This window comes from Streptopelia decaocto (genome assembly GCF_964273445.1).
Source record: "Streptopelia decaocto genome assembly, chromosome: 2".
Classification (NCBI taxonomy): Eukaryota; Metazoa; Chordata; class Aves; order Columbiformes; family Columbidae; genus Streptopelia; species Streptopelia decaocto.
The window spans coordinates 129,135,020-129,256,915 of record NC_138655.1 but is presented as its reverse complement, the minus strand read 5'-3'; the positions used below and the strand labels follow the sequence as shown (position 1 = coordinate 129,256,915).

The 121,896-nt window shown below is 39.7% G+C and overlaps 1 protein-coding gene across 7 annotated transcripts; it reads right to left on the bottom strand.

Moving 5' to 3' along the window:
• Positions 1-339: 339 nt before the first annotated feature.
• Positions 340-90,350, bottom strand: OSBPL3 (oxysterol binding protein like 3). Of its 7 annotated transcripts, XM_082047001.1 has the most exons (25): positions 90,121-90,350; positions 71,249-71,374; positions 60,552-60,639; positions 46,486-46,728; positions 36,868-36,987; positions 36,614-36,667; positions 36,292-36,405; positions 35,619-35,789; positions 31,740-31,866; positions 30,813-30,916; positions 30,572-30,664; positions 29,812-29,968; positions 27,218-27,348; positions 24,301-24,408; positions 21,322-21,456; positions 20,527-20,620; positions 17,312-17,562; positions 15,328-15,465; positions 11,395-11,458; positions 8,364-8,442; positions 6,106-6,250; positions 4,661-4,805; positions 3,657-3,783; positions 2,965-3,087; positions 340-1,453 (listed from the first exon to the last, which is right to left on the bottom strand). In XM_082047001.1, the coding sequence occupies exons 4-25, from the start codon at positions 46,576-46,578 to the stop codon at positions 1,357-1,359; spliced, it is 2,670 nt and encodes an 889-aa protein (XP_081903127.1). In that variant the 5' UTR covers positions 46,579-46,728; positions 60,552-60,639; positions 71,249-71,374; positions 90,121-90,350; the 3' UTR covers positions 340-1,356. The 7 variants fall into 7 exon arrangements, with proteins under 7 accessions (XP_081903127.1, XP_081903125.1, XP_081903129.1 ...); XM_082046999.1 differs by lacking the exon at positions 60,552-60,639; XM_082047003.1 differs by lacking the exon at positions 60,552-60,639 and having other exon boundaries at positions 36,868-36,984.
• Between the last annotated feature and the right edge of the window lie 31,546 nt (positions 90,351-121,896).

Here is a 121,896-nt window from a genome sequence, read left to right as displayed (position 1 = left end):
ATGGAACAGACTTGAAGAATCCTGGGTCAGGCTTGAGTTGCAGCTAGGTAAGAATGCAAATTATTCTGTTAATGATTATGACATTATGATTTGAAGGAAAAAAAAATACTGCACACATCTATAATCTTCATTCAAAAGTGCTACATTTGTTTTCTGCTAAATTTCTGACCTATGGTTTAGTAGTTTCACAAATCTAGACATATGTATAAAATTACAGGAAAGAGATGCAATTGATTTAGTGCAAGACATTTGAATATTTATCTGAACATAACAAACCAACAGAGGAAGATCAAAGACTCCATACATTTCTCCATAAGGCAGATGGTCATTTTTTAAATATAAGATCTTAAATATGCTGTTTATTTCTTAAGAGGTAGAAAATATCAAAATACTAAGAAAAAATTTCTAGCTTAAAACAATCAGTTTGCTTACTTTTTAAAAAGTCTTACTGTTGCAATTTTTAGGTTAATAAAGACAAATGAAGCTGTGGAAGCACAGGATTTCGTGCTCTGTATAGGTTTTACTTACTGGGAAAAGAGAGAATGTCTTCATCTAGTCAGTGCTCAAGCAGTATATACAAAGGATCTCCTCCCTCCTCTTGCCCTGTTGGGGGCTATAAATCTGAAGATTCCCAGCAGAAAATTTTGGCGATTCCTGAATTTCTAGCACTACATTTAACTGGGTACAATTTATGTATAAGGCAGTAGAACCACTGATGTGAGCTCAGAACTACCTCTTCCATAATGCTAAAAAGAAAGCTAACAGAAACAAAAGCTTATTTAAATCTTTTCTACAGGCAGCAAAAGATCATACTCAGATTCCAGCACCAGCGGATAAATCTGTTTTAGCAATTTATACCAGCCCAGAGTCAGCTGAACTACTCGTTGAACTGTGGAAGCCTACTTACAGTTTGAGTTACTAAGGCTTGCACTCTGATTTCTCAGCACAGCTTAGGAGATGCTGATGCTACTGTCTCCAATGCAATTCAGTAAGGCATATGTTAACTCAGAACTGACATTATTACACATTGGAAAAGTAGTGTAAAAGCTCCTCTTTTCCTTCTCGCTGATAACATTCAGTCCTATTTATTAAATATTTTATAAAAAGAAGTCAGCGTATTTATACATTCAAACAATCACGGCAATAGTCAGAATAAAGAAAAGAATTATCAGATTCTAAATTAAGCACAATTCTGGAGATATGCACACTTGCACACATACACACGCCCCACACATATATGCGTGTATATATATATATATATATATATAGGTTTATATATATAGATACATTTTACATATACTTCTTTTAAATCAGATCTGAGAATACAGCACAGAATATCTTCATGTAGTTCCTCTTTCACCAGAGGACAGGATTGTCCAGTTTGGAAAAACCAGGTTCTTTTCTAAGGTCCATGTAGGTTCCATTGCTCACCCAGGAGTCATCACTGGCTTTCCTATCAAAGATAAAACAAATGCCTTAAATGTAAAGCTTATAATCGCCGTACACGTGCTGTGTAATGCCATGTGGCGCTGCGCACAGGTACCCAATCCAGCCCATGAACCAGGTGCAGTGCAACTCAGTTCACCTTTCAAACAAAGAGACAGATCTTGGAGAGTGGAACTGATGTGTCTGCACTGGGCCTCAGAGACCCAGCTCTGTAGCCTCGGGTTCAGCTGAGATCAACACACTTATTCCACTGTCACATGCCAGGGCTTAGCACTTAAAACTACAGTCCAGGTTTATTTCACAGTCTCAAAGGCAGCTTTGAGTGGGAAGTGGAAACTTTTTACCCCTCCAAACATGGCTCACCACAGTTATTACAGAAAGAGAGCCTATAGCTCTCAGTCAAGAGGCAAGATTCATTGCACTTAGTACCGTACCCTGAAGGAATCAGTCTGCTTTTAATCTAGTGTGCAACATTTTTGGCACAACATCTAATTACTATTTTAAGTAAATCCAGGCCTGTGATTTGTTGAAGAGAGAAATCACTATTGAAAAGCCAAATGCATAATTCATATCTACTCTGACACTGTGTAACACTTTGCTACATAGTAATTGAATTCTTTATTCTGGTATTTAAATCTACAGCACAAATCTCAGTTTTCAAATCCTCACTGTGAGGACTCAAATTCTCATCCTTATTCAATATTCTCATTGTGAATCTGTAATTAAGAAGTGTTAGACTTTGCCTCTATCCTATTGGAAGCAACATTTGCTTCTCCGTAGTAGGTGTGATTGACATGTGATGAGTTAGCTCACCATCTCATTAAACATGTAGTGATCTGTGCCACTCCCTTTTTGCACCTATTTGCACTTATTTTGACTGTTTCTGTGTTCCTCAGAAGTACAGTACCTATCTATCCAGCAAAAAATTAGGATCCCAGATTTGTTAATTGTGATACATACAACATTCAACTGGGCTCCACCTCTTTCATTGCAGGAGAACAGAGAAGCTGGAGGGCAAAAGGCCAAGTCCTCACCAGCATTCAGTTTTGTTTTTCAATGGCTGAAGTCTCCTGTTAATTGATTTACAACAAGAAGAAATAAAGTGCCCTCTGAATGATAATTCTCTCTCCATTAAATAGGGGAAATGTTCAAAAACAGCCCTGAAAATGAAAGGCTCCAACTCTGCACACTTTAGCAATTAAGCTAAATCCAGCTACTTCACCTTGCTTGAAAGAATCAAAATGCTACATTCACTCAGGCAAATTCAAACATAGGATAAATACCAATCACCATCAAGGCAAGAAAAATCAGAAAGAAATTCAGGGATGCACTAATGAAAAAGCAATATATAATCCTGAGTTTTAACTAAGTCTGGAGTGTTCTACGTTGCCAAAGTACAAAAATCAAGAATATAGAAGAAATCTGGAAAAAAATGGAGCCCACTCTATGGCAGTTTAGAAGCAGATCTATAATAAGAATTTCAATAGAGGATAGCATATGCTAATTATTATATAGTACCTGAAAAATCTAGGCTGATGCTCCAGATTGTTTTCTTCCAGCACCTTCCGTCGTTCTCTCTGTAGCTGCTCGATTCTCTGCTTTTGCATTTCAGCTCCCTCAATATTCCCTTCTTCTAGAAACCTGTAGCACCAGCAGTAGTAAGAGACAAAATTGATCCTCCTGTCCCCCATCTTTCCCAGGTCCTCTAGAGCTCCAGAATTTAATCTTTACAGCAGGCAGTTCACAGTGTTTGAAAGGTAAACAGCTACATCTGTAGACAACTGCACTATCCAAAAGCACTTAAAGAAAAGTAACTGATAATAAGCTCAGAGTCATCGTTATATTATATTCTTTTAGTTGGAAGTTGGCAACAGTAGAAATTCCACTGCAGAAATAAATTTATAGTGTCTCAGTTTTTGGCTGTTCAAACACAGTACGCTCAACATCCAGTACCTGAAGTACTGAAGTTTTAACATCTTTGGAAAGGCAGTTCTAGAAGCATCCATAAGTCAATTTTAAGAAACACCGGTCCATTATGACGAGACCATCTCTTGATAAGTGATTGAAATGTCTGTTTCAGATGCACGTTAATGTAGAAATAGAAACATACTGCAGGTATCTACACAAAATAGCCTAAGCTTAGGGCAAAGTGACCATACAGAAGATTAAGAGCTATTTGAGGAAGACATTCAAGAGTTAATACTTCTTACCTCTGGTCTGGCCTAAAACGTGTATCAGTGGATGGGAGTAATGACCTAGTTTGCGGGTCCAGCTCATTTAACTCCAGTGCAAATTGTGTAAATCCGTACCACTGTTCATAACCTTTAGGCATTGGATCTACAGAAGAAAAGAGTACACTCAGAATTCCAATTAAATGTTCTTATCTTTAGAAGGAAAATTCCAAGCTCCCTACAGTCATTTGTTCGTATCTGAACCATGGTCTCAGTTCTGGGGGAATGAGAGGTTTTTAATAGTGTGACAAAAGAGAACATTCCCCTTGATAATTGCACTGCAGCAAAACAGATCTCTGTTCTCTCAGCTGGATCAGAGCACAACTGTGATGAAGGCCATGCTATTATCATAGTGCTTTTTCAAACTACAGTAGACTAGAACTCACAAGTTTGGGAGAAGTTGATATAGCTGTCATTACAGAACTGAGTTTTGTGGGCTGTTCTCCAATGTATAATACATAAAATACACCACACTTCTCCACACAAAAAGTGGGGGCTTTGGTTTGTTCTTCCTTTTAGAGTCCTCAATATCCACTTCATGCCCAAACTTGAAAATGAGGGAGAATGGAGAAAATGAAAGAAGCCATGAGATTAAGTTCTCCATAAGGTTCAGCTTGGATGTTAGGAAAAAGCCTTCATGGAAACGGTTGTCAGGCAGTGGAACAGGCTGCCCAGGGAAGTGGTTGAGTCACCATCCCTGGAGGTGTTTAAAAGGTGTTTAGATGAGGTTCTTAGGCACATGGTTTAGTGCTAGAGTTAGGTTATGGTTGCACTCAATATCTTGAGGGTCTCTTCCAACTGAAATGATTTGATGATATTATTTAAATTAAATAATGTATTCTTCTAGTCTAAATTGTAACAACAAGAATCTAGTATTTCACATAGAAGTAACAAGAAGTTGGGTCCTAATAAAGAGATGAAAATAATAAGCTTATTCTGAAACACATTATACGTTCTGCCCGTTAGCCATTCTGATCACTAACTTGCTCTCCATATGCAGTTTGAAGATGAAGTTGTCCCACAGTATAAGCTTTCATGCCACTTCCCAAAGAGTCGATGCACAACTTTCCCGGCTTTATCCATGACGCTGCCTTCAATCTCATGTGCATTTGGATTCCAATACTTTGCCTAGAATTAGAAGGAACAAGGGGAACAACGTGCATTAGAGATCAAGTGTGACTTTGCTGTGTCAGTAGCACCATGCTGTAGAGTGGTTTTCTGAAATGAAAGCCATTCATTTAGCTGCACATTACAATATCATATGCAAACAACTGGTGCCAGTACTGTTAATCAGCTTATTAAAACACTAATGTTAAGAATCATATTTCTTTTGTTTGCCTTTTTTAGGGGCAGTACTAGGTGAAGCACAGCTGACCTTGAATTTTGCTCAGTGACAGATTACACTGAGTCCTAAGTTATCTGCATCTTTCCCAAATTTGCAGAAAAGGAAGAAAAAGAACTGATACAGTAATCGCCAGTTCAGACAATTCACAATATCAAAAGTGTAAGATTTGCAGGCTCTTAGTCTTTAAAATTTGAACTCTAAACATCCACTGCAACTCTGTAAATACATTACTTTCAAATAAGTATTTGAATAAAAAAATATCATCCTAATTTTTCTTAGAAAGCACAAAGTATTCAGGAAAACAAATCAGAAAAGGAAACTGTCTTTCTGCTGCTGAGCATGCCATGCTGCATAAGTATGCTGAAGTACTTGGCTTGTATCTGTATAGTCTGTTTCTATGCAAAGCACAGCGTTTCTCCAGCAATCAGATGATACAGAAAATGCAGGAGAAGGCAAGTCTCCTAGCATGCTTTGCAAAACTATTTCTCAGGTTAGAAATTTTGGCATCATTTTAGGTTTTCATTGATTTTCCTTTTCCAGGAAGAAGTCAACTGTTGCCAAAACCTAATTTTAATTTCAGTCATAAGGGGATTTCCTGAGGAATTCATATCTTGATGCCTTGTACCAAAGGAAAAGCTATGAGTAACACCACAACCTCTCCCAGAAGCTCCTCCAAATACCTGCAAAGGGCTAGAACAGAGCGTTGGGTGAAGCACCCCACGTAAGCACTGGTTCTACAGTTGCAGAATGAAGGCATGTGGTAAACCACTGTTAGACACCTTGTGTGTACCTCTCATAAAACACAGAAGAGGTTTTTCATCATATTTCTTCCCTTCCTTTCCCCATGCTTGTCTGTGTCTCAAATGGAATCACCTGAGAAAGCTGTTGCTTCTGTTTGTTGTCTGGCTCTGCCTAGTGAGCAGCAGTTCCTTCAGAGTTAAGTTTCTCAAAAAGTCACAGGTAATTACAGAACTATAGGCAGACAAAGCTTGTCTTACTGAGCTTGTGCTGAGAGCATCCACCCGCTGCTGTGTCTGTTAGAGCAGGCACTGCCAGCGTTGCTGTGCTCGCTGCTGCAGTTACCTTTATGAAAGTCAGTTTGCAGTGGCAAGTGTCATCGTTAAGATTTTTGATGATGATCTCTCCATAGTGTTCAATCCATCTTTGCCCACTTAAGATGTTATGGATGCAAGATGTCACCTTGTTCCATGCAAAATGGTCTTTAAAACTGTAAGAAAAATACACACAGGGAAAATCTCATACAGTGTTCAAACAAACTCATAAATTTGTGGAAAAAAAAATGCAGAGAACTTGATTAGAAAAACCCAAAAAAACAATTTTTTTTCTGGAATGCCTCATCTTCATGTCCCACACCTTCTCAAAAACAAACCCTGTGACAACAATCCTGTCTCCGAGAAAATGCTTTTCACTTTCGCTATAAACTTTGCTCTTGAATTCAGTTTTCTCTCAATTTACTTGCCCCTCTTTACCAGTTTTAAGTTTCCAAAAGTAATAATTCTAATATCTTCTACAGGCTGGAATGCCTATTTCACAGCTTGTAGCACAGTGACAACTGAAAAACACAAGGACATCGGCCACTGGAGTCGTCAGAAGACTCTTTAGTGACTAGAATGAGCTTGGCTCAAGCCCTGAAGACTGAGCCTATGTGCATGCTTCAGGCAAGAGCGGAAGTTTTCACCAGGTAGTTCAAGACACAGTTGCACGCTGGAAGACAGCAGACAGGGAGAGATGAACAAATACCAATAGATAATACAACATTTTACCTTTTATTGAAAGAGTAGATGTTCTTATAAAACAGTTTTATAAATCCTCAAGAAAAGGAGAGTCTTGTGAAGACATCTATTCTTCAATTTGTTCTGGATATCAATAGCTACCGTGCTACTGAAAAGGTAAAGGGTAAGCTTACAAAGCACCAGTTTCCCCACAGCAACTGCCTCACACACAGGTCCTGTGAGAATATTAGAATCTTTCCTTACCTCTCCTTTACCACTTGCTTCCACTTGCTGCTTTGTAAGAGCATGCACAAGGACAGTTTTTACAGACTAGCAGATATGCAGCCAATTTACCCTGCAATAACTTGTTTTCTTGCCCCTACTTTCAGGTCACATGCTCTTTTATGCATGCTAAAAATACTGTATTTGCTCCAAGAATAACCTCAATACTAATGCTTCATTTTTGCCTATAGCCTCAGTACCTTTTTTGTACCCAATTCTTTATCAGATACACAGGGATACAAACCAGCATGTGGAGAACACATATGAATCAGATTATTTTCCAGGTCATCAGCCAACCAGGGGCCCTAATCCATTAGTTACCTTGTCTCTGAACCCTCACATCCTAAAGCCCTTTCACTCCACTGCTCAGGCCAGCTACTATGAACACAACATGTTTTATACCTTACCTTTTGGATACTATCTTTCTATATCACAATTTTACCCATGTAAGAAAAAAGCATGCTTAGTCTGACAAGTGTTAGGTTCTTGGGTCATTTTTCTTTTTTCAGATGGCAGAGTAATTAATTTTGTAGACTCTCTTTGGAAAACAGATTTAATTAGAACGCTGCTTAACCTTTAGACCTCTGGTTCTGCAAACATGATGGATACATGCCAAATTTTAAGAGATTTTAACTGCTGATCTATAATGGGCACTCTGACAAGCTAGCATAGGAACACTGCAGATTTTTATTTAAAAAAAAATATTAAACCTTAGTCAACACTGAACTACAATATCTGCTTACTTCCTTGGATAATAAACACCAGATATGCAACTGTTTTTTTTTTTATCACTTACCATAATTATTTATGCAGTGATGATGGTTATCAGCCTCACCTAAAGACCAGGACCCCATGGTGTTAAGGTCCATACAAATATAGGTACAGAAGACGAAAAGAACACCCCCTCCCCCAAGTCCATGTTTCAAACAAAAGAATTCATAGCTTCCTCTACCATGCAGTTTTTCCCTGTGAGTTTATAATGCATGAAGTTTGAAATTCAACTGAAGTTTGAAATTCAACTGAAGCATGAAAACACCAACTTTGCTTTTTTCAATATACACAGGAGTGACTTTTTTTTTTAATTTCATCTTTCATTTTTTATAACCTTTATAAGAGTTAGTGCTTCTGTTTTATGCTTCTGGTTTGGGTTTGGTGGGGTTTTTTCTCCCCCACCACCTTTTTTTTTTTTTAACTAAACCATAATCACCAATTTTTCCACAGGTTTAATACAGCACAGCTTGTTCTTATCCACATAAACGTGGCTCCTGTGTGTGAAGGCATGTCTGTGCCTGTGTGTGAACAGCAATGCACAACTGCAGCACTTACGCTGGAAGAGTTACATGTGTTGTACCAACTGGAACAATTTCCATGGACTTTCCCCAGAATTTGTTTTTCCATCTCACATCTGAAACAGGAAGAGGAAAAAAAAAAAACCAAAGAGAGACAGGTTTAGTCATAGGCATGGGTGAACCAATCTATTTTTGGGTTCTATTTTATTCTCAAGAAATGCAAAATAATGAATTGCAACACACTAAAAGTGTTCAAAGAATGCTGTGGACCTTCAAACATGGTTTTGTTCTTTTTTCCTTATTTTTCCCCCCATTACATTATTGATTATTTAAATAGCAAAGCAAAAGAGGTTTAAAAGTCCTCTCTCGAAACCTTTTCCAAAAGAGATGAATTTGAGTAAGCTATAGACAGTGTATATTTATCTGCAATGCAGTTGCTAGTGAATGAGAGCAGACATTTCCAAAAACAAAAGCAGAATTCCAAATAAAAAAAAAATAGCAAATAAGAGCATCCACAGTGCAGAAGCAAAAGAATGTTTCAAAAGGCACAAAACTGCAGAGGGAATTAGTCCATTTTTTTCTGTAAGTTTAACTGGCCCTTTAAAAAATCTTGTCTGAATCACAGAGAGACGTGTCCAAGCCTCACGTCAATTCTCCAAAAAAAGATTAGAAATCTCAGTGCAAGTTTAGACAAATTTATTGAGCAAAAACACCTGGAAGAGAAAGAAACAAGGACAGAAAAGCATGGCAGAAGGGGTATAGAGTTAAATTTGGTTAGATAATCAGGCAGTAGCTTTCATAGTATCTTCAGGGCTCAGAGGAATAGTTTCCCTGCTGTATTGGACACTAGGAACCCCCCATTCCCTGCACAACCTGAAAAAGAGGGAAAAATTGATCTCCAGTCTCACAAATATGCTAGTACTAACACAAGGAAAACCAAAACACTGTTCCTGATGCAGTTGTCTGGGGCAGCTGTTACGCTGGCTGTGAGGTGGATGCTTGAACTGTAATTAGGAGATTACATATCTCCTGAGTATATATGTGCAAGTGACAGGACTGAGTCACACCGAGCTGCCTACCATCACAGTGGCTGGAATGGGACATAGGGCAGAATTCCTCATGGACGAAGTAACCCTCTTCTTATCACCTGAGAAAAGGACTTAGAAAAATAAAATAAATCTGAAGCTAGATGCTGGGCCAGCCTCCTTAGTGGCAGCAATTCTGTTGTGATTCCTGTACTACACAGGTGTTGATGGTGTTGAGCCCAATTCTGTACTAGCTTCCTCTCTTCTGCAGGGGGATGGAAGAGAAAGGGCAAAGGCACAACCTGCTGAGTTTAACAGCTAAAATCTGTCATCAGACTCTGTTACATTCTCTGTTCTCATAAATGGCAAAGCTGTCCCATGGAAATCAGTACATGGTAAACATCTTGGGAAGCAATGTGTAACTTGATCATGCAAAAAATTTAGGACAGCTAAGAAAAGCGCACAGATGCTTTAATAGCTGGAACTGTCTTCTCTGAATTTCCATTGTTGATGTGTCCACACTCCTTTGCGAAAGCAGAGTCAGCTTCATAAGTCAGGGAAAATGATTTCCAAAAGAACTGTCCCTGTCAGAACCCAGCCTGCTGGCTCACTAGAGATGATCAAGAGATTTCTTGACGTTGAAACAGCTGAACTAAGGTCAGTGTCTGGTGGAATGACAGCACTACTCCGGCAATGCTGCTGAGGAGCTAATATGGTAAATGAAAAGAACTTTGCACACAGAAAAAACTTACCTCATTGACGAGCTGCCTTTATGATTAACTTGAAGTTAATCTTTCCACGTAAGTTAATACAGCCCCACAACAAGAGGCCATAGCATTTACAAACTGCCTTTGCATTGGAAAAGAATAAAAACAACACATTGTCTAGGTCTCCCATAAGCTCAGCTAGCAACAATTAAAAACAAAACAGCCCCAACAACACTGCAGTACCCTCACTCAGTCTGCTGTGCTCATCTAGACCAAATGTCATGCTCTTTCTCATTGATCAAATTCTCAGCTCTCATCTTTGCAGAAGAGCTTTGCTCTCTAAATGCAACTGTTAAAATATTTGATAACCATTGCCATGATCTGTTGAACAAATCAGTCTCACCCGTTTCTATTAAGAAAGGCTGCTCTCTAGTCTTATTTATAGTTTTCAGTGACTGAATAAATTTTCGGTCATCTCTGCTATTTGGCTGAGAACAAAAGAACTCTTGTCCCTGTATTTGTTTACAAAGCAAAGAATTATATTGAATAATGAAATCCAGACTAATGACAGAGTTCCATTTCTGTTCAGTATGGCTTAATCCCTAATAACTATAATTAAGTCAGCGGAGTCAATCCTAACAGAATTAAAGGTTATAATATGGCTACACTGTGAATTGACAAACCTCTGGGTGAAGGATTTTAACTGAGTTAAAAGACATAGTTATATCCTGTGTACACTCCAAAAATATCTAACCACACAAGTACCGTGACTGGCTGACATCTTCACCAGCATTACAGAGTGAACAAAGCTCCAACACACTTCTTTTGAAACACAATGTTAGTAGTCGAATAGCACAAAATCTTACATACTGTAGTAATGCCAGCAGAGAAAGGTAATTATATTTATCCTTGCCGTTATGCTCATTTTTGGAAATTATTTTCAGAACAGGTTTACAAGATTTGCCAAGGCTCAAGATTTAACTTGTAGTGTTTCAAGCTGCGTTCCAGCTTGTTTGTTTTATAAACAGCTTGAGGTACAACTCTTCTTTATTAAAGAACCCCACTCCAAACAAACCTGATTTTAAAGAAATGCAGATATTTTCACATGAAAAGAAAAATCAATTAATGTTATAAGAAAAAACTTCAACATTTTTATAATGGCAGAACATCTAAGTAAGAAGTGTGCAAGTAAGTATAGGCCAGCATCTCTAAAAGCCATTCTAGTACAATTTAAGCAGGGAATTTCAACTTTTCCCAATTTATGGATATTTCATGTTAGACATACATTGAAAATATTACGAACACTGTAAAAGAAAATGATAGACTGAAGAGTTACCTTGCCAAAAAGCAAAATTCACAGATTCAGCATGGCATGCAGAAATAGGTGGATGGTGACTGACCTAATAGCAAGACATGAAAGGGGAAAAAAAAAGAGATGGACATATTAACACTTGAACAAGCATTTTGATTTGGGTTCTTATTTTTTTCCCTTCATTTTTCATTCATATCTGGCATTTTCAATTCCATCTACTTTCCTTTTGCAGTTGTTTCCTGAAGAGGGAGCCAGTGAGATTAATAAGGTACAGAGACCTAAGAAGCCTTCAAAGAAATGGGAAGCACTTATTTTAAAAGGCCACTGAATTTGTTCCTTGAGTGAAAATCTAACTACATATGTTGTATATTGTCTCTAAGATGATAATTTCATTTACCTTCAGGACCCCTTCACAGAGTAACCGAAGCTGCACTTAGAGTACACACACAAAAATTTTTAAAAAACAAAACCAACCAAACAAAACCCCACAAAGGGCCAAATTCTTCTGTACAGAAAATACCAACAAAACCCTGACTGTGAGGAGGAGACAATGATCTCTGAGGGTTCCACGGGTGGCAAAAATCAAGCCATGAAATACCATCCAGCAACCCTTACTGCTGCAGTAGCGACACCCCCGGCGTTTCTAGTGCAAAACTCTAATCACACGCACTGTGTTTTATCAGCTTTGGGCAACAGCACATACATGAATTAGGGCAACCACCAAAACAGTGAAACAAGGACTGTGAGTAAATAAACAAATACACAATGCAGACTATTAAAAGGAAATAGTAAATAATATAGTAACTGCACAAAATGAAGCAGCCACTCCTCCTTCGCTGTAAAATCTCCCTTCTGGGTGAACACAACTAACAACTGACCAAGACCAACTCTTTGATGTGTAATGTCTGTTCTTTTGACAAAGACAACTTTATTTTCAAGTCAAATTACTATTTCCCACTATGAATCTAATTTCTTGACCACCTACACGTGGCTCATATGCAGTTTTAGGGTTTTTTTTGTCACTCATTTGGCAAATCTCTTATCAAGCATTTTCTGTGCAGGTATCCAGTTATTTACTGAACATCTTGGTGCAAAAAAAAAAAGAGAGAAAAAAAGTACTAATTACTCTCAGCTGTGCCCTAATCCACCAGGAGCAACACACTCTCTCTCACATACTGCACCCAGATTAACCCCAGATGTCACTATAATTCATGGGTTAAACATAGCTCTCACTTAAACTGTTATAATTCCAGCCTAAGGTCATGGTGCTAAGTGGAGTTATTCTAAACTCACTCCAGTAATAGAGCAGAATGTCTTATTTTATACATTTTGCCTATCTATGCCATGGATTGCATACTATCTGCACTAACAAGTTACCTAGAGTAAGCATCAAAATGCTTGCGCAAACAGGCAAGAAGCAACAGCTGCTGATGCAAAGAGAAATATTCAATGCTCGCAAGCTACATGAAATATCTTTCCTCCTATACTGCCCTCGCTTCCTAATATTCCTCCACCCCATACTATTACAGTAACTTTACCACTCTATAAACTCACATCGCTTACTGCACATATTAGAACAATAGCTGTTAACAGTCCAACCCCCCTGATGTATTAAAATTCTTTAGAAAAATTAGTCTTTGTACTGATTTATCCAATATTCACTTCCTTTAATTCAGTACCAACCTCTATTCACCGCTTTGTTACTCCAGCTTGATGTTACACTGGTAACTGCAGTGCTCTGTATACATCACCTTAGAACTGAAGTAACACAATGAAGAACCAGATATATTACTCCAACTTTAAATCTGATTCTTGCTTTGTGCCTTTTTTTTTCTCATTTTAACTCTTGCCTGTGACATTTCCTGAGACTAAGGGAAGATCATAGCACTTCTTTTTGTCAGTTCTAAAACATAATGTACAAAATGTTGTATCTTCAGAAGTGGTAAAAACACTTTTCCTAAAAGAAGCCTCTTACACTCTTGCCCACTGCACTTTTTGTAGGTTTGTTGGTTTTTTTTGTTATGTCTGGACAGAATGAGACAGCTTTCAATCATTCTTACTCTGCTAGGCACCAGATTATTTAAGTTTTATCTCTTTCTAACATATGTCTCAAGCTTGGCAATTTTGGTAACTTGACTGGTTTAAACTTAATAATTTTCACCCATACTTAAGTAATTATTCTCCTATTGGGGAATTATTTTCATAAACACTCAGACCTTGATGTGTTGTTGACATTCTTCACCTACTAAGCTGTGGTAGCAGATCTGAAAGGCTTAGCTCACAAAGTATTTGGACAGGAAGTAGAAATATTTATGGTGCCATGGAAAATACTAGTCATTGATTGACTCACATGGGGGATATATTTCTTTTAAAAAAAGACATTAAATGGCTGAAGATACGGTATTTTTAATCACAGTATCACAGTATGTTTGGGATTGGAAGGGATCTCAGAAGATCATCTAGTCCAATCCCTCCGCCGGAGCAGGAACACCTAGATGAGGTCACACAGGAACACGTCCAGGCAGGTTTTGAATGTCTCCAGGGAAGAAGACTCCACAGCCTCCCTGGGCAGCCTGTTCCAGTGCTCTGTCACCCTCACTGAGAAGAAGTTTCTTCTCAAATTTAAGTGGAGCCTCTTGTGTTCCAGCTTGATCCCATTACCCCTTGTCCTATCATTGTTTGCCACCGCGAAGAGCCTGGCTCCATCCTCATGGCACTCACCTTTTATATACTTATAGACATTAATAAGGTCCCCCCTCAGTCTCCTCTTCTCCAAACTAAGAGACCCAGCTCCCTCAGCCTTTCTTCATAAGGGAGATGCTCCACTCCCTTAATCATCTTTGTTGCCCTGCGCTGGACTCTCTCCACCAGTTCCCTGTCCTTCTTGAACTGAGGGGCCCAGAACTGGACACAATACTCCAGATGGGGTCTCACCAGGGCGGAGTAGAGGGGAAGGAGAACCTCTCTCGATCTACTGACCACTCCCTTTCTAATACACCCCATTGGCCTTCCTGGCCACAAGGGCACAGTGCTGGCTCATGGTCATCCTGTTGTCCACCAGGACCCCCAGGTCCCTTTCCCCTACACTGCTCTCTAATATGTAATTTCCCAACCTATACTGGAACCTGGGGTTGTTCCTACCCAGATGCAATACTCTACACTTTCCCTTGTTAAATTTTATCAGGTTATTCCCCGCCCAACTCTCCAGCCTGTCCAGGTCCCGCTGGATGGCAGCACAGCCTTGTGGCGTGTCAGCCACTCCTCCCAGCTTGGTGTCATCAGCAAACTTGTTGATAGTACACTCAATTCCCTCATCTAAATCGTTAATTAATATATTGCATAATATTGGCCCCAGTACTGACCCCTGAGGCACTCCACTAGATACTGGCCTCCAACTAGACTCCGCACCATTGACTACCACTCTCTGGCTTCTCTCCTTAAGCCAGTTTGCAACCCACCTCACTACTCTATTGTCCAGACCACACCTCCTCAACTTAGCAACCAGGATGCTGTGGGAGACTGTGTCAAACGCTTTGCTGAAGTCAAGGTAGGCCACATCCACCGCTCTGCCATCATCCATCCACCTTGTTACGTTAATGATCACACACAAAAGAAAGCGACAAGAATGTGAATGCTTGTTGCAGTCGTGGTCAGATTTCTGCATGGGGAATCGCACTCTGCTTAACCAGGTTATCTGGTTACTGGAGAAGGCAGCTTGCCAGCCTTGGCTTCTCGAGTGTCAGCTGTTCGTTGTCATGTTCCATCCCAGAGTTACTGGACTTCCCTCAAAAAACAATTTCCTTCATTTATAATTCTGCAACATCCCTTGAGTTGTGTTTGGCTCAGGCTATGTGAAGTAATTTTGTGTTTTGCTACTGATTCCAGAGGATCCCAGCCATACATTTAGAATTAAACAGTGTGCCAAGCAGCAAATCTAAGGGCTGCAGCATACAATACCTGTTCGGCAAAGAACTGGAAACCCTTATCTTCACGAATACATTCATAGGTTTCTCCAAGCACAGGATTAAATGGTTTACTTCCAGCTCGGTAGTAACTGGATGCATATGCAGAGACTGCAAATGCAGCTATATACACCTGGGAATAAAATATGTGGAATTCTGATTAATTAATTTACCATAGCTATGCACAATTTTTGCTATACATTCTGGTTTAATGGGGAAAAACAAACACACACCAAAAGCCCCCCAAAACCAAAAATACCACCACAACAAAATATGGTTTTTATCCTGACATCAAATTCTGCTATTTTTCCCATAATTTTCAGACTACAAACACGCATTTTTTCCTGCAACTTAAGCACTAGTTCACATATTAGAGAATTATTCAGTTTTCAGAGAGTCATTCCAGGATGGAGTTATTAGGGTCAAACACTGCAAATTTCATCAACTGAAAACAGCATTTCTGAAAAATGTTTGAAACAGCTTAGCATTCTGCAACACAGTTCAAAACAGTACCCTCAAAAATCACTATTAGATTTTGTATTATAACTGGCTTTTATAGTTGTGGTCTGTGATTCTAAGGATCTACCAACTATCCTTTTCCCAAATATGGCACAGGCAGCACTGGATGAGTTTTCACCAAGTTGCTATTATATTTCTAATGCAGTTTGAAATGAATTGCATTTTACCTGCTGTGTGCTATTACCTAATAATGAAACTGTTCCTGATTATGACTGAGACACGGGTAACCCTTCCAAATGTTTGTGGTCAACTCAAGCGTAATTCCTTCTAAACCTGAGGAATTAGAATTTGGGGTTGTCTGTTCAGGTCTCTTTTGTACGATTTTTCTCCCTTTCCTCATCTTGTGAAAAAGTAGATGCTAGCAAAAATTTTGCCTCAGGTTTTCTCAAAGAATACTCCATTTTGAGGTAATTTCCAGATGCCTAAGTGTGGGAAGGAGGGAAAAGGCTTATTTTCACTCCCATATGAACAACTGCTGCTCATTTCCTTTTCGTTTTAACGTATATTCTCAAGAATACAAAAAAAGCTCTGCACCAACCCCCCAGTTAATAGCCAGACCCTCTATCCTGAGAACTCACACTAAATTATCACCCTTGCAGAGTGTCAGAATGGAGCAGGAGGCTTTTCAAACAATGTCTATTACATGACTATTTACATCCATTAATAACCTCATTTTAATACAAGATACATTGAATTACAAAGGCTTGAGTTTAAGGGACAATCTATAGCTTCCATTTAAGAGAATTTAGAGAGTTTTTAATCCTTTATTTACAAGATTACATATTAAGTAGCTTTTGGGCACCTGGAAGCAGAAGAACTGAAATGCATTTTTCTCGTATTCTTTTGCCAAATGCTGAATTCAGGGTTCTGCACTGGCAGAAGATGACACCGTTATTGTACTAAACATACATTAATATGGCCTAGTTTTGAGGTCCTGAACATTCTGTATCAACCCCAAAACTTCACAAAACCAGTTAATAAAACAAATGGAGCTCTTTTAGTTAATATAAAGACATCATGGTAGTGTAGGGCTGGAAGATCCACCATCCTCTATGCACAAATGCATTACCAGATTAGACACCCTTAAAAAAAGACATACTGTAGCTTTCATACTCAAGAGGGAAGTACATCAATTCAACTCCCCTCCTTTTTTGCTGTAAAATGTTAATTTTACCGAGTAAGAGCTGCAAAACAGAACTAAACTACTTTGTTTAACCTTGCAGGACAGCGAGGCACTCGATGAGAGAGACTTGCTGATAAAGCAACACAAATTATGCAGAAGAGTCAAAAATAGTGGGTATGTAAGTATGTACAGACACAAATTCAGAGAGTCTGCCTCTCTCAGCTGGGTGAAAAAAATAACGGAACAGAACATCTTCACTCCTTTGGTAGACTGTTTTTACATTTACTCTATTCTAATCATGTTGAATGTTACTAGGTACTTGGAATAAAATATTTACCATCCGTTCAAATGGGTTAGGCGTATGCGCTGCTTTATCTAGTAGTTCACTGTACTCCAGCTCCTCGCAGAGACGCTGAAGGGTGTTAAGTGGCTCATTTAATTCAACAGGCATGGCCACTTTGGAGAGATCCTTTCCTATGTTGTTTCTCAGGATATTCCACAGGCTGATGTTGCTCGTATTAGGACATGGAGCTGGTAAACATGTTCTCCGTTTAGAATTGCATCCCATTCCACTTTCAGAAATACAGTCTGAAAAGGAAGTGGCAGAACAAATCAATTCACTGTTTACTTAGTTTCATCCCCTTTGCAAACATACACTAAAATGCAACCATCTTTTCTCTGGCAAAACTTCCTTCCTCACAATTCATGCAAGTATTTCACTTGTGATTGAAGATAGCCTGTTATAAAAATGATAAAATTAAGAACAAGATTTTCATTTCTGTATGTTAACCGAGGTAAATGCCAGATACAAAAGATGCATTAAAAATGACCTTCCTTCCCCTTAGAAGCTATAAGAAAGGCTCAGGCTTTCCATTGAGTTTGAAAGAGTAAATATTATATTTTATTTCTAACAGAGACAGATTCCTATCTGTTAAAGTGACATAAAACCTCCCTCCTTGACAGAGCTTCAATTAAGTTGACACTTCTCAGAAGACAAGGCGTAACTTAGAGATCCGAGCATAATAACAAACTCCTACCTATTTTTTCCGACTTTTTAGAATACTCCTACCAGGGAAATGTACTACACCATAGATTTACATGCAGGCTTTTCCACAGTGCTCCCTATAGTGCTTGGCATTTAAAAAAAATTGAGTGATGTTAGCTTTTAGAGACTGCCATACATTAGTGAAGAAATGGCCTGTTTTAAAGGTGGAAGAAATTAAGCAACTGTGGAGCTAATGGGTTTGCTGAAGATTATAATAAAGGACTCATGTGGAGAGTCCTTGACATGAATATCTGAGGTCTGTGTTGCTATGTCAAAGCAATTGGAACAGGATAAATAGTTCTAAGTGTGCCATGAAATGATTTGTGGCATGATTAAAATAGAGCTACAAGCTTCTGCAACAGGAACTAGTCTCAAGTGATTATGTTGGCTTATCTGTACATCAGTCTCACTTCAGAGAGGTATACAGTTGCTGCTACAAGAACATACTTTATCTTTAAATGTCCTTAGAAGCACCTAGGAAGCTCCTGCCCCAGAATCAGCTGCCATTCAGAGGCATTCATGTAGAGTGCCAGTCTGTCAACCCTTGTCCTCATCTGGCTTTCCTCACAGAGATTTGTCTTGGAAGAATTAAACCAGCACTGGGCAGCACCTCTTTCCTGTGAATCACTGCCCCTAAATGCAGGATTTCAAGCAGTATTTCCTCTGCTGTTCCACTGACATGAACATGATATCAGCAAAGCTTCCAACAGTGACAAAGTACAAATAACCACCAGGGCTAATTTCTCCATCACTGCCATGTATGTTAGCCTATGCCTCACATGGAGGTTTTCAAGTGTAATCAGCAGCCCCAGAGTTTTGAGGAAGAAGTTTCCATCTTCCCTGCTACTCACAAACTAGAAGTCCTAATATCTCACGTGACCGAGTTGCTGTTACTCTTCCTTTTTGCATAAAAATGGCATGGGCACTACAAATCAAAAAATCTACCTGAAAAAAATATACTGTTAAGAGGTTGGCTCCTATGCTTCCATCTTGGAATAGATTGTTGAAAATAAGAAGAGGCCAAAAACAAGGATGCTCCCTTAGATACCTCAGGAACGGGGAGATATCTGGAGAGGAAGAAGGTAAATGCTAAAAATTTATCCTTGCTCAAAAGAGCTCTCTGTAATGGGATTTGGTTACATCCCTTGACAGTTTCTGATTAAAAGTAGAATACTAATTGACTGAACTACATATTCTGGGCCAGACCATTAATTGGGGTAATCTGGTGACAAAACAGATATGAGAAACAACTAAGATATTCAGATACCAAATTTTCTATACAGCCAAGTTTTTCCATCTCTCCAAGAAAAGAGAAGCCCACGTAGATCTGGTTTGCAATGGCCAGCAACAATACTGAAAGAGATTTAGACATCTGACCTCCACCTAGACTCAATGACTTTCAAGGCCAGACTGGACCATTACCATCATCTGGTCTGACCTTTTACATTACAGTGGCCAGAGGATTTGATAGTAAACCCACAATTCATGGTTCAGCTAATACCCTGTAGGAAAAAGGCCTCCAGTTTGCTACTAGTGGGAATGGCAGGCTGACCGAAGCACACAGAGAGCAGGTACCAGAAGCACGTGGAGGTGATGCTAATATGGAAGAGCTTCAGTGATGGTCTTTGTTACGAGAATATGAACAGTCAAGTTAGTACAGTTTACTAAGGTCCAGATAACAGGTAAATCAATATGTATTCTTTCCTTTCTTTCAATAAAATCTTCATTTGTAAACAGTTAGAAAATACAACAGATCTCCAGGCATTTCAAACTACCCAAGTTCATAGGGATCCACTGGTCCCTGGAGATGACCAGGAAACAGCTGCTAGTAAGAAACCATAGTTCAGCCTTTTTGAAGTTAAAAATATATTGATAGAGGGGGAAGAACATCAGGATTACTGAAAGGAGTTGAAGCCAATTAGTTTGTTATGACAAATTCTTCTCCCTCTTTGTTTTTTTTTTTTTGTTCTGTTTCTAATTAGCAAGACAATTAAACAAGCATTTGTGCTAACAAGACTCTCATGATTAAAAAACGCAAGAAAAAATCCTTACAGTCATACATCAGGCCTCCCAGTGTTTTCCTTTAAACACTGAGTTCTGCTAAAAGCAACAGAATTCTTAATGTGGTTGTTAAATTGCAAACTGCAAAAAACAAGTGACAAATGGAAAATTACTTTTGGAAAAAAAAAGAAGAAAGCAGCTAGGCTTTGCTACTTTGAAAAATCGTGTGACCATGAAAAGAACTGAAAAGAAGTGGGAGCTGCACCAAAGCAGCCAAGAATGCAGGTTTCTCTGCTGATACAGAACCACCATCCTGCTGCATCAATGGTGCCTGGGCTCTGTTAATCAGATTAGCCAGAATGTGCTGTTCAAAACCAAACTGAGGCTGTAACAGAAAATAGCAGGCTGTTTACATCTCAAAACCTGTAATATCAAATTATTTCTAGTAAGAGAAGAAAAAAAAATCCCCAAAAAAAGAAACAAACACAAAACAACATTGAACTTACCTAAAGTTTGTCGTTCATTCTCTATGTCATTGCTTAGGTTATCTTCTGAGACATTATCACTGATATCACTTACGTATGAGTCATCATCTGATACCTGAGTGTGGGGCAGGGAAATAAGCAAGATACACCACTCGTTAAAATAACCCCATATGCACATGAAAATTGTTACTTTCCCCTGCAATTATTATTTGAATAGATTTGAACTGTTTAAGCTCTGTTTCGGTACTACAGGAAAGTACTAAGAAGTCCTAAGAAGAAACAATTGAGTTTGGGAGAGATCACCATCATTGAAAATTCGACTATTCTTTTAGCGGAGACATGCTTCATCTTCTTGGCCCCACAGCTAAGAAGTCTTTCCTTATATCAAAGCCAAGGTTTTTACGGAGTCCAAGAAGAGGTGGCAAAATGAGTTATTAAGTTTCAAGATGCATGACATCAGCCCCAAGGTACCTACAGATACCACAAGTATGAAGATATATTTCTATAGTACAATTTCTTAGAGCACCTGTGTAATGACTCAAGGCAGACAGTACAATATATGGAGTATCTGCATACTAGCTACCTAATTGCCATGTGCATTAATGTGCATATAAGTGTTCTTCATAATAATTGCCACATTTTACTGTGAAGAGACAATGACAACAAATAAATACATGCAGCATATTGACTTCTAAATGTTTTGAAAATATTCATTTTCTAGCAGCCATCTGATGCGCAGTTAGCACTCAGAAAAACTGCGTGTTAAGTGGCAAAGAAGAAACTACATCAGAATGATGTCAACCTTAATGCTCAGACCTCATTTTCTGAAGAACTAGCAGACAGCAGGACTTCCTGTGCATCAAAAAATTCTGTGAGAGAGTCAGCAAGAGACAGTCTGCTTTCATTGGAGACCTGGTGAACCAGACCTCTGCTTTCTTCTCTTGAATTTTCCTGTTTAAAAGAAATAACAAGTTTTGAGAGAAGTACCACAAACAGCATTCGTGCATGCAGTTCCACAGTCACATAACTTAAAGGGCTGCAAAACACTGGGAGAAGATTGCACATGCTCCCCCCTCCTATTTAGTAAAAGGTAGCATGTATTTCAAAGAGGGATTTAAAACCAGAGTAAAACAGACCAAAGAGAACAAAAAAGAAGGAAAAGAGTAATGCTTATTCAGTAAATCAGTTTTAAAAAAAAAAAAAAAAAAAAAGATGAAAAAATGCTTTGATATTTGAGGGATTCAGCCAGATATGCACAAATGTGTCATCAAAAAGCCCCCAAAAGGACAAAACTCCCATCTCTTTATATTACATCTTAGATTCACATTCCTTTCTGATCTTAGCAAATGAATTAGTCTTTTCCTCCCAAGCCTTGCTTAATGCAAAGCCTGTGATGCAGTGGCATAAAAAATTCAGAGGGGCAAAGTTGCTTCCTTTATAATAGCAATACTTTCCTAGCTTTCTGTCTTATCACTAGATAATTTTCTATGCTGTTCTTTGGGAGGTTTTCCTTCATATCCACGCCTGAGATAGCTCTGTGATAACCAAAACCAGCACATTATCAAAGCCATATAAGTGACATTGCTTTTGCTGCTGCAGGCACATTTGACTGCCATGGACATCTCAGTAACTCATCCCACAGAAGCTCTACAGACGTTTGGCGTAAGCAGAGTTCCAAAAGGTGGCCTACCAAAGATGGGGTGACCAGTGAGACTTGGTTCATTCTGTGAATGCAGTAAAAAAAACTGGAGAACACTGTGCACAATTGTTTTCCCTGATAACTCCACCAAGACTAAGGAAAAGGGCTGGCTGCCCCAAAGGAGTGTATTAGCTGCTCTCAAGCTTTTTTGCATGAGATGCTTTACTAACCTGTAACTGTGACTGCTCTATCATAATGTTGCTGGAATTGTAGTGTTTCACTTTGAAAACAACATAATGAACAATCTGACAAGTCTATAATCAAGCTGACAAATCTTTCAAAGCTTTTCTGCTGGTAGATTCTGTGATAGTTTGGAATGTTATTCAGTACGGGCTGATATTGGTGACACGGTAACAAACCAAACTGTTATCATACAAAAGACTTTTAAAAAAATACTTCTGATATAGCAGCAAGAAAAGAGGAAACTTCAACATTGTCTGTGTGTGGGAAGACAGCTACAGGAGCTTACAAGTTAAAAAAAAAATCTTAAACATGTGAGCATTGCTACTGGGATTCTTTCCAATACTGTTTTGAATCTGAGAAGGAAAGTGAGCAGGAAAGACTCATAAAAGAACAGCAGGTTTTTATATTTATCACACGAAAGTTTCAGGTTGTCTTCTTCCATGTTCCCACCCTGACATGCTAAACTACAAAATAAACTGCCCAATAGACAAACTAAGCTTTTACCTTACACAAAGGCTTGAGGTACTAGTTCATACTGTTTCAATTTTCACAGGTCTATCATAGTACCTGATGTATCATTTAGAGCAGCATTTTGTGCAGTGGCCCCGTCTTCCTCACAGCAGCACTACTCTGTCATAGTCCTCAGAAAAATCTAAAACTAAACTTCTGCAGTACAAGTGATTTCATCCTTAAGTTCCTTTCCAAACCACACCAGAAAGAATTTGTGAATGAAACCTCTAAAGGACGTTTTGGAAGCTATTTTTGTCTCATCTGTGTGTGTGTGTGTGTATATAAAGTGCATAGAACAAGTTTCAGAAATAATCCATTGTCATTGCAAGGACCTCCACTAAATAAGAAAATAAAGAACTCCTGAAATTAAAACCAATACATTAATGCTCGTCTGGATAGCAGTTTAAGTGCTGTTCAAATTCTCCTGGGATTAAAAGCAAAAGACATTAGAATTATTAAATACCTTAAAAAAATCCAAACAAACAAATAACAACAACAAAACCCACACCATATAATCTCAAACATATAAATAGGACCAAAGAACAGCTCTACTAAAACAGAACTAAACCAGAAGTGAATAGCCAGAACACTTAAACTGTCTTTAAAAGGAAATAAGAAGTTATATAAAACCCCCAGTATCAACATTCACTCAAGTTCTAATGAAAGATTTATCCTACAAGCACAGCAGGTTTCTATATGAGTTAACATTTAGGAAAACCCATCAGAAATAACCCAGTTCTTGCTTCCCTCACTAGCACCATTAACACCCAGATCCTATATAAATACACCAGACTCACATGCATTCTACAGCAAGCCAAAAAACTGTCTGAACATCAGCACGTCCCAAATGTCTAACTGGATATGTGGAAGACTGCTTTTCTTTGTGTGAAAACAGGGAAACAGCTGAAAGGGCTATTGTATGTCTTGCTTCTTTGATCCTTTCATGGAAATGTCTGGTAGTTGTTCTAAACCTTACAAGAGCCACAGCGGTAACCAGCACTCTGAGCTAACAATATTTAGACAGGCAACAGAAAAAACTGCAGAACTTGAAAGTTAACAAGGGAATAAGGGGGAAAGAAACAGCAGCGCAAGGGCATCAAGGTGGCAGGTCTGTTCATGCTGAATAGGAAGCAGATGGAAGGTGGGGGAGAACACTGGGAACCGGCAGCACAAAGCAATGAAAATGTGCTCAGGAAAACTGCTCACAAGGAAAGTCTTTCAAATCACATATTTCACAATGCATCATCAGAAACGACTCACGACCACGAAAGCGGACTCGTTTTACTAACACGACACACCATAGGGAGGACACGAAGAACAGGACAAGACGCAGCTAACGCAGCACTGTCTAGATATGGGGGCTTGAAGAACAGACACCACCGAAAGAGGAAATCCATACCCACCTTCACCAAATCTGGACTTGATTTTGCATTAGATGCTGAATCAAGGATCATAGACTCGGCATGTATTCTGCGTAACCGGTCTTTAAGATCTGTGTTTTGTGCTATTGCCTGGAATATTTAACAAAAATATTGGGGATATAAAGTTCTCTCAACTAACTTGAATGTGGCTTTATTGCGTAAAAAGGGGTGAAGAGTATTTAAAGTGCAGCATAAAACACCACCAGATGATTTTTTTACTGGCTCAGCAAATCATTTATTATAAATGCTTCAAACCTTGTTCCTTAGCTCTCAAAACTATTTTTGTTCGGTGTGAGAGAAAAGACACATAAATGGAGGAAAAAAGCCAAAGATGGCAGGGATATTTCAAGTTACCAGATTTTGCAAGCTGATTTAATAAGTCATAAATGAATTTTGTGCATCTTTTTTCTTTTCAAGCTTTCTTCCTTTACCCCCACCTTCAACCTAGCCTCTCTCAGCATTAATTCTTACTCTTGCCACATCCCAAACCATTTGATTTTGCCATTAGCCTCATTTACAGACAGTTCCTTTTTCCTTCCACTGGCAGAGAAACACAACTTAAATTCAGACAGGTAGAAGCACAATTTGTGTCCTATAAGCTTATAAGAGCAGTGATCAGAATAAAAAGCCTCTACTGCAAAGTCATGTTTGTTTCATGTTATTTTGTCCTGCTGGGTGCATCTGATGGACAGGTGTCAGATTAGATTTATAGGAAGAGAATGCAACCCTCTCTGCAATGAAAATATATCTGTAAAAAAAAGATGGAGTTACTAACTTTGGAACAATACTAAAGACTTACTGCCCATTTTAGCGACCTGAATCAATACCAGGATGTGGAGAACCCTGCTGTTCACACATTCACTTTGTCCCACAGATGCTTCTGATTTCAATAGTAATTTTTGTTGGAAATAGTCTGGAGGGCAGGAAAGACAATAAGCTCAAAGTGGTGATGGAAGGGAGAATATAATTTCTGGCTTTACATGAGTGTGGTCTGAATTCGCCATACAGGCAAAAACCACTGCTGTGTAAAGTATTCAAGTGGACAGCATTGCATTACACTCACAACAACAAATGAGTGCAAAAAAGAATTAACACAGCTTTCCTGTAATAGTATTCTCCAATTTTTATGTTTGCTACATAGTGTTTTCTTCTTCTATTGTCTTCTTCCCCCCCCAGAAATAAAAATATTGTACTTTTTCTCATTCTGTCTTTGCTTTGCTTAGACCGTGTATAGGTCAAGGATCCTGTCTTAATGAAGGAGAAGCAGAGGCAGGGATGCCACGTTTGTGGTGTTTTATCCACTTTAAATCTGTTCACTTTTCTCCCCCTGCCAGGCTAACGAAAGCAAAACAGAGTTATGTTTGATTTTTTTGTTCTTCATGTACAGAAAACAAAGTGAAATGAACAACAACAAACACTAAGTCAAAGTCATCAACACAGGACTCTTGCAAGGAAGTCCTAGAAATATGTCAAGTTTATCAGATCTGTGCTTCCATACATCTTCAGAGAAGCTTATTCCTTTCTCCTTCAGGATGCTTTGCTGTACAAGGTGAGAAACTTTCTGTTGGCATTATGGCTTTACAGATCTATAGGCTACAAAGAGCTTTCACAGGTGTTAACCTCTGCTGAAACTGCCAGGGTTCACAGATGACTTCTGGATTGGCTACAAAAGGCTTATTAAGTATCAGATAAGACCTAAAAGCAGGACTTTCAAAACAACATTTAGAGGTTGAAGATGGTCAACAGAATTTCATTGCTCAGGAAAAAAAAAAAATCATGCTGAGTGTTCGTGGAGTTCAGAAATCTTAAACCAGAATTTTGCATATAAAATGGTAGACAAATAAGACTGGAAAAACAAAAGTCACCTATTCAACTATCATGAGTAGAACATCTGAAAGCCAAAAACAAAGAAGTGCAAGTGAGTGAGTATCATTGCCATGCAACAGGTTTCAGCTTTCTCTAAATACTCTGTAGACATCATGGCCTCTAAGGGTTTAGGCAAAGAGGCATAGTGTGTGCCTAAAAAGCTATAACCATATATAGCTTTTTTAAAGCAAAAGGAAGTTTGCATACTGAAATGATTCTAAGATGACCTATATCACATTTATCAATACCAAGGAGTCTCCCTTGCCTCTGACTAGGAATTTGCAACAAACACTAAAATTTTAAGATAAAGATGGTAAAGATGGCCCTTGTTGCTCTGAAATCAGATCACTGTTTGGTTGACATATTTCAACATGACCAAGCTGAAAGTTCTGGTCTCAATCAATTACAAAAAGCACACCAAACAAAATCCCCTGCCTTTTTAAAGAACACAATCTTCCGTCATTTATAATAGAACTCTGCCCTAACAGTTCCATTGCTGCTTTTAGGTGACTACAGATAATTAAGGTTGGAAGTCAATATAAACAAGTTGTACTTGAATTTGCTTTGTGGTGTCTTGGTGCAGCGTGATGAAGCTCTAGGGCATTACAAGGGGCAGCTGAGTGCTTTCAGCCACTACCATCTTTATTTTATGCCAAGTCACAGTGTGAATTCTTGAGTGCTGTTTAGGAACAGGAAAGGGAAACCCGCAATCTACCAGAACTGAGCGACTGAACATTTTATGTTTTGAGAGAAAGTAGACTCGTTGTCACAGAGCAGCCTTTTGATTCTTAACATTAAATGATACGGATTGTATTATATACCTAAATCAATCTATCAACTTCAGTGATTTCACAATACCTTTAACATTTAGGAAAGAGTCTTTGAAAAACGCCATCTATAATAACTTAGTATGCTTCAATACTGCAAATACTAGCACAGAATAGTCACTAAAGAAACAGAAATTAACTACCATGAAATATAGAAGTAGTATGTGATGACAATGAAGCCTGCCAAACTTTGGCATGTCACTTACAGATGTTAAGGCATTCTTCAAGCCAACTATTTGTGCAGATGGAGAGGAAGATGCATCGTGCTCCAGCATCTGCTTCAGCTTTTCTCTCTCTGCAGATATGGTGCTGAACGCTGACCTCAAGGTGAAGTAAACTAGAATCATTTTGTAAAAAGTGACAGTTAAAAACAGCTACAAATGGTATCCAACCAATTATGTAAAACTTCAACAAAACATCATTTATGATGACAGAAACAAGAATTTAGTTTGAGAGATCCAGGGTGGGTTACTAAAAACAAGTCATATTAATCAAGGTTATAGGGTAGATTTTTTAGTAGAAGAAATGTTTATGGTGAATGCTACTGTGTTGACTATATTAGCCACAGTCAAAATTACTCCGATTATTTGTGACAGATGGCAACAAAGCTAACTAACCACATCTGCTCTTCACTTTCTTTTGTTCCCCAATTAGCTTGAATCTTCAGATGGTCATGACTCTATTCCTCATTCCTTTAATAATTCCAGTGGTGGAGAAGAAGAGAGGGAAGAAAAAAAGTGAAATAGGAAAAAAAAAAAAATCAAAAAGCAGCTATAACACATACTGTGCCACAGCTATAGGGTTAGTAGTTTCCCCATAAGCAAGCCAACTGTGGTGTTCAGTTTTGTTATCTCTTTGGGATAAAGAAATTTCAGCTTGTTAGATGATTTAGTGACTCAAAGGGTCAGATCCTGAATGTTGTCCACATTACGCTGCTACTTCTACTCCTTCCTGAGTCAGTATCACCAGCCTGAAACATTCAAATCAGACAACAGATCATGCAATTTTAAAATTACTAGATTTTTAAAGGGGAAATGCACTTTCCTTGTTTTTTTTACTTCTAAGGCGTTTAATCTTTTCTTTAACCACAAGAAACAAAAATTTATTCGAGTAATATTTGTTTATGCAGGATTTCAACATTCATATTCAATTGGAGAATCAGAGGATTTCTGGAGGCCTAATTAAGCCTTGTAATACAGTCAGGAGAATGGGCAATGTAAAAATCTATCCACCTACAGGGAAACAACACGAAATCTGAGCATGGATGCATGGAAACGGCAAAGAGCAAGGAATGTCTGATACCTCTCCTCATCATCCACTCAGGGCTAACCTGAATCATCACCACTTCATGAAATAATGTAACCTAATTTACTCTTATAAGAAAATCATCTTAGGTGTATTTCAACACTGCAAACCATTACCCAAGCTAATTCTCATGCTTTAACCTATTTGAAGAAATCTTTAACAGTATCGCAGGGAGTGGAGAGGAAGATGCATCCACCATGATCTATTTTATTATCTTTTATTATCTTATGATCTATTTTATTATCTTAGCCTTTCATGTCAAAATCTTCAGTGACCTTCAATGTAATTTAATAAGTTGTATAATAGTTAAATTTTCAATAATTATTACATACTAAAGTACTAATGTTACATTTTATTTAACTTGTATTAAAAGCTAAAGGAAAAGTTGTCTTCGCTACTCTTTTTTGGAAGGGGTGGGTATAAAGCAACTTTTGGGGAAAAAAAATCCTTGTACTCTTAATAAAGCGATACTGTATTAAATAGCACCAAGTCAATTGTCCCCTCGATGCATGGGTCAGTCTAACCAAAATTTCCAACATGGACATTTTAGGTAAGATGACCTTGAGTAGGCAATTTCTTTGCTCTGCTTAATAGCAAGTTTCCTGACTGCACCCCACCCCCACTTGTTTTCTTGTTTTGGAAAACATACATCAGTTTTGACTATAATTGACTTAATAAAGTTTACTACTTAGATACTTTTCTTACATAAAAGAATCAAGACATCAGCACTAGAGGGGAAAAACAAGCAAAGAATGCTTATTGATAGCATCAATAATTTTCTTCTGCAAAAGACGACAAAGCCAATACTCCCAAAAGTCTATAAATGCTCAAAGTGCCTTCTTCACAGAGATCACTTCAACAAAAAAAATGTTTCTGGTGCGAGGATGATGGAGCAAAGGGCTGCTAATGAAAAATGATTCTGAGAAGAAACCATTTCTAGTCAAGCTGCCCCTGTGGCTGCTTTACGTGATTTTACTCTTCTGTATTCACTAAAAATAGGTTACTACCATAGCAACCCTTGCATCACCAACAAATGTTGACTCCGAAACACAGTGAAGCACACCAAATACACAAACATACATGTGCTCACATACACACATGCATGCAAAGACAAAAGAGTATAAATCTGCTGTTGTATTTATAGCAACTGATTTTAGGATTGTTATCTTTTGGCAAAAAAATCCAACGTAAGTTTAGCACATAAAACAAAGGGCTGTCCTTTACTAGACAAAAAATTAAAAAACAAAGCCAAAAAAACCCAAAAAACAAACCAACAAACAAAAAACAAACAAACAAAACACAAAAAACCAACACGTTTAAGTCACTTTTTTCAAATTAGTCAAGATCTCAACATTTGCAATTCCTCAAGAGAATGACAGGAAGGGAGGGCATTTTCTGCTTTTCCTAAACATCAAACAGGAAGCATTCTCAGACTTCACATCATAATTTAAATTGTGATGATATAAAACCACCCACAAAAGACAATTTCGTTTACCTTTATGTGCAATGTGAAATAAGTCCTCTTGCATTTTAGTAAATTCTGATGATGTTTCAGAGCCATCGGAGTAATTTTTCTCCTCTACAAAATCTATCGTTGATAAGTTAGGATTGGAAGCATGCAGTCTCATAGGGGCAGAAAATACTGAAGGCACCTGTAAGGAGGATGGCCATTTGTGACGTTTTTATAAACTGTAAAGACAATTTTGTTTTATTGTATCCACCTGGGTTACATGTTGGAGACACCAAAAATGGAAAAACTACTGACAGTTACCAAAAGGCTTGAAATGGATGACACCTGTCAAATGAAACCATAGATACAACTTTGCCCAAGATGTCACAATTGAAGATTTGGCAAAACTCCAAGAAATAAGTCATTGAGAGCTGTAGCATATAACTATACTATTTTGCCCTACTTATAAGTAACTTATCACATGGTCTCTGGATGCAAATGTGTACAAAACTATCTGGAGAATTTGCAAAAATCTATATTGATGAGAAAAACCAACACCACAACACCCCAAATTGGAGACAGACTGAAAAAAATGGGTAAAAAACGTGGCCAGTTTCCTGAAGGTAACAGGGCAGATCCTATTGCAGATATCAATGACAACATTTCTGTGTTTTGTCTGATCCCTTAGAATGAGGTAGCACAGGACACTACTTGGAAAGATTCATATTTCCTAAACTGGTTACACCAAGAAGTGATCAGTAACTAAGATTTAGAGAAAGATGGGAACTGAAAGGACTTAAATTACCTGTAGCATTCCTTTAGCCTCTTTCCCAACAACCCTGGACCGCCACCTCCTGTGTGTTCTCTTTTCCTTCTTTGGGCTTTCAAAAGGTCCAACCTTTTAACAACATGCAGGACAAAAATTTTACAGATTGCCATAAAACTAGCAGAGCTAAGAAGAAATATATTGACACTTTAGGATTTGGGGCTGTTTTTTGGAATTGCAAGGCAAAGCCTTTTTTGGTTTTGTTTTTTGAACAACAAACCTGCATAGCATTTATAGCAGGCGCTGAATACGTCCTGTGAAGAACATCCATGCTCTGTAACAGCTGGTTCATTTCCAGTAAATATGTGTGACAGTTCGAGAGGTCTGTTTTGAACAAGAGAATATTTTCAGTTGCCCTAAAGTAACAGACACACTGGAAGTTTTTTCTCTGTAGGTTAGCTTTATTTTGAGTATAGCTAATATAAGCTATTCATTAGATGAATGGATGAAAAGCTTGTATCCTTCTATCTTCAAGTTCAAATTCAAAATATGAAATGTATCTACATGGTGTGTATAATGATCACTATATTTTATCCTAGTTGGTTGCAGAAAAGTAAGAATAATGTGATCATTACTGCAGTTTGGGACTAGTCAGAGCTCCTCGTGGTGAGGGTAACAATTCCATAGACATCAGGACTGAATTGTAGAGTTAGAGCTAAAGATGAGGCTCCTCTGTATTAGAGCTGAAACTCACTGGTGGTTAGAACTTTCCCAAATAAGTATCACACAGACACTACCAACAAGAGAAAGATCTTCATGCTCTTAGGAAAGCATGAAAGCAGAAGATGACTTTGAATTACAGTTAGTGATTTTTAAATGACTGGATTTTGGGTGCTTCCCTTTTGTGAATGCTTGGCTCAAGAAAGTTCAAAACTTACTACCGAAGGTGATGTTTGTATATAAAAGAAAATGTATAAAATATATTGCTTCCTTGAAGAGGTGCCCACAATTGATACCCCAACATCCAAAATCACTAGTCCTTTTGAAATCAAGTGATTTGCCAATTAATCGACAACCACCCCTTTGCTCCCTCCAGTTTCAGACAAAACTCATAACTATAATGACTTCTTACAGTGTAGTACGCTCACTGTCAATAAAAACTAGGGGAAATATTAGCCTATTTTCAATTTCCTTCAAATATCATTACCTCTTGAACATTTTTCCATGTCTTCAGAAGACTGTAGCCAAGATGAAATCCTGGACTCATTACTCGAAAAGGAAAATGACAAGTTACCTCCAGCTGACAACGAATTCTGTTTGGTCAAGCCGCCTGCCTGTTCCAAATAAGAACAAGTGAATAAGTAACAAATGATATTTTAGTGTTGTATGCACAAAATTTGACAAACAACTGTTGAGGTCCACAGTCAGGCACAAGGACTGAAGGCATCAATAACATGGAAGAAAAAGAGCGTATGAACAAGACTAGGTGTACAGTCATTGAGCATAGCGTCAGGATATCTAACATAACTGCTGTCTGTGAACAGTGGAAATACTAAAGGAACCAAAAAAAATGCTGAAAACTGAATTTTGAGGAAGGGCAAAATTCTGCATCAATTAAGTAAACTTTATACAGTTGAAGAAACATATCTGGACAGGACCAAAGCTGGACATTCTGTTCCTCTCCATGCTCCCCAAAGAAGCCTTCAAAGTAGCTTAAATGCAACAGGCATGTATTTATTCATGCTATTTTCCAGTGAAGATAGCAAGACCTACTAGATGTTATTTAAAAATTTTACTCAAGGTTATATGACTGTAGTATGTGATTTGGCTTGACAGGCCTTAATACATGTGTGACTAAGCACCTCATCTGGGTAAATACCACCCTTTTACAACGTCTCAGTGACCATTTTCAAACTTACCTCATTTTCAGCAATGCCCCTACCAGGTGCTTCAGGAGATGCTGGAAATTCTGTGTAAGAGCTCATTAAGCAGTGCAATTAAGCTTCCAGTGGGAAGAAATTTCTACTCAATACTACTGTCAGTTCGTTATGGCCTATAATGCTGTCTTCTTCTCTAACGTAACTACAAATAATAGCAATTCAAATGCCTAATTAATTTTAGACCTTACTAAACCTTTCATCTTTAATAACGTCTGTGTCCAGAAGTTGCACAAATGACATGCTTTGTCAACATCTTGTTTAAAATCAGTTTTACAATGTTTCATCTAAACTAATATTACATGACTGTTTTACTGGTTATGAGAAAAGCTGACTAAGGTGTTTGGCTCTTCTCTAAAGCAGTCACAAACTTTGTTACCCCTTGCTCACTTTATGTCAAAACTCAGGTAGCTTAGGTAGCACTGGTTTTAAATCTGTTCATAGGAAACATCATCTACATCTCAGTCAGTTGCCATTTTCTTAGTTGGTCTTTTAAAATTTACAGTATAAGCTTCAACTTGAGTTGCAGAATAAAATAAAATGCCCTATCCATGTGATGTCATTCAGTATGGTGTCAATTCATATAGTCAGTATGCAATAAGCACACTTTTAAAATTAATCTAGGTAGCTTAGCTGTTTTATTCATACATAAAATTGTATGAGCTCTAGTTATCTATATATGTATACTCATGTAATAACCTCAGCACCCTTTAAAAGCACAAGTAAACTGAATTTAAAGATGAGCAATTGCAGTGGCACTTTGTGAAAAAATCCCACATTTATCTCTTCAGAAATCTAGCTCATATAATCAGCTTTTCCAGAATTCATATACATGAAGGGCACACAAGCAGGAGGGTAGAAGGAAGCAGGCATTACCAAGAAACAGGCAAAACAGAGTTTGTGTAGCTCCAGTTAGCATAGTTTTGGGTTTGATCAGCATGGCTAAGCTTTAGATTCCAAGCATTCCACATAAATGTATGTAGGTAGATAAACCTACCTCTCAACAACAACTGAAAAAAACAAAATTAAAAAAAAAATAGTGAAAACTGATCATGTGTTTCTAAAGGCAAATAAAATGTAATGCAAAGTTCACTTGATATATTTTTCTCAAAATAACCTAACTGCTGGATTCATATCAACTAACATCAAGCTAGGGCTACTGTAAATTGGCAAACTTCCATTTAGCTTCAGCTGAGCTAAGGTGATTAACTGCAGCTTAAGAACTATCCCGTTCTATTTTTCACATGAAAATAAGTAGGGCTTCTTTGCAGTGCAAATCTGGATTAATAAATTATAAGTGAATTAAAGTATTTCATGCCAAAGAAGAAATGGTTAGTTTCTTGACAAGGAACATAGATTTTAGATATGCTGGCCACGTGGATTTTTTTTTTCTTGTGTTTTTGTTTTGTTTTGTTGTTGGTTTGGGGTGGTTTTTTTTGAGAGAGAGAGAGAGAGGGGGATTGCACAGGCATAGAGATATCAGGGGCTTTGCAATGTTCCACTTTTGCCCTCGGTATTCTCCTCCTCTATCCCAGTTGTTTTTTGGGAGAAAATAACCAAATGGCCACAAGATGTTTGCCATTTCCTTGCAGACACAGCCTGGGAAGAGCAGGCTGGCAGAGCCACAAAGGTGCTGGCACAGCAGAGAGCTCGCCGGCAGCTCTTTGCACAACAGCCCTGTTACTGACACACGGTGAGTTACTGTTTGCTCAGCCACCCACTCACACAGATCCTCTGCCTCTCAGCCACCAGTAAAGACCTGTGCAGGCACATGGAAACACTTTGGCTGGAAAGACCTTTAAGATCGAGTCCAACTGTTAACCTAACATCTCCAGGGATGGTGACTCCACCACTTCCCTGGGCAGCCTGTTCCAATGCCTGACAACCCTTTCTGTAAAGACACGTTTCCTAACATCCAAACTAAACCTCCCCTGGCACAACTTGAGACCATTTCCTCTTGTCCTGTCACTTGTCACTCAGGAGAAGAGACCAACACCCTCCATGCTACAACCTCCTTTCAGGTAGTTGTAGACAGTGATAAGGTCTCCCCTCAGCTTCCTTTTCTCCAGGCTGAACAGCCCCAGTTCCCTCAGCTGCTCCTCATCAGACTTGTGCTCCAGGCCCATCACCAACTTTGTTGCCCTTCATATTTCTGTTTGGTGAAAGGATAGTCCTACCAAAGTGATGAACCACCAGTATCAGGGAACAAGCCCACTCAGATCCTACAGCAATAGAGCCAGGGGAAGAAAAGACTTAGGTAGGAGGATGAGAAAGAGGTGATTGCTGCTTAGGAGACACTTCTTCTGGATTTGGCAGAAACAGCTGTTTGAGTTATACTAAGCAACACAGTATTACTAAAATAGTCATTAGTCTCAGAAGAGATCATTGGTTCTAGATTGGAACAGAAGAGCTTCTTTGGGTGAACATCAGCAAGACTGCTGAAGGCACAGAGGTTGTCTTCAGGCACAATCACTCTTTCTTGAGACTGCATCAAAGAGATTAAGTCATAGTGATGGACTGAACATTTGTCAGGTCATTTGTGAAACTAAGTCACAGAATTTACCTAAAGAGACGTACACTGCCAACCGGGCCCATCCAGACCCCATACACGCCTACAGCATGGTCCTTGGATTGGTTTGAATAATTCTTCTACCTCAGTTCAAAATAAAAATAGTGGCCACAGGTGGTGGCTCTCAGATAATTCCCATATAGTCCTCAGGTAAGCACAGTCAGATTCATTAATGTAAAAGGGTAGAGGTTTTATTAGCTAACATCTAAATGAAAAAATGCTGAAGGGAAAAAAAAAGTAGCCAAGTGCTCTTCTGGGACCCAGACCAATATTCACCAGCACGTATCAGACAAATACTGATACATGCCTCAAATGTTATGAGAATTCTAACTCAATATCCAGTTTTAAAAGTCATCACAAAATATAATTTACTGCATTAAAACAATATTATAAAATTTAACAGCATCATAGAGAAAACTGCTGGGAGTAGATCAATAAATAATATAATTTTCCTCCTGACATTTTAGATCATAACTTAAACCCCACCACAAACTTCCATTATGGTCTTTACTTAATAAACACAAATCAGACTAATTTAATCCCTGATGAAAGGTGATTATTTATAAATCATAACTATTACCTTTCTACCCGGAGTAGAATCACAGAAACCAGGGAAAGAGTCCGCAGTAGTAGACACAGGGAAGAAAATATTATTGACGTCATGAGGAAACATGGAGATTTCGTTCTGACGGTACATTCTGTGGTGACGAAGTTTCGCTACCCATTCATCAAACAGTTCCTGAGATTTCACCTGCACAAAATTTCAGGGTTTTTAACATTCGCATTCAAAATCAGAAAAAAAGAAACTAAGGTATTGTGTGCTGACTAGACAGCTAGCTTGTCTGACCTTCATTGGCAAAATATTGGAAAAGTTTTTCTCACTATGTTTCTACATACACATTTGACTGTGGAAAATACTTCCTCTATAGGTAAGACAAAGAGCAAGATACAACTACTGAAAACAAAAGCACTTGTGCAACAAGTGCATACCCTTTGCCAAAAAAAGTGCTGAGTGAAAAGAGCGCTGATAAATGTGAGGCATCTTCGAAATTTCTATTTGAAACAGGATTACTGACTCTGGAACTGTACACTAAGGCCTCTCAAGTTATAAAGTGTAAACTAGTCTGCTGAGACTAAAAACTAAGTTATTACTGTAACTAACAGACCTCTTACTATTAAAAAGAAAATAAGATATCCACTGTACCTAACGTCGTTATTTCAGGAGCAAGGTTATAACAATCTCGAAGACCTACCTTCAGATGGTATATCTGCTCTTCTGTATCCAAATCTATACATTTTGTTGATTTCTTTACAGACATGACAGAAAGTCCAACATCAATACAGCCATGAAGCTTCCCTCTCTCTATCTGAAAAAAGTAAAAAGAATACAATCACTCCAGAATAAAACAAAAGGATAGATATTACCTACTGAAATCATCATTTCCCCTCCTTCAACCTACCATTTACAACTGCTGAAACTCTATTTCCCATTGTCAACAATACCGATTTATTGTCATTTTGAACAAAACCGTGTTGTTACCTTAAAATGGCCTTAAAGGGTTTCTGATCACTTACATCACCTTGGCATTTGGAATACTTCAAAATCCCTCTGTCCAAAAAGAAGTATCTCTGTAACCAGAGATATGGAGAATTAAAAAGCAACCAAACTAACAAAACCAACAAACAAACAAACAGCAACCACAACATCCCCCCCATATTTATTTGGAAAACACTTTCTCTGTTCTTAAGTAACCTTTTTGCCACAAAACCACACCAAGCAAGTCCCACTCACATGACGTGGAGCTTTCAGACAAACATTCCCTTCCTACCTTGTGCCAGCCCTTCAAAGGCCATTTCCTCTTTTTCAGCAAGCAGCCCTCCTGCTTCTGGGGCTCCTGGGTACAATTCATTGCTCCCCGGAGTCCTTCTACAATTTCCCAGCTGTCCTGCTTAAAAAAGAAAATCCAAATCTAGATCTTGTTTCTTCAAAAGAACAGAACTGTTAAGAGAGATTCAGAAGGATGAAGGCTATAAATGCAAAAAACCCAAATAACGTTGAAATCTAAGCCTAGATCCGTCTTTATACTTTGTTATGTATCTTCCAAGAGACAAGATTCTTTTTTTTAATTTTTATAAAAATAATACAAACTAAATAAAACACTACTTTCACAACAACATGCTTTGTTGAATATATATGCTTACCAGAATTTTATATGTATATTTTTCTGTACGTACATACATACACACAGTGTACAGCCACAGCCTAGTCACAATTTAGCATACAAAACATTCTGCCATCACAGGCACAAAAAGCCTATGCTAAAAGGACATGCTTTGTACGCTATGAAGCAGAAATAAAAGACACCTTTTATATAAAACTCTTCTGCTCACATTCAGTAACTCAAGGTTTTGGGCTTAGTGTGACTTGCAGCCTCCCTAAAGTAGAAATAATGAAAAAGCCAGAGAAATAACTCTGTTTAGGGAGTACTATGAGGAACCAAACATAAAGGGAGTGTACAAGGAAAATTTAAAAACCACTTCATCAGATACACCTCTAATTAAGAGAGGATGTCTCTTTTTTGCCATCAGGAACTCTTAAAAGAAAGGCCCTGCAGCAACGTAACAGAGAATATATCTCATAACATTTTTATAGTTCTTATTTATGGATTGACTCTAATGAAAATGTAACACGAGTTTCAAGGTTTCTGATCAAAGATCTCACAAATTATTTATTGCCAGCAACCACAGGATTTGACAGATCTAGAATTACAAACAACTGACAGGAAATGGCATGTGCTAGTATCATCCCCATCTATTTGAAAAAGACAAAGAATACTTTAACGTATAGAATTTAACGATGAAAAAGGACTTGCATGAAACACTTTGGGGAAAACGGAACTATCCCAGGTAGGTAAGTACTTGTGGTCCTCCCTGTAAGATACATAGGGAAGCATGACCCTCCAAAAAGTTGACTGCCTCAAAAAAATTTTAAAACAAAAATGAAAGAAAAGTCAGCAATAGTGCTATTTGGCTGTATTGGGTTTGTGTGGCAAGGTTATGGTAGCTGGGATGCTACAGGTGTGGAAGCTTTTGTATGTTTGACAAACCCAATGCCAGCCAGCTGCAAGATGGACCCACCGCTGGCCAAGGCTGAGCCCATCAGTGATGGTGGTAGCAGCTCTGGGATAACACAGTTAAGGAGGGGGCAAAAACCACATGCACAGCAACTGTAGTCAGAGACACAAGTGTGAATGTGTGAGAGAAACAGCTCTGCAGACACCCAGATCAGGGAAGGAGGAGGGCAGGAGGTGCTTCGGGTGCTGCAGCAGAGGTTCCCCTGCAGCCCATGGTGAGCCTGGCTGAGCTGTCCTCTGCAGCCCATGGATGTCCACGGTGGAGCAGAAATCCACCTGTAATGGAGGACCCCACACTGGAGCAGGTGATGCCCGAAGGAGGCTGTGACCCCATGTGAAGCCCAAGCTGGAGCAGGTTCCTGGCAGGATGTGCACACCCATGGAGAGAGGAGCCCAGGCTGGAGCAGGTTTGCTGGCGGGACTTGTGACTCTATGGGAGACCCGGACTGCAGCAGTTCATGAAGAACCGCAGCCTGTGGGAAGGACTCATGTTGGAGTTCATGGAGGACTGTCTCCCATTGAAGGGACTCCACGCTGGAACACGGGAGGAATGTGAGGAGGAAGGAGTGGCAGAGAAAATGTGGGGTGAACTGACCACAACCCCCATTCCCTGTCCCCCTACACCACTGTGGGGGTGGGAGTAGGTAGAGAATTCAGGAATAAAGTTAAGCCTGGAAAGAAGGGAGGTGTGGGTGAAAGGTGTTTTAAGATTTGGTTTTATTTCTCATTATCTTACTCTGAGTAGGAGTGATCTCTACCTGTCCTTATCTCAACCCCAAGCCTTTCATTTTATTTTCTCTTCCCTGTCCAGCTGATGAAAGGGAATGATAGAGGAGCTTTGGTGGGCACCTGGTGTCCAGCCAGGCTCAACCCACCACATTTATCTATCTCCAGAATCCTTAAAATTCACCCCTAGAAACCTAGGAAAAAAACCAAAACAAAACAAAACAAAAAAACCCCAACAAACTACAGTAGGTAATATGCTGATTACTTGAGTAACAAGGCCTAACAGTAAACCATCTTTGAACAGACATTCACTAAACAGCCTAAGGAATCTGATCTCCTTTCTACCACATTCCTGGCAGCACTCCACTGTTTTGTTATTATTTTTCTTGCATTGCACTTCATGGAACAAACTGGAAGGCTGCTCTGCTTCCCTGCCAGCACTACACAACAGGCTGCAAGCAGCAGAAATGTGGTGCTGAGCAGCTCCTGTCATTCAACACCCTACAGGCCATGCAATGGTGTTCTACTACCTGAAGGTAAGTTAAAACTGCAGTTATTCTACCTAAAATTGTTATCATGGCACAATTTTTTTTTGTCTCTACATGTTGGGATTTTATCCTTGTCAGTTTTGTAACAAATAGCTTCTTTATTCCCTCCAGTTTTGAAGGTGTGTTGACAGCGCATTAGATACCATTATTTTGAAACAATTATCAGGAAATCATGTTTTTCCTGTTGAAAACCGTAAGTTACACTCCATATTCTTTGTATTTTTACTACTTTGGGACTTACTTAAAATTCTCAATAAACATGAATCCTGTCCTGCTTTGGGGTAAATTACTATAATATGAGATGAGGGAACAGAGAAGCTACTCATGGATACCACTATTTTATTGGGCTGAAGGAAGAGAAGAAAGCCTCCTGGGCTGTGTCCAGTATGTCAGCCTAACACCAGGCACAGCAGGTAGAGCTCACCAGCTGCAGTTTGACTCAAGTACAAAGGCTCTAAGCCTCCAATATTAAGGACTTTTCCCCTCTCCTTTTTTTTTTTTGACAGAACATTCCAGTCCAAAACCTTGAAAGCCAACGAAAAATGACGTTCCACCACCTCTTGTGCCATAAATCTAAGTTTTGTGACACTAAGTGCTTTCCGTAGTGGGCTTGGATTACTTTTTCCTGTTAAAGGTTACTGATGAAGCCTTATATGATAAGAAGGATTGGGACCGTTATGATGACATAGAGCAGCCTCTTTAAAGATCATTAAATATAGTATAAAGCTACAATTACTTGTACGAGCTGAACTTATTGCTGCTTAAATGTCCACATGTGGATGAAATCTCATTTTCTCAGAAAATATTATCTACTAAATTAGCCAATATAAAAATTAATCTTGACATTAGCCAGTTTCAAATTGGAGACTTGGAAAAAGGTAAATGGTTCACAAAGTGAGAAACCTGATAGAAGTAGTGAAAGATAATTCTAATTAAGGACTACCAGGACAATCTGCAAGATTGAGAAAAATGCTGTGTTTATGGTTTTGTTTCTTTCTTCTTTAAATCAGCCAGAAGAGCTTAAAAGCTGTTTTGCCTGATTACTGAGCAAGCTTCAGTAATTGCCTCAGCTGAAATATATTAAACTACAGTACCCAAACACATAATTCTTCCACTGAGAATTAACTGGACAGCAGTTAAGACTAGTGAATAGCAGGTACTTTTCAATATTCCAGTGTTACACCTAGCGAAGAACTTTGGATCAAGTTCTCAGAAACTCTGGTTAAGCTTGAACAACTGAAGATTGATAAGAGTGGTCTGCTTGCAGAGGTAAACAGAAGGAAGCAGCTGAGAAATTACTCAGCCACTTGCACCCATCTGGAATAGACATGGTGTCAAATAGTTTTGGTAAAACTTTAAAATACGGACTATATTCTGGCCTGCATTCCAACTAAAATTTTGTCTGGGCCACTCCTGCAGTCAGGCACCAGGTGTCTCCCATGTTTCTGCAGGAGAACCACATTTCTCACTGTTCTTCAGGTCAGTGACGTGGCCAAGAAAGTGCCTCCACCATTAAAAAGTGTGAAAGCAGGAAGAAAAGCAAGTGAGAGCACTTCTTCCCATCAAGCAGGCCCAATGTCCTGCCAAGTCTCAGCTGAAGGCAAGTCTCTTACCCACATTTCTGCCCTGGGAACCTCACACTTCAACTGCAAACTTTATGTAAACGTAGCTTTAGTTGGATTAGAAATTAATCCTTTTAAAAGAACAAGACTATTCAATCAACTAAGTTGCCCAAGGAAAGGCAAGGAATAGCTCAGAGAATTAACATTTTGGGGATCTGCTGGATATATGCATGGTACAACAGTGCAGTAACAGCATTTGGTCCCCTTCCACATGTATCTCTCAAAAAGAGTCCAGCCTTTCCCAACTGAACTCCCAAACTCACACATTTTTCAACACACTGCTGTTGCAACTCATTTGGATCCATTCACTCTTGATCCAAACCCTACAGGGTCTTGATCGGTATTTTGTTCAGCAAGAGATCTGACATCTCATTTAATGAGGAAAAAGCGTCAGTTGGCTGTTGCTGGGAGCAGCTGCAGAAGCGAAAGAAAACTGCTTACTCTCTAAAATGAAGGCAAATTAATCAGGCTGGTTGGTTATCAACTGCTCTCATCTGTCTGAAACAGCAGAGGAACAAATTGGAGACATAGGATTTCCTAAAAGCTACTGGAATAATTCAGGTTGTGCTCTATTTTGCTGGTTGTTATCCCGCAACAGGGAACTGGAAGAGGTACCTCAAACCACAGTGCTAAAAAATTAAACAAACCAACCAAACCAAACACCACCACCACCACCTCCCCACCCAAAAAAAAAGGAAAAAAAAACGCACAACAAACTCCCAGCTGAATGGCATTAACAATTCCAGCATAAGCCTGATGTCCAGATTGGTAGTGTCAAGGTTATGACACTACAAAAGATTTTTTTATCATTAGGGGCCAATATCTGCACAAAATGATCAACACTGCATTTGCTGCCCAGGCAGAAGTTTCACTCGAGGCTGAGGGAGGAACATACTCTTTACTTTTCTCAGGCCCAGAGGTGCCCCTTGAAGCACTGGAAATTCATCCTGCAGTAGTTGCTACTTGGCTATACCTGCTCTGTGGCTGAGAAACAAAACAAAACAAAAAACATATACTTTGGTCTTCAGAGGTAAGTCTATCACTAGGTAACAGTAGTCCTTTTCTTTATTTAATAAAACAAATAACTCCTCATTTTTTGCAATATTCTGTACTATACAGCTCCTCAAAGCAAATTATTTCAGGAGAAAGGATGAAGTAATGAGTTTGAACAGCTCTCAGACCAATGCTTGCACTTGCAGCTTCCTGAACGAAACAGATGACAGTGCCAGACTTTCTCCAGTGTAAAATGCAGTCAGTTGTACCGAATATTTTAAAGTGCCAAAAATAGAAGCCCGCTTTGTGAAGGATAAGGGTTGGCATCAGCTGCAACTACAGCATTCGTTACGGTTCATAAAACTGGCAGAAATGATTTAATTTTCTTTTTTAGAACACAAGCTTTTTTAAGCAGTTCTCCTGACATAGAGCTTTTCCTTACTGAATCTATTTTAAAAGTTAGTTAACAAATTAGACTTAAAAATAACTACTAGAATATATCTTCTTCTGCTTACAGGTCAATTTAAATTTGAAGAAGATCAATACCAGTTTTCCTTCCTCACAAAACACAGTTTGAATTATGGGTTTGTGTAAGAGATCCCATTCAATGACTGAAGTAGAAAAGCAGATGTGGGATGTGGCAGTAGCCTCCAACCTGCTATGGGCCTTCAAGGTGAAGCTGGAAAGCTGTCACACTTGATCTGGTGGAAAAAGGGCACCAAGTTTAGCAAAGGAAGGAGCAGGCCCCTCCAAGTCTGCACCTCTGCTTAAGTCAGTTCATTTTTGGCACAGTGGCCTGTCTTCTGCATCACGGGACTTTACTTATACTCTACACCGCTGACACGTGTACTTGTACTTTGTACTATGGGGGTTCCATAGCCCAGTCTAGGGTAGCTGCTTCTTATCTGGTGCCAGTGTGTACCTGCAACACAGTCTGTGCTTAGGAAATCAGAGAGACTCAAAACTCAGATCTCACTATTTTAGGGAGAAAAACAAATGAGCTGTCCAGGTCCCTTCCCTTGCATGTCTCAGAATTTCTTCCTACTTTATCAGATTAAAAAACTGCTGTGTCACATCAGCAACACAGAGAAACAGACCTGTCAGGCAGATCTGTTGTTAACCTGCAAGCAGCAAGCCCAGCTCTGAAGGTCCCTGAGAGAGGCACAAGTGTTTGAAGGAGGAACAAGAAGCCCTCTGTGGATCTGTGGAGCTGGAAGATGAAGGAAAGAATATCAAAGTCATAGCACTACACTCCTCAATCTGCACAGCATATGGCAAAATGATTTAAACTTTCACAGCACTATTCATAAGAAAGTATTAGTAACAGTATTACTTTTCTACTAGGGATTTGCAAAAAAAAAAAAAAAAAAATTAAAAAATGTCTGTGGTACTTTTTAAATTAGGGGATTTCTTTAACAGATTTATAGAACTTTAGATTGTTGCTGTTGACTTAATAGAGCACCTAAAGTGCTGTCATTTAAACTAACACACAGATGGAAAACAACAAATTAAGTAAGTCTCAGACAGCGGTATCACTCATGCCCAGTTTTGTCAGCCCTGAGCAGGTGGGTATTAGCAGGGATGGACTGTGAGGCTGCAATTTACCAATACAGGAGGCTGAGTGAGAAAAGAAGCAATTAACAAAATAAACAAAACTACTCAATCAAGTGTGACAACAAATCCTGCATGGGAAGGGGGAAGCAAAGGGACAGGACACAAGAAATCTCAACCTCCTCACTGCCCAGACCAACAATTTAGATTTTAAAATATATACTATACTATGAGGTTTACACAACTAAAGAGAGGTCCTATCTAGCAAGGTAAAGATCTTTATAATCTGCAAGCCCAGAGCCTTTTGGGGAGCAGGAACAGGGAGAAGATACCCATTCTCACTCAAAGCACTGCTGCGTCCAGGCCAGTAAGTCTCGTAGAATACTGCCTCTGCTAGACCTAAGCGTCCCTCTTTCCACATGCAGCATGGAAGTGTATGTCTAACAAAACATCCACTGAAACATGCTATTGTCACAAACTGGAATTAACAAATAAATTTTTTAAAAAATCAAGGGAAAACCACACACATGTTATTTTTAAGTAAATATCCAGAGTGTATACTGCACGGGATATTTAAATCTTTGTTTTCCCGAGCAAAACAGTTTGTTCTGTAAACTACAAGACAACTTCAGTGTGAAAAACCAGCCACGTGAAAAACACCAGGGAATTAATGGACAGCAATATGCAGCCATGCACATAAACACTGACCATGATGAAAGAAACTGTAATTTAGAATTTTTCTATCTTTCTAAATTTTACTAATTTGAAGGAAGACATCTAGATCACTTTAGCAGATGCAAAACAAGTTACAGGATAAGCTAGGAAGTTATTGCACTTGGTAAAGAAGGAAATAAAGTATTAAAGTATTCCTTACAAATATTAGAAGTTCCTATTTAAAAATAAAAATAATAGACCAGTTGAACCTTAAAAAGCACACATAATTTCTGAAAAACATGTTTGCAAATTTTCAGACTATGTAAGCAAGCAGAGCTTCTAGCCCTGCTTAGTGATCATTTCCCAGCACATAACAAGTCACACAAACTCCTCAATTCCGTAGTCTTGCCTCTGCCATTACCAGCCCCTGAAAACATGGACTGCCAGTCAACCAATGTATGTTCCCTAGATGCAAAAGTATACTGTTGGTATTGCAATGACTGACAATGAAAAGATTAACATTGAAACACTGATCAAAGTGGGGATACTTATCATGATGTCCCATGTTATAATATCACAAAGAAATATCAACTGTATCACTCTTCGATACACATGAGGAAACAACCTACTTTATACCTCCATTTAGCTTGATCTGACAGGTGTATGAGAGGCAATTTACCATCTGCCTGGCTATAATGCATGATCATGGATGTACCAGGAATACAAGCAAAACACCGAGGTGCAGCTCTCACCTTGACCAGGTACACTTCACATTTTTGTACAAGGATCAGAGACTAAAAAAATTCAGGACTGACAAGATAACATTAAACCTTACTGAACTATTCATTTTCTCCAAAGAGAGCAGGTGAGGACACAATGGACAAGGAATGGAACCCACTATAATAGCATCAAAAACCTGAGCTAGCCAACAGATTTTATCATGTTAAATGGCAATAAGTGAGGTTCTTGCAGAAATTGTTTCTGCATAAATCTGGTTCCTTATACAGGCTGCTTAACACATCAGTGGATTTAGTCATGCTCATGCAAATCTTGTTACTAAAATACTACATTATTACACTTAGTAGACACAAACTGTTGAAACAGACAATACCAAATGTTTCAAATTACACTTTTTAAAGGTAATCTCATACTGAGGATACAAAAAAAGACATGCCAAAAGCAAGTATTTCTTTGCTCAGTATACTAGACATGCACAGCATTCCTTATAAGCAGAGCACTTTAAAAGGCATAAATTGTTCAGAGATTTGTCTGCCTTGCCAATTTTATGTAGAGAGCCAGAAGTCTCAGAAAAGCAGGTGCTATTTCAAAACACAGCTGAGGTCTCCAAAGCTTTAGGGGGATTTGGATGCTCAATTCCAATTAATACTTCAACCTGAGCCAGCTTCAAGAGCTCCACTAAGCCAGGAGCTGTACAAAAAAAAAAATTTATGTCAAGCACATTGCTCACAATTTAGCAAGCATGGATTGAGTGTGTTTAAGCTTAATTCTCAGTGTGGCTGCAGGTCAATGTTTCTTGCCCACCAACAAAAGCTGTCTTCAGCAGTCTGGTGCAAACACTCGTAAAAATGTCTTTTAAAACTGTGAGGTTTAAAGTACAGCAGCAGCTCTGCAGAAAACAAAGCATGCTTTGCATTAGTCACCCAGATGCACCACATTACACAAATACTTATTTTCTTAACTAGAGTTCTACAGCAACAACCAGCACACACAGGCATTCACAGGCACTTTTTCATTGTCAAAGAGGCCCTAGTTCAAGTTTCAGAAAAATGCCTTCTCTTTCAGACACACGGGCACACCTTTGCCTGGAAACCCGAGATAAGCAGAGCAGGTACGCAATATCCTACCACAAAAGTGGTATCCTAAATGGAAGATTTGGGATTTCAGGATCAAATCACTGAGACCAAGCCTTTACACCAGCAATATTTCACTATAAAGACACCACACATACAACAGGGCAGAAATTCAAAGTCACTGTTGGCATTCCAGTTGTGCAAGTGCCTGCTCTTTGGTAATGTGTTTAATGCACCACAAAATAAGACAGAGCTACCAACTACAAAAAGAGAGTAAAGAAAACAAAGAAGTGATGAAATAAACAAGCAACAGGAAAAGAGAGTTTAAGAGTTTTGCTGATATTCAAGAGCAAAAGTAACAGCCAGACTTAGTAATGCTTTCAGTTTGGTTAAAAAAGTTTGTACTACCTGTCGACTTCCCTGCTTGGAGGAACAGCTGCTAGTACTTCTTGAAGGAGACAACATTTTCTGGGATGCACCAAGGCTTTTTTCTTCACTCATGATGCAATACCATTTGTTTCACATAAGCTCACTTAGAACACCATTAAAAGGTAATTAAGAAAACGTTTTGGAAGACTCCTGAGAGAAACGCAGAACTCATCCTTCACCCAAATGCAGTCCAGTGGCATGATCTGCATCCCAGGGAAATTCCTAAAAGGGAAAAGAAAAACAAAAAGTCAAGTTCTCAGATACTGTCTCTTCCTGTCATTCTGTAGCATGAATCATAATAAAGCCTTCAGTAATACAAGCTGACCGCACTACTGTACAGTATTAGAAATACATCTAGCAATCAAGTCTCAAACGGGAACAACATGAATTTTGGATCCTAAACACATGCTTCAATCATCACTATTTATTCAGAGGACAAAGTAGAGTATCAAGCATCTTTTAGAATATTTAAATTCTTTAAAAAATAATAAAGACACACAAAGTACAATAAATATCTATATAAAATGGAACAAAACATCCTCAAAATGTGAAGAAAGCATCTAAGAAAATACCTCCCAAAAAAGATGGTGAGTAATCAAAAAAAAAACCCTCTTTTTCCCAGTTTCTTGATAAATTAATCAAGTAAGCATGGTTTCAGCTTGTAAGGAAAAAATAATAAATCTCTCTATATAAACAAGCAATACATAAAAGCAGTGAGCTTGCAAACTCAGCTCACTTTGCATGACCGCTCTTAGCTAGAATCAGAAAGTTTTAACTATTGTCACATCAGTTGTCTCAGTCAGTGACTGGAAGATTAATTAACAGTCTGTTTAATAACAGTGCTGTTTGCAGCATGTGCAAATAAAAGCCAAGCCAGAGACTCCCAATAATGGATTTCTAGTGTGGGCAGGAGTTGTCATGGTAACTGCATATTTTTTTTGAAAACCAGAGGACATAACACAAGGGTGATGCTCTCCAAAACCTGGAGTAGCAGAGCAGCTTTGTGAATTGCGTATCACTTCAGATTTTGTCTTAGGCAAGGGGTTTGCACATTAGGAAAAGTGTAAAAACCACCACTGAGGAAGATAAGGAAGTTTCCACACAGAGAAATTTCCTTGCTGAAACAGGGAGGCAACTATTTCACAGTCCTCTTGCTTGCAGTGTCAGAACAGTCCTGAACTGGGCTCACTGGTTACTGAAGTTTACCATACATCTTTTCTTGAAGAGGCTCAGAAACCTATTCTGACAGAAGCAGCATTTTAAGATCTCTAGTAAAGCACTTTATGTATTTTCAGAATTAATTTCTCTTAAAAAAAACAAAACACAAAAAACACCCAACGAACCAACAAACCCCAGGTGTTAGACTTAAAATGAAGAAAACAGTACGCTGCAGAAAACTTGTCTCCCTATTCAGATAGTCTGAAGCACCCAAATTCCAAACAAAAAACTTTTCCAACCTACACTGCCTCTTTGGCAATATAGTTTGCTGTAACATTTCAACCAACATGCCCTCTTTTCACCTGCAACAAGGTCCTTCTTCACAGCATTTACCTTATCTAGTTAGAAATACTCAGTTACCATAATGAGATTTACAATGAAATTACTACTGAGATTAGGAATAGTGAGTTTAGGTGAAGGTATAGTCACTTCCTATCTAAAAGATAAATTTGTGTGGCATTTCATTAAGAACTAGCACTTTTAACAGGTTTAGATTTCTCTCAATTTATGCAGGTTTTAAACTGTAGAGTAAGCATAAACTATAACTTTCTTGCTTAGTTTCAAGCTGCATTTAGTAAAAGAGTTTAATGATAACATCTCTGTTAAGAAGCAGAGGTCAAATATTCACCACAGGAATGGAAACACACTTCCTGCAAACTCATCGTTCGGATACCCTCTTGCACGTACCATGCAGCAAGTGCTTTACTTTTTTGGCACACTGCTTGCTCAGATAACCGTCTGTCCTCTTCACTGCTCCACATCCAAAATGACCACTTTATCACTTGGCTTTCATTGGTGACTATCTGACTTTTTGGAAAAGCGTGGCAGAGCGTATGGCAAGAAACAGGCTCTAACTTGCAGTAAAATGCACTGAAAGTTGTCATCGGTACCTTGAGGGTGTATCTCCAGGACACACTGTATGCAAGTTATACAATGCCCTTTGCCTGTTTGAACACATAACACAGGGGTTGTGATGTACTGGAAGCATCAGGTAAGTGGAAAAAAAAATGAGGTCTCATGGACTTTAACACAAAAACAATCCATATAATCAGAAGAGTATTTCTATCATCACATTTGTGGTGTGGAGTCTAAAGGAAGTTAAGGTGTGGCTGTATTAGTATTTTAGGACAGAGCAGAAGGGAACTTCTGCTGCGAATCTCCTGGTGCCCCTAGTCTTGCAACATTTAGGTTTGCACTGCAGGACAGTCTTGAAACACGGAAAGCAAATTCCTTTTGGATGAACTGTGCTCTGGGAGCACATCCAGTGCTCATAGCGTTGAGTCCACGGGACCAGACTAGAGCTAGTCCTGACTAGTCCCGTCCTGGTGTGGATGTTGGGTCCTCACCTTTAACTGATTCCCTACAAAGGTTCACTTTTACTGCACTGCTCCACTTGCTTACACTGACATCAAATAGACACAGACTTACACCACCTAAGTATTTAAGATCTCCCGGGGCAACGTCATTTGTCTTTCTCAAATCAGAAAGAGAGACGGGCACTTCTCCAGAGTTCAAGTAAGCTGAAGGTGACTCAGCCACCTAACCAGAGGTGCTTAAATGAGGAGCAGGTGACAGGTGGGGTAAATCTGACAGAGAGCACCTCAAGTATTTTGTCAGTCTGCTTCCAAAATGGGGCTTTGGAATTTCCTTTTATTCCTTCAAATTATCTACTACATGGGCTGAAGAAAAAGCTTTTAGTACCAGCCCTGAAGAAGTCAGGAGTGAAGTGTGCCCGCTCTTCAAATTGTTTTATTATTTTATGTGTGTTTTCCAGTAATTTAACCTACTACCTTGAGATTTCCAGATTTGAATGTGCAAGTGCATATGAATAATTAACACGGCCCCAGCTTATCTGTGAAAACTGGTGCATGCTCCAGCAGCTACTTTGTGCCTTTTTAAAAAAAAAAAATCTCTTCAAGTTCAGGGGAAGGGAAAAAAAAGAGAGAGAGAAAAAAAAAAGAAAACTGGTTGCCCTTCAACAATAACCCATTTATTCTTCCTGAAAGGTGCAAAAACACTGATCTCACATCCCAAACTGACTCTCATATTCTGGCTGCCAGCAGCAGTGACTGGGCCTCTCTAGGGCAACTGGTGTTTTACATTACTGGTGGAACTTAAGGCTACCAGGTACAAGCCCAATTACAACTGTAAAGCAGACATTAAGATCAGTATTATGCTAACTAAGCTAAGATTGCAGCTAAAATTAATGTTTTGAGGCCATTATTATCCAGGTGCAATACATTTTGCTTCTCCCCAAGCCACACTGTGTTTGTGGTCACCTTTTCTCCAGAGCACACAGCACCACTTACTCTGTGTATTCCAAAAAGACCAATCAAAGGTATGAGACTGAGGCTAATCCAAATAAATTTAGGGCAGGAAATCTTCACAGGTGCTAAGTATTGGCCTAATTGTTCATTATCAAGTCAACAGCAGCAAAAGTAGGCCAAGAGAGTACTTTTGCAAATGACCTCACCAGGTGCATTTTAAAGAATTAAGAATACATGAGTAGCAAAATAAATAACTTACGCTTTTTCTATGGATAAACAATGTTTAATCCAATTCCTTAATTGTATTCTTTAAACATGTGCTCATTAGAGCATAAGCAAAACAGCGCTGGGTGCGTGGGGGATTCACTCTGCCCAACACACACACTTTTAACAATAAGAAGTGTGCTTAAATACAGTAAGGTATTACATATTCATAATGACCCCAGAAATGCCTATACATATTCATGACCTTTCCCGCTTTTTATTAAAATGAGTCTCAGATAACCATTTACATATTCCCCTCCTTGGCCCTCCCCTGTTGCGCCTGTGCAATGTCACTTGGTGAATTTGAGGAAGGGTCTTTAGGGGTCTTTGGATGAAGGCTCCTTCAGCTTCGTCACAGTGAACTTTTTACCTTTGGCTCATTAGGAGGAACTGGCTGGAACCCAAGCTACCAAACTGACTGAAACCAGACTGGCGCCCCCTTTTTGCTGTAAATCTTGGCCATCTTGTCTCCTCAAGGTTGCAGCTGGTGCTGTAAAACTTCTTACCTCGGCATTTAATGAAGTCCTGCTTTTTTTAGCACAATTAGTTACATACAGCTCTAAACTAGATATTAATTATGTGGTTTAAAATTTTAGCTTGTTAGTAGGCCCTTATTGTATAGTTGCTTAACCCTTAAAATGTTAGTTCCCTCTATCAATATAACTTCCTAAACAAGTTTCATAACTTTTTACATAGAACTTAACCACCTTTCCCTTTTCCAAGTTCAGAGTCCATGCCTCATTTGGTTATACCTGTAAACATTAAACATCTTAGCACGAATCACAACTGCATTTTTCACAGTAGGCAAGTGTTATTTATAGCTACTACAGCCTAAACTTATAAACAGCACTTATCTCTACTTATCATCTGGTACTAAGAACCTTATCATTCTACATCAATTAAAGCTAATGCAAACATGATGCTATATACAACAGGAAAACCTATTTTTTTTTTAAAAAAGTACCATCCTAAATTGTCCTCAAACCTTTAAAACTGCACTAATTCAAAGCAGCTTCTCAGTATCACAATTAATCTCTTGCAACTCTCAAAGCAATAAGATTACAGCAAAATCCAAGTTTTTCCGTATCTCACACAAAAGAAGCAGAAATTCGGAAAAAAATTGAAAACTGCACTAAAAAAAAAAAAAAAAAGCAACATTATGCAATTATTTTTATTACCGCTCTGGAAGAAAAAGAAAGCCTTAGCAGCTGCTTCAGAGCTGATTCAGCAGTGAAAGAACACTGAAGAGAGATTGTGAGCACCAAAACTGGAAGCGTACATCTCATTCTATAACTGTAGTCAATTAAGGTTTTGTGGATAGAAGAATGGGAACAACAGAAAGCCTGATGAGAGTCATGTGGACACAGCAAGCACAGGACTGAGCAATCCCAATCAGACTTGCCAGCAAAACTGAGTGACTGTCACTGAATTGAAAAAGAATCTGTATTGAAACATTTGCTCTGTAGCTATTATTAAATGACAGAGTTACATTCACTCGTGCCCACCTGAATAAACAAAACAATAGCCTTTTCTAACTAACGCTTTCATGGATTTCTCTGTTATACTTCAAATTGTCAGCTTTAATCTATCCTAGTGTCTTATCTGGCTGAAAAAAGGAAAGAATTATTTATAGACTACAGATATGCTATGTATAACTACTGGATGTGTATTTCTGAGGAGGGTATTAGCTGTTCCTGACTTACCATAAGATTCATATTATTGAAGGGCAAAGTGCACAAATACTGTAGTGTTGCAGAAGAAAACTTGCAGAAACAAGCATAAAATGGTTTAAAACAACTAAGTTATTAAATTCTCTTTGAAAGCAAACATTCGAACAACAGGAAGTATTTCAGAACTGCCTACCATCAGACCGGCACCATCTCTAGACATCGACCAAATCACAACCTTTGCTGAGCAGATGCTTTCATTAGCCATAGACACATGCTACTCTCTGAAGTAGTCTGTGATGCAAAGAAACAGTTATTTCCATCTAGCCCACCTCCTTAGGGAGGCTGTTGTAGTAATTAAATCACACTGACCCAAAAGAGGAAAATCTAGTTCAAACAAAACTCTCTGAATTGCCTAATCAAGAGCTACACAGAGTGGGAAAGAGAAAAAGGTAGAAAAATGGCAAATATACTCCATCTAACACCTGATTATATTTCATATATAATGTTCATTTCATGATAAAGGAAAATCCTGCATGTTCCAATGTACAGAAAACAAAGATCCAAACCAAAAAAACAGAAAGACTCCAGCAGAATACATCCCAAGGAAGACATCAAAGAGCACCACACTTCCATATCACGGCTACTCGGACTCCTGAAGCAAAGCATATATCTGCTCTTCTACTAGCCTTTGAGGCAAATAATCCAGTCCTTATATTATAAAAATTTTATAGAAATTTAGAAATAGGTCAATTAGTATCCTGAAATATGAGTCTATATAAAAATACCACTTTTCACTTACATCCATAGAAACCAATTGTAATACTGCATGCAACATGATTAACTTTAAATGCATAATCTTGACATTATTTCTACCCCCCAGGAGATCCGCAATAGTGACACTTCTATGAAAAGAATTTGCTGCGTATATATTCTAGACAGATATGTTAAAAATCTTGGTGACTAGCAATAAGGAAAATACATGCAGTAATGTCTGTATTATTATGGTAATTAGTTAGCTGTCAAACCACCTTTTCCACTCAACTTTTAATCACAGTTGAGAAACATAACTAACAAGACTGACCTAGCTCACAGTCAGGTCCTAAATAATGAATAATTCTCCTTGTCCCCCCCTTTCAGAAAAAGATTTGACTAAGGTTCAGGGTTCTTATGGACATGGTTTAGTGCCAGAGTTAGGTTATGGTTGGACTCGATCGTGAGGGTCTCTTCCAACTGAAATGATTCTGTGATTCTAAGTACAGCTCAGGGCTCTCCAGCAGGAGCCACCAGACTGAGTGGGGACCCACATGTCCCCTCCAGCTCCTTGCGAGACCCTTGCACACACACAACTGAGAAGCCAGAAGCTGGGGGACCACAGGAACCGGTTTGTGACCCAGTGACAGAGGAGTCCACAGTCTCCCTGTCAAGAGGACAGATCAGAAAATCAGAGCTCCTGAGCTGTGACCAAAGCCTGTACTAGGAGCACACATGCTGCATTGCAGCAGTGCTAATGGAGTTGCTCAATTAATAAAACAGTGGGTCTGTTTCCACTGGAAATGCCATTCATCCAGCAAAGAACTTAAAAGTGAAAAGACAAAGAATGCTCAGGCTTATTATCATTTGCAGAAAGGGAAGTAACAAGCACATGGTATCATTTTACAGCCTGTACTAAAAACCGTGGAGAGGCCCATCTGTTAATGATAATGTCCATGAGGTGGTAGGAGTGGAAACATCACCATCAGAACTTTGGTATGAGCTTGGTTGCCTTTAATTGTTCTGCTGTTACTATTTAAAGCTTTGCTTTGTTCACTAAAACAAAGATATTCTACTGACACCCCAAGGCTTATTCCTTTTTATAACTACACTCATTATTACCAAAACGTTGCTGAGATACAGACTGTTTTTTCTCCTAGATCAGTTTTGATAGTCACAGTGTTAGTTCTGGAAGTCAATGCTTTCTCATGGAAGTATCTGTCGGTCTGTCAGCATGTAGTAATTCAAGATCTTAAGACAGCACTGTCTGTACATCAAGAAAAAGACATCACTTTCCTGTCAAATCATTGAAGGCATCCAAGTAACTTTGAATCAGACTGTCTCTTTATGACCTGATAAGCTGCATAATGCTGTGAGATGCATAAATCTACCAAGGTTGACATCAAGCAATGTATTTTACTAAACCAGCTAACACAGTTGGTTTAACTATGGAGAAACAAACCCAAACCCAACCACCTTGGGTCTCAAGTACAACAGCAAATAAGACTATTGGAAGAGCTGGTGACCCAGGGATAATCTTTACCAAAGTCTGAAGAAAAACATCATAGGTTATGTATGAACAGCAAACACAACGCAGAGACCATTTATCTCTTTCAGGAAAACTAGATGTTCATTAAAGAGTGGCATAATCCAATAAGCCTGGTTTGTCCTCTTTGATGCAGTGTTTTCCTTTTCACACTTTGGCATCATCTGCCTTCTAAAAAAACCCCAAACCAACAAACAAAACCAACCAACTAACCAAACAAAAAACACAAACAAAAACCAACAACAACAAACCCCCACCACAACACAAAACCACAACAAACCCCACAAAAACCCAAACTCAAACAAAAACCTAGGGTCCCCTTTCCAGATACTTGCTTTTCTATAATACACTGGATTTGTCCTGTATGTCTTGTGTATATCACTTAATTTCTAAAGCAGGCTGATGTGGCCCCTGGTGAAAATGAATTTGACGCCCCTGTTCTAAAAAGATAAAAGTTACAAAGGAAACAGCATTTTCCTCTGAGAATGATTAGTGCTTCTCCTTTATAAGCAGGCCTATTAGCTCAAAATTTAAATATCATTAACTTTAATGACTGTGGCAACAAGATTCAGTTCTTCTATGATACACAGAAACTCATTTACACACCTTATAAAGTCTAATGACCAGGAGTTATGAGAATGTCACATTTCTTCTTGATCAGCTTCAGAGGCTTCAGTCTCTAAGTCCATTCCAGTACACCTTTTTCAGCATACTTTACAACATCAGTATTTATAAATGCAGACAGAGCTACAGCTTTCTTTTACACATTATGCAATTATTTCTTTACAGAAGGTCTTTCATATTAAGATAGCTTGAAACATCAAAAGAGGTATGTAGTATTCTGAACAACAGCAGGCAGTGCTAGCACATCATTGTTAACCCTTTCTAACATCATCTTAGGCTACGGGCCACCAACTGCCCAATACTGTGTTTCCGAACATAAAGTATGAGAATAAACCTTGATGCTTTAGAGATGTGTTGTAGGAATCAATTAACACTATTAAAGTCTACTGAGGACAATTAGTACTACAAGTGCTAAGTATCTTTGTTATTAATGCCAAAAGGTAAGAGTTTGTGAACTCTGAGCTTTCAATTAAAAAATGCAAATATAAAGAAAAAAGTGTACAGAGGAATGTGTTTATTTTAAATAAAAATTCAAGTTTTTAAGGCTTAGGCTGGAGCTCCTCAAGGAGGGACAGGACAATGTCTGCAATGTCCTTTTGCTTGGAAACATGTATCACATACACAGTTGACAACAACTGTGAGAAGCAGATATGGATGGAGTGAACCACGCTCTTGACAGATTCTGCTTAACTCCATTCATATTTATGACTGTGATGAACACCTTGACAATGGGAACCAGGAAGGAGGTTCCATGGATCAGGTTTTGTGTAACATTATCCTCATGGCATAGAATAAAGATTAATTGAAAGAGACCTAGAAGCAGAGAAATGCAAGATACGGGAAACTAGATAATAAATCTGAATAAATACATGCAATGTTTTGCTTAAGTAACACAGAATGAGAAAGTATCAATCACAATAGCTTGGTCAGCAAAAGCAGCAGCAGGTTCTAGATGAGGGTCTCCAATCAGGTTAACAGGGTTGCTCTTGAGCAGGAAAGAGACCATAAAAGGGATCTTCTCCCCTTCTCAAATGATAGAATCCCCCCACCACCTCCTCAAGTTCTGAAATGCTGGAGGAGAACCTGAATCAGGCTAGGGTTACCTTACAGGCTCTACTTGGACAGGGCTGGTAAGAGAACTTTTGACCTTGAAAAAGGAAGAAAGTGAACACGAAGCTGCAGAAGCAGCAACCATGCTTGGGAAGGACAGAAGGTCCGTTTCAGAGTGAGTGCTTTCATGTCAGATCTTGTCCTGTTGCTGCCTAACTGCAGCGGAACAAAACCTAAAAGCAAGTTAGGAGACTGGCCAAAAAAGGAAGGCTTCATTTAAGACTTTGTGAATAATGTAACACATTTACAGACAGCACAGAACAAGGAAGATGTATAGAGTTCTAATGCACTAAGTTTGCTCATATAAGGCTACCACAGTATGACATCCCAATGTAAAACATGGCCTGCCTGCAGCAGTGGGGCTCGGACTCAATGCAAAGCTGCTGAGAAGTGATGCGGGTCTCAGCAGCAGCTCAGTGCCCCTGCTGGCAGGTTAGAGCTCAAATTCACATCCACTTCTAGAACCACCAAAACAAGAAATTATTGCTCTCAAGAAATTCTTTACTGTCCCTTTTCTAGAGATCAGTAGTTCCCTCATAAACAAACAATCACAGGAGCACTGCAGTGGAGAGTCATTTGTCACAGGGGGTAGTCCACATACTTTGTTTTGGCAAAAATGCAGGGGTGGTCAGCACCAACTTCCAGGGAAGAAAGCAGAAGCAGTATCATTGTCAACTGATCCAGACCGACCTCAAAAAAGATACTCTGTCCCTAATCTTACATTTAGATTCAGGTTAGTGCAAGCTACCAGCTATTTATTTGAATTTAATTAAAAAAAAAAGAAATTCTTCATTATTAAAAAAACCCACTTGAGCTACACTCCGATTCTCAAGCATTTTTAGAAGTTTAAAAGACAGAAGTGTTTAATTAGGATGCCTCAGCAATACGTAAGAATGAATAATTTACAAATAACTTGATTTGAGCCCAGTGAAAGGGTGCTACAACTTAACAATCCGTATTTGTTATTTCTAATGAGTACCCTCATTTTGCACTTCAGTTCCAGTGGCTATAAACAGGCTATAGAGACAGCAGACAACAGCAGGAAGTGTTTTACAATATGTGCAGTCTCGCGTCTTGGTTGTTTCACAGCATTTTTGAGGTTGGTTATACTTGAACAGCAACTAACAGCTTTGATTTTAATTATAGGCTATAAACGTAGCAATAAGCAGAAATATTTACAAGTGATGTAGATTCCCCTTAAATTGCTTGATATTAGAAGACTGCCACTAATCTTGGTCTTAGCCACTCTCCTCTCCACTTCTCGTCATTTTTCTGTTTGTTTCTAAAATGCTGGCATATGGGTGGTACTGGCTTTTCTAGACCATCGGGACTTACAAGACAGAACCAAATTAAACCTGTGGTTAATTATAAGTAGGGCAGCATAAGGTGCATTCTGACATACTTAAAAAGACATTTTCCACAATTTGTCATATACTACACTTGATATATTTCTAAAAAAAACCAAACAACCAAACAAAAAAAACACAACATAAAACCAAACACACCAGAGCTTCTTAGAGGAGGGTGCTAAAAGGGTTTAATTTAACTAAAAATGTCTAATATAATAACATACAAAGTTGCATGAAACATACCATTGAAAGCTAATTTCTTAGGAGATGGCAGTCATGCCCACTTTAGCCATGATGACCCACATATTTTTCCTTAACTTTTATTTACCATCTTTCACTGACTCTGTTTTCCAGAATTTTACCAGCAAGTGGTACTTTTAAGATAAAAAAGTCTGAGAAACTCATTCAAGTATGTCTTTTTTTACATGATAAAATATAGACCACACAAAGGAGGAAAACACCTTTACAAAGTTTATGCCATAAAATTGCACTTCTGACATAAAATTGTATTTCAAAGGCTGGTCAAGACTTGAACTCTACTTTCAAAGTCTTTATCAAGTCCTGGCCACAAAACTTGGAGTTCGCAGGCGTTAAAACCTTTTCATAACTCACACTTTCTTCTACGGAAAATACAGACAGTTAAAACACAACCACTGAACTAAATTTCATTATTTTATTTTATGCATTTAATTATGAAAAGGTAGAATAATTAAATGCATGTAAAAAGTGAAGAGCTGGAGGAAGAATGTGAAAATAAATTACTGTGAATGATAATTTAAGTCAAGAGAATTTAAAATTCCCATTTAAATGCATCCGATCTTTTCTAAGCTTTATTGTATACTAGTTTTGAGAACACATCATAAAATACATCAAAAACATTCAAATCTTGTACTTTAGTCACTCCAAAATGACAAGGATTTACACGGAACATCACATTAAAGATAAATCTGGAAATGACCAATGGCAAATGGAAGGATTACATTTGGAGAAATTACATCATCAGCATTTACAGTTTTCTAGTTTTCTGTACTCAAAAATACAAAAGTATTTCAACAGCAGATAAACAAGGTGGCCGCAGGATCTGGCAGTCCCCCAGCTCCTGTTTCACGTTGTCATTCTCAGGCACATGGGCTCACCCAGCTGCTCATCAGCCTCTGGGGAAGACAGCAAGGTAGTTTGAACATATTTTCACTTCATGTGCTGTGGAAAGACTGCTTCATAAATATCCTTTTGGAAAGACTTACAGCCTTTCCTAGAGTAGAAGACAGAACTTCTATTAACAGATTATTTATGGATGAAATTTATGAGCTGCATTTTGTAGTTACCAACATACAGATATCAAGAAAAGTACCACATATACCTGATTGCCCAACACAACTGAAAGCCTGCACATACAAACAGTGAAACAAAAGGACAAACAGTTCTTATTTTGACTCATTATAGTGATCTTCTAAAGCAGAAAACTTGCACTAATTTAGAGACTAATATAGTTGTTGTTAAAACTGTTCCTACATTGTGCCCAGTGAGACAACTGAATGGTTGTTCTCTAGGGTGATTTTACACCACCAGTTAGGCAGACAAACAGTGAAGGTGATAATTGCTTCAAGTCAGTAACCAAACGATAAAATCAAATACAGCCACAAAGCAAGCAAGTTCTCCTGTAACACTCCAGTATCATTTGCAGCACCGAGAGAAATGATTTTATGAACAGATCACTTAACATGCTTAATAGGCATCATACATAGGCATAAAAGGTGAAAAATCAAGAAATACAGAGAACAGCACAACACATGCCTCAGTCACCTGGTGTTGTATTCTGTGTCTTCAAATTGGTAAACTGAATTTAAATGCTTTTAGAGCTGCATGCCAGTTTATTTAAGAAGCCCACACATCAAAATCCAAATAATTTATATTTGTGTCAAGTACAAAAAGTTATTGCATTACTTAAAGATTCTGATCTCTCTCTTTCACTCCTTTCAGCATCATTAGGTTTTTCAGCAACGATTTTGAAAGTGGGGCAAATGAGGAGCCACACGCCAGGCTCTGAATAGCATCCAGTGAAAGCTGATTTTGTCTTTGTGCTTCCCAAAACACCCACCTTAAAGTGCAGTTCGTTTAGACTGACCTGGAACTGCATTAAACTTTCACACTTCACATTTTGCTTTCACCTAAGTGATAGAATACCCAGCCATACAAATTCTGATTTATCGCAAACCTATTCAAAAACTCGAGATCCTTCCCAAAGATGGGATATAAATTTGCCTTTACTCCCTATGGTGTCCAGCAACTCATTTTGAAAAGTCTGTAATTTGCTCTGTGGGTTGTTTATACAATTCCAGCATAGAGTGCTTTAAAGTAATTAGAGCTTCCAGTAAAGGCTGCAATGCACTGGTTTTGCTGCCTCGTACAGAGGGATCTGATTTTGTATTTATTTTGCATGTGGGCTCCACAAACTGCTCAAGCACTGCTCACATCTCCTGTTGCCAGTTCACACAATCACAGCTCCATCTCTCTCTGTCTTTGCCCCATTCCCTGTGCCCGGAATACTTCTCCAAAGCGAGGCAAGGATGTGGAAAAAGCACAAGGCATTAGTTAAAACCAGCAGCTTAACCACCATATACAGCAAATTTAAGAGGCTTAAACTCACCAACAAGTGCAGGAATTGTCAAGTTGGACATGATGCATTAAGCATGAGAAAGTAAATACATGTGACAAATGCATTTCTTCCCATGTGAATGTAATGATTCTCAGATAATTTATCTAAATTAAGTCACACATTAGTTATGTCTGAACAGAACAAAACAATCATTAACATTTTGTACCCAGTAAACCACTGGCTTTTTTATATTCAGAACTAACTCCAGGGATGCTGCAGGCCTGACTTTTCTTCAGCTGAGCAAGCAGCAATATATTATATGAAAAACATCCACTTAGAGTAATCAGCCTTCATGTCCACATGCACAGAAACAGGATATTTCACAGGTAGCAAATTAAATAAAACGTGTGAACACAAACAGTTCAAATTGGGTTTCCACAATTTATCCGAAACCACTAAACAACCTCCCATTTGCCTGTAATGTATTGAATCAGGACTTGTTCACCAGGGGTAAAAAAATAAATAAATATCAGAAAATCTGGTTTTCACAATCATTTCAGAGTACTCTGAAATACAAACGTCTGCAGAAATACCAGTACTTTTGTGACAGAAATAAAATATTCTTTATAAAAGAAGGTACATCTTCCTTACCCCACACTTCGTAACAGAACTTCATTTCACACCAGCTAAATAAGCAAAGACCTTGCAAAGGACACTTAGACCTCAAATAAGGCTATCCCTAGAAAAAAAAAAAAAAGAGAATGAAGGCTTATTCTTCTCAGACTCCAGCTTAACGACATGAATTTTACTGACTAATACTCAATCGTGGCAGTTGCAGCCTGATGCTGCAAGGCTGAAGGACAATTACAGGTGACTGTCTATGCGATTACACTGGCCCCATGACAGCATACTCGGATGCCAAGCCAGAAGCCTCCCAACCCTGAGTCACTGCAGAGTCTGCACAGATCTGGACATTTCACTCCAGACCTGCATGACTTCGGCTTTCTGAGCTGGCCGCTATACTCAGATCCTTTACTATGCCACCTGCCTGGGAGGCTTGGGTGGCCACAGCCTTGCCCTCTGCCCAATATACCTTCAGCTGCTGGGCTCCATTTGTCAAGCTGAGAACTTCTGCAGCACCTTCTATGGCAAAACCTACAATTCTCACTGGCCATAAAGCTGCTTTATTTCCAACACCTACACAAAGTATATATACATTTATTTACATGCTTTCTATATGTACATCTACACTGATGCTATCACCTGGTTCAACTGCTAATGATCCTTTATTAGTCAAGTCTTACTGTGCAGATTTATTTTTTTCTATGACAACACCACTGTGTTTTAAATGCATACATCGTATCTAGCATGTTGTGGCCATACTTCTGGGCTGTAAGTTAAATAAAATATGATGCATAGTTATGTAACAGAAAAACATGAATTTATCATCCCAACAGCACAGCTGGAGCATCCCCCACACAGGCAGGCATCCAGGCAAAAGACACTGTTAGTGGTTTCTTATTCCTCACAAGCCACTATTAAAAGGGCCTCTAGTTCATAGCCAAAGATCCCACTTCAGAAGTGTTCCTCAAATTTTGTGCTGCTAGTCATGAATTAACCAAGTCTGAAGATGCTAACAAGATAAATCCCAAAATATTCAAATCTGCCTAAACGCATGTATATAGCCTGTGGATTGACCAACTGAACTTTGCAGAGGTATTTATATCCTCTTCCATTATGACTTCATGAAAAGAAGAAAACAGTGATAGTCATGTACTGTGAATTGCATTTTAGTCTTAATGGGAGTTTTCAAAACCTTTAAAGTTGCTATTTCAAAAATATAAGAGAGGTAAGACAACACTGACAGGAATAAAATTAAATACATTTTAAAATAAGATCTTAGCCTGATTATGTTCTACAGAACCCTGAAACCTGTTTATGATTTGAAAATGTTTTGCTGCTTCTGCTTTGAGAGATACATGTGTTATACAAAGCCCAATATCAGATTTTAAGTGCAGAAATACAAAGCTGCATGAAATCCTTATAGCTCATTTACTTCTTCCTTGTATTTCTCTAAAGCCTCTATAGTCACTGCCCTCTACGTCTTTCAGCCGTACTGTCCTCTGTACTTCCCACCTCGGTACAGAGGTGGTGACTCCTGATGCCCGGTGCTGTTCTCCTACCAACACATCCGCTTATACTAAAGCATGGTTCATTTCAGAGGTACCATTTTGACATACTGACAATTTGAAAGATACTCAGTATTTAAGAATGTTATGTGTTTCTTCTTTTCATAAATACTTCTGTGATATTGTTTAAAAAAAACCTTCCATCTGAAATATGACTGCAAGAAAAACTTAAGAAGAGCACAGCCAAAACCAGTGAGATCTTGCAGGCATTTCTGGTGGTGAAGAAAAAGCCTCAAAAAAAAAAAAAAAAAAAGGTGTTTATTCCCCCCCACACCTTTCATTTCAAGGGCCAGCTTCATTTGTTTGTTATTGCAGCTGTTACAGTTCCCTACAGTTGTTGCTTTCTTTAGCTCAGTGGGCATTTTCTTTCTTGTAGTGTCACTTTTTTATTTAAATGAAATGTGCATTATTTTTCAACTTGATACAGTAGGTCATGGCAATTGTTGCTGGTAGAAGTAATATACAACACCCTTGAAAACAGACCAAGCCATGCCCTATAATATAAATTTATTTAGCTTCGTGTATACCATCAAGGTATACACTTATTATAAAAGGATGTGCAATTTCTGTAAACTTGAAAAAAATAAAGACAGCCTTTTTTCACACTAGATCATAACTCCACCTGATGAAGATTATAAGAAGGGTCTGAGAAAAGGGCAAATGTTTTATAACTACTCAGGATAAGGACTGACACACTTTTCATCTAAAGCATCTGGTACCGGCCAGTGCCAGGGACAGTCACAGCAGCGCAGAGGATACCTATCGTGGCAGCCCCTGCACCCGGGTCACCAGTATTCCTTCACCACACAGTTTGCAAATACAGGGTAGATTGAAATCTCACAACTTGCAGGAGCAGATGATGAATCATGCCCTTAACAGCTGTTCCTTAGCTATCACCACCTCTGAATTAGTGGTTTCTCTCAGATTTCCTCGATAACTGTATGGCACTGGGGAAAAAAAGATATTAAGAAGTGACATATAAACTACAGTTTGGCCAGGCAGAACAAATAGCATTCTAGATTCGGTGTCTAAGTGAAAGCATGAGTCATGCTCTGAGGGAAGAATAATTTTGCACTTAGACTTTCAAGAAATTTGGAATTTCTGGTCACGGGTTGACTTTGAAAGCAGGCAAGTGAACTCCCTCACTTTTCAACCACCCCCCCACCAGGATTTGGCCTGTAAGGAAAGAAACCTTGTCTTTAAATTAGACACATCCAAGCATTTCGCTGGAAAATTGCCCAAGACAGCTTACTTCTGTACAAGAACCTGTGCTGCACAGAGCCAAGAGGATTTAAGTGGAACAGTAAACTCCCCATTTCTCTTACAGCCAGCCAGCCACGGTCCTCCCTTGCTCACTGCTCACCTCCCTTTTCTTCTCTCCAATACATCTTCCAACAACAATGAGTGAAATGGAAATAAAAAGCGAAATAAAAATAAAAATGCATGCTGTCAAGGACTGGTTTGGTAGGAAAACCAAACCAAGAAGTCTATCAATATTTCAGACACAGATGTGTACACTTCTATAGTGGGTCATACAGCAAAAATACAGCATGTGCAAGAGATTCTCCAGGCTCAGTGGTCTGCTGTAGAAAAACCTCTCACTTTTATTTACATTTTCATTCATTTATGTTTACTAAATAAAAAAGTGAACCATTATATTCATTAATATATTTCCCAAACTATAACACTACAGATCATAAACCCCAAGTTTAACTAGTGTTGACTTAAAAGTCTATGGTAGTTACTCCTTGTAAAATGTATTATTGGAAGGAAATGACTGATTGTTATTTAGAGCGTGACAATTTGAACTTTTGCATATTTTGTGTCCTGTTGTCTTTCCCATTAAAAGAACAGAATGGAAGAAGACAGGACAGCTGTGTCCTCTGTTTCTCAGAGGATGGGTGGATTCTGTCACCCCAGATGAGGACAGAACATCAGCAAAACTGAAACTGTGGCCATTACGAACAGCCTGAAGGACCAGCAAAAAATAATCTTGTCAAAATGTTTAACTTTGAAATTTTATTCCTGAAGTTATGCTTACACTCCCTGACAATAGTCTACTAAACATTAATTAAATTGAAAAAGTAAATCAAAGCAGCATATGCTTAAATGGAAGGTTTTAATGGGTCTCTAACCATCATTTTAGGAAGAGTTGTTAATCACCCACTTGGAATCAAGGCTGCTCTGGAAAGTTAACGTGAATTTCTATGTAGCAACATCTTCCTCAGAAAACATATGCTGCCTAGTCTCAAGTGTTGTATATTGCTCACTCAAAATGGGGAAGACAAATGGAAACTGAAAAAAATGCTTATTCATCACCTAATAAATTGACAAAATACCAACAAACTATGCAAGGGAACAGCTTTTACGCTTCTGAAGTACTATCAGAAATAAATCAGTACACAGGTACAATTGTACATTTCTGGTTCGGTAAATTAGTTCTAGGAATGTCACACATTTTTAAATTTTAAAAATTACTTTTTCAATATTTTAACCATTTTCCATGGAAATCCTGTGTGTGATCTGTTGGAAACTGTATAACATCTTAGTTACAGTTTCAAGAGCAATAAAGAGTGTAAAGTTAAGAATCTGACTTAGACATATGTAATGCTATATAAATTATTACTTTATTAAGCAAATATGTACAGCTGTCTGTGAATATACTTTGTTTTGCTAAGCTAAATTCAGTACCAAATATCCACATATAGTTCATTAGGTTTTAATGAGAATCATTCTTTTCATATCTTCATACAAAGCAAACATACAGAAAGGTTAAAGCCAACAAAAAAAATATTTATTTATTTATTTATTTTCTTCTGGATTTAAGGGCCACTTTTGTACCTTTCCAGTATCACGTTAATTTACATGACCACAGAGATATGTAGCATGTTTCCTCTTTATGGGCAGAGAACACAGTCTGCTCTGTTTATATTTTTGCATCCCATTTAATTACAAGACACTAAATTTAGTCAGAAGTTTACTAGCTATGAAAGCCATCTACAGGCATAGAAAATTTGCAAATTGATACTACCCTCATGACAAGCCAAAGTCCACTGAACCTTTCAGTTCTGAATTTTGCAGCCCCTTCTCCCTCCATACAGTGGAGAACCCAGTTTCCTCCAGAGTCCCAAAGCTTGAGCCAAATGATTAATGTTTTTTCCACTTCCCCCAAACCAATCGTTTCCTTTCAAAAGCTGCTGGGCCTGATGCTGGAAGGTACTGCAGGTAAAACTACAAACTAGCTTATCTTCGGGTACCTTTTACCTCACCGACCACTTGTTAATACCATTTTGTCCAGTGATGACAAAAATAAAATCAGCAGGTAAGGATTGGTGGATCTTTAAAGTGTTAAAAACTGCATTAACAAACAGTTTCAACCTTTAGAAGTAGAGTGGCTGCCCACTAAAAGATGCCGTTAAAATCACACATAAAGGGACAGGGCACTTTTGAAGTCCCCCTTATCCTTCTCAACAGCTACAGCACTGCTGTCTCTGACTATGACTGGAGCTGACAGCATCTACCTTTTAGCTAACTTAAGAGCCCCTAAGAATTAAAGTTATTTCATTTTGTAGCACTTGGCAGTTTGATAGCAGTTCCAAACACTTGCTGCGCTACAGAAGGACAATTTTCTACAATCAACATTTTCATTAATCCCTTAGTATTAGGCTTCTAAAGTAGAATAATAATTGAAATTTCTTTGATTTTTCTGAAAGCATGACTCCTACTGTTTAAAATAAGCTACTACTTGCAGTGCATTCAAACACACTCGTGGACAGTTGGTTTAGGTACTGGGAGTAAAAAACTCCTGGGGATAAACATACACATTGACAAAACTTGCGGGGGGGAGAAGGAGAATTTTTGGTACATTGTAAAGTAAGGCATCATATGAAATCTGGTATTAGATCAAGAGCTTTTCCTTTTCTTTAGTAACTTGCCATTCTCTAAAAATACAGCAGCAGAGCCCATGTCTCCTCCAGGAAATACAGAAGCACAGAAGTCACCTGGACAGAAGGTAAGACCACTGAAAGTTACAGTAGAACATCCTGCTGCATTGAAGTCTTCTTCAAGCTTTTCAAAATCATTTTATACTGTATCACTCTGATGCTCACTATTGTGCCTGCAGGCTACCAAGGCAGCGTGTTTTACTCCCTACCAGATAAGACCTTGCCTGGTTTTCTGCCAGAGTCTTAATGTTCTTTCAACGTAACTTCAGCTGACAGGAAAATATATTTTTGTTCTCAAAAATTCTCACTGTGGTTTTGTAACTAAAAAGCATGTGTCTCCACAGTAGACATTTTCTTTTGTTAAGTGTGTGGCACATGCATAAAGTCAGTAAGCTATAAAAAACCTCATTAAACAAATATTGCAAATGTTACATTTTCATAAATACATTCCTGTTTATTAATCAATGCTGATAATTATTCTTGGTCAGGTTTGACCTATTTTCACCCTTCATATATATGCTTTGATAAAATGTGCAACAAAAAAAATTCACAACAGGTTACATGCTTGGACCAACATGTGAGGATAAAACAAGATTAAAACATGTTACTATAGAAGCAAATTGATTGTGGACTTTACACAGCTGGCTTTAAAAAAGTTATTTTTATCATTTTATTCAGTCTATAAAGTAAACTTTATTTCTCCTTGAAACATACCTACTTTAATAATCCTTATATTTTTCTACTTAGTGTAAGAAGTTTCTTCAAACCTAAAGGAACAAGGTATTTTTCATTTCTTCTTCAAATACCTATTGCTACAAGAACTTATGAATTAAAATAAAGATATGACCTTTTCCCAAAAGCGAATGGGCGTATAAGGCATTTAAACCATGAGTCAGCGAGTGAGCGGCTACTAGAGGCCAAACACACACCTTATTCACTACTACACATGCCACGATTGGAGATTCAGTCCCACGTCCTTGTTACCATGTTCCTAAAGGAGTCCACCAACCACCACAACATTCTCTTCCCCTCCATGCAATTAGCTTGCAGGCAAAACTTCTGCTGTTGCACTACTGGAAAGCAAGGGGCCCTGAAGCTCTGCAACAGTGGCTCTGCATAAATAAATTTCTAAGGCCACCCTTGAAATGTGACAAATATTCTGGCTTCTGATGTATCCGAAGCATTACTTTCATTCTTCACCTGGTGCACAAATAAGCAACTTATCATGGTTTACATAAACAAAGACAGGAAAAAGTTACCCAGTCTTTCTAAAAAGAAGATAAAACTGATGGAAACACACGTTCAAACATATACTGAAAGACAGAGATGATATCTTAGAGCTACTTTTAAAACGAGGGGCAAGTTTTCATGGCTTCTCGAAGCACAAAACTGATTTATATCAAAGGACTGACTGAGTTCATGACCTCCAGATGAAAATGTGTGCTTCTGCTCAGCCAGAGGGTGATGAAAACATTCTCCGTGACAAGGATCTGGGCTATCTGTATCACTGTCTGGAAGCAAAATGCAGAATCTCGCTTTGTAAAATACTCCTTGCAATGCCAGTAAGAAGGCAATTTGTTTCTTTTGCTAAAATGACAGCAGACAAACCTGATTGTTTCTGGAACGATGAGACACAAAGCAGTTGCTACTTTTCTCTGCTTATAAGCATAAGGAATCAAAAGTGTGAGTAACAGGAGACAAGAGTCGCAATCCTCTCTTATAAGTCACTTTTGGCTATGCTAATTGCCTATTTCAAGCACTTAAATTCATAGTGTCTCCCAAGGTAGGAAGCAGTAACTATTAAAAATATCTGGATTTTCACATCTGAGATATACTGCATCACTATTGCAGAGGAAACTGTGTATGGCCTTGACAGTGCAGGACCAAGGAGTTCACAACCTGTTCACGTCGCTTCAAGCCCAGCATCAGCCTGACACACATTTGACATTTACAAGTGACGACTTGCCCTAAAAGATGCATTTAAGCTACGACTGGTTTACAAGCCTGTATTCATGGAACTGTGCATGTACATTTGATCCACCTTCTCATAATTTCACAAACATTTGATTTCTACTGACACAAATTCTAAAAACTACTTTTTCTGTAATGATACTAAATTAGCAGTCCGGCTGTTTCAAACATTTCCTCCGCCTGATCAGGTATTACCTGTTTAAAGTCAAAGTACCTATGACTAAAACTAAAAAATACAAATTATGCTCTTAAGAGGTAAAATTATCCTGCTTCTTCATCCCCCCTTCCATAGATAACATCCATGATGCACAGAGTTACAGTTTATTTTAGTCTTAAACAGTAACACAAAATTAATTTGTTTCAATAGCAGCTAGTAAGACAGTAAGTTAACAAACATCCTTTTTCTCCTTTTCTCCAATTTTGTTTTTCGCAGGAACATCTGCCTATGCTACTAGCCATCAGGTACTTTAGCGCAAGTATCCATAACTAAATCCACAAGAAACACTTTTGAATTCATCTGAGAGAAATAGCTTAAATTCACAGACATGCACTTGTGCACAAAGAAAAGCTAGGGTTGTGCACATTGGTTATTTTTTGCATTTGTGAGTACAAGCAGGCTAAAAAATGACCTTATTTTCCTTTGAAGGAAGCACTAAACGACATTTTAGCACAGATTTTAGCTCTGTACAAAGAGGTTCTCATGTAAGACAGTTAGTAAAGAGCCAGCAGACAATGTTGAGTTGTCAATATTCTTAACATTTCTGTCAATATACAGCTTACAAAGTAAAATTAAATACCTTCCACAAGATTTACTATGTCAGTGCTCCAAGTAAGAGAAAAACAAAAAAAAAAAAAAAAAAAATCAATGTACTTAATATTTCTACTGAAGAACAAAGTTTGGAATTTTAAGTTAGCAAAACTGAGAGGAAATACCAACAAAAGAATATGCAGGGCTTCAATTAAGTTTCTTAAGTGAAATTTATGAGGATGAGGAATGAGGATCACTTCCTTCACTAAATTTTACTGCATTCAATAAAGCATTAAAGAATTCCTCTAAAGGCTCAGCAACATATGGAAACTGATTCTCTAACAGCCATAGATTCAGTTTTTGACTTTGTGAAAATGAATTTAAGATAACTTCATTTCAAGATGAAGTCACTTTGAGCACTAAGTATGGTTTCCTTCCTTTTTCAAAGACATAGAACTATTAATTGAAATTACACCATATGTTAATGTGAGATTTAATATAACTTAAATGTGTTACAAAGTATTAATGCATTCTAAGAACATATGCCAACAGGATCGCACTATGCCAGTATGAAAACAACAATATTGTCAAGATTAATGCTAGTTCTCATTGTGGCCTTCTGCTACAGCTGTTAGAGGAGCAATGAAAATTTCCTATCTAGTAACTGTTCATACTATGCTAGTTTTGTATCCCTGTAGATCTACCACCCTTCCTTTCACCAACTATTCAAAACTTTCAATGGCAAATATTCTTGCCCTGGAAAGGATCAGCAAAGTGAGGTTTCCTGCACAACTCCATATGAAGCCATGAACATACCTGTTCCACAGCAGCCAGCTCTGCAAATAAAATAGCCACACATTGGACACAGGGGTGGGACAGGTCCGTGCTCCTTTCTGCCAAGTACACTGAAACCGTTTGAAAGTCATTCGACAATCACAAAAACACTGCTTTGCTACTTAAACATAGAACTTCCCAACATAATCAGTTAATTATTTTGTAATAATATTTGACAAACTCTGTTACCTGCATAGGTAAAAGAATCCTATAGCAACTGGGCACCTCCTAGAGAGAGCCTGTTGCAGCAATATGGCAGTACCTACCAACACAAATTAAACAAGTAGAAGTATTTTCCACTCCTTGCTCTCCTTCTCTGAGTCTTTTTCAGCTTCTAGTTTGTAGAAACTGAAAACACACATCACTGTTAATGTACCTTATAGCTGCCGCACTAGCAAAGATTCAGCCCTTGTGCCTGCTACATAATTCAGTTTTCATGACGCATCTCCAGCTTTCCTGAGGAAAGTCAGTCCTACTGGGCAATAAACAGCTGGCAATACCTTCTACACAATTGCAATAGAAACAGAAAGATTTAACCTAAAATAATTCATCAAGCTTAAAGCAGTGACTAAGCCTACACAAACACAGATGTAAATATGGGAAATTATTGCAGAAGAACAGTGCTATATTCTGCTTTACATGTAAAAGATTCATGTGAGCCTGTTAACACTAAATTCAAAACGTTAGTTCATATACAATTGCAGGACTGTAAGAACTGCACAGTTCAGAACATCCAACCTTCCACAACAACAAGCAAACATTTAAGTTGCATGTAGGACTTACAATGTCCTACCTGTCTAATTTAATACCTACAGGTTAAAAAGGCCAAGAAGGTATTTTTTAAAAATGCTACAGTGCAGCACAAGCAACCAGCCAGGAAGCTCAAGTGCATTATCACCATCTGTACCTCAAAACAGAAATTTTTAAGTATTCAGGATACACTGTGGGTACATTTACATGCTAGTGGAAAAGGTAAAACACCTCAAGTGCCATGACTGGCAATAAGACTTAGGATAGAAGTTCCTCCTAATGATAAAATTCATAATCCGTGAACACTCAGGCAAAAAACACACCCACCAGCAACACAATAAGTTTTTCAATATCACCAGTAACATAATCTCAACCTTGCCAAAGTCCTGTGTTTGACTGCAGTCTGTGGAGAGCATTTCATCATAAGACACAAACCACAAGGAGTCCAATGGCACAATGGGTGAGAGAGTCCCTTCCTGGCATGGTAGGTAACCAGTGGAAACCCCAAAGCCTAAGATTAAAGGGAGCCTAAACACAGTGCAACCCAACAAATAGTATTTTTTCCAATTCCCTCAAGCTCTGAGGTATTTTTGAACAAGTACCCTCAGCAGAATATATGGTTACATTTCCACAACTTCAGGTTTATCTATTCTATTTCCTTGCTACATCCTTCAATTCTTTTTCTAGACATAAAATTAAGCACTGTGTGTCATCCTCAAAGTCCTTGCTCTATGCCGGCTATACTACAGTCATCTTCCATTGTCCATTGATAGAGTGATTCTTCACAGCAAGAAGCTTCTTAGGCAGCTTCTTTCATGTCCCCTCTAGGCTGAAAAAGGCTCCAGATCAATTTGATTTCTGCTTTCCTGTAGAGAGGGCACCACAACCATGATATAAGGAAGACTGACTTACAGTGAGTGGGTAGTTTCTCAGTGCTAACTATGAAGAATCCAAATCTCCTCCTCTTTTACAGCAATGAGAGTCTGAGCAATTCCATGAGGCAAGATGTGGCAAGCTCACATGAGTCTGGTGTCAGATCTGAAAAACAAATAAAAACAAAAAAAATCAGATGAAAAATAAAACTTCATGCTGCATTGTCCTTCCATACCTGGGAAGCACAAGGAATGTAAAGAATACAATATATTAATGTCTGGAAAGTTTACCACCTTTTTTGTGGGTTCCCCCTGCTCATTCCCATCCTCTTCCCAGTCTTTCCCTAAAATACAGCATCTACAGCTCAGCATCTACAGCTACATCTTCCTCTCCTGAAAGATGTGTTAGAAGTTCAGGTTAGTAACATTCTCCTATATAAGTAAGCAACAAAGTTTTAGCCTTTTAACACACTAACAGATGAATGCATTTTGTGACAGAAAACTTTCTTGCCCCAAAAATTCTGCACAAGTGTGTAACTCTGAGGGTGCAGGGAACCCACTCAAACATCTTGTCAGCACATAAAAAAAAAATCCCAAAACACACACAAACAAAACAAAACAAACAAAAACCCACAACAACAAAGAATGAAGAATCCTGCATAGAAAGAGACGCCAGGGCATACTGCACTTTGACAAACTCGTATCACTATTAGACTGTTGCTTGAAGCAACCAACATGCAGTTTTGACATTTGGTCAAAAGTACTTTTTCTGAAGACAATCCAATTTAAGTCTTCGCAGCCTGCAGGACTTCTCTGTACAACATGAACGCTACCAACTGTAAAGTCGTAGAACAGTTTGAGTTGAGAGGGACCATCAAAGCTTATCTAGTCCAACCCCCCTGAGCAGGGACATCTTCAACTAGACCAGGTTGCTCAGAGCCCCATCCAGCCTGGCCTTGGATGTCTCCAGGGATGGTGCAAAGAGAAGTGGATTATGACAAAGCTTAACACGCTCAATTTGAGCTAAAAAGGCTCTATAGTTTAGCCTCTATATTCACAGACTGCATGGTTCTTCATTCCAACTATTAGATTCGCATTTCTGTTGCACTGAGTCAGTTCCCGTATCAGCCTGTCAATCTTTCCAGAAGTCCGTAATCAGCACCAGATGAGCCAGTGTCTTGGCACCACATGTAATTTACTGTTTATAAAAACGAGCACATCATTAAGCTTCTCCCGGTGGTCCAAGGCTTTCCTGATCTTTGAGATCAAAACGAGAAACAGAGAATTCCTTAAACTATTTGCACCCTAGATTCAAAACTGTTACCCACTGTGTATTTTGCAGGTTTTATTTTAAATAATAACTTCAGCAGTTATAATGTAACATTTTTATTTGTTACTGTTTCTATATGCTGTCAACAGACCACACAGCTTCATTTCAGTAATAGAACTAAATTCTTCTTTGATTATTGAGATTACTTCCCTTATTTAGTATTATTTTTTAAGTGTTAGCATATTTTCCAAGGAAAAAGGAAATATTTTTCCCTGTTTTCAACTCACTTAGTTTTAAGCAATACTTTTGCCTTCTCTTATCAGTTATCTGCAGTTAATAACTCATAATTTCATGTTTACACTCCACTGCTTGCTGCTTCTACTTGTTACATTCCTGAAAATACCATCACCACCAGCTGGTTTGGAGTCTAAACATCTGTGATCTAATTTTAGGAATGGATTTCTTAAAATGTATTAACTTGTGTATTTTTAATGATAATCCAAATATTAAAGGTGGAAGCTTTTAAAACTAGAGTAAGAAATAACACCTGATGTGTTAACTTTGATATTTTATATTAATCTAAGGTTCCTTCATTTGTGCTGTCTTTTAAGATTAGAGACCCAAAATAGCTACTAATGTAAGAGCCTATTGACATTTTTAGCCTGTAGGAGCCTGCAGTGGGCAGACACAGCTGAAGTAATAACATATTTGAGTGATGAACCAGCTTTACCATTTTATTACTCAGACTTTCCCAAATCTATGGCTGGCATTTTTCCCAGTAACTCAGGAATTAAGCTGTTCTACATTTAAAACTTCCAACTAATCATATACTAAAAGCTTCTTGTGATTAAGGCAACAAAATCACCTTATGATACACCTTTGAAAAAATAAATTAAAAAACCTAGCTTTGAAAAATAGTGCCTTCAATTCTTTGTGTTATTTACATGAACAATGCAAGAGAAGTGCTGATTGATTTATAACTTTTTTTTGTGCCTGTGAAATAAATGTAATCCACGCTGTACAGACATACTCGCAAACAGATATTCAAAAAATTCTGGAGCCTGATACATTGGAATAGAAGGATAAGTTGAACAATAAACATCTCACAGTTGGTGACTACAGCTCATAGGAGATTCATAAAGGGATGCTCATTTAATGCAGAACAGAGGAAATTAATTATTTGGTACCCACGGAAAAAAAAAATGAACGTGCAATAATTGACCTTTTTAACAACTCTACAGCAATTCATTAAGCCGTTTTGTACTGTATTAGTCCCAAAGAAGCTACACATTTCTAAGTATTTCTGGAAGAAGTTACCAGGAGTGTAACAAATACCTAATCTGGCAATAGAGTGTAATTTTGAATAAATCTGCAACAAACAGAACTGGGCCCTTGGGAAGAACCAGACAATTTTCTCCCTTCTCAAAGTTAGCCATTTATTGCTGCTGCAGCTCCTACTAAAACCAGTCACAACACAACTATGCAGCGGAATGGGAGTGGGAAATTAATCCAGTAAATAACTAAACAGGAAAAAAGCCAGATTTTTAGCCACGCAGTTTTCTGAACCAGTTCACTGCATGAATGTGCTACCAGGATATTGGAGATGAAACGAGCAAATCAGGCAGCTGCAGAAAGGAGGGTAGAGCTGAACTGCTCCTTTTGGAAATAAGACAGGATTATGCTGGTTTGCACTGAAAATTGAAACAGGTACAAAGTGACAGGGAAACAGTAAGAAAGCAAGTGACTTGCTTGAAACAACCTGCAACACATGTCCCTTCTAAAATTCAGAGTTCGATGCATGTGAGTGAAAGTTGCCAGTAATGTCAAGTCTGATCAAAAGAAAACATTTAAAAACCCCTATAGTTTGCATGATGGATAAGCTAGTTACAAGTGTCATTATATAGTGCTAGCTTTAATTGCTCCAAGCTAAATATAGCTTTCAGAATTTAATAGCTCCCCTTCAGCTTTTATGTCTTGCAAGGAGAGAAAAATCTTCTCATTAGAAAAAGCACACAGGCACACACAGTTGCATGTTACCACAGAGAAGCAGGCAGCAAACCATTGAGATGGTTAAGTTTGAGTCTCCAACACTCAATTCAGAACTCCTATTTTCAAGAGACCAGTTGCTTTCCTATCCCACCACTCTGGTTCCAGTTGCAGCAGGTGACAAAAGCACACATACCTGCACCTTTTTCAAACTAAGCCATTTCACTACTTTATTAGCAGAGTGTACTGAATCTTCCTCAGCCCGTGTTTCCAGTCAAGACATTGCTTTCACCAGTAAGCTGCTCTGGTACCCACATGCTTGTCCCTGTGCCACCCAGTGAGGCACCACAGGGGAGGAAGAGGAGCAGTGAGTCTCCTGCACACACATGCAGCCTGACCCTTCCCTGCCACCCTTCTAATGTCAAGACATACACGAAGGGGTCTAAAATCTGCTATGGCAGCACCCTGATCAAGGCATCAAACAAGTTCTCTCTTCTGCCTTCTTAAACACAATAAGGATTTCAAAAAGTTTTAATTTAGAGTTTCACATAGCAGGCTTCAGTTTCTCTCTCTGAGCTGATAAAGGGTTGCAGGCAGAAAATTTGGCTGACAGCTAGAAATGTGTTCTACAGGTTCAGCGTTTGTGTTCACCTTCATTTTAGAGGTCATTACATAATTGAAGTGCCTCCAATTTTTCTACAAGTCAGGGAGTTTAAAAAAAAAAACAAAACCAAAAAACACAAAACAGCACCACAAAACCCAAGCCACTGCAACAATGAGAGTCTTTACTTTCCATCCGGCCATGACAGCAAACCCCCTTCTCTCTACCCTCAAGCCATCACCTGGCTTTTGCCCTCCACCATTTGAATTACTGAATGTGACATTGGAGCCGAAGAGACAGACCAGCTAAGACCCAAGGTTTGCCTGTGTTAGAGCTGTGTGTGCACTGTTAGGAGCATCAGCTAGAGGTCTGCCAGAAAGTACCTACTACACCAAGTAAGACAAAGGGTAATACACCACAGCTTTTTTTCTGTCTTCTGATCTACTATTTCTGAGGTGCAGACCAGGCTGGATAAAACAGGCTGAAGGAAATATGTCTTTTTGTTGTTTAAGACAGATCTGCCCTGGAACATCCATGCTGTACCGTGAGCTGAGCTGCTGCAGAACAGACAAGCTCCCCACTGTCAGTGCAGGTGTTAGACAGACTGCATGGATCCACTTCTGATAAGGCACAAAAATCATGACACTCGTTGCCATTGAAATGTTTCTTTTTGAAGTAATAGACCAAAATGTGGATAAACAACATCAAAAATAGGGTTTCAATACCAGAGGCACTTTGTATATTACATGTGTCTCTCTTACAGAAGACATTTTTGTTTCAAAACAACCACAACACCCTAGATAGTAGAGATTAATTAAAAAAAAAAAATATATATATATATAAATACACAACATCATGCATCTGCTACAGATAAATACACTCTCAATGCTCTGTGTTCACTGTCATGAATCAGAGCTGAGTGACCCAGAGCTCTAGTTGGGCTGTCCCGCTCTGCAGCAGTGTCACCAGACACAGGCAGCTGCCAGGTGGGGCTGCACTGGTCTTGGGCACCAAACCACCTCTCACCTTCTCCCCACATCTAAATCCATCATGTAAGGTGCAGTGAGCAGGGACATACTGCATGCTGCCCTTTAAGAAATTAGTAGAGAAAAAACCCACGCAAGCAGAAGGATGGAAGAACAGTGGAGATCAGCCAAAGCCACCCCAGCATTAGTCTGAGAAAGCAAGCGTGCGGCTACAGTAGCATTACGTGACTGTCCACTAAGTCTGGATCTGGGGATCAGCAGGAAAGAAAAGATACCACAAAAAGATTATTTGTTTTCTTCTCACCAGTAATACTGAAGAGATTTTACTCTCCTATCCAAAACTGGAGCACCTGCGTAAGTATAACCCTGTCTTCTTTTCCTCTTAGTGTCCCATACATACACAGAAACCCACCAAAAAAGGCAAAAAAAAGCACATCAGCCACCTCACGTCAAGACTGTTAAGATCAAACTGTTCACAAAACTTCCATAGAAGCATTAATTAAAAAGCGGTTATGTTAAAACAATGACATCTATCAGAGTAAATATATACCATCCTTCAGGATAAATACCGAGCATCCTGCAGAAGCTGCAGCCCATTCACAGTAAGTTTTGAACTTTCTCTGAATGAGAATTTTTTCCCTGCAGAAAAAAAAAAAATAATAAATGGATGTGGTCAGTTATGATGTCTACAAATTTCAGTATCTATTTATTTACCAGATGCTTTTATCTACATCTAGTGACCTGCAAAATTGCCCCAGCTGTAATAATAGCTGCTGAAAAACTCCAGCAACAGCTACTACTTTATCTGTGACTTTATGGGGAAATTATATATAAATATTTTCAGTTAAATATATATTAACTGAAATGCAACTTGATTTTTTTTGTTTTGATATAGATAAAAATGAAGTCACGTTTAAGTGAACACTTTCAGAATCTGATCAAATGTTCCACATATATTGGCCTTTCCTCTTCCTCCTTGCACTTCAGGTATTTCCCTGCTGATCTGAAGCTATTAATATGTTCTTCCTGGGTGTTCAAGGTTACTTAAGTTACAGTCCAAGAACAGAGATGGGGTGCAGAATCTGAAGAATATTTATATGGTGGGACTTCAAACAATTGACCCAGCTACATCTCAAGGGATTTGATAACAAGGCTCTTAAAGAAAAAAACAAAACAAAACAAAAAAAAGAAAAAAAAATGAGATGGGTGAAACAGAGTATTCAGTCTCATTCATGAGACAAGGACACTCAGGACAATGTGACACACCCAAGAAGGGATTTAAAGATCAAAATGAGAAGTGAAAGTTGCCAGGCACCCACGCAATCTCCACATCTAACCTCACTGCACTGGCAAGGAAAATGAGGATGTGGCCAAGAAGTACTCTTATCTGTGATTTTCTGACAAAGGACTGAAAGTTCTAACACAGATGAGAACACGGATCAAGCAGATCAGTAGCCTGCCCTAGCAAACAGGCATGATCAGATAAAACATTTGGAAGTAGAGAGTAAGAGGCCTATACTACAAGACAGATGAATTTGAATTAGGTATTAAACACAAGGCTAGATTCACAGGGACAGAGTTTTACTGGCTAAAACACATATTGAAACATACACGCTATTTATTCATAAAAGCCAGTCAAGGTGGGGTGATCCGTATCTACACCACTTAAAACTGTGACAGATAAAAAAACCCAAACACACCACTTCAAAAGAATGAATGGAATCTGTCCAGGTCCAAAAAAAAGCCTTTTAAAAAAAAAAAAGTGCTGGGAGTCTGCAGTAGGTTTCAAGAACCAGCTTTGGTAGGAGATTTTACTTCATTCTCTGACTCAAGTAACAAGTAAAAGGAACTAGTTTAAGTAGCCAGGTAGATCAAGGAATTCAGACTGTCTAAATTGATAATGCTGACCTGCTGTTTCATTAAATGTGCAAAAACTAATCTGGAAATGCCTCATGGGATGCAGTGTTCTGTAGACAACTTGCAAGATGAAATAGGCATAACTATTATAGATAAACAGCTTCCCCAGCTCTCCTAAACAGGCAGGGAAGGAGTTTATTAACATATGAGGTGCAACTTCTTTAAAGCGTGGAATAAAGCTAAAACTCTCAAAAAAAATATTATAAAGATATTAAACAAAGTTTTTCAACAACACATTGAAACTAAGTGAAGAAATAACTTGGCAGTGAAAATTTCTTAGTAAAGAAACAAAGACAGGATGTCTACTATGAAACAAGCCTTGGAACTACCACAACCAGCATGGAATCACAAGTAACAGCTTCCTGAGCATGAGCTGAGGAAACAAGATATTGCTACAGATTTCTGAAAGAAAACATGGATTAAGTTGTAAATATATCTGCAAATAAAACTTTCGTACATTCCCAGATTATTGTGCCAACTTGTCCTCTGGCCAACATAAACATTTAAAAACCACAATCTATACTTTTTAAGTAGGCAAAAAAACCAAACCAAAGCAAAACCCCAAACACAAACAAAGATACACAAACTGGTGGGAGGTACTTCATGATGTCAGGAGAGCAGACAGAACACCCATCTTTAGAGTTGGAAGTGAGGGGAGAAGAGGAAAAAGAAAATCAGCCCTACCACCATCAGGAACATGCAAGATTCCAGATTAAGTCAAAGAGTCAGAAGGAAATACCAAAGTTAATGATAACAGTTAACTTTCTTTCAAAAACTTAAAAAAGACAAGGCAAATATATAGATATCACCTGGACCTTACAACAGCTGCATTAAAAAAAAAATTAATAAAGCTGGCAATTATCTTATTTAGTAGAAGAATTGCAAAGTGACTAAATAACTGGCCACAGAAGATAATACCATGTTGGACACAGACCATCAGAAGAGGTTACCAAAAATTATCTTGGGGCTAGTTTTATTTAACAGTCTTACTAGTGGCAAGGGAATTGAGGTGCCTAATAAAAATTGCTGCTGACAAATAGAGGCACCTCTAATGCACCGAATGACTAGAATGCCAGGTGAGAGGAACCACATGAACAGAAGCAGTGACAAGGAATGCAGCTCATCGTCCCTGAAGGCAAGGTCAGGACCTCAGAAGTAAGACAAGCAGTTCTGCTATGACAGCTGGAAGCAACCAAGGAGGGGAACCTACTCACATGTATGAGCCAATTACATATTCCTTCCATCGCCAACTTGATGAAGGTCTGAATAGAGAACAAAACTATCCCTTGACATAAAGGTATTTCCTACACACACATATAGGGAAGCATTAAAAAAACTCACTGTGCAAGGCACTGCCAGCATCTAATCTGCTGAGGAAACAAAAAATAGCACCTAAGACACACCTGAGACCAATGTAAGCTTATGCAAGAAAGACTGACAGCAGAATATTTTCCTGAAGTGAACACCACAAGTGTACCTAGTCAGCCACATCACAAGATTCTCTGCATCTCTTCAAATTATAAATACAAGTCTCCTAGAATAACAGGAGGAAATGGGGAGTCTCCCCAATGTGAATGGAGCAAAAAGTTAACCACTTTACAAAGACTCAGAGGGAATGCAGATGCTTTTATAAACACTGAGAGAAAATATGAGCTAGGTGTATAAACTGGTCATAGATACATTTAGCCAGAACCCTGGAACACAGTTTTAGTCAAAGCAGAGAAGTTTTAAAATAAGTTGTTAACAGGATGCCTAGGGACAAAGCTCTGACTATTTTAAGATGACACTTGGTCACTTTACAAGAGGGAGTATACAATTGTATTGACTGCAGCAAATATAGGAGTATTCAGGAACTCTCTTCCAGTCCTGTGATGTGTCAGTACAGCCACCTTCAGCAAGGAAGTCTTTATATACCACTTACAACATTACTATTGCTCAGTCAACCTGGGCTGCAAACTGACATTGCCTTAATACTCTCAAGTTTCCATTAATAATAATTAAAAAATACTTTGCCTTTACTCACTTATATGCATATATTTTATGAACAAAGGTTTGGTGTGGCATTTTTTAAATGAATATTGATTTCAAAAAGTGGTAGGTCACGGAAACTGTACTTTTTAGAATCTATATTTTGGCTACCAGACACATGTAGCTTCTACTACATAAATTCTGACAATAAAATTTTTCATTTTCTTCATTTGATGTCAATACTCAGCATGCCCATGCCTTTTCTAAGACAATGACTGCAGTTTCCAGAGTTCTAGGACACAGACACACAGAAACAAGTGTTTCAGAATATCAGTGCAAGCAGGAATTAAGGGGATCAGAACAGTTTTCTTCAATTCTCTTCTTCAACAAAGCCAATTCAAACACAAGTCTAAGCCAACCTATGCCTTGGGATTTTTGTTTGCACTCCTCCTACATTCCACAAAACATTCTTGCATGCAAATGTTTCAGTGGCATTCAAAGACTGCACAAAAAAGTTTCGTAAGATAACTTGTCTGTATTTACTCAGAACATCCCCACTATTTTCAAGGGCCAAAAAGAACCACAGGAAAGTAAAAATGCAGTTTGGCCAACCAGAATAAAAAGTGAGAATTAAAGTTATATACACTGATATATAAAAACCTGTTTTCCTGCTCTTTATCTCTAGTTCCCTCACCAATACTACCCTTCCTCTAGCTGTGAGTGCATTAGGCTAGGCTTACATAGAAGATTTTATTGATAAAGTAATGCACAACAGATGCACAGTCTACACCGCCTTCTCTCCTAAGTAACCCATCACCAGGTGGATCATGTGGTAATGCACTTGTGGACTGTTCAGCAATTATTAAGAATGAAATCCCCTCAAGAATTCAAGTTCTGCAAGATGTGAGTGTTCAGAAACAAACCACAGCGAGAAAGGCATTACATCTTCCTAATATTCAGGGGATAAACTTTTTTGTTGTTGTTTAGAACATAAAATTCACTTAACAGCAAGCAAAGATGATCCTTTTGCAGAAGTGCCTTGCACACTGACCTACTATTTAAAAGTTTTATTTGAGAAAAACAGAAGCAAACAGCTCTCATCCTGCACTGAATAGAGGGTGTGTTCATGTTACCCATGCATTCTAGTCATATTAAAGTAGTCAATAACGCAGGCTCATTTAGTGAGGAGCATATGGTAGGTCAATGTGAACTGTCACTATGTCTGGATTATCAAGATTGAAATGGCATCCAGAGCTAGGAAAACATGGCTGTTTTCAAATGCTGAGCCATGCCTTGGAAACCAAGATTGCCTAAGCCTCTGCAGGAGGAAGCGGTGACCACCACAGACAAGCCCCACAAATGTCTCCAAAAGTGAGAATGCTCAGTCACTTGATTATACTCAGATGCAGTCAGTGTTCTACACCACTAAATTACTTGGGACTTAAGGAAGCCGCTTCTTTAAAAGTAGAGAGACGGCTGACAATACAGATAGCAATAAATGGCAAGTTGTATCTTCTCTGCTTAGCTTTTCATACTAATCAATTAGAACTAAAAGCAGATTATTAAATACTGTCTGATTAAAACAATGACCTTGTACAGAATTAAAAATACTCAATGGTGTCCCATTACTTTAAATTTGATATTTTAAAATGTAATATTATCACCAGTAAGGGATCTTCAGTACACCAGCGACTGCATGCATATGACATGGTAGAAGAAAATGACCTTGTATACTTAAGTGTTCTTGCAATAAAGGAAAAAAAAATATTTACAAGTCATCCTTATCAAGAACTCCATTTCATGAAAGCCTGGCACTTTGTCTCCTTTCTCTTAAAAAAAAAAAAAACCCAAACAAACAAAACTAAAAAAAACCCCATGAAGCAAACAAGTAGTAAGTCATCTGCCAAAATGACATCCTGTGAATGGCTCTGCTGTTAGTTTTCAAGTGGAAATGTTGTTCCTGCTGAATTTCAAAGAGTAGAGAACAATATAGTATAATACATAGGAAAATAAGCTGTGACATGAAGGGGGGAGGGAGAGAGAAGCCTATGATTCAGCTATCCTGTGGAAAATTCTAACATCTTATCGGCAAATCTGAAATGAAGTTCTGTATTTCTTCAGTGAACTGCATGAAAAAAACATTATTTCAGCAGTGTATTTTTATTCTTATTCTAAGAAACAGGATGTTAAAAAGCTTGTTTCAACAAAATAAACTGGCCATCAGCTAAAAGGCAAAAACTTTATTTATTCACAATGGCAGCTCCCTATCTCAGTAAGTTCTCCTTCCTCAACAATTTGTGATTCTCCAAGCACTTGGAGATTTTCAGTGAGTGAGCCTTATTTTTATAAGGTTATCATAATATTGAGTGCTTTCGGTTTTAATGCTTTGCAGATGAGATAGGTGGGTTTGAAAGACAGTAACAAATCTGCAAATGAACTCTGTGATACCACTTAGAAAAAGAAAAAAAACAGCACCACACCAAACCCACACACAGAGGAAAAAATGAATGGGTTTTACACTTCCTGAATTTCAGCAGCTGTGGCAGTAGCGTAAGAGCTTTGAATTGTTACTTCCTAGCTAGGTCACTCAGTAAAAAATTATCAGTACCATTCAGTTAAGGAAGACAAGAAGCAATCATAATACTTTGGCCCAGTATTTCGCGCAATACCCAAACTTAAGATTTCATTTCCCTTTAGATCTGGGCTTTTTTTTTTTTTGCACATGACCAAACAGCCCAATAGCCAGCACAGTAATCTAAACCCAGGTGGGTGCCTGCTCAGCCTTGCAGTGGTACAGACACCACAACAGTAAGCAAATGAGGGTCCATGATACTATTTACTGAATAACATGAATAAGATGTATTTGTTGATGCTAGTAAGGGCACACTTACTGAATTAACTTCTTAAAAACAGTAGCTTTCTTGCCAAGACATAACACAGTCCTGTAGACCAACACCTGAATTATTTTCCTTCCATTGTTTGACCTCAATCAGAAAACAAACAAGAAATATCAACTCTTCTTTCCCAACATGGTTGTTACTAGAGTTCAATAACAGGACTATATTTAGCCTAGATTCTCTTATTTTCATACACAAATTGCTTGTTATCTGACCTTAGTCTCAGTAAATTATTAAACCCCATTAGTTTTAGTTCTCTTCTTTTTCTAGAAGTCCAATTCTGTCAGACATATACCACCAGTCCTCCATAAGAAGCCTATTCCAACAATGGTTGCACCCTGCTGTATGAAAGTTGACCTGTATCCCAACCACAAAGTTGCTTATTGGCTCAGTTAAGGCCCGGGAAAGACTGGAAAAGAACACCAGGATGCTGACCGCCTTTTCCAAAATAATTTCTAGATCTAACAGAGTTTGAAGGGCAGAGTGGCACTGTGTTAAACTTCAAAATACAGTAGTAGAATTATCACAGAATGGTTGAGGTTGGAATGTACCTCTGGAGGTCATCTGGTCCATCCCACCTGCTCAAGCAGGGTCACCTGGAGCCTGCTGCCCAGGACCACATCCAGATGGCTTTTGAATATCAACAAGAGGGAGACACCACAACATGTCTGGGCAACCTGTGCCAGTACTCAGGAACCCTCACAGTAGAAAAAAAATACTTCCTGATGTTCAGAGGCAACCTCCTGTGTTTCAGTCCCCATTGCCTCTGGTCCTGTCCTGTTAACGTATTTCAACAGGTGACAAAACCATTATCAGAACATTATCTTTGAAGGAAACTAAACATGGCTGTTCCAAGTGATTCAACTAACCCTGTTTAACTGCAAGTAAGATGCAGTTCTGAGAAGTCTGCAGAACATAACAGCACCAGGCTAGACCACAGAGCCCTTTATAAATCACTCTTAGTTGCTAGCAAAAATCTAATCTCCAGGCATAGTCTCAATAACACCTTTTGCTTATTATTTTTTGTTTCTTTGTTCCATTATCACTAATGTAAAAAGCAAAGACCTGCAAATCTTTTAGCAATAATGCCAGCTCTGAATAGCCTGATGCATGCTAGATGGGCTGCTCCTTTTGACGCGGTGAAATCATCACCAACAAAAAAAAAAAAAAGACGACTAGCAAGTTTTTAGAACATCTGCTACCTAAACGGCTGCATAGCTCCCAAAAATCGAGAAGTCACGTGCCACTGAGCTGCACAGACACATCCAATTGTGCGGGGGACACCCCACACAGTTACCACATTGTAGGAAGATCTCTCTCAGCAAGTAGCAGCCTCCCCGCCTTTGGCAAGCAGCAAGGGACAAGGGAGGAAACCTGAAAAAGCCACCACAAACTCCTACCACAGTCATCTTAAATCAGTAAAGACTCAGTAGCCCACATCCTTTGGAGTTAGCTTCCTCACCTCCCCAGTATGCAGACAATCATCACTAGCATGTCTTCGGGATCCCCATTGCTACTGATGATTTACACTTCATCATTTTAAAGTGCTCAAGCAGTACCACAGAAGACCAGCAGACACGTGCTGATTTTTTTGTTTTAAGGTATGTGAGACAGTCAGTGACTGAATCAACACTCATAGCAAAACCTCCTCCCCTTCTACATTATAAGCTGCGCTTAAATACAAGTGCAGAGATCCCCTGGACAAAGCTTTGAGAGCATAAACTGTGTGTTTGTCACGAGCAAGGGATATAGAAATAAATGATAGAACCATTCACTCTCCTTCAGAATACAGTGTTTTCTAAGACTATTAAAAAAGCTTCTTTTCTAACAATGCAGTTGCAACCAACACAGTCCCAGGTGCCAGGATGAACAAGACGTGTTCTGCATCGTACTCAGGGGAAGCGCTGCTATCATGCCTCGCAGCCTGAGGCAGCGGCAGAAAACAAAACTTATTGAGGCTGGTTTCAACATCTGTTGTCACCACAGACAGGACAGCAAAAGTTCTGTAAAAAACAGAATTGTACATTTCACCTGGCTAGCTAACAGTATGAAGAAACTCTCTCTATCCCTTCTCAAGGCTATTTCTCTAGACACACTGATGAAGCAACTATCTTGACAAAGAGGAAATCATTGAAACAGAATGTTTTTAATATGGGTGGTTGGCAAGACGGAAGTAGTGCCAGAGACCTATATCTTACTCTGCTCATGTAAAAACTTGAAGGGCAGGACTTAACCTTCTGTAACACAGAATTAACAGTGACACAGATGGTCTTGTGCACTGAGAAGGATAAAGTCTCCTGCATAGACGGTTCTGTTGGTGATTGACAAGCTGTTCAGAAATTGTCTCGTCTGTGGTTTCAGCTACTCTCTGTGCAGAAAGAAGTAAACATGTAAGTTGTTCTTTATGGGAACCATTAAGACCAGGAGCTTCATTCATTTTCACCAGCAACTATAAGAAAATGGAAGAGACTAAAATCAGAAAAGTAAAAATGCATACACTGTGACTAGGAAAAGCCTTCAGAATCACAAAACTGGTATCAGATCAGAGAGAGGTGACCTAAAAGTGACCTAAGTGATGGTCACAACAGATAACACTTGTGAGAATAAAATCTTTGCAGTATCATCATAAGCAGTAACAGCATAATTGGCAGAAATTAAGATGAGGAAAGAATATGACTACATTCAGCCAGGGAGACATTGCAGACTTCTACCCTAAAAGTATTAATCACAGGATGCAATGAATGGCCAGAAAGCCCAATGCTTCAGGTTTTTCTAATGGCAACACAAAATCATTACTGAAATCCAACAGGTATAATTACAGTAAACTCAGAATAGTCATAAACACTGGTACAAACAAGGATTAGTTTCTCACCTTTACTATTTTGTATTGTTACTGCCTTCATTCTAAGAACAGCGGTTAAATACATGCTCTGCATGACAACTGCAGCACCACATACTACACTTTTTTGCCATGATGGTTTTTTAGGTGTCAGCTCAGCCAACATGTGGGCAGAATCTGAAGGATTGCTTAAAAAGTTGCTGTTATGGAAAGCAGAAAAGAAAAATCTCCTTAATTCCCAGTTCATGCATTACATTGGAAGGCAGGAGAAAGGGAGATTTGTGTGCAAACCCATGTTAACATAAGTGCCAAAGAAAACGTCCAGAGGGAAATAATTAAGTGTTGACATGGCAGCAGCTGTGTTTGCTAATCTAAATATGAGTCAGCCATCAAAACCCCACAACTTAACAACTGAAGAGGGAATCTCCAGGTACTTGTAATTTAACAACTGTACCTGAAAGTGAGTAACCTAGAAACACAGATAGATATATATACCCCTCTTGGTCAGACAAGGAAGGCAGAGCTTGGCTAATATGCTATTCAATTACTTCGAAGGAAGAAGTTTTCAATTCAGTCTAAACTGTTACAAATCTGAAAAGCAACATACAGAGGCAGATAAAGAATCATATTCGCAGCCTTCCTTCTGTGACTTACCAGAAGCTATTAGGCCACCACTATCTGTATGTCAAGCTGTCTTACAGCCAGATATACAATTAGTAAGTTTGGAGACCTCTTTCAGAGCCAGAAACTCATTGCAATTCTCAATGCACTACTTCAGCTTAGGGCTTAGAGGTCAATGAAAGTCAGTTCTCATGCTTATTCCTCCCTCCTGTTGCACAGAACAGGGATTCCTGTCAAGTCATGCTTATCAGTAATTACCTTCCACAGAAAAAGATTCAGGAGCCATGTCTAGAACAGCCTTCATCCAAAGACTGAATCATGAGCAAACACGCATTGCAAAAAATTGCTTGGTACCTTCCACATCAAAAGCAGCTCAACTGTACTTCCTTACTTTCGTGGTCAGCATCATCAGACACTGAAATAGGATTAAGCGCTGCTGTGCTCAGCGCTGCACATTGACACGTGATTTCTACCCTAAGGAGCCCGCACTGAGTCAGTGCTGCTCCGGCACAGCAGACGGACACGACGGGGGAGGCCGGGCTGCGCTGGCCTGAGCTGAGCAAACGCATTTCTCAGGCTCAGTTGGCACTTCTTGGTGTGCTCACTGCTTCTGCTAACAAGGCAGGTACCAGAATTGCATTTAATTTATTTTTTTTAAATAATAATAATAAAAACCAAACAAACAAAAACATAAAACCAACCAAACAAAACCCCTCTGATCATGTAACAAATATCTCAGTTGGGACACCTGAATACAGAAAATCAGAAAGAATTTGTGCAAGTTTTCTGTTTTCTTCCTCTGCTGAGGCAGTCCCCAACTTTTTTTTTTTTTTTTTTAACGTTTCAAGCAACCTGCAACAATGTTCCGTGAGTTCCAAAACCACTATTCCACCACTGTGTTAATTCATGCCATAACTTCATACATAATAGAATCTGCTATTTCTGAGTACACGCACTATGTGAAAGCCACAAGCAGCTTCAAAAACTTTGCATGAGCAACAAGCTAAAACAGACTGAAAGGAGGAGGAGTTGGGGATATCCTGCCTCCCAGGATCACACCCACAGCTGTGCCTCCCTATTACGTTTCCAACTTCACCGAGGTTGTTCTGTTCCTTAGCATCAACACCCTACATCACTCAGCTCTGAAGGCAGACAGCAAGCTTTGCTTTAAGGTAATTAGAAGTTAACCTTGAAGATATATTTTACGTTAGCAGAATAAGGATGAGGACACACAACAAGACAACGTTACATACACAAAACCTCCTTGTCTCTCAGATAAATGAGAAACTAAAGCAATGAAACACTTATTTCCAGGCACAATATTCAAGGATTTATGTACTTATACCTCAAGTGACAGCTGCAGAAGACTAAAAACAATGCCTGTCCCCCAAAGTATGCTGCTTGAACACAACCACAGAAGCAGAGGACAGATATGAAAATGCAGCACCTCAAAAAGTAGAGCAGGGTAAATGGGGTAACAGAAACACATTAGTCCCAGTCTGGAGAGTTGTTTCTCAGATCTCACAATATCTGCACCCTGTTATCTGAAACTTGGCACAGGAAAAGAAAATTAGATTCTCCTGCAAGTTTCTTTGGCTGCCTTAGCAGTGGCATATCACAGTATCCATCCCCTGGCCTTTTACCAGAAAAACTTTGCACCTTTAGTGAGTCAAATCTTAACATAACTGAAATCGACTGAGATTTACTTAAATAACATCTAAATACACCAATATAAATACTGTGCTTCTTCTGACATATAAAACTAGCCGATGACTGCAGTCACATACTCATTCATCAAAGCATTTTTTGAAATGCACATTACAGCAAATCAAATTTAAGCCTAAAATATAGTAGCAACTTATATGTGAATCACCTTGTCAATAGGAAGGCTTTTCTGATTTTGTAGCAACTAAAAACTCAGTTTTAGATTAAAAAACGTAAAATCCAAGAGTGCCAGAATAATGCCCTATTACACTCTACTTTCTACACAGCATATAGCAAGACCTACAGAATACAACAAATGAAAGAAGGGCTGTTAGACTGACATGCATCTGTTTGTAATAGATGCAGTTTGAACTAGACCAAATTCTTTACAATGACATACACACAGCTACTGAAAACAACAGGGGTTTGTATAAAATATAGTACACTTACATTTGCAAAAGCGAACAATCCAGCCATGCATGCAGTGTTGCAATAACCAGGCTTCAGCTGAGTCTCACCATCATTTCCTGTCCTTGGTGAACATGCCAGTAATTTCAGCCCAACCACAACTGTTTGGTGCACACACATGCAAAGAGAACACCTCCAATCACTAAAATTCCCCTCCCACCTTTCCTGCATGCAAACCCAGATATTATACAAAATGATAAGAGAGGGCACAAATGGGCCTAACACAGTATGTGGGGCAATATCAGGGTAAAGAAAAAGAGAACAAGGAACTGTGAACATTATTGTTTTGTCAAAGGACTAGAAGCCACACTGGAAAATCTTTAGCTTAATCTACTGGGGTACAGACTAGGGAATATTACTTAAATCTTTATTTTAAATATTTTCAATAATGAAAACAAAGCTCATGGAAATTAAAACTGTTGTTAGCTGTGGCTTTACAGAACACGTCCATTAAAAAACCTGCTTTAAATACCCAACCCACACTTACAAGCTGAAATTAAGTAGAGTGAAACATTCTGAACTCTATGATTAATTGATGAAAGTCGAGGGATGAAGCAACAACCAACTAACAACCAACTGTTCCCTGTGTTCCTTCTCAAGAAAGCAGAGAAGGAAGAACATGGTCACCACCATTAGAGGCCTAGGACAAAAGTGTAAGGCAGACAAATTACCTTACAAGGAAAAAGTTAATTTATTAAACACCCTTCTCTCTAGCTGTTCCAGATATCCTCCTAGTAAAACTAAAACAGCAAGTGTCAGTGAAGAGTACTTCACTGTCAGTGAACTGTACCAAACAGTTTTTAAGCAATGGAGTATTTAAATGCTCATATTGCCTAATTTGTCCTCAAAGGGAAATTAAATAAACCTGGAAACTGAAGTGGCTGGATTTAATTAACCTATTTTCTTGAAGATGTGGCCAAGAAAAAAAAAAAAAGAAAAAAAAGAAGTGGCATATTTTATTTTACACGAGCACAGAGATTTAGACGAGTGACGGCTTTGCAAACATGCCCAAGATTTCTGAAGTTACACTTAAGAGCCCGCTGGCTGCCAGCTCGACTCCCCAGGCAGAGCAAGCAGCAAGGTGCAGACCCGCCCCTGCCCACCGCTCCGGGAGAGCCGCCTCTCCCCGGGGGGGCCGCCCCTGGGGAGCAGCTGCCCGGTGCATCACGGCTGATCTGGAATCCTCCCCGTCTCGGTGCCACACGGAGCGCACCGCAGGTCAAATAAATGCCGAGCAGCCCCCACAGCAGCTCCCTTTGCAGGGAGGGGGTGTTAGTTGGCTGCCGCTCCGGAACAGCCTTGCCGGGCTGTCACAGTGCGGCCGGGGACACTGCGGGAGGAGACCGGAGAGGGGCCCGGCGGGGCGGGCGGCGCGGGGGCTGAGGAGCTGTGCCGGCAGCAGCCGCCCGCCCGCAGCCCTCAGGGCTCTCGCTGCGAGCCCGGCCAGAAAGCTGCTTTTCTTGAGGTTGGAAAGCCACTTTTCTCCCACGCCGAGTTCGCCGGCGGCCGCTGCCCCCACCCGCGCCCGCCCCGCCGATCACCGGCACAGAGCGGCGCTTCAGCGAGGGGGGCTACGCCCCGCTGCCCCACTGTCCCGTCCCTACGGCGCGGCGGGGAAGCGGCCCCGTGGGCGCCGACCCCGCCCGGACACCCACCTGAGCTCCTCACCTGCCGCTGGCCGAGCTGCCGCTGGCCGAGCTACCGCCCGCCGAGCGCCCCCGCCATAGCCCCCGGGCAGCGGCGCCCCGCAGCCAGCAGGACGGAGGGCGGAAGGAGTCGGGCGAGAGCGGCAGCCGCCACCATGAAGAGCCGCGCTACCTGCGCCGGTGCTGGCGGGGAAGGCGGAGGCGCGCGGGGCGACACCTCCGATCGCTCCAGCTGCGGGGGAACGTCCACGAGAGGCACCCGCGGGCGGGACCGTCGCGCTCGAGTGGCAGCCGGAGTGACCAACGGGAAGCACCCGCCCGCCCCTCCGCCGTGATTCCCGCCCGGCCGTTGTGGGGCGGGGGGGGAAGGGGTGTTTCCATGACGTCACGGGCGGCGCCCGGCGGACAGGTGGAGCGCGGTCCCGGAGGGGACGCGGGGACAGGAGCTGCGGGCTAAGCCGGCGCTGAGCTCGCCTTAAGCGGCCGGGACAGGGCAGGGCAGGCGGTGTTCTGGGGGTTAATCGCGCAGCGGAAGCCTCGGGGCCGGGGGAGCGATGGTTTCCTCAGCCGCGCCCTCGCGGAGAAGTGCGAGGTGGTGCCCGCAGGGAGGGCTGGTAGGGGGCGACGCCGCACACACAGCGGCCTGAGGGGATCGGCGACCGAGAAACGCTCCCCGCGGCCCGCCTTGCCTTTGGGAGGGCTCCTCCGGTGGGAGTTAAACACTCTTCCTCCCGGCATCCTAAAATTAGCGTGTTACTCCGAGTCTTATTTAAAAAGAAACAACTTGAATGACTAATTAGGTCGAAGCCATGAGAAGTGCTCTGGACTGCTTCCACAAAACCTTTAGTGTGTGTGCTAAATCCTTCCAAAATTATTACCTCTTCTGAGGATGGAGACGGGATGTGACCTGGCATACAGTTCTTATTTACGAAGTGCGATTTAATCCCTACTTAGGAGAAAGGAAGGGGGTTGGGAAGAACCACCCTTGTTTCCCTACTCAGCGTCATGTGCTCAAAACTGATCAGCTGCTTTTCCGTTTCATTCAGAACTCAGTGCTTTTCCCAGCTGGAGTGATTATAGAAAACAGAAACCCTTTTCTTCATCTATACCATCTATCCTGCATTAGAAAAGAGCAAAAACACTTGGAAAAGCTCAAGTGACGTCCCAAAAGCCAAGGAGGGTATTCATGGATGGGAACTTGCAGTAGCATAACCTGGGAGTAGACTAGGACCTTGTACTTGGGATGAAATCTTGTAAGGGTGTGAGAGACACCAGAGTATCACATTTATTAGGATGCTATCCAGCAAAGGCTTCCCAAACCATAAGCGCCAAAGTGACCCAAACACCTTGAATGCTGCTTTCAGAGCTGGCTTATGTGCTACTACATCAAAGAGGGCTTTCGTTGTCTCTGCTGCTGCCTGTAGCCAAGCAGCCTGACGATAGCTTAAGGAAATGCTGCCTACACAATGAAAACTAAAGCAGTGATATTTTGGTCAGCATCAAGCAACAAAGTCGATGAAAAGTAACAGAAGCAGTTTTAGTTTTGGTTATGTTGTTTAGCACAGCTTTAAGTTGCTGCTGTGTGGGAATTCAGGTATTGCCAGGAGGTATTTATCAGTTTGGAAGCAACTGGAATTTAAAAATAGCATAGGGCAGTTCCTAAGGTTTCAGGTTTTATAAAAGTGAAGTTTTATAAATACAAGTTTTAGGACAAAATTAGCACTGTTCTTTTAAAGACCACAATTGTTTAACTAAATGCAACAAATAGCTTGCAGCAGCAAATCAGTTAAGGAAAATATTAGGCAACTGGAAGATGTTGATGGTTCATCTTTCCAGTGATCACATGATGTAATAACATACTGTTAGGTAACAGTATGTTTCCCATGCATGTGCGGCCTGTTCCAGCTCCCACTGAAACCAAACTTGGATCACCTCTTGTTTTAGAAAGGAATTGGGTGTCTCCCTGAGGATATACAGTCTCCAGGGCCTGCAATGAAAAGGAAATGAACAAAACAAAATTAAACTTCTCTTCCAGTCCAAAATCTCCATCTTGAATCCTGCCCTATAGACATTGTTATACTTGAGGTTCCTGAAACATTTAGAACATTTACTGTTCCTGTATTCATCACAGAAAAGAAACATAGACCGAGGACATCTCTAGTCTGTGTTAAATTATTTCACTGTAGTTACAGTAGGAAGGAGTTTTATCTTTCTACGGATTTGGGGCTTTGTTTCTTTTCCTTTTGTTCTGCTTTTCTGTTGAATAGAAAAAATGAAAAAAATATTGGAGTGCTCTCTTTTTCTGGGCTAAAGAAAATTTTAGAAATAAATTAATAGGCAGCCCTTTGAGAATAAGATCATCCTTTCTGTTAGAAAATCAACACATGAAGAAATAGGGACACTGTTAACTGGGATGGCAAAATACAAGATGCTTGTGTACCACAAGGTAAATATATATGCAGAAAGCCTCTGTCTGAATATAGATTGCTGTTTTTCATTCTTAATAGATCCATCAACACAAACCCATCCGGTTCATAATAGCAAAAGGAAGGTGGTTAGGGTGTTCCTCAGCGCCATGCACTTAACCTTCAATTTATCCTTGCTCTTTGGTTTTTCTGTTCTGATTGATGGAGCCTCATGACACTGTAATCTTTCTAGAGCTATTAAGAAGAGGAACTCCATTCTGCATAATGCAACATGTATTTTTTTTTAATTCAGTTTCTCTTTGATCTAATATAATTCAGAATTAAATTACATGGCCTGAATTACAACTCTACCACTCTGTGTGTCCTTTTAGCTTACTCTTTCCTGTGGCTTTGTAAAGACAGTTGACAATAATGTTTCCAGTGGAGCAATGAAAGGGATTGTCTTTTGATTTCAAGCTGTTTGTTTGTTTGTTTTGTTTTAATTATTAGGTGAAAATAATTACTCAAAGACATGCAATGATGTTTCATGTTTAAGCAATCTTAGTCTCATGTGAGTGAACAAGCTTCCATACCAGGTACATGGACCAGACAGAGAAAGCCTCATTATGAGACGGAAGTTACGTCCTGTGGTTTGAGTTGAACAACGAAGACAAATGTGACTTGTGAAGAGCTTCTACATTTAGAGCACAGGAACGTGTCTATCAGTATCCTTGTGGCTGAGAAGGTGGAAGCAGCAGCAGCAGAGTGGTGTACGTTGCAAATTTATTGGATTAATCTATCTTTCTCTTCTGATGACTATGCACATATATCTTTAGTCCTGGGCAGGAGTTATCTGTCTTGAAATTCAGCAACATCTTTCCTTGTGCACCAAAATAAATGTGTCCTTGGTTGCTTTCCTCTTTCTACCAGCCCTCCCCATCATGTCTTTTCTGTCCTTATGCCAGTACCTTTTATTTTATTCTCGGTCACTGGTGAGAAGTCTTCTATCCCATCAACAATACTTTGGCAAATGTTGCTGTTGTCCTGTTGCATTTATAGGCTCGTATCGCATAAGCTACTGTCACTGCCTTTCCTGTGTCTTTCTTGCTGCTGTTTCTAAATGCTTGCCTGTCTCCCAAATCTGCCAAGGCCTCTTTTCACATGATTGTAGTGACTTGACCTTCTTCCATGGCTTGTCTGGCTTCCCAGCTAGAATTAGCCTCGTTAAATTCCCTTTGGAGCCCTTCTGAATACCTCTGAGGTACCAAGTTTACCTCTGAAGTGCCTCATGCTGTAATGCCCATGTGAAAGCATCTCATATGTGTGGTAAAATTAATTAATTGCTGCAAATACTTTTAGCAGTCTCTGTTTTGCCCTTCACTTGTATGCTGATCAGAGCTCTGCAGCTGTAGGGGGAAGCAGATCTACTGACACAGCAACCTTTACTCTTCTTCTCCTTACAAAATGCTTAACTGGCTGTAGTTCACTCACTCAGATGAGGGCAGAGCAGGAAGTCCTACAGTCTTTCCATGTTGGCAAAGCAGATGTGTTGCCAGAAGTTAGTCAAAATGGGAAAGCAAAAAAACTGAAAAGGAGTTAACATCCACCAGCTTGGCACTCAGCAAGGAATTATCCCTGTGGAGTGTACCACAGTGAAGAAAGTAAGCAGTCATTCCTTTTCCAATACCCAAATTGCTCTTCAAGAAAGTCCCTCTGTCAAATAATCAAAAGAAGTTTGCTCTGGCCCAAGACTTTCAAAGCTGGAATGCAGTATACCAGGCAGCAAACATCAATAAGATGCACAGATTTACTGTGGGTGCCATGACTGTGCATAGTGTATACCTGCTGGGTAAACATGACACATGATAGCTTTACAGCCTCTTTCCACAGCACTGCTGATCCATTCTGAAAATTGCCAGTGCACACCAAAGAAATAGAGAAGGCGGGCAACATAAGCCAAAATTGCAGACTCTGGAGAATCCAGTCTTTTTTGTGTGTGTGTGTTTGTGCAGCACCTTAGAAATAGCTGAGTTCCAAATTCATCACTGGTACTAACAGTACTTTTCTTGCTATTAATTTGACTTGCATTTATCTCTTCCATTTAGCTCCAGGGGAACTTCGAGGGCCCAGCTGTATTAGATCTGGCTCCCAGGCTTACTCCATTTGAAGGCAAACTGGTGAATTTAAAGTAATTACCATGTGGTGAATGAGCAAATCCAATGTCCAGACTGCTGGAGAAACAGAGAGTTAAGAATCACTAAGCTTCTGCTTCATACAGGCAAGGACATGCTCCAAGCAGTAACTTTAATACTGACTTGGAAATGAAAGGCAACTCCAAAGTTTTCAAGATAAAATTATTCTGATTTTTTAAAAGTAGTAGCATTTTCCTTTAAGAAGAAAAGCTAAACAAAATGGCAGTTGAAGATTCTGTATTTGTCAGTCTTGTGCTGGTTTCATACACACCAGACGCTGTTTTATAACATTCACCCCCCTCCTCCTCATTGGTGACTATTACTCATTCTCCCAAGTATTCTGGGATTTTAGTATTTATCTAAAATGCAGTCAGATGGAAAAAAAAAAAAGTCATATTTTTTCCACATTACTCAAGGCAGAAAGTGTCAAAGTACATGGAAGTTCATTATATTCAGAAAGCGTGTTTATAGCAATGCGAGACTGGTCTTTGCAGAATCTGGCATCCAGATACTCTTTAGCTGGCAGAGGGCAATGCAGCTGTTAGGAAACAGTGTAGTTCAGTGCACTGTGGGCCAGATTATCCTTCCCTGCTGATTCAATCCTGGTCGTTGGGGTTGCTAGTGAGGGTTTTTTTCTGGAGCAGGAGAGAGATAAACCTCCTGTGGGGCACAAGGATTAGCAGAGATATTCCACACCCGTGGGTCTTTTGCCTTTCTAAGGTATTATGTAGTTGCAGCTGGAAGACTTAATATATTGTCCATCACAACCAAAGTTTCTACTTAGTTCACTGAGCTCTGGGCAAGGCCCAGGCATATCTCTTGTGTTATTCTTTTTCTGTAACTATATTGCATACAGCGTGGAGCTCTTCAAGTACTGAGGTTAGATCCCTGCTCTCCTTTTCTCAGAGGAACTAACCATAGATTCTGTATTATCTGAAGAGTGTCATGTTTTCTGCAGTGAAAATAGGATCCAGATTTCTCTTATTAGGGCTAGATTGGGTATTCTTTTCCTTTGAATGCACACAATAGGAAAAAAAAATGTGGAAATGTTAATGCACAAAAACTGTCGACGTCAAGCTATTTCATTCTTTCGGGACCATGAAAGCACAAGGTAAGATAAGGCACTGAATTTATATCTGGAAAGTATTTTGTGGAGGCCTATGGGATTGATGCCTTTGTATTCCACTTCAAAGTAAAAATAAATAATATTGTTCAAACATTGTAAATTATGCCTACAAGGTACATTTCCTTCCAGCAACAATTCTGTTGTCTGAAGTCCTTAAAGTTGCTAGTGCTTCACTTGAGTGCATGTGATACTCAGCAAGGGTCAACAGTGGCGGTAAGAAGCATGACCCTGACAACATGTGCAAGTCCAGCTACAGACATTAAACTTGTTAGCAAACAGTTATTCCTGACTGAAATCAGAATGAAAGAGCAGAGAACCAACTCTTCTTGCACTGACTTGAAAGTTGGGCTTCTGGCCTCCAGCCGAAGAGCTGTTCCAGAGCCGTCCTGCTCCAATGATCAGACAGTCTCCAGTTCTCAGATGAGGCACAGTTACAGCCAGTTTGTGCCTAGTGATACTTTGCACCCACAGACCTGCACCTCAGTAAAAAGTTACTGTACCAGACCTATCCACTGCCACAGCTCTTAGATGTACGCACTTTGCTCAGAATTTCACTAGAGGAGAGCAGAAAGCGTGCCTGTTGTTGGTGTGGATTAACTGTTCATTTTGCATCAGGAGGTTTCCAACAGGAAAACTGTTCAGTCTGGCTGCCAAGCCACAGTGGGAAAAAGCTAATACAGGTAGGTTGAGTTCTGCTGACCTACAGTAGTAGCCTCTCCTCTCTCTGTACCACAGCCATTAGTGTCGTGGACTGTGTTTTAAAACAGTTCAGAACCACGCTAGTATGGCTTATTCACAATTTTTGATGCTGCCAGCAGACCTTATCTGACAGAATAATATATCCTCCCAGACATCGTAACCCTGACTACACACAAAACAAGTCAGTAAGTCCAGATTTGCTGCTTGTTTGTTTGTTTGTTTGTTTGTTTTTGTTCCCAGATGCTAGCAATGGTTCCAGGCAGAAGGGATGTCCAAGAAGTGAAATCTTCACCTTTATTTGAAGTAGCATTACGGTTCCAGGCGGCTGCGTCAGACCAGATCTGGTGCTGTTGAAATCAATGAAAAAACCATCCTTCAAATTCAACGAGCTTTGGGTCAGATGCCTCACCCAACAGATCAAATGTCGAGTGGCTGGGATTTTCCCTCACGTCTTAAGACATTGGTAAGAATCCAGGCAGCTGTTGGGAGGACAGCCGCCTCACCTCACCGTTACCCCATGACAACTGAGGCAAGACAGGGTACCCAGTCTATTGCTCAATGCATCCTTTCATTCGTGCTGTTTTTTCTAAGGGTTTGCTAATGAGGAATGGGTCTCTGTGTTAAGAAAGTTTTGACAATGATAAAGCAATGAAAGCCTTCAGTTGAACTCGAAGGTGATTGCTGAGAAAGAGTAGAACGAAAGCTTTTATGACATAAGTGCCACTGTCTGACACGACTGACTAACGAAGTAAAACAGGGGAACAGCAAACCTCCCAACCTGCCTTGGGCAAACACAAATATAGAGGTCACTAGCAAAAGGCACGAAATGGAGTTTACTCACCTGCAGCTCAGGTATAGCCAGTTCATCACGGTCACCTCAATCCAGTCAGCTGCTAATCAAGTAAATAGTCACTAGGCACAAATTCAATTAACAATGCCTTCAACCATGACAGAGATGTGCAGCTGCCTTTCCACTTCTCTGCCTCCAGAAGAGGTGTGGAAAAGGGATATTGCTACAAGGCTTTAAAGCCAAACACTTTAAAAATCTCCTTTGGAATACAAATAGATATGGATTTACCAGTTATTGAGATTTTTTATTTTAGTAAGCTGCTATTTTTTAATGGAACTTAAAAAAATACTGTTGAAAAGTTAAGCAAAAAAAAAAAGTAGCAAAAATTTGGAGGTCATTGGCCTGTACATATGTAGGACCAAGAGTGAGCAAGTGTATTTTAAAGTCTTTAAAAAGGGAAAGTCCTTCATTCATAACCAAAGAAGAAAAATATTTGGCATAGACATGGAGCTGTTTATGTACACTCATTATCACACTAGTTAGTATTATGGAATGGCAGGAAATTACCTGTGGGGAATTCAGAGTTTTATCTTGGTTTTTAGAAGTAATAAAGGCAAAGATTCCTGGAGACATCTTTAAAAAGATGAAATTAAATCATATTACATAACTGGGAGCAGGTGACATAAGAATACCTAGTGAGAACTAAAATAAGAAGCAGCTGAATGCAGGAAAACCCATCCCACAAAATGAAAAATGCACTCTGAATTAAATGAGCTGTTTATCTGACCTCAAAGAGCTAATGCAATGTGTTATGGCAAACATTTACTTTGCAAGGAGGAAATGAAAAACGTCGCATTTGGTCTTTAAAGTGGAACTCATGACGATTTTAGGAATCATATAGGTCATAAAGTTTTAGCTCAGTGCTGAGGTAAAGAATTAAAGGTGGATTTCTGATGCAGCTGGGGGACTATTACAGGGTGGAAGCAAACAGTCATAACAATAGGAGGAGAAAAGCAAACAAATATGCCTCCTATGCACTGGTTTTGATAAGCCAAAATAAAGTCACTTGTAACGCTGGGAAGAGCATTTACTTTCTAAGACATAAACATTATTTCAATATTAAAATAATGACTAATGAAGGATGAGGGGATGCAATTAATTCAGAGCCTTGGAACACTGTCAATAAAGTCTTTTTCAAAGAGGCTTTAAAGGAACTTGAGAATCAGAAGTGAAAGGTAAAGTTCTGTCATGAATTAAAAACTAGCTGAGAGAGAGAGAGACTCCGAAGAGCTTGAATAAATTACTACCTCTTAAAATGGAAAAAGGTTAATAGCTGCATGCCCCAAGGACCCCAGCTGGAGCCAGTGTTCCATGTATTATTCACAGTCTGGGAGAATGAACGATCTGGTAGTAAAATTTGCTTGTGATACAGATTATTTGGGTTTGGCACAGGTTGGGAGGATTATGAAGAATACCAGATGGATCTAATAAAGCTACTATAAACGTTTGGAAGTAATATAATTGTAAACGAAATGCCAGCAGAGGAAGTTTAAGATAAGGCTTGTTGGTAAGAACATAGGCTGCGTCACACTTGTGTGCAGAGGGCTCTGAATGAACTGTAACCTCCAAGGACAGCTCTAAGGAGAACTGGCAACAAGACCAGTAAAAAACCACCAGTAGAACTGCCAGCATGATTGCTGTCATCTCAAGACTGTTTGCAAATATGAACTGACTTTGCCAAATAGTTTCAGCAAGAAAAGACCCATAAATGTTTGAGGGCCAGATTCAAAAATGTGAAGTAGCAACTGGAACACTTAGCAAAGATGGGGGAGACCCGGTTCCCCTTTCTGCCCTGTGAGGTAGGTGGGTGTGGTTTGAGGGGTTTCATTTACTCAGAGAAAGAAAATTAAAAAGTAAATGGATCGCTGACTTTGGCAGTGATTAAACTGTTCCCAAGAAGGGGCAGTTCTTTAATGCCTCTACCTGAGCTAGTGTGTTTAATTAGTTGTATGCCAAACCCCGCCTTGATTCCTTTCAACTATCCCAGAAAATGCTTTAGATGAGTACTAATGGCTCCCACATCCTGGGTAAGCACTTACTGAAAAAGAAGGGACAGTAATGTTGGAGGGTTAGATTGTATGTTCCTCTACTTTTCCTCTAAGAAAAGCCTTCTCTGAGGCAGAATGGAATGTTTGTGTCAAATGAACAGTGTTTTTCAGGTTTTTATTTTGGCAAGGAGAAGATAGATTTCAGTCTTGACTGTAACCAATTTTTGTTTAAAATGTCAAATCAATTTGTGGTGCTCAAACTGCAAGTGCTTGCTGACAGCTCATCGAAGTGCTCAGCAGATGGTGAAAAGTGAGTAAAGTATTATCATTTGTAAGAAGATAATTAAAGGTAATAAAGAAAACAATATAGCACCATGCAGTGTTCCACTGGTCTTCACTTTGTCAGTTAACAAAAGGCTGCTACAGAGAAGGTTTGAAACTTAAAGGCATTTTTCAAAGTCAACCCACATTGCTTTCTAGTGCAGCTTTTTCCATTCTCAATCTCTTGTTTCACCTTTTTTCTCCTTTGTTTCTTCGCCAGACTCACAGGTACCAGAAGTGCAGACCCAAGCATTCCCTCTACTGTTTTTCCGGTATTTTTCCCCTCTCACCTCCTCAGGTGGCCACTTCTGTGACTTCCTGTCACTTCTATATTATTAATATTTGAGATTGAGAATAACCTGAATTTGAAAAGCACCTTGTTGATAGCAGTTACATACTAAAACTCACTATACTTTCTGTCCTTGAGATCTCACACTTAAAAGAAAATGTTCCAGACATAACCAGCTGACACTTTCACAAGTCATGACTGTCATCATAAAAGTTGCCCAGTGTCAATGTGAGGTGTATATTCGCTCTCAAAAATAAGAAAAGGCAGAAGAGCGACACAATATGGGGTGAGGAGAAATGAAGTGTGCTGCTTGGGCTTCTGTGCTCTCAAAGTAGCTCAGAGAGGAGGTGCTTGGAAAGGTGGCTGTCGTTTTTCTCCAGCAAATGTAGGCTGAATGGCAGTGACATCTTCAAACTGCCAGCTGAAAAGATCTGAGTCATTCAGGTGAGATTTATGAATATAAATAGCAAATAAAAAAAGTTCAGAGAAAAAAACTCCAGAGGGAAAAAGAAGACCATATTTCATGGATAGCAGAACTAATGAAGTCTGACCTCCTACAGATTTGTTTCTCTACACATTTCCTACAAAGCCCCACTCAATAACCCAGTTTTTCCCTCACCTTTTCCTCTGTATCCTACAATAGTCTCACCTCACTCTAGGTCATCTAATTACCAGGCAGGGAAGAGAGCAGATATGCTGTAGCTGAATTAGGGCTCTGCACCTGGTCGGTTACTAGCACAGACTAACAAGCCAGCCTGTTCCCACCCAAAAGAACAATCGCTGAATTTTTCCTCCTTTTCCTGCGTCATGAAAGAAAGAATAGGCTTTTTCCATCTAACCACTTATTTTTCACATGTTTTGCAGGAACTTTGCAAATTTGCCAAATCTGGCTGAAATCAGTCTGCAGGTTCATAGTTATTAGAATTAAATTGATAGATGGATGAACAAACAGCCTGGCTGAGTAGGCATTGTTTCCTTAAGAAAACAGACTAAAAATAGTTTTCTGTTGTGAATGCCTAGCACTCTGGGGGCTCTTTTCACAGTGAATAGACTTAAATAATTTTCAGGCATTTTAAAAGAAGGAAAGCCTAGTTATCTGATCCAGCTGGAATAAATTTCTAAATTGAAATTAGCTCCTAGAGATACAAAATAAGAAAAAGGCAAAAGAATCTCTAATAAAAGTTGGGTTGAATCATTGCAACTACGGAGCAGGCTTCTGGTAAAATACTGTCATCCTAGCCACCAGATCCAGTCATTCTTGTCTGTTTTAGCTTGTATGAAATACAGGCAAGCGGGTTTTAGTTGGTATCAACCCATCCCGAGCAGAAACAAGGACAGTGTCCTGGTTAGCTGGGGGAGAGCTGACTGAGTGGCATGATAACTGTGCTCACAGTGCAGAGGTGGATGGGCTCCAGGTGAACCATCTTGAATCTGGACGCAATATACCTGTGTTGTCATGGGGATGCACTCTAGGACTTACTGAGTTGAGCTTGTGCTAGTTTAGAGAACCTTGTACTGCAGAGTTGTCTACTGTTAAATCCCTGTATGTGCTGATGCCAAGTGTTACTGGTGTTTCATAGTAATGTTATTATTGTCTTGTCCAGCTTATCCTAACAACTCCCAAACGACTACCTTGGTAGGATTGTGCTCCTGACTCTGGCTCAGCAACCTATGGGTGGCCTTTATGGACTCTGCCAGGGAAGACAGAAATGACAAGTAATTCCCAACTAGATTCTTTCTTCCAGTAGGGCCTGGGCAAGATTCAGCAGTTTTTCTCCAGACAGTTATACTTTAAAATCTAGTTGTCCTCAAGCATTCACGCCAAACCCTTTAATCTCAGTCCCAGCTAATGCAGTAGGTGAGGAATCTGAAAAGCTTCTGCCCCAGGCAAAAAAAATGTCCGAGGTTGTGAAATCTAGCAGGGCAGATGGTTGGGTGTATGTGTGTGGGGATGAATGTTTGAAGCTGAACTTCTGAAAGAAGCCTGCCGCTTACTAACTGCAACTGGTACTAGCTGGTGGTAAATTTTGGTAACACCTGGACAAAACAGAAGTGAAATATCCCGAGTCCTGCTATTAATGAAGAGACATGAGGCAGAACCACCATGCGCATGAACATGAGCATTTTTCTTCTGCGTATTGACTGTTTATATTGGGGAAAATGGCGCCCTGGCATTCTGGAGAGTGGTAAAATGAAGGGTTCTTGAAAAGAAGTGTCTCAATCAAAAGAAGATGTCCTGGATAAAGGAAGGTGAAGATTTTGGCTAGAGGAAAGATCCTGTAAGTGGGGGAAGATCCTGGAGACCAGAGGGCTGTGTGGAGTGGATGCTGGGGAACGCCCAGGGACCTTGGCCACTAACATCTGAGACTGGTATCTGCTAGAGGCAGCACAGCACAAACTGACACAACTTTCTGCTCAGCCTGGATGCACAGTGGTGTCCCTGCTGGGAAGTTGAGACCTAGTGGATGTAACAGTGGGGTGGTGGCGGGAGTGGGTTAGTCTGTGAAATAATTAAGAAAGGTAAAAGTTCTAATCTTGCTGGTTGTTAAGTAAACCCCACTTCCCAGATCCACCATGGGTTATCATTTACTCTGCCTTGCCCATGACACTGCCCTTTTTAAAGTGGCCTGCACTGCCTGGGCTACAGATGGTGTTGGCTTGTGTGACTTTAGTACATTCCTTTGCTGTTAGGACACAAAAGATTAAAAAGGGCACGGTCATAAAAATACTGCTTTCCTCCAAAGATTTCTCAGCTGATACAAAAGCACCACAAAACACACCTGTTAGTGGGAGGGGAACACTGACACTCTTAACCTTGAAAGGAGGCATGTGAACCAGAGTAATGCAATATAAAAGGTAAACATTGGTCTGGTTCAAAATACTGCAGGTATTCTAAATATTTGTGCATGTGAAGGGCCAGTTCCAGATGTAATAAAAAGACCTAATACTGAAACTCATCAATATTAAGAAGTCTGCAAACTGTTAAAATGTGTGCAATTAAAAACAATTTATCAGGAATACAATCGATTTACAATGCAATAAAATTGATTAGTGTGTAGCTGAGTCACAGTAATACTTATTTTTCAAATAAATTGCCTGCATCTAACTGTGACATGCCTTCGAGTGGCTAAGTCCAAGTCCTTTCTGTGGTGTGAAGTGGAGCACTGGAGATTTGCAGTGACATCTTATATCTTACTGTGCATTAAGCTCATCCAGATAATAAGCACTAGTCTTGTATTAGCAATCTGCTTCTCCTTTCTCCTCTGTCTCCACAATAAATTCTAGACAACTCTTTCTGATGGTCAGATATGTGCTTCATGAGCATGTTAAGCTGTCCACGTGGACGTAGCCTTTTGCCGCTGTTTTCAACGAAGTCTTGTAAGCAGAGCTGAGAAAAGTCAGAGATCTCTAGTTCCTTGATTACAAAGAGGCACTTTCTTTGGCAGCACAATACCTTGTGGCAGCTCAGGGCAAACATTTTTTTCTGACAACATTTCAGTGATGTAATCGTAAAAGCTGCAAACAATTATCTTCTCAGAGAGTTTCTGAAACTTGCTGATGAGGGGAGCTAGATGAAATAGCAAGGACTGTGGCTGTGGTGCAACATTTGGAAGAAAACGAGGCTGTCACGGGTTGGGCACGTCATTTCCATTTCACTTTTACACCTATTTCTTCCCAGTCCTAGATTAGGACAATAATAAATTATGGTCTTCTTATTTTCTGCAGAGTAAATGTGTGCTTTTTGTTGATGTTGTTTTGGATTGTTTTTGCAGACTGTGGCCATTGCCTGTCTACAAAGAATATTGTTGCAATGTCTTTGAGTGTGGTGAAATGAATATCATGCAAAGCCTCTGGTTTGCTCTCAGGCTTTCCAGCTGCCATTTGTTACCTGACAAGGCACAGTGCTTCCTTTTTCAGGTGACTGTGAAGTTTCACAATACTTTACATCATATTCCATACATGAAGAGTAATGTGGATCCTGGAAGTCTGGTGGTAATTACTCCAAGTCTTTTCACTTTGTTGTATCACACCACTTTCTTGGAGGCTCACAGAAATATTATTGCTGTTGCCATTTGCCTTAGAAGTTCAGTAAAGCTCAAGTCATATAAGAACATAACATTGAACTGCAAAAGGGTGACACAGTTACCTTGACAAAGGGAACGTGATCAGATCTATTGCAAATGCTATTCCTGGAAGTAGGTAACAGATGTAGATGTAGTCTCTGGTTGGTACGAACTCTGAACTAGGCATACTGCCAAGTCAAAAAAACCTCCATTCACCAAGAAAATGGCAAATCACTCTGTGGTGGGCGGCCAGTGACTTTTACACAAGCACTGTACAAGCAGAACCTTGTTTCTTGCATAACAGCAGCTCTTTCAAGGTCACAGCTTGATAAGGCCTATTCACATTTGCAGAACACCCACATTAATCACATCGGAGAGCCAGGAGTAGGAGAAGGTGCTAAACACTACACTTCAGGCAAGCTCTGCTCATGTGAGCTGGGTCTGTAGTGACTTCTGCCTCTAATTTGTGCAGATCACTGCACTGAAAGAGAGAACTGCTGCTCGCGCGCACACACACACACACACACACACACACACACACAGATGTGCTTCAGACCTGTGGCTCTTCCATTTGCTTACTGCGGTTATCAGAGAGCTGTTCCCTGGCTAGGAAAGACAATTTTTTGCCATGCTAACATTTGAAGGAGCTGTGGAAGTTTGCGTCTGCCTATCTAGTCATTGTTGATGAGAGAGCCAATACAAAAACAAAGCCATGGTGACTGGGACTAAAGAGGGAAATAACTTATTCCATTAGCAGTAAAACAAATTAAGCCTGACATCTTATATCTTCTGTGTCCTGAGTACTAATCCATATATGTAGTCCAACTCTGAACTATTTTTCTTGCAACACTGCCATTATCATGCCCCCAGTCTTTGTCTCTCCTAAATCTTCCCCCTGCCTCAAGCTCCTCTCACAGTCCCTTGATCTGTTCATACAACAGTCAAAGATCTAGTTATGTCCCTTGTTTACTGTCTTCAGGCTTCCTGCTGAGCACAAGCGAGCTACAGGCACAATTGCTGGTTAGCCAGATGCTGTCAGAGAGAAATCTCAGCTGAGTTCCCCCTGCTGCTCCCTCTTTCTTGCCCCCTACCTGTCACTTGTCAGATCTTCATACCTGTCAGATCTTCATGCCTCTGTGATCTCTGCTCAGCCATCCCTTTTGCTGAAATTGGCCAACATGTTCAAAGCTCTTTGACAATGGCTTTATGTCCTTAAGACAGGAAAGTGAAAAACAACCAACCAACCAAAGAAACCTGCTCTTTCTTTCTCTCTCTAAGAAAAATAACCCACTAAGAAGCGTGTGCACACTTAGCATCATTACACACTGGACAGTGAGAACCTGCAGAAGTGAGAACTTGGTGAACTGAGGGTGTGTGGGTCTCCAGATAACAGAAGAACTGCCAAAAATCCAGGGAAAAAAAACTCAGATTCAGCTCTGTATTTCTCCTTAGCCAAGACCAAAGTGTCACTTATGCCCAGAGGTTGGTCTGAGAAGTAAAACATGAGTGGGACAGGATTGCCGCTGCCACCCTGAATTCCAGGGGGTGACTGTGTCTCTGCTGCAGCAGCACCATGGCTCTGCAGAGGGAGATGTGTGGGGTGACATCCAAAGCATTACTCATGTACTTCTGTTTGCAGATGAGTGATGATGGCAGTCCCTGGCAGCTCTCCCTGGGCACTGAGCCCAGAAGGCCCATCACATCGGAGGGAGGAGGCACGGTGCAAGTTCTCAGACTCTTAATTCTGACTCTTCCCTGACCAGCATTCCCTGAGCTGCAGGCGTTGTCTGACAGGCCACAGGCATCTCAACGGTATCAACATTAACAATTCTGAGCAAATTCTGGTCCTCTGGTGTTCCTGTGGTCTACCTCTGCGTGATCAGTGGCAATACAGGTTGGATCATTCATTGTGGGGAACCTGAGTAAGGTACACAAAATAGCCTTGTCAGGATACTTCATTCAATAATACATGAAAAATGAGTCTTGCTTCCCAACACTATCCTAGTAATAGCCCTTACACTAACAGCTCAGTAGAGCTCTGCACGTATACAGAGGATGAAAGTCCTCTGAATTCCAGTACAGGAGTAATATAAGTGTGGAACTCAGCTGATAACTGTGAAAACCAAGTACTGATCCCAATCCCAGCCGTCAGACATACGTCAAGGACTGGAACGGCACACACAACCTCATTTCTTGGAGAGATCACGAGCCCCACTGCTAGCATCAGGGAGGAAGAAAACGCAATGAAGATGATTCATACTTATATTTCCCATGTAAGTATGTGGGAGTGCTCTTAGCCTTTTACCATAACCTAAATTTAAATAAAAGTAACAACTTGTTTCCGATCCAATCACAGAAGCATATGACATTTTATATTAGCCTGAGAAATGAGGAAGGACATAGTACGATGTAATTTTCTTCTTTGTTGCTCCATATTCTGCAAATTCATGATATTTACATGCTATATTAAGCCATTTGAAGAGCTGCTGTCAGCCAGAAGCAGCAAATAAATGAGTGGAAGAATATATTTGGAGAGTCATAAGGAGAAAAGGCCACATCTTATCAGGCTTCTGACTGAAAAATATAGCACAGTTATGATGAGATCTTTCTAAGCTGTCATAATATCTTTTGACTTATAGAAAAACAGAAAAGATGAACAAAATTCTCAAGCAAAGACTGATATGAATAACTGGATTTAATGACCTGGCTTCCTTAAACAGCAGCACACAAGTAGATAAGCTTTTGCTTCAAGACACATTTCTATCCATAGATGCTACACCAAGAAGCTGGGCCACAGAGATCTGCTTTTCTCCTCTTAGTACAGATGAAATGATGGCTAAAGCAGATTTTAGGTGCCTGGTTCTTTATTGAGCACTGCCAATTATCTCCTTGAAGATGCCAAGGGAGCCCAACCAATTTACACAGACAAGAAATCTGCCTGTGAGAAACTATAAACAGAAGCTGTGATGTAGGAGACTCGTGATTCAAAGTTAGTGATGACTGGCAGGATGAGATTACAGCTTCCAATGGCACCTTGAATTTGGAACCTGTATCCCGATTTTTCTAAAGACATGTTGGCGTTTTTAAAAACAGTACTCCAGAATTTAACCCAGGAAAAGAAGCAGCTGTGCTCACAAGAAGGGGAAAAAAATCCAAGGAATTTCTCAATATTCCTCTCTGCTGCTCAATGGCATAAAATTACAAATCATAATGTGTCCGTCTGAGCCATCATGTATTTCCTGGTCACTCAGATCATTGCAATATGGAGAAAACTCTTCATTTACCTCCCATATATCTCCAGTCATTCTAGCTGTCACAGGGACCCCCTCATTCTGCATGGTTCCCCTGCTGTAACTCCACGTGAGCTACAGCCAAGAGCGCAACTACAGAAACCTAAGTTTAGAATGTTTGTTTCTGAAGCTGTGCTGCTGCCAGCAGAACTCCACTGAAATAACAGCTTAGGACATGATTCTCCTTATACTATGTATTTTCATAATTTTGTAGCTTATTGCCAAATGTGAGAGTTCAAGCTATTGTAGCTCTAGCAAGCTGATGGAGTTGAGCCAATTTTTACCGCTCAGAATCCTGGCTCTCTTTCCACATTCATGTCCACCCACTTGTTCTGTATTGTTCCACAAAACTGCCTCATGCCTGGGCTATTTATTTTCAAATGTGTTACATTTCTCTCTAATTACAGTGAGAAAGTAGATGGACTTGCTAGTTCTATGTGAAATATACTAATTGTAGCATCATCTAAATAATTTCTGAAAAAAATATCAGCTCTGAAAAAAAGGAACACGGTGAATGAAGGAGTAAAACACAACCATATGGAGTAATTTAAAGGCCTGGTAACTCAGGAATGTGAGTCAAGTGTTTCAGAAAGTTTGAAGATTTGGGAAAATTTGTTTCTGGCACTGTACAGGGAAAAAAATAACCCCTCCAGGCTGCTTGCTAATACAGTTCAATGCAATTTGCTTCTTTATATAGCTTGCAGCATACAAAACTTTGTAAAGAGAGTTAAGAGTTGGTGAAAGGGATGAGTCAGTGATGTAGAGAAGGAAAGATTTTAGACACGTGGGGTAGCAGGCATGACACAGCAGTCCTTCGCTGTAGGACACATGGCCAAAGTGCAAGAAAAGGAGACTTGGGGTTTGTCTGCAAGGGGACACTTGATAAATTAAGCCAATTCATCCGACTGTGGGAAGTCAACATGCATGAAAGCCCCAAACGGATGTCGTCATTTAGGATTAAAGTGGTCCTAACGTGACTAGAGTGGTCCTTAATTCTCAGGAATTTAGTCCTTGGTGAAAGCATGCTCTGAATCGAATCAAAGGCATTGTGTAGGTTGAAATCTTCAACATGTAGGTTCCTCCCTTGTTAAGTTATGCCAACTGACTTGATACTTCTTCGTGACTCACCACAATGTTGCTGGTTTTCCCCAAGAAACACAGCCTTAATTTGAAATAAGAGCTTTCAGAGTGACAGGTCGGAACAAGTCTTGGGCAAACTGCAGCCAAGCACTGCACTGAGAGCACTGGGGACTGCTTAATGTAGTTCAGAGAACAGCTCAAACCAGAGCAACAGCACTAACCAAACTTGCCCTGAGATAAAATTTTCCAGGCAAAAGCCCGGAGGTGGCCGCCCTAGACCAACAGCACACAGGATGCTGTTTCCAAGGCAAACCACCTTTGTTCACGTAGGAATCATGTTGTGCTTTAGCTGAGGTAAAAACTTCCAGCCAGGGCTGATTTGTTCAAGAAATTCTGTCATGCACTTTGGGGTGGAAAGTGGGGGGTAGGAGGTAGTTAGGTTTTTCCAAATGTAAGCTCAGCTATATGTCCATAGCTCAGGGTTAGTTATAAGGCAGTCGTGATGGCGCTCTGGGGGAGAAAGCAGTACCTGCCATGGTCACTTCCCCATCTCACGATACAAGATACACTATGGTACTTACAGATGAGGAGAATTACACTCCTCCTGATTTCCCCCTGTAAATCCATCTCTGCAAGGCCTAAGAAGATAAACCCTGAGGAAGGCAGGACGTACTGATCTCCAGGGCATATCCAGCTTTCAGCCTTCTGCACGCAGCTTCAAGACGGGATGTCAGCACTGAATGCGTCAGCTTGTGCAGAGCAGCACCTGTCTGGTAGAGCCTGGGCATGGCTCAGGTTAATTTTACACAGCCCCAGCAGCTGTTCCAGGCTAGCCGCTTCCCTATGAACAGCCAGCAAATCAAAATTTACATAATTAAAGGTGGAACATGTCAATCCCATCTCGGCTCAAAAGGACACCTGACACTTGCACACCTGCTTCAGTCTTGTTTTAAAATCTTCCATTGAAGAAGATGCAAAAACATTTATTTTCTAATGAGGAAAGCCAAAACTGTGACACTGACAGGAACCATACAGATTGTGTCAGTCTCTGAGTCTTTTGACATGCTTACCTAATCTGGTAACATGCACTTACCCTCACTTTGGGATTGTCTATACTCTACCTCTGCTATCAGTTACAGCAAATGTTTTCTGCATTCTGACTTCTCTATGAGCTGAAGTGTCGGGAGACATTTCCATCTCAGCTTCACTCATGTTGAAGAATTAGACCCCAGGCTCTGCAAATCAGCTCTGCTGGCCTCCTCAAACAGATATGTACAGAAGAGTCCTAAAAATGCTCTTATATTCCTATATGATGACCTCTAAGGGAAAGGTTCTCCTGTGACTAGTACTGGGCTAATTTTGGTGGTGAAACACACCAGGTGAATTAGAAGGGCTAGCGCAATCATCTCTCTGAATGACACTAAATATTTAAATGTAGTTTGGAGTGATGAGTCCAGCTACCACTGTCTTCTGAGTCCTAGAACAGATAGTGAGACAAGTCAGGCCAAACATTGAAGAACACGTTCATTATAGGTAAGGGAATACAACGTCTGCTGATATTCCCAATGCACAGTGTGGCTTATCAACCACAAATGGCAGATGGTGGGGTATGCTTTGGATAGTGGATCTCTTTCATGTTGTGGGATGTCACTGGACAAACCTAATCATACAGGAATTGGAGTTTCCTTCCATCATATCATAGCTTGCTGGTGCGACAATCAGGCCCAGAGTGATGGGAAACGACAGGCAGCAAGCTACATGTGTGTACATGTCTGTGTGTGTAAGACACATGGAGGGAAAGAAAACAAACTTGATTTTCTCTGTATCAGAAAAATTTGTCTGGTCTGGCATCAGTGAGACAGGAATCCTTATTGATGCACTTATCTGATCATCCCAGCGGCTGAAGCAAGTCTGAAGAGAGTCTCTAGAAAGAACAACAGACAACATGGTCTTTCCCTGGAGAGTTGTTGAGAAATTCACTGTGTTTCTGCAAAGACAAAACGAAGTGGACACAGTGGAGTGAAAGCACAGGAGACACAGGTGAGGCTTGTGCTGCTGCAGCATTCCCTGCACCCTTGCAGCTAGGTTAAATCCACAGCCCGTGAAATCTGATGAGCTGGCATTAGCATTCAGCCTCTTTAAGGCACAGCTTTCTAATCCAGGTGTCACAGAGGGGTGCGGTCTAACCTGCTCAAGGAGAGGGAGAGCGAGAAGGGTGAAGACAAGAAATGAACATGGGATGCCAGGAAGGAGAATACAGAAAGGACAGGCTGGAGCCAGAGCAGTAAGTTTCAGGTATTAGCTAAAGGCAGCGGAGATGATGTTGTTTCCTTTGAGCCTTTCTTCTTCTTAGCAGAATTAGGATGACAAAAGCCCATCTCTTAGGGAAAAGGAAATGAGAGCCCCGCTATGTTACAGAGCATTTCAGCAAAAGGTAAAAGTAGTGTCATGTTTGTAACGCTGGACTCTGAGTGCCAACTTGGCACTTTCAGCATCAGTACCAAAGTCCAAACCCAAAGGGTGCTACTTAGAATGGCTCATCTCTTTTATTTTTTTTTCAGCAATGAAGTCTGATTTCAGATGTATTGGAGGAATCACTTTGATTTCTTGTTAAAGCACTGTTTATCAAATATGATTTCAACACTGGTTTTATAAAGCATATTCTTTACAGACTAAATACTTCTTTTTTTTTTTTTTCCTTTAGCTTTTTCTGACTTAAAACCAAAACCAAACCAAAACAAACAAAAAAAAACAAAACAAACCAAACCCCAACCAGCCAAACCTCACAGAGGAAGAAAAGTTTGACTTTTGGTGCTTAAGACACCTTGGAGGGTAGTCCACAAACGCATCACCCACTCTGCCCTTTTCAAGGGCATTGTGCCCAGAGTGCAGTGCAAAACCGCCCTAAGGAGGGCTGAATCTGGGTCAGAATCTTGCAACAAACAGCTTCAAGAATAAATCACAACCATTTTCATCTCATTACATTTTTGATCGTCCTTTAAGAAGCTAATGTCCAGAACACTTGCAGTAAGTTCTGCAGAGGACATTAGTGAAGGTTAAGCGGAGTTATGTACATTCTGAACAATGAGTTTATGAGACACAGGGATGAAGACATTACTCTCTTTTGAACTGCCCATTATACCCCTGTGTCTAAACAGTAATTGCTGTTGTCTAGAGGAAAGTGATTTATCTTAAGGTAAGTGTTATGGTCTGTGATCAGCAAGCTATTGCTCAGTGCTCAATTAGATGTTCAAGTTTATTTCTGCTCCACAAAACTTGCAGCATCACAGTCATGCAATGCCAAAAAGGGTTTCTTGTCATTTGGCTAAAGGAAAGTGATTGTTCCGCAGTAAACAGCTTTGTTACTGAGTCCACTGAAAGTACATCCAACACACAGGCCTTGTGCTGTTTGAATGGTTCCTCATACATAGTTAAATACACAGCATTGCTCATTCAGCCTTCTCTTATTTGCCTGTAGTTCTAATAAGCTAAGCATTAACGCTGATTTACAGAACTGCACTCACTCAGTATGAAATTTGGCACAATACTCCTTCTCTCTCAGGACAGGCAGAGCCTGGCATAATAACATCATTTCCAGCAATCACAGAGAAACATTATATATTGTCCTGCTGCATTAGGCCCAGCTAATCCCACGGGCTTTCTGAACAATATGTGGAGATGCAGTGGATCTTCCACTGACATTTTTCTAACGCAGCTTTTACAAGAACTGAGTCTTGACTCAGCTTGATGACAAGAGAATGGAGCAAAATCGATAGCACTGCTCCTCGTGCTGGTTGAAGCATTGGCTGTAATGACTGCGGAGCCTCCCCAGGCATTTCCACTGGCACTTGGCACATGTCACTGTGCTTCAGGTCCCTCCACAGCCGGTTCCCTTCAAAAGGAGGGGCAGGATCCTGCTCTGCTCAGGCTGGAGAAAGAAACAATACCCAGATCTATGTTTCCAGTCAGTCGCTGCCACTCGCCTTCCTCACTTCTCATGGAGGAGGTTGGTCAGGAGCCAAAGATGCAAAGGTTCAGTCGTGGCTGACCACGTCATTTGGAAAGCCATGGGCCACCACGCGCGGATTGCTAACAGGCAGGTTCGCCTGGTGAATCACCTGGGGAAGCAGTCAGTGCTCTTCCCCTCAGAAACATTGCCCAGGACGTGGTCCCTGGCTGAGATGCCTGACCTAGTGCTAAGTGACCAGAGGCATTCAAGCTAGTTTCTCATCGGGAGAACTTGGCTCTTGTGCAATTGCTCTCCTAATGCAGCTCTTATCTCTTTGACAGCAATGTTAACTCAGGAAGAACTAGTCTGGAAATCTTTATATTGTTTTGCATTGTGCAGCACAGGTATACCCAGCCATTAGAGTTAAAAGTCAGAGCAAGCCGAGAGCAGAAAAATGGAAGCTCCCATTTCTCCTGGCACCATGCAGTTTGGAAACATTGCTTCCAAAAGAATTTTTTACTTGGTTGCTGAAACATCTGTTTAACCAGATCTTCTCCTAAGCACAAATTTGAGAGAAAGCTGATCAGAAATGAAAATACTATTGTCAAAAAACTAGTAATGTACCTACCCTGTGAGGCATGAGAACTTCTCTAAAACACCATTTCCGGTTGAAATTAAACCTCTGCTTCAGATGTTCCTAGACATTTACTTATTACGAGAGGACAGAAACTTTCTATATATTTACATATAAGCAATATTTTGATTATTACTGACCTGTAGTTCAATATTATTAAAAGGAATACAAACTGAGCTTGGCTGGTAATTTTCCCCACTCCATATTTCTAAAGCAGCTTTAATCAGAAGATGACACTATAGGACTCTCGATTTCAGCAATGAAAGTTGCTTCCAGGAATTGCTGTCATTTTATGACTTTGCAAATAAGGCTTAGCTCAATGAGTTATTTAGTGCTACCAGAGATACTCTTTGCTCTGAAATTCTTCCAAAGAAAACGGGATCATGGGTTTTCTCTTTCTTCTGCATGAGAACAAACAAAAGAAATCAGAGAATTCACATCTTTATGAAGAAGTAAGATAAAAAGCTCAAAACCATATGAAAGAGAGCATATTTTGCTTGGGCATTTTGGCGAAGTGTGGTTTCAACTGAATAATTTATGGTTTTTTCCATGTGTGTATATGTCCTGCTGTTATAGCTGTTCTAATTACTAATGAAGTAACTTCATAATTCATAATATGAAGCTTCTCCTTAGATTTCAGTTTTTACCTCTTGATTATAGAATGAGACCATAGGCATGTGAAAATGAGCAGCTGAAGGGCTGATCAGAGTGAAAATGATACCCTGTTCCTGCAGCTGCTGCCTGCGGAGGCACAGCGCTTCACTATTGTAATATTGCTTTTTGCTGTAAAATGGCTTTTATGAATTTTTATGGACTTTCAGCTGTATAAGCGCAAGATCAGTCAGTTTTTCAGAATGAAAAAAAAAAAAGAGGCTGGTGTAGACTGTATTCAGAGGACCAGAATCTAGAGAAGGCAACAAGCTATTACTCACTCACAGGGCAGAATGCTGGATAGGCCAAACACTCAATAAGATGGACCAAATAACATCCCGGTTCTGCTCCGATTCTTACTTTCTGCTTCTCCAGCATCATATTTTTATGTCTGGGTGAATTTTCTGTAGTCTTTTTCATTTCTCACACTTTGCATGGAAATTTTTCGGTCCTTTACAATTGCATTTTCTTTGTTCCTTCCTAAAGCCTTCTGCTTTCCTTATGCCTTTGTTTCCCAGTAAACATTACCAGGTCTGACTCCCAACTTCCATTTGATCACCAGTTTTCCATCCCCTGGACTATCTCCAGTCCTTTTTATTCTCTTCTTCCTAAGGAATAGTTGTCTTGAGGACCTTCTTTCCCCCCAGGAAGTCTCTTCCCCTTCCCTTCAGCCCCTTCCACGTTTCCTTACTCCTTTCCAACACTTGAATTTTCATCCTTTTATGTCACTGTATGTACATTTCTCCATGTAGGTGTTGGACATGGAACACACCAGCTGCTCCCACCATTTTTACTTTCTTTCCTCCCCATGGCGTTTTCCAAATGTGAATTATGTAGCAGATTTTTCAGTGACTCGAGGAAAGTTTGCTCTTTTTTTGGTGACATTCAAGCTTGGTCAGAGGTGCCAAAGCCCCTGTTCAGTAACTGGCAGCAAGGACAGATGCACGCATACATTGCTGGCAGGTGACAAGAGGGACCAGCTCCTTGCATTGCACGAGAAGTTCTTTGATGCCACAGGGTTGTCTGTAAAGACTGAAGAAGATAATACTATTTCCAAAGTAGAAGCTTTTGTGTATATATGTGGTGTGGTTTAATGGCCACTATTGTTGAAAACATTGGTAGAAAATTAGATGTGAGCAACGAGGTGAATATTTGATGCACAAACATCATGTATTTCCAGTTTCCGCTGTTAACTGATGTAGCACCCTTCTCCTTCGCCCTTGGACTTGCTTATTTCTTGTCCCCACTCTTTTCACTGTAATGAGCTGAAGAGCATCCTTGATTTTTGCGTAAATTCATTTACTTCCCTTCTTTTTTCTCATATTACATTAAACTTCATTTTCCATTCCTGTTAGTATGACAGCGACAGCACTCAGCTCTGTTACAGAAGAGGCTATTGGCTCAGTTAGGATGTGGTGACAGCAAAAGAGGCTTTGCATGACTTCTCTAACTGTATAGGAGAGAATTCTGCTTTATGCCAGCTGCTCCCAGGCCTGGGCACAGCAAAGGCAGGTCCTGGTGGATTTGCAGCACCTCAGGCATTGCAGCTGCTGAGAGGCTCTCCTGGTTTCCACACCTCCCCTGGGTACTCTGAGCTATGGTGAGGTGTGCTTGGTCTCTGCAGCCACCCAGGACCAGTTATTAATAGGACATGGGAACAGCCTGTCTGCCTTTCTTCTCCTTTCCCGGTCCCTGGAGGAGGAGGGAAAGCTTTTATTTCGTGGTTATATTCCATTTCTGTCTGCCAGGTGCCTTACCTGTAGGTCTTCCTCTTTGAAGAGGCAGACCTGAAAACGTATAATTGTGGCATGACTGGGTAGGCGCATCAAACCAGCTGCCTCATGTGCTTTTCTGCAGGATTTGAGTTCAGATTCCTGGTGCACTTTGGATTCATGGACCTTTTATCTTTGCACCCTCTGCTTTGAAGATGATGAGCTCTACCCACACCTAAATACTCTCCACTTTGACCAATCTTGGGCCCAAATTCCTTCCTCTCCACCCCTGATTTTACACCACTGTACATTTACATTGTGCCTTACATTTATGCCCGACATGTATCACTTTGAAAGAGCAGAGAATCAAGCCTTACAATTGTAAACAAGAAATGTCAAGACACAATAGCATTCCTACCCACTTCATTTGTTTCCCTCTAAGTAAAAGATAATTGGAAAAGCCTAATTGAAATTGATCTTGATTTTCTGAAACACTGACGGATGCTATCCTAAATCAAAATTATGGCAGCCATTCAGGTAACAATCACGAGACTGAAGATAAAAAAATTGTCAAAACAGCTAATAAAACTTATCAATATTGTTTTGCTGTTTCAGGAAACAACAGCAGTCTTTGAGCTTGCAGAGTGGTATATTCTTGTTCAGCTAGGTTTCTTGCAGAAATCCAAGAAATCTGTCCAGCTGTTCCCAGACAGATAATGTCACAAAAGCTAAATCTCAGTGTGGTACTAGCAGTAACAAAGCCTAGGAGAGGACTCACTGCTGGCCAGGTAGAAATAAGAGATCATCAACAAATCCAGACAGGGCTGCAGAAAGGACTGAGGAGAATTATGTAGGTTTTGTGTATAGAAGTGAAAATGGAGGAGAAGGAGAAGGAAGCAATCCAACCCCCAAGTCCCAAAACTGAGTCAGCTCTAAGCAAAACTGTAAAAGCCATGAAGGAGCAAAATTTAGGATGTGTTTCTTTTTCTACTATATAGAAAAGAAGAAAAGTATAAAAGACAGTATTTTTAGAAATACACTGGGCAACATGATTAGCTAGGAGACATGCCTGTGTTTTTAATTATATATGAACATTAGAATACCCTAAACATTCTGCAAAATTTCTTCTTGAAATGAAAAAAAAAAAGAGTGCAATAGCAATTCTTCATATTATTCTAAAGAACACTGCTGCAATCTCAAATGCTTTTAGATCTGCTGCCCCAAACAAGCTATCAATGCATGTTAGTTGAAATATTCAAAACGTTGTTGTCATTCACTGAAATATGCGCCAAAGTAGAGCTTGCTTTCCTGTAAATGATAACTTTTAATGCTGTTAATGAAATCATGTTTGCTAATGCATTCAATATTTTTCTTGGAGCACGAACCACAGCCTTCTGGATTTCAGTCTACAGTTGTGGTGCCATCCTTTTTGATTTTCATAGCTGCTTCTAAGTTTTAGAGTAGCCATTAAACTTAAGAGCAATGACAGCTTTGGAAAATAGTAATACTGTATGCTGGAGATGATTACAAAAGCCTTTATTACTTAAGTGCTTAGAAACAGAGCAGCACTGTAATGTCTAAATCCCACAAAAGCTGATTATTTTCCTCCTGAGCTTCAGACAGAGATCGAGAAAATGTGTATGAATAATAGGAAAGAAGCTGCAAAAACAGGATTGCTGAAAATATTGTCCTGGACTAGATATTTTATCTGACACCCTGTTTATCAGTTCTGAACTGCTAGGGACCAATTACTTAAAAAAATAAAATCACTCAGTGCATTGAGTCTGTAATTATTATTGTAGTAACTTATACGGTGCAGACTTCTAATCGCTAGTTATCTGTACATGCACTGTGAAGCAGTGAGAGAATATGACACATATTTGAGATAGTAATCAATGAGTAAACAGTAGCGCAATACCAACACAAGACTTTGTTCAGAGAGAACAGAGAAACCACAACTTTTTCAGAAGAAGCCTTGGGGCGAGGTTTGTTATCCATTCACTGTAGACAAGCTCTTTTCAAATAGACTATGTAATGCTGGATGAATGAAGGATGAAGAGTTGATCCATCCAGGATATAAAGCTGGGATTCCAGGTGTAGGATGTCTTTTTAACCAAAGTTGTTGCTTCTGTCATTAAATTAGCTTTTCTTGCTGTAAGAGATTCAAGGCAAAAGCAGCAAAACATTCACTTCTTTTTAAGTACTGGACTGCCTCCTCTATGTCTTCCATAAAACGGAATTCAAACTAAGAATACATGTATTGGCCTCTGAGCTCTTCTGAGGCAAGCAATGAGGCTAAAGAGAAATAATCCAGGAAAGTCCACATCAGCAAGAAACAATCAAAGCTGAAAAACAAAATCCCAAAGTTGAAAACCAAAAACTTCCAGGCCTGATATAATATTTGTAGATCCATGTGACAGGAAAGGTACAATGGCTCTACAAAGAGATTTGGACTGGATGAGTCGTTGGGCTGAGGCCAGTTGTATGAGGTTCAATAAGGCCAAGTGCCAGGTCCTGCACTTGTGTCACAACAACCCCAGGCAGCACTACAGGCTCGGGGAAGAGTGGCTGGAAAGTGCCTGGCAGAGAGGGATCTGGGAGTGTTGATTGACAGCTGGCTGAATATGAGCCAGCAGTGTGGCGAGGTGGCTAAGGAAGCCAAGAGCATCCTGGCTTGTATCAGGAATAGTGTGGCCAGCAGGACTAAAGGAGTGATTGTGCCCCTGTACTTGACACTGGCGAGGCCCCACCTTGAACCCTGTGTTCAGTTGTGGGCCCCTCAATACAAGAATGACATTGAGGTGCTGGAGAGAGTTCAGAGGAGGCGACGAAGCTGGTGAGGGGTCAGAAGCACAAGTCTGATGAGGAGCAGCTGAGGGAACTGAGGTTATTTAGCCTGGAGAAAAGGAGGCTGAGGGCAGACCTTATTGCTGTCTACAATTACCTGAAAGGAGGTTGTAGCATGGAGGGTGTTGGTCTCTTCTCCCAATTAGTGAGTGATAGAATGAGAGGAAATGGCCTCAAGTTGCACCAGGGGAGGTTTAGATTGGATATTAGGAAAATGTTATTCACAGAAAGGGTTGTGAAGCACTGGAACAGGCTGCCCAGGGAAGTGGTTGAGTCACCATCCTTGGAGGTGTCTTAAAGATGTGTAGATGTGGTGCTTAGGGACACGGTTTAGTGGTGGACTTGGCAGTACTACACTAACAGTTGGACTTGATGATCTTAAAGGTCCTTTCCAACCTAAATAATTCTCTGATTCTGTGATTGTATATATACACAAGCCCCTATTGAGGTCCTTTAATACAGGGATCTACACCAAACTTTCCCAGCCAATACAATGCCTAGAAGAGGTTTGTCATTTTGGTCATGGTGATAGGGAACTAAAACCAAGACCAGTATGGAAAGTAAATCTTCTCCAATGAAGTTTGGATGTAGGAGACAAACCTTACACAGACACGTGTGAATCATATGGCCACATTAATTTCTAGTTGACACCTGTAACTTTTTAAGACCTTGAATTTCTTGTGACTGACAAAAATAAACAGTTAAGTTCACAACTCTGTCATGCTTTGTACACATTGTGTGAACTTACAGGCACTTGCATTTTCTGTGATTAAACACATATTGGCAGGTTCACAGCTTCCATTAAAGCATAAGAAAAAAAGCCTGGCATTTTTGAACTAAGCAAAGTCTATTTAATACTTACAAATTGCTTGTAGCACTATGTGATTGATACAAAGCTCAGCAAGGTGGAAAAATTCCACCTACTTGCAAATTTTAAACAAGTGCATATTTGCCCACAGTTAGAAAATTTGAAGCATATAATTTTACACCTGTAAGTGGATACCACTCCTGTAAGTAGTGAAAACTCTCCTCCTGTTCATCAAGTAAACCCCCACGCACTGCTTAAAAACTTGAAACAGCTCCAGAGACAGGCACAAGAATGTACAGACCAAGACTGGTTCCACCTACTGAAGTACACATTTATTTGAAAGGATGGGCTTAGGTAACAAAAAGCCAGGACTTCCTTCAAAAGGTGGTTTACAAAAGGCAGAAAGTCTCCTCCTCTGTGGCTAGAAAGAAAGAGGACCCAGGAACAAGTCACAGGAAAACCAGGAAGTCCCCCAAATATGAAGTGCACACACATACAGAAAAAAGCTCTGTACAACGGTCAGAATTCACTGACTCTTCTTTCTTCTTCCACTCTCCATGTGTGTGACAGAGGGACAAGGGCCTCAGCTAAATAAAAATAAAAGAAAAATGAGCAAGCTATTGTGTTCATGCAGGAACTACCTTAGAAATAGTTTAAAACAAGCATCTGCTAGCCAAATGTTTCAGCAATCGCTATTGCCATGTATTTCACTCTCTGGAGAAAAGTAGCTGTAATAGCTGAAGACAGCAAAGAAAGCATGATGGGTCACCAGAGGGTCAAACATTTCAGAATTTCATTAATATTTTCTTGTTCTAATATGAAACTCCCAACTTCAAGATTCTCATCATGCTACTATAAAGCTTTTGTTTAGACTCATGCGCCTATGCTACTGGAAGTTAAGAAAACTGCCTTTGAAACCTCTTGATGTTGAGTGCTGTCCTGAAATGTAGACTTGATATTTACTACTATTTTCAGTGAGGTTACAAGCTCTCAGATTACATTAGGTCCATAAATGAAGAGAAAGTAGGTATAAGATGTGCACCAATAAAATGAAATTCTGCAGATAAAAAGTCTTCCTAACCCAACGATTACCCAATATTTGAAGCCCTTCAGAGTCACCTTCAAGCAGCCAGAGAAATAGGAAAAAAAAATAAGTCCTTGTAATTATACAATTATATTCTCCTCCCATGATGAAGGGACTGGCTGGGCCATTCAGAGACTCTCTAAATTAAAACTTATTGCAAAACAAATGAAGGAACAAACAAACAACTCAGAAAAACCCAGCCCTCCTACCCCCTAAACTTAGAGCACCTTACAGAAAATGAAGAGCCCAACTCTTTTGGTAAAACAAACAAGGCTGATTGGATTGCCCAAGAAAGACCTGGAGAAATCAAAAGACTGGCTAAGGTTAGAAAGAAAGGATGTTTGGAAATTGTAACACAGTAGACAGAAAATCACACCCACCTGGAAGATCAGTGGAGACTGTCCCTGTTTTTCAAGAAGTCAAACATGGCCAAGACCTGGTGGTGTTCCCTGCTGCAGCCATGCAGGACAAGAGGGGAGGTGAGGGGTAGCAGAGATGTTCATGGTAATGGACAGTGGGAAGGTCAAGATTAAAGATAACCCTGTGTGGCAAAGCATCTGTCAGCACACCAACCCAAATTGGAGACTCTCCCAGACTGAACCCCCATATCACAGTGCACAAACTAGTGACAGTTTCTGTCTCTTCCTCCATCCTCTTTTTTAACCACATTAGTAGTGAGCATAGACTTGATGTCTATGGGCATAGTGGGCATAGACTTGATGTCTATGATGAAAAGGCTTCCCAGAACCATAGCAAAACCACCCCAGCTGCCAGGCACCAATTTGTCGTGTGTGCACAATTCATGATGATGCTGTCTCCAGGCCACGGTGTGAAACCCTTGGAGGAGAGTATCCCAGCTCACTGCAGGAGGTGGAAGAAGCTGTCGCTCTGACATTTCTCTCTCCTGCTTTCCTGGTGGTAGCATCAGTGCAACACACAGCACTGATTTGATTGATATGAGAAAAACAAAACCAACTGCTTTACCAAATAAATGGTTTTCTTAAAATCTTCAAGTAATGAAAAAAAAAAAAAGATATTGGAAACCATTTTCTGAGAGAAAAACATAAATTTTGCTAACCTGATCAGTCAGAGCATCAGACTGCACTAACTAGAAACTGAAAGCTGGTGTTAAAGAGCCAGACAGATGGCACTGTAGTAGATGCAGATTCACTGGGCTTTGGGTCTCTTTATCTTCACTTGTTGCTTTCTTGATGACTTGACTTTCAACGGAGTTCTGGGTTGTCACAGAGCAGCTCAGAGAACTAGCACCCTTAAATTAAAAAAAGTTAGACTGCGATGTAAATGTAATTTAGACCACGCTTCCCACCAATGCTTTTTATGTATTCTGGCCAAGGAAAAAAAGCTGATTTTAAGGCTGACTCTCTCCTGTGCTACAGCACTTCTTGTTGCCCTTTTATCTGTATTATGTTCACTGTAGCTACTGAAGATCACTGACCTGTGCTTGTCAGGTAAGATATGAAGCTGGAGCAAAATTTAAAGCTAGGCCATCAACTGTAGCGTAACTCAAGCATGTTGTGTGAGTGGGGACATTAGGCTCTAAAGTTACAGAAGGATCAAAGCTGCAAAACGTCATTTAATATGTGCCCTGAGTAAACATCACAGCATTACTCAGCTGGCTGATTCGCTAATGTGGAATATATATCACTAAAATCACTGGAAGCGAAATACGGACTGCTGGAGCCAGGTCGCCTCAATCAGACGGCTTCACAGAGCTGGAGCAAAATTAAAGGCATCCAACCAGAGGAATATTCACTGAACACACACAGAGTTGCCAA

Bases quoted from the DNA above. Each gene is read 5' to 3' on its own strand.
- OSBPL3 (XM_082047001.1), bottom strand. From the start codon at position 46,578: ATGAGTGAAGAAAAAAGCCTTGGTGCATCCCAGAAAATGTTGTCTCCT. The intron at 36,988-46,485 runs GTAGTACAAACT...TTCTTTTTTAAG, and splicing joins CCAAGCAGGGAAGTCGACAG to CAGGACAGCTGGGAAATTGT. The intron at 31,867-35,618 runs GTAATAGTTATG...TATTTGGAACAG, and splicing joins ATTCTACTCCGGGTAGAAAG to GCAGGCGGCTTGACCAAACA.